The sequence below is a fragment of the Coenobita brevimanus genome, chromosome 111 (assembly GCF_032717465.1).
Source record: "Coenobita brevimanus isolate Jiangsu-jjx chromosome 111, ASM3271746v2, whole genome shotgun sequence".
Taxonomy (NCBI): domain Eukaryota; kingdom Metazoa; phylum Arthropoda; class Malacostraca; order Decapoda; family Coenobitidae; genus Coenobita; species Coenobita brevimanus.
The window spans coordinates 4503535-4626280 of NC_137064.1; the positions used below are offsets into that span (position 1 = coordinate 4503535).

At 42.1% G+C, this 122746-nt stretch overlaps 1 protein-coding gene across 3 annotated transcripts; it reads left to right on the forward strand.

Annotated features, from left to right (window-relative positions):
* Nucleotides 1-13726: 13726 nt before the first annotated feature.
* Nucleotides 13727-89885, forward strand: LOC145417897 (centrosomal protein of 76 kDa-like). 3 transcript variants are annotated; one of them, XM_080286516.1, is made up of 13 exons: nt 13727-13771; nt 18019-18206; nt 23732-23933; nt 35939-36080; nt 43405-43487; nt 49088-49285; nt 62207-62453; nt 66704-66878; nt 74521-74698; nt 77244-77341; nt 84817-85026; nt 85688-85911; nt 89684-89885. In XM_080286516.1, exons 2-13 carry the CDS (start codon nt 18141-18143, stop codon nt 89820-89822), a joined length of 1962 nt encoding a protein of 653 aa, XP_080142642.1. In that variant the 5' UTR covers nt 13727-13771; nt 18019-18140; the 3' UTR covers nt 89823-89885. The 3 variants fall into 3 exon arrangements, with proteins under 3 accessions (XP_080142642.1, XP_080142641.1, XP_080142643.1); XM_080286515.1 differs by lacking the exon at nt 13727-13771 and having other exon boundaries at nt 18010-18206; XM_080286517.1 differs by lacking the exons at nt 13727-13771; nt 62207-62453 and having other exon boundaries at nt 18010-18206; nt 49088-49259.
* Nucleotides 89886-122746: the final 32861 nt, after the last annotated feature.

Below are 122746 nucleotides of genomic sequence, written 5' to 3' on the forward strand. Positions count from 1 at the left end.
AGAGTTGGGCATCACCCAGATCACGTCTTCAGCTTACCATCCCCAGACCCAAGGAGCGTTGGAGAGATATCATCAAACACTCAAATCGATGCTCAAGAAATACTGTTTGGAACATCAGAAAGACTGGGATAAAGGTCTTCCATTCGTTGTGTTTGCCGCAAGAGAATCTCCAAATGAATCACTGGGCTTCTCACCTTTTGAACTACTGTTTGGCCATGAAGTAAGAGGACCCCTTAAGTTACTCAAGGAATGCTGGCTGTCGGAGGAAGATGACGTCAACCTGCTGGAGTATGTGATGAAGTTCAAAGAACGGCTGTCCACTGCTTTACAGCTGGCGAGAGAGAATTTAGGAGCTGCTCAGGAGAAGATGAAGACTTGGTATGACAAGAAGTCCAGGTTACGCCACTTTCAGCCAGGAGATCAGGTTTTGATTCTGCTACCAGTTCATGGGCAACCTCTTCAAGCCAAGTTTAGTGGCCCTTATTTCGTGGAGAAGAAACTCAGTGATGTCAACTATGTCATTGCCACACCAGATCGTAGAAAGAGCAAGCAACTATGTCACATCAACATGCTAAAGTTATATCACAGGCGGGACGAAAATAATCCAGTCTGCACTGTAGCTGTTCCACCCGAGTCTACAAGTGAAGTTCTCCCATGCAGCATGAGCCTGAGTGATAGTTTGGGGAAGAATCCTGATATCATGAATGATCTCCAGACTAAGCTTTCTCATCTACCTCCCAAGGAAAGGATGGAGTTTTCGGCATTACTGCAGGAGTACCCGCAAGTGTTCCGTGCCACTCCAGGAAGAACCACTGTGTTGATGCATGATGTCGATGTTGGAGACGCAAAGCCAATTAAATTGCCTCCTTACTGTGTGAACCCAGTGAAAGTTCCTCTCATCCAGAAGGAGCTTGGCTACCTGTTGGACCACAAGATGATTGAGCCCTGTCAGAGCGAGTGGAGTTCTCCTGTCACTCTAGTCCCTAAGCCAGGTGGGTCACAGAGGCTTTGCATCGACTACAGACGTGTTAATCAGATAACCAAAACAGACACTTACCCTCTCCCTCGTGTGGAAGATTGCATAGACAAGATCGGAAAGGCTAGGTACATAAGTAAGTTTGATTTGTTAAAGGGATACTGGCAAGTACCTATGACTGAACGTGCTAGGGAGATCTCATGTTTTGTAACACTAGGAAAGGCTTTTGCATGTTCGGTAATGCCATATGGTATGAAAAATGCACCAGCCACATTTCAGAAGCTCATGAATGTTGTAACAGAGGGTTTGGCAGGGTGTGTTGTTTATATTGATGATGTATTAATCTTCAGTGACAACTGGAAAGATCACCTATGCCATGTCAGTAAATTTCTTGACCGTTTAGTTCATGCTAATCTTGTAGCTAATTTATCAAAGTGTGAGTTTGGTCAAGCTAAAGTTCAGTACCTTGGGTATGTAATTGGTGATGGACATGTTGCACCACCAGGAGCTAAGGTTCAGGTTATGTGATCTTCCCAGACCTAAAAGTAGGAAAGAGCTACAAAGATTTTTGGGAATGGTAGGTTATTACAGGAGATTTGTTCTTAACTTTTCTATTCTTGTATCACCACTTACAGACCTACTGAAAAAGGGAGTTGAATTTGTCTGGACCGATAACTGTGAATCCTCTTTCAACAAACTTAAAGCTATTCTATTAAGTCAGCCAGTGCTCGCTACTCCAAATTTTGCTAAGCCTTTTAAGATGGCTGTTGATGCAAGTGATACAGGAGCTGGGGCTGTTTTGCTGCAAGAGGATGATCAGGGTATTGAACATCCTGTATCTTATTACAGTAAGAAGTTCACTCCACCTCAAAAGAACTACTCAACTATTGAGAAAGAGCTTTTGGCCTTGATTTTGGGTTTACAGCATTTTTCATTTTATTTGTGTTCTGGTTTTGACCCCATAGTCATTTATACCGATCATAACCCACTGAAATTCCTTAGTAAGTTTAAAGATAAAAATCAGAGATTGGCAAGATGGAGTCTACTTCTTCAGGAGTATTCATTAGACATACAACATGTCAGGGAAAGAAAATGTTATTGCAGATTGCTTATCTAGACTTTAGACAGATTGTTTAGAGTAATAAGAAATTTCCTTTGTAAATTTCTTTTTCTTTGTGGGGAGGTGTTACATAGCCTATGATTTCATCATCCTTTGTGTAATTTTGACGCACAGTTGCTGCATGTTTGATCACGAGCGTGTTCTGCCTCAGTACCCCCCTTCTACCGTTATAGTAGAGTAAGTCGACATCTCTGTTATACTTTGCGGGATTGTCATCTCTTTGTCCCCATGGCTTCATTTGCGCGTCCTCATTACAAGTTGTATCAAGCTCTCCTGGCCCCTATATAATGAGCTCAGTCTCTGCATCATGGCCACTTCGATCTGCTCCTCATTTTGTTCACATCTCTGTCCTCCCCTGTACAGATATTATTATTGTGAGTGCTCAAGAAATCTCCAAACATCTAGCAGCTGTGTGTAATTTGAGTATAACTGTTGTTGTATTTTTCTTGTACTGTATAGCATAAGTTTAATTTGTAGGCCTAGTGAAGTTTTTGTAATTCGTGTGGGGTTCTTTGTCAGTCATTTTTGATAATAGTTTGTATCTGTAATTATTTATCTGGCATTCACTGAGTATTATCTGGTATCTCATTTTATCAGGGCTGACTTAGATAAATTTACTCTTGCTAATTTCGTGTTAATAGAGGCTATTGCAGTTAACCATATATTTAACCTGTTTATTTGCCATTACATTATCCTTATGAGTCCTGAATGTTTTGTTGTTAATTTAAGCATTAAACTTTAACTTGTAATTTTACCTAACTCTTTTGTTTTGAACCTGGAACTTTACGGGACAGTAGTGACTTTTCGTATTCTCACTTAAAGTGTACATTATCTTTCTCTGTTCCGTAACAATATATATATATATATATATATATATATATATACATAGTGGAGTCTCTTTTATCCGAAATTCTTGTAACCGTAATATGCCATTAACCGTAAGTTTTACTAAAACGTTCTCATTTCGATTAACTGCAAAAATCTGAAATCCATCCGAAAATTCAAACACGGCGGGCTTGTTTCGCGCCACTAGCGTTAGTTTACGGTTGCTCCACTAGTCACTAGAGCGAGTGTTGATTGCTCCAGCCCTCATCCACCACCTCGGAAGATTTGGATGATGTGGGAGATGATGTGGAAATGATTGAATATGGAAACAGAAAATATGAAAAAACGGTTAGGTTTAAGACTTTATTTGTTCAAATTGCTTACAGTGAATTACGTAATACAGTTACATAAGTGCAGTTACATATCTAGTTACTACAGTGTATTGTTTTGGTGATGGTTGAGTGGCTTTTTGGATGCTGGTAGTGGGCTAGACATCAGAAATGGGTGATGGGTGAGTACAATACTGTTCCCTTGTATGCTATATACTATTACTGTATCTTTTATCCGAAAAAATCGATTAAACGAAACTTTGAAAGTCCCATGATTTTCGGATAAGAGAGACTGCACTGTATATATACGTGGTAGGTGGGGGCACTCACCATCCACTCACTCAATGTACTGCTGCTGTCGGGTGTCTGCCCTTTCCTCTCCACCATCCTTCTTTCCTTCTATTCTCTTCTGTCTTTCTTTCCTTCATTCTTTCCTTGTCCTTCTGCCTGTCGGTGACATTACACTCCCTCTTCTGTCTTTCTTCCCTTCATTCTTTCCTCTTCCTTCTTCCTGTGGGTGACTACACTGAGAGTCAAGCCAAATGGTTCCCCGTACACCAGGAAACCATTTACTATGCTGGGTGGTAACCATTTAACCAAATTTTGGCGTCTGGTGGTTTAGTGGGTAATTATTGCACTCCAACCAGATTGAGCCGGTGAAGATTTATATCCAAGGGGTGGTTGGGGTTGATTGCTCATGCAATGCCACTCAGGGATGAGTGAGGCTGGTCACTCTCATCTTACATGTCAGGACCAACTGCCTAGCCCCAGGCTCCTATGCTCCTCATGGGGCAATGTAGGATTGGACGATGGATATATATATATATATATATATATATATATATATATATATATATATATATATACAGTAGTCCCTCAATTATCTGACATAATAGAGCCAAAGGCATGTCCGGGTAATGGCAGTGTCCAGATAATGAACAATGTATATCTCCCCTACTGTACCCAGACCCTATCTATACCTAGCTTCCAACCTATAACTACCCTATTTGTACAGTACCTCTGCTTATTTTGGCAGTGTTTTCTGGCCATTCAGGTATATTTAGACATCAAAACACACATAGGAATATCGAAAATAATTTTTAACACCAAGAAAACCATGAAAAAAAAAACACTGAAAGCCAAAAGACAGCCTACCTGTACACTACTGTATGTACCGTAGCCCTCCTAATTTTTTCAGTGTTTTCAGGTCAATATCCCATACTGAGACATCCAGACACACATAGGAATATCCAGAGTAATGCTACACACCAAGAAAACCATGCAAAAAAACATTGAAAACCAAAAGACAGCCTACCTATACACTACTGTATGAACAGTACCCCTCCTAATTTGGCATTGTTTTCAGGTCAATCTGCCATATTAAGACATCAAAACACACATACATATATCCAAAATAATGCTAAACACTAAGGAATTAATACATAAACAAAAAAAAAATTACAAAAAACCTGAGAACTCTTAGAAAATCAGTTATCTGACACCAATGATAGCTGTCCCCGTGCCACAAAAAAATTCCACGGCCAAATATGCCACTGGAAATCATCACTGGTGTTTGTATTATAAACTAATAAAACACAGAAACCGATGAGTAAAAGTACAGAAATGCAATGAGAATAAATATCGTTCAGGAGCAAAACTTACCTTCCCACCGTCCTAGTGCAAAATTTTGTGAGCATCTTCCAAAAGTTAGGCACATGTCTAGATGCAGAATTTCTTGAGCTTTCTCCTGATCACGCTAGAATTTTGATATGACCAGTAGTATTTAAATAAATCACAAAAAATTTAAAAACTCATGAGTCAGCGCTATCCATGTGAAGGAGTGGAGGGACTGAGGGAGTGAGGAGGGGAGCTGGGAGGGTATGGAGGAGGGACAGGAAGGAGGGAGAAGCGAGGCTGTGGGCAGGATTTTCACCTTTCTGTCACTTGGTGGACAGGCGCTTTTATCGTACAATTACTCATGGCTTGCGGTCTTAGATGCCTGGTGGTCATGCGGAAACACAACTCCCAGTGACTGGGCGACTTCGAACATTCGGCGGAGAGGCGGACAGCCACTGTCACCGAACATTTACTCGTGGCTTGAGGTCTACGTTACACTGTTGGTGGCAATAAGGAAAGACAGCCCGTTGGCCGTGCGACTTTGGACTTTGGGCAGGGATGCATACAGACATTTTGACATTGCTTATGGATCATAGTCGTATTACTCGGGTGCTGGAGGTTCTTTGGGGGTGATAAGACAAGCGCGCAACTTTGACCATTCAGTACAGGGGCAGACAGACATTTTAGCTCTGGTTGTGGGTTACGGTCTACTTCCTGCTCACAGCTCAAGCCCAGCGGCCATGATACCAAATGTTTGAACACGTCGGCTGGCCGGCTGAAGTTCTTAGGGACTTTTACATCCTGTTAATAGCAAGTAAATTTGGATAATGGTTTAATAGAGCCAAGGTCCAGTGTCTGGATAATGAACAGGTCCAGATACTGCCCATCCGGATAAATGAGGGATTACCGTATATATATACATATATATATATATATATATATATATATATACATGCAGTATATATGTTGTATATACTGTATAGACTGTATCGGTATATAATAATGTCAGTTCTGGTCAGTAATTACACTAGTTGATGTTCAGTTCATAATTTTGTCTGTAGCTGTAGTTGAATTTGAGCCAGATTTATTTATTCCTTTTCCAATTCCAGTGAATGTATAAGTTACTAAGTGTGCATAACAGTATTTTAGGTGTAGTATAATATGACAGTGTGTCCTTTGTGTTCCAGAATGCTGCCAAAGGAAAGAATAGAATTTTATGAAGAAGACAGTTTGGAAAACAGACTATTAAAAGACCAATTTATTAAAGACTCATACTGTACAGTACTGCTGTATTGTGCTCAAGCATTTTGCATAGACATACCTGTATTAATGTGGCACAGGAATGTTGAAATTTCACCATTCGTCGTTTGTCATGCAAGTTGCTTAGTACGGAAGGATGTCCATTCAGTAGATTTGCAGGCATGGTTTTGTAATGCAGTGCCAGTTCCCATATCCAAAATGGTTGGGATTAAGAGGCCTTTGAAAATATGAATTTATTGGAAAACTGAAACTATCATTACCATCAGTTATATCTACAGTACAGAAACCCACCTAATTGGCAATTCCTTTATTATTCACACTATCCATTCTCAGATTATTATCCAACATCGTGGTTTTGGTGGTTCAGATGCAAAAACTTGGCAGTAAACAGTTATTTGTTTTTCCCACAGGCACATAATCACAAAACAAAAAAATGATGATGTCAGTCTTGTGATTCAAGTTGGTTCAGCTTGAGACAGGTTGAGTTATTGTAACTACTGTGGCACTTTTCCAGTATGACAGCAACACTGGAAGCTAAACCATTTTTTTTGGTAATATGTTTGTTATTTTCTTTTTTCCAGTAAACTGGCTTTTAATTTCTTTTGAAAAACTTGATTTTTTTGGAAATTAGGAAATCAGGTACAGGTATTGGGAATTGCACTGTAACAGTATCATGGTTTTATAATAATAGTGTCTACCGTTAATATAGCTTTTCTCATGCATACAAAGTACTTCTAATGCATGGTTGCTTACATCCAAATCTGAGGAAATGAATTAGTTTTTTTTTTTTCCTTTCTTTCTTTTCCCCAATATCCTTTCTGACCTTAAGGTGGGGTTGGGTAGGGTCCTTTTATTAAATATTTTGTTGAGGTGCGTAACATATGCTCTGTGTACATTGTACAATTTAAAGTACAGTCATGTTACCAGGTTACAAAAAGGTTTGTATTAATTGTGCCTGAAATGACTTGGTGAGGGAAAATTGTCTCAAAACTTTTTCCTTCGTCATTCCACATATATATAAATAAATGTTTCAGAATGCCAAAAATATGCTGTGTTTGTTTGTGTTTGTATCTCATATGTAACTGGATGTTTGCTGGATGTAACAACTTGGAACAGATGGAGGTTGTAAAGTTATGAAAGAGTAAGATCCAGTATTTTCCTGCATTAAATTTTCTCCATAATTATTAAGCTTGGCTTGTGGTCCACTTTTAAAGGTCCTAATATACTTACAAACAGAGGTTCTACTGCAGCTTCTTTGATATAGGAAGGGTTTGAGACTGAATCTCATTTCTCTATGCCTTCTGATGCTGCAGAAGTTTGGCACTGTCCCATGTGCTTCCAAAACACAAATATATGGCAACAGTGTGTTAATCTATCTATCTATAGCCCGACGCCCTAATCCCACAAAGGATGGCTGCAGACAAAACGCCTCCAAGTCGCTCTGTCACCCACCATATGACTACCCTCCCCCCAACTCACCCCCACTCCCTCATATACCTCTCAACTCCATCCCTCCACCTCATCCTCGGTCTACCCCTCCTTCTCCCTCCCTCCACCTCATCCTCGGTCTACCCCTCCTTCTCCCTCCCTCCACCTCACCTACATACACCCTCATAGTCAGTCTTTCATTCTCCATTCTCTCCACATGTCCAAACCACCTCAGTGTATTTCTCCTAATCTTCTCAACCACATCCACATCCACCTCACAACGTTCCTTCACTTCTTCATTCGTCAACCTGTCCCTCCATGTCACTCCACATGCTCCTCTCAAGTAACTCATTTCCACTGCTTTCACTCTTGACTTGTTCCCCTCTTGCAAGGTCCACGCCTTGCTTCCATACGTCAGGGTAGGGATCACAGTACTATCATGCAGTGACTTCTTAACTTCCATACTCACCTCCCTATTTCATATCACTGCTTTCAGTGAACCAACAACATTCCTTCCCTGCTGTACCCTTTCATGCACTTCTTCCCCCAAAGTTCCATCCTTACTCATCACACTACCCAAGTACTTGAATGCACTCACATTCTCCATATCCTCACCATCCAACCTCACTGTACATTCTGTGACTTCATTCCTCTCAAACACCATAACTTTACTTTTGTTTACATTAACTTTCAGCTTCCTCCTCCTACACACTGTCCCAGATTCATTCACCAAACCTTGCAACTCCCATTCATCTTCACTCAACAATACTGCATCATCAGCAAGCAGCAACACTGGAATCTTCCAAATCTCACCCTCATTCATTAGAGCCACCCCCACATCCACTGCCCTACCTTGCACCTCCTTTACAACACCATCCATGTATATATTAAACAGCCATGGAGACATCACACAACCCTGTTTCAGTCCCACATTGAGATAAAAAACTCACTCAGCTCACCATCCACTCACACCATAGCCCTAGCTCCTTCGTTCATACTCTTCACAGCATTCAACAATTTCCCCTCCACCCCATATATTCTTAATACCTTCCACATACCTTGCCTATCTATTCTGTCATAAGCTTTCTCCAAGTCCATGAAGGCAGCATACACTTTCTTTCCCTTCTCTAGATACTTCTCCACTAAACATCTTAGAACAAATAGCTGATCTACACACCCTTTTCCCTTCCTAAATCCCCCTTGTTCTTCTCCAACTAGCTCCTCTGTCACATGCCAAACCCTATCAATGAGTATTCTACCATATATTTTACCAGTCATAATAAGAACGCAAATACCCCTATGGATACCACATACTTCTCTCTCCCCTTTTCCTTTGTATAAAGAAACAATTATACCTGATTTCCAGTCCTCTGGAACCCTTCCCTCTTCCCAAGCCAATCTACACAACTTCCATATCCACTCCACAACAATCTCACCCCCATACCTCAGCATTTCACCACACTCCATCAATTCCTGGGGCCTTTCCCATCTTGATCTTCATTGCTTCCACTACTTCCGCCCTACTGATCTCTTCCTCCCTCCTCTCATCTCTTCTTCTCCCAGCCATTCCCCAACCACTTATACTTGCATTGCTTTCACTCCCTACATTCAACAAATCCTCAAAGTGCTCCTTCCGTCTCCTCAATTTCTCTCTCTTCTCCACCAACAATCTATTATTCCTATCTTTCACTCCCCTACTGTTTCCCCTTTCACACTGCCTTACTTTCTTTACCTCCTTCCAAAACAATTTCTTACTCTCCCTTCATTTCACACTCAGATTCCTCCCAAACTCTTCATCCACTTTCTTCTTAATCTCCTTCACCAGTCTCTTCACCTCCCTTCTCCTGCTCACATATACCTCTCTTCTCTCTCTCTCATCTTCTCCCCTACCTCTACTCGCTAACCAATCACTATATGCCTTCTTCTTTTGTTCCACAGCTCGTTTCACCTCATCATTCCACCATGCTGTCCCTTGCACACCTTTGCATCTTCTCCTCACTCCACAAACCACCTCACACGCTGTGCCTATCTCTTCCGTGAATATCTTACATACATCTTCCACTCCTTCCATCTGCTCTAGCTCATACCTTCCCAATCTTTCTTCCACTATACTCTTATACTCTGCCATTTTCTCACTATCTTGCAAATTCTCCACTCTTCTCACAGGAGCTGTTTCCTCCTGTCTTCCCCTTCGTCTCCTTAACCATTTTCTTTGCAGCTTTATCTTGGCCATCACTAAGTGATGGTCCGAGCCTCCATTCCCCCACCCTCTCCACACTCTTGCATCCAACACTTGTCTTCTCATTCGCTCACCCACACACACGTAGTCTATCATTGCCTTTCGTTCAACAAGGTCACCATCCATCCTCCTCATTACTCTCCATGCATACCGGTGGATCATCTTATGCCGAAAGTAGGTGCTGGCTATTGCCAACCCCTTACCAGAACAGATGTCCACCAAAGCACAACCATTCCCATCTACTTCAGCTGGCACACCCCACTGACCAACCACTCCATCCACTCGTACATTCCCAACTTTGCCATTCATGTCTCCAATCAAAAGCACTCTCTCGCTCCTCAAATTTGTCCATACATGCTTCTACTCTCGCCCAAACTAATCTTTTACTCTTGCCACTCGGTCCTCTGTCGGTGCATACACACATACAATCGTCCACGCTTGGTTATGCAACTAGTCGGTGGTGTTTCAGTAGTACTTTTCAGTGCATAACCATAAATTTAGATAAAACACCTTCATGACAATCCAGGCAGATGGGAGGATGAATTCCCACCTTGTCAAGTTAGCTAAAATAGTGAGGATATGAGGAAGAAACATTTAATACATAATTCTGATTCAGTTTCCATCAACAGAAAGATCTCATGGATATTAGCTACATACATTTATGCATTCCAGTAATCCAAAGAACTATGAATGTGGCATATGGCAGCCCACCTTAATGAGAGAAGAACTTGTGCATAAGTGCAAGGATCTGGGGGTCAACTTTATTAAATTGTCTAAGATATGAAAGTGAAAATCATATAAATAGTGGCTGATGAACTTATTGGACAATTGTTAATATGAGTACCTGGGCTTGTGTAATATTTCATGAACCAAATTTAGTATACTGTATACAGGTATTGGATACTTCACAACTTGCAACATTTTGTACTTTCCTAATGATGCAACAGTAGCTTGAGATGATCTGTCAGTGTACTTTTTTTTTTTTTAATGTCAATGACAATGCTGTAGCTCATCTCTCAGTCAGCATAATCTTTTCTCCCCTTCCTCTATGAGTGAAGTACACTATCTATCTATCTATTGCCAGACGCCTCAATCCCGTTCGGGGGGGTCACAAACAAATCGCCTCCACATCACCCTGTCCTCCGCCATTTCACTGCCCCGCTCCCAACTCACACCCCCCTCTCTCATATACCTCTCCACCCCATCCCTCCATCTCATCCTCGGCCTCCCCCTCCCTCTTCCCCACTCCACCTCACTCACATACACTCTCTTCGTCAGTCTTTCACCCTCCATCCTCTCCACATGGCCAAACACACCATCTCCAAATCATTAATGATATGGCTGACACAGAATTTGAGAAAAAGTACCTTTTCTGCTTTTGTACATTTTTAATTACACAACCGACTATTTCTGTATTTGATACATTTTTGGTGGGCAGCATTATTTAGCCAACCATTGCTGGGGTGTTTATACACCAAATGAGTTTTTTCTTTCTTAAATTTGTGCAGTATTTGTTTGAAGTGGGTGTATAAGAGATGTAGCGGAATTAGAGGTAGGCTGCGAATTAATGCTGATTTCATGTGTGTGGTGTGTAGGGGAGAACGTGCAGACACAGAGAGGCAGGAAAGGATTGACCTTGGAGAGTCTCTTGAGTGTGTGCAGGAGTTTATTATTTGGAAGACATGATATGTGCTGGAGGTGGTTAGGTTAAGGAGTAGCTGAAAAAGTTCATGGAGCTGTTGCCTCTCCTGACACTGGAGGGTTCTCCTTCCATGCTGATGGGTCCTTGTATGCAGCGTGTGTTAGGAGAGTAATGCTGTATGGTCGTAAGATGTGGACAGTAAAGAAAGAGGATATTCATAGGCTTAAAAAATAGAGTTAATAATTATTAGAGTGACAGGTCTGGGAGGATTAGGATTAAGAATGAAGAGCTGAGAGGAAGGATGGGACCTGAATGTACAGTATTTTGTAATAAAGAAGAGGTAGATTGAGATAGTTTGGTAATGTGAAGAGGAGGAAGGATGACAACTGGTTGCAGAGGGTAAGAGGTGCAAATGTTGAGGGTAGGGTTGCAAGAGGCAGGTGGAAGAAGACCTGGGACAAGGTCATAGAGTGTAACCTCAAGGGTAAGGGGCTGACAAGAGAAGCTGCTGGAGATTGAGCAGTGTGGAATGCCACAAGTAGGTGACCAAGACCAACGCTTACAACCAAATTGAAAAGACCTGGAGCAGTGGCATATTCACCGTGGGTCTACCGCTCAGAGGCTATCGAAGCAGAGGAGGACAGCAAGAAGGCCAAACCACTGCAAACCCCCCAGGCCCCTCACGGGGACCGAGAACCTGGGAGTGGCTCTGGTTGCCTGGGCAAGTACCACATTTCTCAACATATACAACAACGCTGTTATTTCCATACCGAGAAATGACTCCTTGGCAGTCATTTCTCGAAGACTTCTAGCCAGTGACACTGAGAGCAATCCAGGACCCATGAACAAATAGACATGTCCGGCATGCTCAAAACCTATCACTTCGAGCCGACGGACAAAGGGTTAAGTTCAGTGCAATTCCTTCAAGAACTGGACCCATTACACCTGCACAACACTTGCATCCAGAGAATATTACACAAACACCTGCTCATGCTCCTTATGCTCCTTCCCCCCACCCACTAACCCCCCCACCAACACTCCTCCTTCCTCCATACCTCCTCAGCCTAACCCACCGATCCTTCCCACACCATCCAATCCTCCAAGCCCTCCCAGTCCACCCCAGTCTAATTCACTCCAACCCAATTATCTCCATCACAACCTTCTACTACCCCTTCCCCTCCACCCACATCCCCACCTCCCCCCCCAGTGCTGCAGCACCCAACACATTATAGTACACGCAACATAAACATTCTTCAAATGAACATAGATGACATAAATACCAAAAAACAAGAACTCACACAATTCATCAAACATAAAAAAAAAAAAAAACTGCCATCTTACAAGAAACAAAACTAAGCAGAACACAAAAAACACCTACATTTCATAATTTCACCACCATCAGACAAGACCGGGCCGACGGCGGTGGTGGTGGATTCATCACCCTGGTACGTACACCAATCCATCAACTTTTCAGATACTAGTGCACACACAAAGTCACTTCTCCCCCCACATGACACCACAACTGAAATAGCACTGGTAACAAATCACACATAACAATCGCCAGTACATACATTCCACCCCCAATCGTCCCCCACAGTACCACACACTCTCCTCAAATACATATCACTGACACACCCAACATCATCATGGGTGGTGATTTCAACGCCAAGGCGTCGGCCTGGCATGTCAACAACCCTGACACAGGCAGTACTACAATCCCAGACTGATAATCTTTTCATCCTCAACAATCTCCATCAACATCACCAAGCCTTCTTCATCCCCTCATCCCCAGACATCACGTTTTGCTCCCCAAACCTCGCGCCCACAACATCCTGGAGAGTGGTCAAAACCCTTGGCTCTGACCACCTAATCATCACTACCAAAACCAGACTCACCCCAGCTGGCCACAGACACACATACACTAATTATAAGAGAGCCAACTGGGAGGACTTCACAACTGAAACAGAGCAGTTCACCCATCACATCAACACCGTTGTCGGATGTTTGTGTTGTTGTCATGGTAATCTGACGTCATCACTTCGGCTTTAAGCGAAAAGCGACGCTAGAATATAAACAAAAGTCATCTGCTGGTAATGTGTGTGGTATTTAAATGCCCGTCTTCCTTATTTATTTTCTCAACTTTCGCCATAAAATAGGCAAGGAAATGTGAAAGCAACATCACAACAGAGATGTCAAATGCTTACTGCATATTGACTGTTGAGCAGCTATTGGAAGAGTAGGATGATAATTTATTTGTCATGGGAATTTGACGTCATCACTTCGGCTTCAAGTTTAAGCGACGCAATAATATAAACAAAAGTCATCAGCTGGTAATGTGTGTATGGGGTTTAAATGCCCATCTTCCTAATTTATTTTCTCAACTTAGGGATGGTATTTCAGTGGCCATGCAAGAAAGATATTACTCAGCCAAGTTACGTTTAGTGTAAAACACTGGTGCATATACTGTAAATGTTCACTTGTTGCTTCTGGGCACAGGGCTTCAGACATCTATGTCCAGATCAGCATCATTAGGACGTCCAAATCCAGATTTTCCAAGTGTGGTTTCAAAGTTGAACTTAGCAGTCCAAATGATGCTCGAAGGTACATACGCTTCAGTTGTTCTGTAGCTGAAGGAATGCCACCTTATTTGAGCCCTTACCTGCCTTTCGAATAGCTTCAGCTCATGTCCTTTTGTAATGCCTTCATGTTCTTTCCGTTTTGGCACCACCTCTGCCATATTTTCCTTGCGAGATCTTAAACACTTCTGCCATATACCCTCTAGCTGGTCTGTAAGCCAGGGTGGGTAAGTCAAACTCTTTAAGTCTTTCTTCGATTGACAGATTCCTCATTCCAGGGAGTACCCAAGTCACAGTCCACTGAATGTTTTCTGTTGATATATATTTTTATTTATTTATTTATTTTTTAGGACTCCAAATAGATTGGGCTTATTCAGTACCGGTAAGTGATCTGATCAGTGCCTTGTCAAGGAACCAGAACATTTGTGCATTTGTCACAAGTTTCAATATTCCACACACAAAAAGGTTATCACTTAGCATTGCACATACACTATTTGTTGCACACTTGCACTGTTATTTGGCAGTAGGGATAGTGTTTCAGTGGCCTTGCATGTGTGAGACAACAAAAGAGAGAGACTGATCAAATGTTAGTACTGGGAGGCCATCGTGGCTCAAACACCTGACCATTGGCTTGCGTGGGTGGCACTGTTTACGCAGGGGATTGTTGTACGCGGCCACCACAATTATCATACAGTACAAACAGATTCTGCGATTGTTAACCCAAAACTAGGTAAAACTTTTTTTTTTATCATTGTCAGTTGCATATCAAACTGCCATATACTGAGTTGTTACTGTGCATATCGATAACAATTTTGTTTTCAACCATAGGTTTGGCAAGTTATTTTAGATTATATAAGTTTTACTACCAGTATTCTGCCAGAATGCAACCTAGTCATGCCTGAAACCCATCGTAAAGTTAACTATGGTAACCTAACGTTAGGGGGAGGCGGTGGCTCAATCGGTAGAGAGTTGGCCTGCAGTCCTGATGGACCCGGGTTCAAATCCCGCTGTGGCAGGGAACAGTTTAAGGATTTGAATTTCATAAAATCAGACTTTACTGATCTACTAGAAGGTCCGCCGACATGTCGTAAAAATACCCCCACTAATACCAATACGCCAGTCCTGTATGAGACAGCCCTAGCATGTATTCAATATGGACGGTGGGTGTTAGCGCCGAAGTGGTGACATGTAGAGGTGTGCGGTACGTAGGAGGACTACTGGGCCTTGAAAGCAGGCAGTGAAGCCAATGCCCAGAGTCGGTCACATTAAAAAAAAAAAAAAAAAAAAAAAAAAAACTCTAATAGCATGACCATTTGAATTTTCAAAATAATGCAGAATAAATAGTTACGATAATTACTGAATATATACAGTAAAAGTCCATTAATCCAGAATGCAGTAGCCCACAGACCTTCCAGATTATCAGATTTTCCGGCCTGTGGGACAGGTACCCGATAATGTTCAAAATACAGTAATAATAAATTATAATAATTAAAAAATGATAGTTTTCTTTACTTACCTTTGTAGTGTAGATATAGGTGGTTTGAGGTGAGTATGGAAGTTAAGAAGTCACTGCATGATGGTACTGTGATCCCTACTCTGACGTATGGAAGCGAGGCGTGGACCTTGCAAGAGGGGAACAAGTCAAGAGTGAGAGCAGTGGAAATGAGTTACTTGAGAGGAGCATGTGGAGTGACGTGGAGGGACAGGTTGACGAATGAAGAAGTGAAGGAACGTTGTGGGGTAGATGTGGATGTGGTTGAGAAGATTAGGAGAAATACACTGAGGTGGTTTGGACATGTGGAGAGAATGGAGAATGAAAGACTGACTAAGAGGGTGTATGTAGGTGAGGTGGAGGGAGGGAGAGGGAGGGGTAGACCGAGGATGAGGTGGAGGGATGGAGTTGAGAGGTATATGAGGGAGGGGGGGGTGAGTTGGGGGGAGGGTAGTCAAATGGTGGGTGACAGAGTGACTTGGAGGCGTTTTGTCTGCGGCCATCCTTTGCGGGATTAGGGCGTCGGGCTATAGATAGATAGATAGAGGTCATATTAGTGCTAGTAGTGTTGGGGTGGTACAGTAGTACCATCGATATTTTTTTATTTTTTCCCGATTTTTCTTTATTTTTTACCCCCAAAAGCTAAAAGTAACCCTGAGCTGAAAATTCCGAACCATCGGATGCCGGATTATTGGAAGTTCACTGTAGACTGGACTCCAGGAGTACAGTGTACTGTTCATTATCTTTATCTGCTCTATTATTATTGTTATTATTGTAATAATCAAAATGAAACTTAACAAATTAATCACTGTCCTGGCTGAGATTCGATCTCAGGCCCTCATGCTTGATATGAGCATACGTTACCGCTGAACAAAAGAGAGGATCCCCACTTTGCCTGTAGGCAATGCAGGCTTTTATACATCCTATTATTTCCCTCTTTTCTCCCCTTGGTGATTAATTTGGTGAGTTTCGAACACACAAGGTAGCATAGCATCGGAGGCCACCTCGGGGAGGCTGTGGACCACACCAACCAGCCCATCCCCGGGACGTAAGGACAGGGATGCTGTCAGCTAACAAAGGAACAACATCAAATTGCCAGCCAAGCCCCGCCTCACATCCCACACCGCTGCCAAGCAATGTAATAACGAAAATGAAACTTAACAAATTAATCACACTGTCCTGGCCGAGATTTGATCTCAGGCCCTCGCGCTTGATACGTGCGCATGCTACCAATGAGCCAAAGAGAGGATCCCCACTTTGTCTCTAGGCAATGCGGGCTTTTATACACCCCATTACATTATTATTATTATTATTATTATTATTATTATTATTATTATTACTGTATTTTATCATCATCATCATCATCATCATATCATCATCATCATCATCATCATCTTCATCATCACCACCACCACCACCACCACCACCACCACCATCATTATTTTCACATACAGTATTTCCTAAATGGACTCATCAGATTATCCCATGGGCAGTGACTGAATATACTGAACATTTTTCCAGAGATGTTGTGTAGTGGCACTACAGTCATATTCCTTTTTTTTTGCTGGCACTGTGTGATGAACGCTGAGACCAGAGCGAGGGAAGTGTCATATGAGGCACTTCGAGCCCAGAGAGGCGAACGTGCATTTTGCTTATTTTTGGTAAATAGTTGTTGAACTTTGACATGGCCAATTATACAACAGTAAAATTATACTTATATGCATTTTATTGTTTAGCCTGAAAGTGCCAGCCAAGATGATTAAAATGGTGGTAAACATGACATGTTTAAAGTATATTACAGTTTGGTAAATAGATGTCAAAGCAAATAAGCAAAATGCACGGTCGCCTCTCTGGTCCGGAGCACCTCATATTGTCGAAGTAATAGTATTTGTACAGGTGCAGTCTATGTCTAGAAATACTGAACTTAAACAAATCTGTTAGGGACTGAAAAAAAGTACCAGTTTGATTAGGACAGAAGGATGCCTTTCTCAGGCCTGGTTAAGTTAAATTAAAGCAGGTTAGACGAGGCTAGGGAAACTCAAAAACAAGTGACTTGCTAGGAAAAAGTGTTTTTGAAAATGTGTGTGTGGAACTGCATTTGGTCCCCCCCCTCCCCCCTTTTTTTTGTGTGTGTATAATCTGTCTTTTAGCTAAGTTCTCCTGTTATATTTGTGCAGATATGGACATATTGATTTTGATTTCACCTTATTACCATCCCTTTGTAAAGCAAATAGGTCTAGATAGAATGGTTTCTGGCCGTTTATGATGGCAATAGGTTAGGACAGGAAGATTGCCCTGTCCAGTTTAGATTAGGTAAGGTTGGTGGCTTATGATGGGTTAAGCTTTATTAGGCTAGGCTAGCTATAAAACATGTCAATTAATCACCCTTTTAATAGTTTTGGCAAAATTTGGCTCTGATTTCTGTGTGGACATGCATGTGTGTGTGTGTGTGTGTGTGTGTGTGTCAGAGACCACAGCTACTATTAATGTTTAACAGGTTGACTAAATTTACAGAAGTAATGGCCATTCATAGACAAGCCAGGATAACCAGTGAAAAATGATCCTCCCCACCCCCAAGGAACCTGTACAAGATATTACAAGAATTTTCAGAATTTATTGCACTGGTCCCAGCAGCCATGTTGAACAGGAACCACAGACCACACTGTGCTAGTGTTGACATGATCAGATCTGAACTGGAGAAGGTATGTTTTTTTTTTTTTTTATTATTATTATTTTTTTTTTTTTACTGTCTCATGTGAAGCTTTTTGAGCTACAGTATGTCTTTTTAATTTGATTTACCTTTGTTCAGTAGTAGCTACAATGAACAAAAAACTGACCTTTGTTATTACTACTTGAACACAAGAATTGTTTTTCTGCTTTCATTTGGTGTTATACTTTTTTTATTTTTCGGCGTTGGGTCTGGTTAGTACTTGGATGGGTGACCGCCCGGGAACACCAGATGCTGTTGGCATCCCTACGTCAAGTGGGGTTGGTGGAGGATTAGTGCCCCTCCCTGTAAAACAATTAACTCTGGGCCCTTGGCCACCCTGTCTGGGATACATGGCGTCTGGCAATGAATGAATGAAAAATTATTTTTCAGAACAAATGATGGATAAGAGGAAGTCTGAGTCCTTTACTACATATAAGTTCTGTATGATCTTTGGTTTGGTATTCAGTTAGTGTTCTGCGGCATTGCATTGTAATACTGTACTGTTATAGTGTACTTTTGCTGTTTGAAATTGTGATTGTAGCCTGTACACAGGGGAAGAACTGCTCACCAGATGGGCTCCTACAGTTTTCATAAAGTCCATGGAACCCATATGGCAATGTATTGGCTTAATGACTGCTTGACTTTTCAGCTCTACAGCTGTATTGTTGTGCAGGATGCATGGAATCCCTGGGCAGAGAGGTAGAAAAGAATATGTATTATATAGCGTTTCACATATTTTCTGCATGTCAGAGTAGGCAACACTAAATTAGTATGGGAGTTAGGGGCCGGAAACCTGTTTTCCAGTAGTGAATGCATTAGGGATGTGGTACCCCTACCGTACTCATCATCACTTTGTTGTAACTCCTATAGTTCAGGGAGAAGAGATTTGGCATCCTGAGTGGTCATATTTTGTGTTATACATAAATATTGAGCTCCTATAGTACAGGAAGAGAGGAGGGATATCTTTATTCCATGATTAATTCTTCAAAAGCAGTAAAGAAGTGTGCTGTAGATCTGCTTGTCCCATACATTTTAGAAAAAACGGCCAGGATGATGATCATAATCATCGTTATCATCTCTTATGCCTTGCTTCCCATGACAGGGGATGACAGCCACCTCCAGGCTATTATGTCATCACATACAGTAAACCCTCTATATGTGTGGGCTCCATATGCATGGAATGTGCTGTCAAAAAAAAAAAAAAGAAAAAAGAAAAAAAACAGTAACAAGGATATTGCATGTGTGGAAAAAGCAGGCCAGTTGCACAGTATCATGCCAGATCAAACCATTGATCCTGTCTGCCAAGGCTGTGGGATGTCTTAAACTGCTCAAGCGGTGCTGTCACAGCTGCAGCAGTGCCCCCAGAATCCTCTGGATGTCCTTCTCCCTTCCCCAGTCAAGCACATAGTTGTGCATTATGAATTTCTACATGTGTATCATGTTTGCCTGTTGTTCTGTTTGGAGACACTATTCCAGACATTTGAAAGAGACTGTTTGCCCCAGAGGATGATTCTCATATTTCTTTTGTTGAACAAATAATGTTGTTTACACTTAAGTGCTGTAACAGAATGAACTGTTTCTGTACAGTTTTTACATATTTAGTAGAGTACAGCTAGTATGGGTATCAGGTGTCTGGTTCATAAAAATAGACAGAAAGGCCTTCCTGTTATTGACTGCCTGTGTTTAGCGGGTGTGGTTATTTCTCAAAATATTGGTGTTTGTCAGTTTTCTTTAAAACCTGGTAGCTTTCTGAAGCAAAAGTAAATATATTTCATCATCATCATCTTAATCATCATCATCATCATCATCATCTGGACCTCCTTTCCCACCCCAGGGCAGGGTGAGGAGTAGCAATGTCCAGATAGCCCAAATTTGCCCAGTCCTATGGGCCATGATTCCATTCGCTCACCATTCAAGCCCCCCGAAATCCTGGCTCTATCTGATTCACCAAAAACATTCACCACGTTCTGTAGCTTCACATAAACATATCCTATAGAGTCAGTCTGGACGCTGTCACTTTAAAAAGGGGTACTAAATCCTTGATCATGCACTTCTCCTCACAGTATTCATCCACCCATCCACCCAACTCGATCTCTTGTCAGTCCTCTAGCCTCACAGACTTCCAAACCTCTCTTCCACACACACTCATCCACCATATCCCTCCACCTCCTCAGCCTACCTCGCCTCTTCCCTTCTTCAGATTTGCTCAAATATACCTTTTCACCGCTTTTTTATTATCCATTCTCTCCCTGTGACCATACCATCTCAGTACACTCCCTTTGATTCTGGTGTCCACAGACTTCCTCATTCCACACCTTTCACGAATCACATTATTTTGTATCCTATCCACTCTCTGTGCTCCACATACATTCCTCAGCAGTCACATCTCCACTGTGCTTACTCTTGACTTTTCATTTTCATGCCACACCATAGTCTCACATCCATATATTAAAAGTTGGCACTAACACTCCATGTAAGCCTCGTTCAGCTGTAACACTCAAGCCTCTGCTTCTTATCAAGGTCTTCATTGCACCAGCTACTTTCCTTCCTTATGTTTCTCTACTTTCTTTGTCTTTAGCATGTTTTCCTCTATTTTCTATCACTGTACCCAGGTATTTGAACTCTTTCACCAATTTCAGTCTCTCTCCATTTACTGTAATATCGCACTGGAAGTTACCTCTCTCAGTAACCATCACTTTACTCTTTTCTACATTTACTCTTAGGACACGACATTCACAGACATCAGCAAAACTGCACTAGTCTACCAAGTTCTTGTGTGGTATATGCAAGTAGCACTGCATCATCAGGATACAACAAATTTGAGATATGCCATCCATAACCATTTATTACCAACACCATCCCCCTCTCCATTACTTGTATTTTTACTTCTCTCATCACCCCATCCATATATATATATATATTGAACAATCTGGGGACATCCCACAACCTTGTCGCACGCTCATACCGATCGTGAACCATTCACTTAGATGCCCATTAACCCTCACACGTGCTTCACTACCATCATAAAAACTCTTGATGGCACCTAGCAGATTACCATGTACACTGTACATGTGCAAAACCTTCCACAGTCCTTCTCTGTCTTCTTTGTTGTATGCATTTTCCAGATCCATGAATGCCATAAACACCTTATAGTCCTTCTTACAATCCTTCTCCATATCTGTCTGACTGCAAATGTTTGATCAACACATCCTCTGCCACTCCTAAAGCCACCCTGATCATCACTCACTAGGACTTCTGATATCTCTCTTACTTTCTGTATAATAATTCTTCCATATATCTTCTCTACCACTCTCAATAAACTTATGCCACGATAATTCTTGCACTCACTTTGCTCACATTTATTTTTGTATGGGGTATAGTCACAGCCTTTTCCACTCTGCTGGCACAGTTTCACTCATCCATGCCTTTTCACATATCTCCAACAAGCACTTCATTCTACCCTCTCCACTAGACTTAATCATCACTGCATACACCTCATCAACCCCAGCTGCTTTCCCATATTTGTAATAAATCAATACCTATTTTTAAAACAGGCCTACATTATTTTGTGTTACCTCACACAAAGTTCATTCGCAACATTTGAAATTGTTTGTACTTGCAAGCAAGTGTCAGCCGTGCCCACCTACAAAAATATGATAAAATATGAAGTAACACTTGTAGAAGTGAAGAATGCTGTGAAGTGGCTGAAAAATGGGAAAGCAACTGGGGTTGATGAGGTACATACAGAGATGATTAAATGTAGTGGAGAAAGCAGAATGAAGTGCTTGTTGGATTTATGTTATAAGGCATAGATGAGTGAAACTGTGCTAGTAGTGTGGAAAAAGGCAGTGATTGTACCCTTGTACAAAAATAAAGGTGAGCAAAGTGAGTGTAAGAATTATCATGGCTTAGGTCTATTGAGTGTTGTAGGGAAGGTATATGGAAGAATTATTAAAGAGGAAGTAAGAGAGATATCAGAGATCCTAGCGAGTGATGAACAGGGTGGCTTTAGAGGATGTGTAGATGAAATATTTGCAGTACGACAGAGTGGAGAAGGCATGTGAGAAGTATTGTAAGGTGTTTATGGCATTTATGGATCTGGATAATGCATATGACAAAGTAGACAGAGAAAGATTGTGGAAAGTTTTGTGCATGTGCAGTGTAGATGGTAAGCTGGTAGGTGCTGTCAAGAGTTTTTACGGTGGCAGTGAGGCATGGGTAAGGGTAAATGGGCATCTAAGTGATTGGTTCACGATCAGTGTGGGTGTGCGACAAGGTAGTGTGATGTCCCCATGGTTGTTCAACATATACATGGATGGGGTGATGAGAAAAGTAAAAACACGAGTAATGGAGAGAGGGATGGCGTTGGTAATGAATTGTGATGAATGGAATATCTCAAATCTGTTGTATGCTGATGATGCAGTGCTGCTTGCAAATACCAGACAAGAGCTTGGTAGACTAGTGCAGATTTTGTAGATGTCAGTGAGTGTCGTGCCTTGAGAGTAAATGTAGGAAAGAGTAGTGTTGGTTACTGAGAGAGAAGGTGACTCCCAGTGTGATGTTACAGTGAATGGAGAGAGACTGGAATTGGTAAGAGTTCAAATATTGGGGTACAGTGATTGAAATGAGAGGAAAATGTGCAAAAGAAGTGGAAAGTGGAGTGACACTAGGAAGGAAAGTAACTGGTGCTTTGAAGGCCTTGATAAGAAACAGAGGCTTGAGTGTTGCAGCAACACATGGCTTACATGAAGGAGTGTTGGTGCCAGCTTTAACACATGGATGTGAAACTATGGTGTGTCATGAAAAAGAAAAGTCAAGAGGACAGCAGTGGAATGTGACTGCTAAGGAAAGTACGTGGAGTACTGAGAGTGGATAGGATACGGAAGAATGTGATTCATGAAAGATGCAGAGTGAGGAAGTCTGTGGACACTAGAATCAAAAAGAGTGTACTGAGATGGTTTGATCATGTGGAGAGGGATGACGATAGAGTGGTGAAAAAGGTACATCTGAGTGAATTTGAAGAAGGGAGGAGGCGAGGTAGGCCAAGAAGGTGGAGGAATATGGTGGATGAGTGTGTAAGGAAGAGAGGTATGGAAGTTAGTGAGGCTCAGGGACTGACAGGAGACTGAGGTGGCTGGACAAATTTTGTGTGGACCAGGGATTTGGCACCCCTTTTTAACTTGACAGCATTCAGATTGACTCTGTCATACAGGTCTATGTGATGCTACAGAACGTGGTGAAATTTTTATTGACTTAACTGTTGAAGCCAGGATTCCATGGGCTTCAGTGATGAGTGAATGGAAGCATGGCCCATTGAATTGGGTAAACTTAGGTTGTCTGGAGGTTGCTACTCCTCATCCTGCCCTAGGGTGGGAAATTAGGTCCAGATGCTGATGGTGATGATGAGCTTTTTAACGTTTGACAGCTGGAAAAAAAAAAAAAAATAGTTTGGCCATAAAAAAGATGGCAGCTTAGATCACAGTACCTACATTACATCCATCTTCATTATGTACACAGGAATACATAAGATCGGCAGTTGACAAGCTCATTCATGAAGCTGTGGGTGAGGCTGGGACAGATGTGACTGCTGAGGCTGTGGTTGGGCGTCTGATGGGATCTGAGGCAGTGCAGATGCTTCTGACTGAACTGCAGGCTAGAAAAAATAAGGACGTTTCAAATACTCGACCTGCAACCAGTAGTTTGCTCCAGAAGATCAGAGGTGTGAATCCCAAATACAGTATTGCATTTTGTATGATTTTGAAGGCATCAGTAATCAGCAAATGGGTGTATACCTCTAATATGTTGTCATCATGTCAATACTTTCTGCTTTATATTTCTTGTTGGATTGTGCAATGTGACCATGATAAGGGAAACTGGAATATAGAAATTATTGAAATTGAAAGAAACAAGCCTTGTTAGAATTTACATCCACCTGTCCCTAATGGTGCAAGATGAGATTACTATACACTTTGTCGTCGTATTGTTTATAAAGAGTCCAACATGCTTGCATGCGTCATCTTAGGTCACCTGATGGCAGCTCTCCACATTGTTTGTCAGCCTCCCTATTCAGTCCCATATCTCTTAGACCATATTCTATGACCTCATCCCAGGTCTTTTTCAGTTTGCCTCTTGCAACCCCAATTTTCCCCTCATCTTAAAGTATTCACATAATTTCTGTATCTGCTTCTGTACCAGTCTTTTCCTGGATTTAAAATTTTTGCATACATCATCCAGTCCTATATTGCACCATCAGGAGCATAAGGGTTCAGGACTAGATTATTCACTCCAGATGTTCAAGGCAAAAGTGACCATTTGCTTGCCCCTTAGTGACATTATATGATCTGTAAGACCAAACTGTATGCCTGATTTAAATTTGTATGATAAGGTCACATCTTGTAAGAGTGCCTTAACCCACTTAACCATTAGATACCCATTTTGTGGTTATATGGTTACCTCCAGACACAGTAAATGGTTTCCAAGGTTACAGGAAACTAATTTTCTGTCACCCAGTGTAGAATTGCTGGAAGATAGTGCTGCATTGAGTTAGAAAATGGTAGCTTCACAAATATGAGGTTGCACCTTTAACCCAGTTTCAGTACAGGGCTTTCTGGTTTCCCCCATTCTAATACAGTTAATGGTGATAACAATACCACTGGACCAACATTGGCAGTTAGGCTTACTGATAAAGCCACTGCTGTTAATAGTAGTGTACCGATAGTTCCAGTGCAGACATACGAACAGTAGTGTGTATATGTACGCTTATATTGTGGTGCCCAGCAATAAAATTAGTATAAAGGCAGGTGAAACATAATTCTCAGCCAGAAAATTTGTTAAAATGAGTAGTGGTGTTATGTAGTTTATGCTGCAGTACATTTCCTTGGCAGCCAACTGTACTGAGTTGTAACTCTCATGTCTGATACATATTCTTCAAAAATAAACCCCTTAATCGTTTGTTTGTTCATTTTTGAAGGCGCCAACATGCTTGCATGCATCGGCCTTGGTCACCTAATGGTGGCTTTCCATGCTGCTCAATCTGTGGCAGCTTCCCTATTCAGTCCTTTATCCCAGAGGTCACACTCAGTGACCAGGCCCCAGGTCTTTTTCGGTCTACCTTTTGTAGCCTACTCCTAACATTAACACTTCTCCCTTTCTTCACCCAGTTATCATCCCCTCAGGGCTTTTACTAACTGCCGATGGTTGCGAGCCATTTGGCTCCTAAGGTTTCAGATTTATGAGCCAAATAAATTTTTAGTAGCCAAACTGACTACGAGCCAAAATATTTTACGAGCAATAAATACTGTATATTTATTTACACACTGTCATGATTAGACTCATATAATTAGGTTTTAAACATTCACTGTGGCGACAAGGAAAGACTTAATAATTGATCACAATGTGCTTTTTTGTTTATTTAAGTGAGTTTTACTTATTTTGTAGTTTACTGGGTTTTGAAGTGGATGTATTTTCTCCTCGCCAAAAGGCAACTTGCGAGTAAAATTTGTTCGCCGAAGGGAAAAAATACTCGCATTTCCGAGCTGTGGCTCGCCAAACAAAAGCCCCGCCCCTATCCTCGCCACATGCCCAAACCATCTCAATCTACCTCTCCTCATCACAGCACCAGTACACTCCAGTCTCATCCTACCCCTCAACTCTTCCATTGTAAACCTAGCCCCCACAAGATTGCACTCAGGGACACACTGCACAACCACGTAATCATTGTCGTTTCTGTATGTTTGAGCTTGCGAATATCCTTTTCCTTTACTGCTCACATTTCACTACCATACAGAATTACACTCCTAACACATGTTGCATACAAAGATCCCTTAGCATGGAGGAAGAGCCCTCTCAGTGTCAGGAGAGACAACAGCTTCCTGAACTTCTTCTAACCACTCCTCACTCTAGCCACAGAGCTAGCTCCAGCCCCACCTCCAGCATATAACATGTCTCCCATATAACAAGGCTCTTTCACACAAAAGTCTCACCAGCAAGCTCAGTTCTTTCATACTTGACAATTTCCACCTGCTGTCCCCAACACACTGCACACATTAAATCAGCATTGTCTTGCAGTCCACCTCTGATACCACTACAGCCCTTATGCACCCACTTGTCACAGACACTGCACAAGATGGAATTATTTTCCATGCCCTCGTGGCAAATCACACATGGCCACTTTCCCTCTTCTTTGACAGTACTACCCCTAGCCCTAGTTACCATCACTTTTGTTTTGTCTGCATTTACTCTTAAGTCTTTTTGCTCCATACCATCTCTCCACTTCCTAAATCTTTCCTCCGTCTCCTTTTCACCGCAGTCAACACCAAATCATCAGCATACAACATCTCCCGCAGGAGTCCATTTCTGAAGTCACTTGAGAGGGCTTCAGGTACCATGATAAACAGCAAGGGGCTCAAAACTGACCCCTGGTGCACACCAACATTCATGGAAAACTCATCACTCAAATCTCCATTGACCCTTACCTGTGTGCGAGCACCCCCATACATGGCCATAACGACCCTAACCAGCCACTCCTCAATCCCAAACTTTCTCATTACCTACTTCACCACCTTAACCCCTTACCCGCAGGCTGTCACTACCGTTACACTCATTACGTAAGTACAATACCGGGGGGCGTCACTTCTGTGATCCAAGGATTTTTTAAATCGCCCGGGCATTCAAGTGCAGTCTTGTATCATCTGTTAGTACTGCCAGTGTGTAGCTATAGGCAGTGCTGCTAATACCGCTAGTACTCGCATCGAGTGTTACCAATTTAGCCATTTTTCTGTGTTTGCCTCGCCTCCCCACCTTCCCTCCCTTACCCCCTTCCCTGCCTAGCTACAGCCTGGCTGCGCAATGCAACTCCGGTCTGGTTTTACCATTTGCTTTTTCCATTGAAATGTGTCCTATGCCCTAATCTCATACTAAAAAATATATATAAAAAAGGGAAAAGGCTAATTGATACTGCCATTGGCCATGAAGTAGCTAATTTATCACCTGGCAACACCCCACGTGCACTTGGTCGCTAATTTTCCCTGTTCATTACCCATTGAAATGTCCCTTATGACCTATTCTCATACTAAAAGATATATATTTAAAAAAAAGGGAAAAGGCTAAGTGATACTTCCATTGACCTGGAAGTAGCTAATTTATCGTGTATTGCCTAGATTTCCTGCTATCCCTGCAGGAGGGGCACAGCGCGGTCCAGCCATCCCCGCGGGTAAGGGGTTAATATAACCAAATAATATAATATTCTTACTTAATACGTGATCTCTTGGTTATAGCAGTTTTTGTTATCACTGCTAGATGAAAATCTGCATTGCAGCCATTTTTGCACATTTTTCAATTTAAAATCATCATTATCCTGTACCTTAGCTGGTTTCTTCCTACAATGATGCTGCAAAATCTGTGGTTTCTGATGGCTTTGAGGAATTGAAAGATGAGGCCCTATTCAAGGAGTTAATCCCTGGTGGAGGAGATCTCTAACTTTCTACCTCCTAGATTCAGAACCTCTTACCTCTAGCCCATCTCAGGTCTCTATATGGTATGGGTTCCTTCCATATTGTGTTATTTTCATCATATTCTAGTAACCTAACCATGCCTATGTGTGTTTCTGATACCATAAGAGTATGGATGTACTGTATTTAGTTGGTCTAACTTGTTGTAAAAGGGATTTGGGTTAACAAATGGAGTGCCTGGTACTTTCATTTCATTTATAATGGCTCCAACATGCATGCATGCATTGGTCCTGGTCACCTAATGGTGACTGTCAGTGCAGCTCAAGCTCTGGCTGCCTCCCTACTCAGTCAGTTGTCCCCGAGGTCACATTTGATGATTTTGTCCTAGGTCTTTTTCGGTCTGCCTCTCACAACCCTACCCCCATTATTAACACTTCTCACTTTCTACACCCAATTTTCATCCCCCATCCTTTCCACATGCCCAGACCATCTCAATCTACCTCTCATTACAACACCAGAACACTCCAGTCTCATCCTTCCTCTTAACTCTTCCATTTTAAACCTAGCCCCCCAGGTCTCGCATTCAAGGATGCACAGCATTATTCACCTAATCATTGTCATTTCTGTATGTTTGAACCTATGAATATCCACTTCCTTTACTGCTCACGTCTCACTACCACATAGAATTACACTCCTAACACATGCCACATACAAAGATCCCTTAGCTTGAAGGGAGAGCCCTCTCAGTGTCAGGAGAGGCAACAGCTCCTTGAACTTCCTCTGACCACTCCTCACTTTACCCACAGAACTAGCTTCAGCCCCACCTCCAGCACATAACATCCCTCGCAAGCAACAAAACTTTTCAACACACTCAAGAAAATTACCAGCAAGATCAATCCTTTCATGTGTGACAATCTCTATGAGCTTTCCCTGACACACTGCATGCATGAAATCAGCATTATCTCACAGTCTGCCTCTAGTACCACTACATCATCTATGCACCCACTTAACAAATATGATAAATCCTGTAGGTTCTCTGCTTTCTTTATCGTGCAATTTTGTTATCACGCAGTAGGCATGGTACCAGTCATGCTCAGTAACCAAGGGATCACTGTCTAGTGTTCTTGCAAATTTTCCATGTATTCCCCCTTGTTTTTACCTATGTATATATTTTTGGCTTTGAATTTACTTGTTTTGTTTTTTCAGTTTGCCGTACCTGTATAGGCATTAATATGTCATAGCACAATATGTAATAGTTATAGGCATTAATACATAGGCATGTATAACACTAGTGCAGTAAGGTAGTGTTTAGCAGAGATATACAGTAAGACCTCACTATAACGGACTAATTGGGGCCCAAACCATTCCGAAAAATGCGAAATTCCAATAAAAGCGACATCCGGACTTCCCCCTGCTAATCCAGACATTTTCCGAAATATCGGACATTAGTCCGGATTGCATGAACGGTTTTTAAACTGTTTTGGCTACCACTTCAGTAATGTACTGTGTTTTAACTTCACTACATTAATCAAATGGTATAATAATACAGTATTGTACTGTACACTGATAAACATGTCTTTTATTTACCTTATTGTGGTGAACATAGCTGAAGTGGTCAGGCAGTCCAGACTGCTTCTGGCTTTATCGGACTTTTCCATTATACATAAAGGAATTTAGTCCGGTAGATCCAAGAGTCCAATAAAAGAAAATTCCGGACTATTGAAGTCAGTTATATCGAGGTTTTACTGTATATATAACCTTTACGAATGTCTGTCTATCTATCTATCTATTGCCAGACGCCTCAATCCTGTATGGGGTGGCCACAATCAAATCGCTTCCACGTTGCCCTGTCCACTGCCACCTCACTGCTCTGCTCCCAACTCACACACCCCTCTCTCATATACCTCTCCACCTCATCCCTCCATCTCATCCTCAGCCTCCCCCTCCCTCCCCCCCTCCACCTCACTCACATACACTCTCCTCATCAGTCTCTCACCCTCCATCCTCTCCACATGGCCAAACCACCTCAGTGTGTTCCTCCTAACGCTTCCTATCACATCCACATCCACACCACAATGCTCCTTTATATCCTCATTTGTCAGCCTGTCTCTCCATGTGACTCCACAGGCTCCTCTTAAGTAACTCATTTCCACTGCTCTCACTCTTGACTTGTGTCTTTCCAACAACGTTCAAGCTTCACTTCCATACGTTAGAGTTGGTATCACAATCCTGTCATGTAGTAACTTTTTCACTTCCATGCTCACTTCCCTGTTTCTTATCACTGCTTTCAAGGAACCAGCAACCTTTCTTCCTTCATGCACACTTTCAAGCACTTCACCCTCCAAACGTCCATCCTTACTCATCACACCACCCAAGTACTTAAACGCACTCACATTTTCCAATTCCTAACCATCCAACCTCACTGTACATTCACTGACTTCACTTCTTTCAACGACCATCACTATGTCAGACCACTAATAACCCGTGGCCCAGACATGTAAGTATTTGATGACATTCAGACACGTGGGTAACCAGCTCTAGCTCACGTGAATAGAAATTACCAGACACAAGTGGAAATTGCCCATACGATACCATGCACGCATGCATGCACATGCACGCGCGCACATGCACCGCTCGCTGGTGCAGTGGTAATGTTCCCACTTGCCAACTGGTGGACGGGAGTTCGCGCCTCGCTCAGGTTGTGAAAAGTTTCACTGACGAAGTGGGTGGTTACTGTCCCCCTTGAGCAAGGGGACGGGTGTGTGCGTGTGTGAAGGTCACAGCCTTGCCCTTAGATTGGACTATATGAGCTCTCAGCTCCCTTCCGGGAGGGTAAAAGCTGACCATCACGACCATCAAGTGATCCTGACCGACCCAGTGAATTACACACACACACACACACACACACACACACACTTACACTGAACTGTATATAATTTCTGAGAGATCCCCTTCAGGTTAGAAGGGGCTGGAGAGAGCCCGAGAGATCAATCAAAGACAGAAGGTAGGAGATAGGGTAGCTAGGAGGTTTGCTGTCATGTTACATTATGCTGTCCATCACATCTCGATATAACTGTGTACAGTAAACTCCATAACCCAAGAGTGCCCATAACTCACCTCACCAATGTTACAAGATGGACAGGGAGGCCAGTGAGGCAGAGCAGCACCAACCCGCAACGAGCTTTCCAACGCCTCATGATTATATCAATAGCTGCCCATGTTAATCTCCACTTCCTGAACTATGATTATCTACAAGGGCAGCACTATCACCATTGGTAGATGCTGTGATCTGCGATACATCTACGATACACCTACAATCTCTCTCTGCCTAATTACACCTTGGCTATGTCTGTCAACAGCTATATTACTGGGCAGGATACTAGCACTCTGCTAACCCACTTTGTCACTTACCTGACATGAGGGAACACATGTGTTTGGGTATACAATTACCACTCAGCATATTAAATGTTTTCCTAGTGTACAGGAAGCAACTTTGTATGTCACTCACTATAGAGTCACCTAAGGGTAGCCCTACATTGATTGAGCAGATGATATGTGTCCCTCAACCATCATTCATTTCTGGCCACCTTTTATGAGATCAAGGCATTTGAAATAGGTGGATAGATAAATGTATTTTGAGTTATTGCAGTTTGGCGAGAGGCTTGTATAAAGGAATTTTAGTGTGTACTTAAACATTCTGGTGTAAAACTATAGTGTGTCATGTAAATGAAAAGCCAAGAGTAAGAGCAGTGGAGATGGGACTGTCAAGAAATGTGTGTGGAGTGCGGAAAGTGGATAGGATAAGGAATAATTTTATTCATGAAAGATGCAGAGATAGGAAGTCTATGAATACAAGAGTTGAAGAGAGTGTGCTTAGATGATTTGGGCATGTGGAGAGAATGGATGTGAAGTAAGGTGAAAAGGTGTATCTGAATGAATTTAAAGATGGGAGGAGGCATGGTGGGCCTAGAAAAAGGTTGATAGATGTGGTAAATTAGTGTGTGAGAAAGAGAGGTATAGGAGCTAAGAAGGCTAGAGAACTGACAAGTGACCAAGCTGACTGGATGAACTTTGTACGGAGGAGTGTATGACCAAGGTTTGGCACCTCTTTTAACTTGACAGGTGTCATATTGACACTCTCAGATAGGTGAGTGTGAAGCTATGGGTGGAATGTTTTGTGGCCTGTCAGGTGGTACCAGGATTGGAAAGGTTTGATTGATGAGTGACTGGAAGTGTGGCTTGTTCAGTTGGGCAAACTTCAGTTGATATCTCATCGTCATCATCATCATCATCCGGACCTTTCCCACCCTAGGGCAGGGTGAGGAGTAGCATGTCCAGACAGCCTAAGCTTGCCCAGTCCAATAGGCCACACTTCCGTTCACTCATCATTCAAGCCCCTGGAATCCTGAATCAATCTGATATGCCAAAAACTTTCACCAGTTTCTGTAGCTTCACATAAACCTATCCGACAGAGCTAATCCAGACGCTGTCACGTTAAAAAGGGGTGACAAATCCCTGATCGTGCACTGCTTACAACATTCATCCAGCCAGCTCGATCTCTTGTCAGTCCACTAGCCTCCCCGACTTCCATACCTCTCTTCCTCACACACTCATCTACCATATCCTTTCACCTTCTCCTTGGCCTGCCTCACCTCCTCCCTCCTTCAGATTCGCTCAGATATACCTTTTTCACCACTCTGTTGTTATCCATTCTCTCCACATGATCATACCATCTCAGTACACTCTTTTCGATTCTGGTGTCCACAGACTTCCTCACTCCACATCTTTCACGAATCACACCATTTCGTATCCTATCCATTCTCTGTGCTCCACATACATTCCTCAGCAGTTCCATCTCCACTGCTCTTATTCTTGACTTTTCATTTTCATGCCACACCATAGTCTCACATCCATATGTTAAAGTTGGCACTACCACTCCTTCATGTAAGCCTTGTGCAGCTGCAACACTCAAGCCTCTGTTTCTTACCAAGGCCTTCATAGCGCCAGCTACTTTCCTTCCTTGTGCCACTCTGCTTTCCACTTCTTTTGCACATTTTCCTCTCTTTTCTGTCACTGTACTCAGGTATTAGAATTTTGAACTCTCTCATCCAATCCAGTCTCTCTCCATTCACTGTAATATCATACTGGGATTCACCTTCTCTCTCAATAACCATCGCTTTACTCTTTTCTACATTTACTCTCAAGGCACAACACTCACAGATATTACCAAAACTCTGCACTAGTCTACTAAGTTCTTGTGCAGTATTTGCAAGTAGTACTGCATCATCAGCAAGCAACAAATTTGAGATATTCCATCTATAACCATTCATTACCAATGCCATCCCTCTCTCAATTACTTGTGTTTTTACTTCTCTCACCACCCCATCCATATATATATTGAACAACCTTGGGGACATGACACAACCTTGTCGCACACCCACACCAATTGTGATCCATTCACTTAGTTGCCCATTTACCCTTACTAATGCTTCACTACCATTATAAAAACTCTTGATGGCATCTAGCAGCTTACCATCTACACTGTACATGTGCAAAACCTTCCATAATCATTCCCTGTCTACTTCGTTGTATGCTTTTTCCAGATCCATGAATGCCATAAACACCTTATGGTCCTTCTCACAAGCCGTCTCCACTATGTGTCTTACCACAAATATTTAATCCACACATCCTCTGCCACTCCTAAAGCCACCCTGTTCATCACTCACTAGGACTTCTGATATTTCTCTTACTTTCTCGTTAATAATTCTTCCATATACCTTCCCAACGACTCTCAATAAACTTATGCCACGATAATTCTTGCACTCATTTTGCCCACCTTTATTTTTGTACAGGGGTACTGTCACAGCCTTTTTCCACACTGCTGGCACAGTTTCACTCATCCATGCCTTTTCTCATATCTCCAATAAGCACTGCATTCCACTCTTTCCACTAGACTTAATCATCTCTGCATACACCTCATCAACCCCAGCTGCTTTCCCATTTTTCAGCCGCTTCACAGCTTTCTTCACCTGTGCGAGTATCACGTTTCCTGGCACTGCATTCCTTCTCTGCACATCCCCAAAACCAGTCATGCTGAATCTCATTCTGTTAATTTTTTTCTAGCTCACTGGACCCAACCTCACTCCACTTTGGGGTGGGATAGGTGTGGATGATGATTTATGTGTGTGTGTGTGTGTGTGTGTGTGTGTGTGTGTGTGTTTTGTGACAGAAGCCATGCCCAGAGTAGCTGGACAAGCACTACAAGTGAAGTTATTGGAAGTATAATATAGTCTAAAGTTACCCCATGCATGTCTAAATGTCTGAAGTCACCTCAAATGTCTGGGGAATATAGGAATTTATAAAACCTCATAAGTTTGATGTTTACTAAACTCTTGTGGATGAATACTGCTAACCCACAGATTTTGGCACCAGTTGCCTACTGAACATCTGCTTTTACCATCAGTTTTGAGAACCATAGCTTGAGAAAACCTCAAAAATTGTTTGGACTTCCATCTAGCAGGACATACCTCACAAACGTAAAGATAAGTGTTGGTGCTGGCATGTTATCGTCATAACCCGGTATCCTACATTCACACTGGGGTGGGAAGATCCTTTACCAAGATGCTTTGATATCTTGCAAGGCACGGGGGGCGCGGTAGCACAGTGGTAGCGCGCCGGACTCGTAATCGGGGGATTGTGAGTTTGAGCCTCGCCCGGGCTGCCGTGCCGGGAGTGGTAGCTCGCTCTTGTAACCCTAGCGGGGCTATATAGTCCAATACAGGGCTTAGCTCGGGGGAACTCCATTTCTCCCATTTTCTTGCAAGGCACATACAAAGAAAAATTCCCAGTGCGCCATAGCTGGTACTGCACAAGGCTTTCCATTCCAATCTAGACATGTCAATTTATCAGCATCCTTTCATTTTCTTCCCCCCTGCATGTTCACAGATTTTTGTGTATATATTCCTACACTTCTTATCTCTTTCCAAAAGGTGGTAGATGGTGGCAGCCATCATCCACGCACTAGATGTAGTGCTACCAACTTCTTCCTTCTCTTTCCCAGCGATCTCTGTCTGTCCTCTGCTCTTCCCACTTCTTCCTTTCACTTTTATTATTCTTCTTTCCACATTGGGTGGCTCCGTATTGAGTGACAAGTGTAAATGGTTTCCTATAACCCAGGAAACTCAACACTGTGTGGTAACCATATAACTAATTTATGGGGTGAAATGGAGCCTGCTATGGTACCCCTGCGAACTAGGTAGAGACACACAATTGTGGCATCCGTCCAGGAACCAGACCTCCACACTGTTCCTTAAGCTTCACTGTTGTGAGGCACTGTCTGCTTTAAGGGAACATAAGTTCACTGCAAAGGACAACCCTGCACGGGTGGTTGCTTGCCAGCAGTTAAGACGACTGGGGTTGAAAAACAACGTCAGCATCTTTCTGAAACAGTTTTCTAGCTATATTCAGAGAATGTACAGTAATTTTTCTTATAATTAATTATTAACATTTCTCTTCACTAATACATTGAGGGGATATGGCCAAGTGGAAAGGATGGAGAGCAAGAGATTAACAAGGAAAGTGTATGCAAATTAGGTGGAGGGGGGGAGAGGGAGGGGGAGGCGAAGAATGAGATGGAGGGATGGAGTGGAGAGATATATGAAAGAGGAGGGTGTGAACTAGGGGGAGGACAGTGAAATAGTTGGGGACAGGGTGACATGGAGATGATTTGTTTGTGGCCACCCCTTACAGGATTGAGGCGTCTGGCAAGGGATGGATGAATGTAAAACTCTTGTGCTTTCCATACTCTCTCTTTCACTCATTTGAATTCTTTTCTTTCATCCATTCCATCCACTTCTTCCTTTACTTTTTCACTGTTCATTTACTGTCACATTCTGCCATGCTGCTCCTTTCATACCAGTCTGCACCATCACAGCACCACAGCACTACACACTCTCATCCACAGATTTTCAAAGTCTATCCTTTTCCAACAGTTCCTTGATTATAACTTCCTCTGTCCTCTGTGTATATTCATCTAGAACATTTTATTTTTCTTCAGTACTTTGAATCTTTAAATAGCTGTCTATAAAATTTGCAGCTGGAGCCCAGGAGCTTCCAATCAGTAGTGTACCTCTTAACCACTGCATTACAACATACCCCAGTTGTATACAAAATTATAAAATTGTCCATTGTGTCATTCAGATTTTGAGTATCATGGTGTGTTTTTGTATGCAGAAAAAAAAAAAAATTTGGTTCAGATTGTTCATTGTTATTTCAGAACAGCTTGAGACAGGACACCGGTACTTATATATACACGTGATAGGTGGACGTGCCTTCGTTGACCATCTTGAAACAGAGAGCACAACTGCTGGTCACACACCCAGGACACTACAGCTGCGAATGACGTTACTAAATCAAAGGTTAGCATTGTTTTGATGAGCTACACTCTGTTCTGTCACCATCACTTTCCTCTCCATGACTGTCACTGCCATTTCTGCAACTCAAGTCTCCAGTATTATCAGTCCACATTGAGCTCATTGCATTTTGCAAATCTTTTTTGACAGTTTTTGTGTGCTGATTTGGTTGTTTTTTACCTGCCGATTATATCGGCATATGCTCTACATGTAGGATTGGATAAAGCAGAAAAAGATAGATTTTGGGATGATTTAATACATGTAGTGGGTGGTATGCGGGATGATGAGATAGTGATTTTGGAAGGGGACTTAAATGGTCATGTAGGTGAAGCAGCACAAGGTTATGAAGGAGTGCATGGGGGATGTGCATATGGTCTAAGGAATGCAGAAGAGGAAAGGATACTCGAGTTTGGGGAGGCAACGGACATGATTGTGTGCAACACATATTTTAGGAAAAGAGACAGTAGGTTAATTACGTATGAGTCTGGGGGAAATAGCAGTCAGATAGATTATTTTCTGGTTAGGAGGGCTGATAGGTTAGTGAGGGATGTTAAAGTTATAGGAAGCGAGGAGTGTGTACAGTAGCACAAACCATTGATTTGTGATATGGTGCTTAAAGAACAAGTGATGAAAAAGAGGACTTACGTACCTAGGAGGAAAATATGGAAGCTGAAAAACCAAGTAGTAAGGGATGCCTTCTATAGCGAATTGAGGAGAGTGGTGGCTGAACAGGGAGCTGTAGACAGAGGCGTTAATGAACAGTACAGAGCCCTCAAGAACAATTTCATGAGAGTTACTGATGTAACATGCTGTTGGACAAGAGGACCACCAAGACATAAAATAACTTGGTGGTGGGATGAGGGTGTAGAAGCTGCAGTTAAGGAGAAAAGAAGGCTTTTCTGGGAATGGAAGAAGGGTGGTAGCAAAGAGGAATATTTGGCTGCCAAGCGTAGGGCTAGAAGAGAGGTATACAGGGCAAAGTCTGAGTCACAGAGACTATTACTTGATAACCTAAATCATGGGGAAAGGAAAAATATGATATTTAGGGTGACAGGTCAAGTGAAGAGGGATAATCGGGATATTATAGGTGAGCAGTGTGTGAAGAATGATGAAGGAAGGGTAGTGGTGAACAGTGAGGATATTAAAGGTGCATGGAGAGAGCATTATAACCGGTTGTTGAATGAGGAGTTTGACTAGGACAGGGAAGGTTTGGAGCCAGCAGATCCAGTGTCTGGCCCTTGGCCTTTGATTGATACTGCTGCTGTGAGTGAGGCAATAGGCAGGATGAGGGTGGGGAAGGCAGCAGGTGTGTCTGGGTTGACTGCCGAAATGTTGAAGGCCTCAGGCGATATAGGGGTGAGTTTAGTCACTGACATGATAAATAGGATTATTTATGAGTGTGTTGTCCCAGATGATTGGCTGAAGAGTGTAATTGTAATTGTGTATAAAGGGAAGGGTGATGGCCTGGAAAGAGGAAATTATAGAGGTATAAAGCTTTTAGATCAGATAATGAAGGTATTGGAGAGAGTTTTAGAAGGTATGTTTAGAGAAAGAGTGAATATAGATGAGATGCAGTTTGGGTTTATGCGAGGTAGGGGGACCACTGATGCTATATTCATTGTTCGTCAGCTTCAGGAAAAATATATTGGTAGGAGAAAGAATCTTTATTTTGTTTTTGTTGACTTGGAAAAGGCCTTTGACAGAGTCCCTAGAGAGGTGGTGAAGTGGGCAATGAGAAAGCATGGCTTGGAGGAGTGGCTGGTTAGGGTGGTTATGGCTATGTATGTGGGTGCTCGCACCCAGGTAAGAGTGAATGGAGATTTGAGTGATGAGTTTTCCGTGAATGTTGCTGTGCATCAGGGGTCAGTCTTGAGTCCCATGTTGTTTATCATGGTACTTGAAGCCCTTTCACATGACTTTAGAAATGGGCTCCCGTGGGAATTGTTGTATGCTGATGATTTGGTGTTGATTGCAGAGAACGAAAGGGAGGCGGAGGAAAGGTTTAGGAAGTGGAGAGATGGTATGGGGCACAAGGGTTTAAGGGTAAATGCAGATAAAACAAAAGTGATGATATCTAGGGTTGGTGGCGGTACTGTCAAAGACGAGGGAGAGTGGCCATATGCAGTTTGCCACAAGGGCGTGGGAAGTAATTCCATCTTGTGAGGTGTGTGTGATAAATGGGTGCATAAGAGATGTAGTGGTATCAGAGGTGGACTGCGAGATAATGCTGATTTTATGTGTACAGTGTGTCGGGGTGAGCAGATGGAGATTGTCAGACGTGAAAGGATTGAACTTGCTGGTGAATCTCTTGAGTGTGTGGAAGAGTTTTGTTATTTGGGAGATATTTTGTGTGCTGGAGGAGGGGCTGGAGCTAGTTCTGTGGCTAGAGTGAGAAGAGGTTGGAAGAAGTTCAGGTAGCTCTTGCCTCTCCTGACATGGAGAGGACTCTCCCTACGTGCTAAGGGGTCTTTGTATGCAGCATGTGTTAGGAATGTAATGCTGTATGGTAGTGAGACCTGGGCATTGAAGGAGGAAGATATTCGCCGGCTCAGACGTACAGAAATGACATTGATTAGGTGGATGTGCAGTGCGTCCCTGCGTCCAAGGCCTGGAGGGGCTGGGTTTACGAATGAAAAGTTGAGAGGTAGGATGGGACTGGAGTGTATTGGTGTTGTGATGAGGAGAGGTAGATTGAGATAGTGTGGACATGTGGAGAGGATGGGGGATGATAATTGGGTGAAGAAGGTGAGAAGTGTTAATATTGGGGGTGAGGTTATGAGGGGTAGACCGAGAAAGACATGGGACGAGGTCATTAAGTGTGACCTCAGGGTTAAGGGACTGAACACGAAGGCTGCAAGGGATCGTGCAGTGTGGAGAGCCGCCATTAGGTGACCAAGGCCGACACATGCAAGCATGTTGGAGCCTTTAAAAATGAAAATGAAAACAAAAACTGTCACATCCAGGCCAGATAAATTTAAAACTCTTCATCTCTGTATCTTGTTTTGTGTCTTGTCTTACCATCCATTCAGAATGTGGTTCAGTAGTTCACTATGTGTCATTTTGTTGTCTCTTCTCTGTATTTAGCTCATTATTTGTCTTGTGGTAGGTGGGGGTGCTCACCATCCACTCTCTCGATGTAGTTCTGCCCTTGGGTATCTGCCCTTTCCTCTCCTCCATCCTTCATTCCTTCCATCCTCTCCTGTCTTTCTTTCCTCGTCCTTCTGTCTAAGAGTGACATTACACTCCCTCTTCTGTCTTTCTTTCCTTCATTCTTTCCTCTTCCCTCTGCCTTTGGGTTACTCTTCAATAAGTGACAAGCCAAATGGTTTCCTGTACACCAGGAAACCATGTACTTTGCTGGGTGGTAACCATATAACCAAATATTGGTACCTGGTGGTTCAGTGGGTAATTATGGCACTCCAAATGGATTGAGCCATTGAAGGTTTATATCCAAGGTGTGGTTGGGGTTTATTCCTCACGTAATGCCACTCAGGGATGAGTGAGGCTGGTCATTCTCATCTTAAATGTCAGGACCAACTTGCCTAGCCCCGAGCTCCTACACTCCTCATGGGGCAATGTAGGATTGGATGATGATGATGATGATGATGATTTGTCTTGTCTTGAGTGGATGACTGACTTAACAGATTTCAGCTTCGTGAAAACATGATTTATGAAAGACATCATGTCAAGATTAAAGTGGAATCTTTGACAAACACATTATGAAATGAAAGGAAATGGGACAAATTCTTGATTTAGGCTCTACTGTATCTTTCTTTCTACAGTATTTCCCTGTTTAATACACTTTCATTTAATATACTTTTCATTATATAGCTGTCAGTCAACACAGACACTTTTAACATTACATGCCATCCATTCATCCATCATCCAGTCCTATGTTGCCCCATGAGGAGCATAGGAGGCCGGGGCTAGGCAGTTGGTCCTGACATTTAAGATGAAAGTGACCAGCCTCACCCATCCCTGAGTGGCATTACATGAGCAACAAACCACAACCATCCCTTGGATATAAACCTTCAGCAGCTCGATCCGATTGGAGTGCAATAATTACCCACTAAACCACCAGGCACCAAAATTTAGTTAAATGGTTACCACCCAGTGTAGTAAATAGTTTCCTGGTGTACAGGAAACCATTTGGCTTGCCACTCTTTCAGTCTGCCAAATGTTTCATTCATTCATCCACTCATTCATTACTTGGCGATCATTATATGCAGTGAAGAGTCAGAACTGATACAGCTCACACATAAGAAGACAAAACCCATTTCTTTAAAATGTTTATTTAATACATACACACACATTCAGTCACAGAATTAATGTAAGTACATTTTGGCACTTATTTTGTAGCATTGAATAGTTTCCTGATTAACACTTTCAGTGATTTTCATTTAACAGAAGTTTTAGGTACTTGTCTGTAGTGGTAAGTGAGATGTTATTGTGTCTGCAGCAAAACATCATGTTCATGAAGTGAGTGGGGACAAATTGCTTACGTTACCCTGTGGGACTCAAACCCACATCTCTGGAATTGTTTGGTAGCATGCTAACTGATTACCTGTGGCAACACCCATATATCTGCCTTGCCATTCAGAAAGTTGCAGTGCCTGAGTACAGCTATCTATGTTGTGACATGCTAGGGATGTTGTATGACATTCAAAGCTGAATCAGTACTGTAGTGGGGATGATGCAGTCAGGTGTTAGTGATTGTTATGAAAGAATAGTGAAAACAGTTTTAGCATAATTCAGATCTTCAGGCTATTCACAGCAGTGTTTAAGATCATAACTAGCACTGTTAACTTGAATTCACAGTCTGTTATTTTAAATACTTGGCGGTCCCCCCTCCTCTGCCCCTGTCCTGGTCACAGGAGGGAGGTAATAATGCATCATTTACCACAAGAATGCTTAACTATATACAGTGCAGCCTCGTTATACAACGCCTTGTTATGTGATAAATCGCTGCAATGATAATTAAAAGTTATACCCTGCAGTGGTACAATGTTGAAAAATTAATCGCGATATCACTACAACAATAATTTCAATGGCCGCCTCTGAGAATCTCGTGCAGATGTGGAGATGCATGCAAGCCAAAATAGCCACCCAGTATTAACACTGGCTACGATCATTGCCTTTTGTTCTATTTTGTGCATGAAAGGCCGCTGAAACACCATTGTTATAGCCAGACAGTAGTGCAGGTGCCTAATAAATAGTGCAGTGTGCAGTATTAAATGATGAAATACCTTTTTGTCTGTGAAACTCAGAAACTTGTGACAAGGAAACCTTGTCGACTATACATAGCCATCATCCTCTTTATGGTCCTCTACTCAGCTGACTGAGTCAAGATGCCCACCCAGTGTTTACATTGGCTCTGGTCATTGCCTGTTGTTCTGTTTTGTGCATGAAAGGCCATTGAAACACCGCTGCTATCACCAAATAACAGTGCAAGTTCTTAACAAATAGTGCACTGTGTGATTTTAAGTGAAGGGATACTGTATCTTTTTACATGGAGTGCTCATCCAAGCACTCCAACTGTCCCCCATCCCGGAGGGTGGGGTGGGGGGGGAAGGACCCTTGGTGACGACTCGTACTGACGTAGGAAAAACTTCAGGTGGGTGGAAGAGGGTTTTTATTTTTAGGATGTTTTAGGTGTCATGGTTGAGGTCACCTTCCTTAACCCCATTGAACCCTTGTTACATTGATCTTGTTATGTGATAATTCCCGATTCATAATAAGGCTGCACTGTACACAAACCCTGAGTAGTATGGTAGTTGAGAGTAATAACAGAGTAACAGATCCACATTATGATAGTGTATCTCAAGTAGTCCCATTTTATCAATCTTTCCATTATCACAACTGATTCATTGCTGTGCTGTTTGACTACTGTTGCTAATAAATAAATTTAACTGGTATAGGCTACGCCATTTGAAGATACATTTTCTTTCTATTAAATCAGTTTTTCCATTACTGCGTAACTAAAGAGTGTTACAATACTGATTTGCTGTATAATATCTATGTCTGGAATAGGGTAGATTTGTCAGCTTTGAATAGCAATTGGCTTAGGAGAAAGAAAAGTAAATTCAAACTTAAGGTCCTAGGAAAAGGTTGCTGATGGTATGGGAATATGGTCATTAAAAAAACTTACCCTAGCTACTTGTTGGTGGCATATTGGGGGTTATGAAGCTACATGGTACCCTAGCTACTTGTTGGTGGCATATTGGGGGTTATGAAGCTACATGGTACTGAGTATCACTGTTAACTGCCATCAGTAGGTAAAAAGGCTTTCACATGCATGCACGGGTAAGTCCTTCAAAAATGTAAATGTACACATATCCAGTATTCCAGTGTTCCATTACTTTAGTCCATCGAGCCTCCTAAATCATAACATATATTGTAATTTTGGTGTGTTATTCATTTCATTGTTTGGTCATGTGGAGAGGATGGAGGGTGAAAGACTGACAAAGAGAGTGTATGTGAGTGAGGTGGAGGGAGGAAGAGGGAGGGGGAGGCCAAGGATGAGATGGAGGGTTGGGGTGGAGAGGTATATGAGAGAGGGGGGTGTGAGTTGGGAGCAGGGCAGTGAAATGGCGGGGGACAGGACGACGTGGAGGCGATTTGTTTGTGGCCACCCCAAACGGGATTGAGGCGTCTTGCAATAGATAGATAGATAGATAGAAATAGATGTGCTTACGATATGTGTAGCAGTGTATTCATTCATTCATTCATCGTCTAATCCTGTGTTGCCCCATGAAGAGTGTAGGAGCCCAGGGCTAGGCAAGTTGGTCTTGACATTTAAGATAAGAGCGACCAGCCTTGCTCATCCCTGAATGGCATTAGGTGAGCAGTAAACCCCAACCACCCCTTGGATATAAACCAGCCCCAGCTCAATCTGATTGGAGAGCCTTAATTACCCACTAAACTACCAGGTGCCATAATTTGATTGTATGGTTACCACTCAGTGTAGTATATGGTTTCCTGGTGTACAGGAAACCATTTGGCTTGTCACTTAGTGTACAGTCACCCATAGATAGAAGGAAAAGCAAAGAATGAAGGAATGAAAGACAGAAGAGGAAGGGAGGAAAGTAGGAAAGGAGAGAGGAAAGGGCATTCACCCGAGAGCGGCACTACATCGAGTAAGTGAATGTAGAAGTGTAGCTGTTAGATAAACATTGTAGGGTCAGAAAATGGCATATCAGAAAGGACACTGGTTAGCCTGTAGTCAACACTGATGCCATTTAATTTTGATACACTGTTGTAAATATTCGACTACAGTGTCAGACCCAGTCAGAGACAAAATGAGATATTATTATAATGTCGCCATTGGCAGGTTAGAAAGTGAGCCAGTGGCATGTTTGTATGAACCGCAGTTCGGTGAGGTGTTTCTGTTTGATCTTCAGGCACTAAAACAAGGTAAGATTGACTTGTCTCTTGTTGTACCTAATAGTTAAGTTAATCATCATCATCATCATCATCATTGTCATCAGTCTTCATCATCATCATCATCAGTCATCATTGTCATCAACATCATCATCATCATCATCATCATCATCATCATCATCAATCATCATCATCATCATCTTCATGACCTTTTTTTCTCCACCAAAGGGTGGGGTGGGATAGATCCGGTAATGAGGAAAGAAAAAGCATGAAAGAAAACTGTCAACAGCACTCACAGTGACACAGGCCAGACCATCATTTACATAGCCTTCAAACCCCCCAGAATCCTGACTCCACCGTGATGGCCCATCCATTGGCACATATATTTCTGATGGTTGTCTTTATAGATGCATTTTACATACATCAGTCAGACAGAGTCAGTCTTTTGACTTGTTAAGTAAAAATAGTGGGGTGCAAAACTTTCGTCACATGCTACTCTGTACTTGTGCATCCAGTCAGCTCGATCCTCTGTCAGCTCCTTTGCCTTAGTAACTTCAGGACATTACTTTCTCTTACACCCATTTACCATATCAGCCCATCTTTTCTTGGCTTACCATGCTTCCTCCCAGCTCTCAAATTCACTCACATATACAGCACTCTTTAGCATCTTGATTGGTGGTGGAGATGCACGCCTTCATGTGGTGACACCAGTATAATTGAGTGGCTTCAAAGCTCAATAATACAAACATCCTTCACCTTCCTTCCTGTTCCCCCCAAAAGAGGATGGTGGACTGCATAAGGGCAGCATCAGCTTGCAGTTCACTGGGTTCTTGTTTCAGATGAGCTTTGGGCCACAACAGCAACAGCCACCTTGTTTGCATCCATTCTTATATAATGACTTTGAATTTGTCTCATTTATGAAGCTTGCTTTTCTGTCTATCTGTTTATCTGTCTATTGCCAGACACATTAATTCTGTAAGGGATGGCCACAAACAAATCACTTCCATGTTGCCCTGTTCCCCACCATTTCACTGCACTGCTCCCAACTCTCATACCCCTCTCTCATATACCTCTCCACTCCATCCCTCCATCTCATCCTTGGCCTCCCTCTCCCTCTCCCCCCCCTCCACCTCACTCACTCTCTCCTCATTAGTCTCTCGCTCTCCATCCTCTCCACGTGGGCAAACCACCTCAGTGATTTCCCCTAACACTTTCTGTCACATCCACATCCACACCACAGTACTCCTTCACTTGCCTTTGAGTAACCACTTTTGTGACTGGTGAGTTTTGACCATCTTCCACCCCTCGCCTCACATGTCTGAGTATGCATTTGTATGTACACATGTGTTGATGCCTAATTGTATAGTATTTGCCTAGTTGTAGTACACAGGGTTTGAACTAAGCCTATCTTGCCCTCTCGCCACATCTTCTGTTAACCAGTTTGTTGTGAACACACAGATGTTCTTTGCATGCACCTCCTCACCTTCCAGACTGCTTCAAATATCTGTACTTCTGTGGCTGTGGAAAACTAAACTGTTTTACATCATGTAGAAGTCTATTCTTCCTCAGTTTGTATTCTTGTCCTCTTGACCTTCCATTGTCTTTCAAAAAAAGATCTTGTTTGTCCACTTATCCAGTCCTTCTACTTCTTTAAATCATCTTAATCAAATCTCATTCTCCTCTCATATAAAGTTGGCAACTCTATCCTTTTCAGCTTCTCCTCATAAGACAGTTCTTTCAAGCTTGATATCATGTTTCTTTATATATGAGGACCATACCACTCCTGGATGACTAATCTCATCTTATCATGGACACTCCTATTAGCAGAAAATAAATGGAGTGGCTAATGAAATGATCCATGTCATCATTCAAACATTTGACATTTTGGCATTACCAAACAAACAAGGATTACCTACATGCTAGTAACCTGTTCATGGCCTTTGGTTCCTTCTTCCTCGCATAAAAAAAAAAAAAAAAAGTTCATATGATGTACTTCACAAATACCTATGGAATAGTTTCATACCATTCACTACCAGGTCTTAAATAGGGTGCAGCAGTCTTGTGGATCTCTGTACTACCTCTTCCATCTATTTTGATCATTTGTTACATTTGGATGAAGTATGCAAGAAGCAGCACACCCCCCTCCACCCCCCCCCTTTTTATTTTGGTATAACTTGGAAGTCATCACTGACTTTTTTTTGGCTAGTATAACTGCAGTGCATCTATTAATACCATAACAGTCCATCCGTCCATCCATCATTTAAATCTGTATTGCCCGATGAGAAGCGTAGGAGCCCAGGGCTAGGCAAGTTTGTCCTGACATTTAAGATGAGAGTGACCAGCCTCACTCATCCCTGAGTGGCATTACGTGAGCAGTAAACCCCAACTACCCTTTGGATATGAACCGACACAGGCTCAATCCGGTTGGAGTGCCTTAATTACCCACTAAACCACCATGTGTCATAGTTTGGTTATATGGTTACCATCCAGTGTAGTAATGGTTTCTTGGTGTACAGGAAACTATTTGGCTTGTCACTGAGTGTAGAGTCACCCGTAAACAGAAGGAAGAAGAAACAGTGAAGGAAAGAACGACATAAGAGGAAAGAAGGAAAGAGGAGAGGGAAGGGCAGCCACCCGAGAGCAGCACTACATTGAATGAGTGGATGGTGAGTGCCCCCACCTATCATGTACCATAACAATACCAAGAAAAAAAAAAAAGTTCATTTTATTAGGCCTGTGAGGTGGAGCCAGGATTCTGATGGCTTCAGTGGTGTATGAATGAGTGTTTAGCCCATTTTACTTGCTACTCTATTGAAAGCATTGTATTCCTCATGTTCTCTCTTTCCTTGTTTTCTGGACCCCTTTAAGGACTCTCTTGCATTCTCTGATCTTTTGACTCTGTTACATCACACATTTATATATCTATGTTCCTTACCTTCTTCATCCTACATAAACCACATATCAGTTCCATGTCTACTGCTTGTTCCTGACTTTTCACACACGTGCCAGAGCAAAGTCTCACCTCACTATTGATGTGGGCACCAGCACACCATGCAATCCTTGTCGTCACCCCACACTGTCCTTTGTCTCATGTTAAGGTTATCAGAATAGTGGCCAGCCATCTTTCTGAAGTCACTCTACATATCCTTTAATTATTAACCTCTCCTTTCTGTTATTACACTGAAGAAATTAAACAATTTCACAGTTTGAAGTCTCTCCATTATTAACCAGCACATGAAGTGGTAGGTGGTGGCGACTATCATCCACTCACTTGATGTAGTGCTGCCTACTTCTTCCTTAGCCTTTATCATTCTTTTTCTGTGCCTGCCCTCCTCTCTTGCTATTTCTCCCATCTTTCCTGTCACTACTTAATGCATTTCTTTCCGTTACTGGTGGCTTTACATTGAGTGACAAGCCAGATGGTTTCCTGTAAGCCAAGAAACCATTTACAATGCTGGATGGTAACCATATAACCAAACCATAAGTGCTCCCTACGTGTCAAGTGGGTTGGTGGAGGATTAGTGCCCCTCCCTGTAAAACAAATAACTCAGAGTCAAATGGCCACCCCGTACGGGATTATGGCATCTGGCAATAGATAGACATTACACTGGTCTCTTTTCTTTCAACATATACCTCTCTACTAATGAGGAGAGTGTGAGTGAGGTGGAGGGGGGGGAGAGGGAGGGGGAGGCCAAGGATGAGATGGAGGGATGGAGTGGAGAGGTATATGTGAGAGGTACAGTATACTGCTTATTGTTAAAGTAATGGAAAATACTTAGCCAGGGTTTAGATAATGATGCTCTCAGTATATAACTACAGTACATATTCAGACTGTATAACATACATAGCAAATATGCAGTGTGGCTTCTCTAGTACTGTATATTGTGCACTGCCCCCACCTCATCCTTATTCTTGTTCAGCTACTGCACTACAGTTGACTGAGAAGGAGTCATCATGATTTATTCTTCTCATGTATTTTTACTTTTGTGCATGATTGGTTGAAGAGTGTAATTGTAAATGTGTTTAAAGGGAAGGGTGATGCCCTGGAAAGAGGAAATTATAGAGGTATAAAGCTCATAGACCAGATAATGAAGGTAATGGAGAGAGTTCTAGAAGGTATGATTAGAGAAAGAGTGAATATTGATGAGATGCAGTTTGGGTTTACGCCAGGCAGGGGGACCACTGATGCCATATACATTGTTCGACAGTTTCAGGAAAAATATATTGGTAAGAAAAGGGATCTGTATTTTGTTTTTGTTGATTTGGAAAAGACCTTAGACAGAGTCCCTAGAAAGGTGGTGAAGTGGGCAAGGAGAAAGCATGGCTTGGAGGAGTGGCTGGTTAGGGTGGTTATGGCCATGTACAGTATGTGGGTGCTCGCATCCAGGTAAGAGTGAATGGAGATTTAAGTGATGAGTTTTCCGTGAATGTTGGTGTGCATCAGGGGTCAGTTTAGAGCCCCTTGTTGTTTATCATGGTACTTGAAGCCCTCTCACAGGACTTCAGAAACGAACTTCCGTGGGAGATGTTGTATGCTGATGATTTGGTGTTGATTGCAGAGAATGAAATGGAGGTGGAGGAAAGATGTAGGAAGTGGAGAGAAGGTATGGGGCATAAGGGCTTAGGGGTAAATGCAGATAAAACAAAAGTTATGATATCTAGGGTTGGTGGCAGTACTGTCAAAGATGAGGGAGAGTGGCCATGTGCAGTTTGCCACAAGGGCATAGGATGTAATTCCATCTTGTGCGGTGTTTGTGATAAATGGGTGCACAAGAGATGTGGTGGTATCAGAGGTAGACTGCGAGATAATGCTGATTTTATGTGTGCTACGTGTCGGGGAGAACAGATGGAGATTGTCAGGTGTGAAAGGATTGAACTTGCTGGTGAGTCTCTTGAGTGTGTGGAAGAGTTTTGTTATTTGGGAGACATGTTGTGTGCTGGAGGTGGTGCTGGAGCTAGCTCTGTTGCTAGGGTGAGAAGTGGTTGGAAGAAGTTCAGGGAGCTGTTGCCTCTCCTGACATTGAGAGGACTCTCCCAACGTGCTAAGGGGTCTTTGTATGCAGCATGTGTTAGGAATGTAATGCTTTATGGTAGTGAAACCTGGGCAGTAAAGGAGGAGGATATTCACAGGCTCAGACCTACAGAAATGGCAGTGATTAGGTGGATGTGCAGTGGATCCCTGTGTGCAAGGCCTGGGGGGGCTGGGTTTACCATAGAAGAGTTGAGAGATAGGATGGGACTGGAGTGTATTGGTGTTGTGATGAGGAGAGGTAGATTGAGATGGTTTGGGGATGTGGAGAGGATGGGGGATGATAATTGAGTGCAGAAGGTGAGAATTGTTAATATTGGGGGTGGGGTTGTGAGGGATAGACCAAGAAAGACGTGGGATGAGGTCATTAAGTGTGACCTCAGGGTTAACGGACTGAACAGGGAGGCTGTGATAGATCGTGCAGCATGGAGAGCTGCCATTAGGTGACCAAGGCCGACGCATGCAAGCATGTTGGAGCCTTCAAAAATGAAAACGAAAACGATGCTCTTTTGTATGGTTGAGTTAGAAAATAGTGAATATTGGATATACAGTATGTATCATATATATATTTTTTTTACTATACTCTACTATATTGTTCCTGCAGGTGGCAGCAGTGGTGATGGTATGGTGGATGGCAATGAGCTTCTGTATCAGGGAATGCCAGTCAGTGTGGCTGCTGTGAGAAGGACACAGACTGGCTTAGATCTAGGTTGCCTACTATCTGCCTACCAATTTGAGTGGAGAAGACTGCTTACAGAGAACGAGTCCTACAGCAAGTTAGTTTGGCAGTTGATGGGTGTTGGTGAGTCAGTTTTTGCTCTACCTAATGCTAGCCACCAGGCCCATTGTTGTTGCCTGCCTCTTACTATAACACACATGTTTTTAGAGGAAGGATACTAGATGATTGGGAACGCTCATTAGGTACCAGATATCAAATACTTGGGTTGCAACTCACGCATTCGGAAGTTTTCAGAATTCATAATTTATGTTCATATCCTTGCTTCTTTTGAAAAAATAAAAAATCATATACTATCTTTAATTCACTTTCTTGGCAGTGTATTTGTTCAAAATTCTGTGATGGCATGTAGAACAACTGACAAGATGAAATGTAGAAGGGAATATTGTCTGATTACTCAATACAGTATTTCAATATTCTACAAGGTCCTAGGAGCTGCTTGTATTTTGAATGGGTAATTGGGGTTCAATACTGCAGATTCTTCTCACTGAGTGTCTAGTGTACAGGAAAAAAAACAACTGCGAGTGAAGCAATTAAAGTGAGTCATATTGTGTAACAAGCCATTCAATTTGAGCTTCAGAGCAATTACATTATATAGTGAATCATTAGCATCAATAAGTGAAAGTTTATGTATATCCCTAAGTAAATCAGTAGTGAAGTACCTGTTCATCATTAAAAGAATGTTTGTCACATGTTGCATTATGTAGCACACTACTGTCAGAACGTCTCATGGGTGATGAATTGGGTGATTTTAGGAGCATACTGTCAGAATGTCTCATGGGTGATGAATTGGGTGATTTTAGGAGCATACTGTCAGAATGTCTCATGGGTGATGAATTGGGTGATTTTAGGAGCATACTGTCAGAATGTCTCATGGGTGATGAATTGGGTGATTTTAGGAGCATACTGTCAGAATGTCTCATGGGTGATGAATTGGGTGATTTTAGGAGCATAAAAGGATGTGTAGATCATTTTTTGCTAAAAGGCAGATAGTGGAAATTGCATGTGTGAAAAACAGTAAGATAAATTACTTGTAGGATTAACCCCTTAACCGTGGGATGTCACTTTCGTGATGCTCGGGAGCAAGGGATCATACCGCGGGGCATCATTTTTGTGATTCTGTGTTATTTTGAATTCGCCCAGGCTTTCAAGTGGAGGCATGTATCATCTATCATTACTACCAGTGTCCAGCTGTACTCAGTTCTGCTAATGTCACCTGTACTCCCATCCACTGTTGACAATTTAGCCATTTTTCTCCTGTCCTTGACTCCCCCCCCTCCTTACCTCCCCTCCATTACTCTCTCCTCCCGCCTGACCAGCTGCGCTGTGCTACACAAATGCTGGATGGATTTTTCCACTCATTTTATCCATTGAAATGTGCCCTTTGCCCTATTCTTATGCAAAATAATATATAAAAGAAAGAGAAAAGGTAATTGATACTGCCATACCGGTACATCTGGAATGGGTTAATTATCACCTGGCAACACCTCACGTGCACTCGTTTGCTAATTTTCCCTGTTTATTTCGCCTTGAAATATGCTGTATCACCTGTTCTCATAATTAAAATATATATAAGAAAGGAAGGGAGAAGCCTAAGTGATATTTACATTCACCTGGAACTACCTAATTTATTATGTATTGTCTAGATTTCCTGCCAATCATTTCATAGCGTATATATTAGCAGCTGTCACCACGCTGACATTGGCAGCCCTTCACTGCCCCTAGGCCACAGCATTCAGTTTACTGTCGTCTTTCAAGTTGAAACCATGTCGGATTCGCGCCTGTCCAGTTCCGCCGCTTTTTAGCCCCATGCAAAGGGCCTTGTGACCTCTACCCTTACTAAACCTCGGGTGGAAATGGGTAAAGGGCTAAGTGACTGCTGTGGAATGTGAACTGGCTAATTTATCAATGATAATGATGGACAGTGACTATGATCTCTCTGGTGACTCTAAAACAGTGCAAGTGGAAATGTAAATAATGTGTAAACAGCAAGTGAAAGCAATGAATGTAAATATAAGTGAACAGTGGAAAATAGTTTTATAAGTTACTGCAAGTGACAGTGCATAACATAGTGTAGATAAAATGGAAATGATAATAATGTAAATAAAATAGTGAATGTAAATAGAAATGTAAATAAGTAGTAATATAAGAATACGAGTATATATACTAGGAGTAATGAAAGTGAAAGTTTCACTCTAGCATGTATGAATACTGGGAGTAATGAAAGATAAAGTACTAGGAATATAAAGTATGAGTGTGTTTATAAATAATAAATGACAGCTCCGCCTCAGAATACCATCGGGAAACCAGCACGGGAGGAAAACTCGTATGCGCTCGTAATTTACATTGCTTTCACGGTGTTTTTTTCTGGAATATGGATTCCAAACTACTTGAAATTCATAGAATAGTGTTTGTAGTTATAATATCAGGCGGTGGTAACCATATTACAGGGTATTGGGAAGTGTAAAGTGGAGACTTCGTTACCCAACTTCAGAAGTCTCCACAAGTCCTACAGTAGATGACGAAGGCTCAACAAACATCCCAGGGGAAAGCTGAAAGTATGTGCCATATGCATATATAAATTTAGTATTGTAGGACTAACAACTCATTTTTGGCAAATATTTTTAAAAAGTCAGCTGGAGTGCGAATATCCTCGCGGGATGCGCAAGGAGCGCAAAAACAACCCCGCAGTGTAGGGGTTAATGATTCTGGAAAAAGAATACAACAAAGTGCAGGAGGGGGGATTATAGTGGGGGTTATGTCATGGAAAATGGATCAGATAACAAGTTACTGGATACCAGGATGGTCATAACATGTTATCGGATACCGGGTTGGTTGTAATGGGGGTTTAATGGAGTTACGGTATGTTTGAGGCCAAGGGGTACCCAAAATTTATACCTAGACTTGTTCCTAGACCCCTTCTAATGCCTTACCTGGCCACTTTCTTTCAGTGTATCACTGAAATATATGATAGAAAGTAATGCTTTAAATTGGCAGGCAAATGCCGATTCATATTGGTATTGGAAGTGAAAAATTATCTGATAATCTGAATTGTATCGAAATCAACTGAGTAATGATGAAAAATAAATAAGTGTCTGTTTTACCCAGTGACCCTAGACTATCTGTCTATTTATTGCCAGACACCTTAATCCCATACGATGTGGCCACAAACAAATCGCCTTCACGTCACTCTGTCCCCTGCCACCTCACTGCCATGCTCCCAGCTCACACCCCTCCTCTCTCATATACCTTTCCACTCCATCCCTCCATCTCATCCTTGGCCTCCCCCTCCCTCTCCCCCCCTCCACCTCACTCACATACATTCTCCTCATCAGTCTCTCACCCTCCATCCTCTCCACATGGCCAAACCACCTCAGTGTGTTCCTCCTAATGCCTCCTATCACCTCCACACCACTGTGCTCCTTTATATCCTCATTTGTGTCTCTCCATGTGACTCCACAGGCTCCTCTTACATAACTCATTTCCACTGCTCTCACTCTTGACTTGTGTCGTTCCAACAACGTCCAAGCTTCACTTCCATACATAAGAGTTGGTATCACAATACTGTCATGTAGTAACTTTTTCACTTCCATGCTCACTTCCCTGTTTCTTATCACTGCTTTCAAGGAATCAGCAACCTTTCTTCCTTGTTGTACCCTTTCAAGCACTTCACCCTCTAAATTTACATCCTTACTCATCACACTCCCCAAGTACTTAAACGTACTCACATTTTCCATTTCCTCACCATCCAACCTCACTGTACATTCACTGACTTCCTCTCTCTCAAAGACCATCACTTTACTCTTCCCTGCATTCACCTTTAGATTCCGTTTCTTACACACTCTCCCAAACTCATCCACCAGGCCTTGCAGCTCCCCTTTGTCTTCACTTAACAACACAGTATCATCTGCAAACAACAGTACAGGGAGTTTCCAAACACTGCCCTCTCTCACTATGGCCACTCCAACATCCACTGCCCTACCTTGTATCTCTTTTGTTACCCCATCCATGTACAGATTGAACAACCATGGAGACATGACACATCCCAGTTTTAACCCAACTTTCAAAGAGAAAAATTCACTCAGTTCACCATCCACATGCACTGCAGCCATAGCACCATCATACATACTCTTCACAGCATTCAACAACTTCCCATCTACTCCATATATTCTTAATACTTTCCACAATCCTTGTCTATCCACCCTGTCATATGCTTTCTTCAAATCCATGAAAGCTGCATACAACTTCTTTCCCTTCTCTAGAAACTTTTCCACTAAAGATCTAAGAATGAACATCTGATCTACACAACCTTTTCCCTTCCTAAAGCCTCCCTGTTCTTCTCCAATTAATTCCTCTGTTATTTCTCTAACTCTGTCAATAAGTATCCTACCATATACTTTTCCTATTATACTAAGAAGACAAATACCTCTATGATTACCACACACTTCTTTTTCCCCTTTTCTTTAGTACAAGGGAATAATTACATCTGACTTCCAATCCTCCGGGACTCTACCTTCCTCCGAGGGCAGTCTGCACATCTTCCACATCCATTCTACTACTATCTCTCCCCCATGTGCATTTCACCACACACTTCATTAATTCCTGGGGCTTTCCCCAATTTGATTTTCTTCATTGCTTCCACAACTTCTATCCTACTGATTTCTTCCTGTCTTCTCACCTCCCTCCTTCTCCCAGCCATTCCCCAGCCACTTATACTCACATTACTTCCATTCTTTATGTTCAACAATTCCTTAAAGTGTTCTCTCCATCTGCTCACTTTTTCTCCCTTCTCCATTAGTAATCTACTATTTTTATCTTCACTCCCCTACTAACTTCACTGCCACCCTGTCTTACTCTCTTCATCTCTTTCCAGAACATTTTCTTACAGTCCCTCCACTTTACACTAAAATTCCTTCCAAATTCCTCATCCACTCTCTTCTTTCTCTTAACTAATCTTTTCACCTCTCTCTTCCCTTCTACATATAACTCTCTCTTCAGCCTCTCAACTTCTTCCAGTGCCCTATTTCTCATCCATTCATTGTATGCTTTCTTCTTTTGTGCCACAGCCTGTCTCACCACTTCATTCCAACATGCTGTTCTTGCATCTCCTTCCGTCTTCTCTTCACCCCAAACACCACATCACATGCTGCACATATTTCTTTGGTGAATATCCTGCACACACTTTCCATGTCCCCCATCTGCTCCAATTCTTATTTACCCAATCATTCCTCCACTTCTCTCTTATATTCTGCCTTTTTCTCATCCTCTTGTAACCTTTCCACTCTCCTTGCAACTACTCCTTCCTCCCGTCCTTCCCTTCTTCTATTTCTCCATCTTACTTGGATCTCGATTCTGACCACCACCAAGTAGTGGTCAGAAAGTCCACTCCCCCAACCTCAATAAGCTCTTGCATCCATTACACATCTTTCCATCCTTTCATCTACACACACATAATCAATCATTGCCTTCCTTTCATTCAGTTCACCACCCACCCTTCTCATCACTCGCCATGTATACCTGTGTATCATTTTGTGCCTGAAGAGGGTATTGGCTATCACCAACCCTCTCCCGGCACAAATGTTCACTAACGCACTGCCATTCTCATCTGTCTCAGCAGGCATACCCCACTCACCAACTATTCCATCCACCTTCACATTCCCTACTTTTCCATTCATATCACCGATCAAAAACACTCTGTCATTCCTACCAAACTTTTCCATGCACACTTCCACATTTGTCCAGAACATTTCTCTCACTCTGCTTGCACGATCTTGCCTTGGTGCATACACACACACAATCGCCCACATTTGTATTCCAACTTTCCATCTTATCCACACAATTCTTCAGCCAACTGATCCATACTCTCTTATGTTCTTCTTCCATCTTTTACTCACAACAATACACAGTCCTTCTTTTGCCCTCTCATTCTCACCTACTCCTGCACATATATGTCATCCATACTCCCATACTCTCACACTTTCTCCTCTCCATTTAGTTTCAGTTACTTCACATACATCCACTTGCGCACCCTCAAGCATCTGGATAATCTCTTGCTCTTTCACCTCATCATTTGCACCCCTTACATTCGATGTCGGAATCGGCTGAGTAATGATGAAGAATAAATAAGTGCTTGTTTTACCCAGTGACCCTAGACTATAGTACTTATTTCCCCACCATTTTAGGTGTGAACTAACTCTGTAATTTTTCAATGATACAGTCTTATCTCACATTCTACTGGCTGTCCTAAATCGTAAAATGGTTGAACTAAAACATATGGAATATTTAGACCATAATATTATATCACTGTGGTTAGAATGAAGCTCGAAACAATTATCTAGACAGCAGTCTTCTGTTCAAGAGCTGTGGTGGTCTGGTATGAACTTGGGCGTGTGACTTTACACAGATAAAATAGAAAAACACAGAGAAAGTAGATACAGCAGACTTTGGTTCCCTGAGGAACTTTTTCCAAAGTGTAGACTAGAGTAAAATGAATGCAATCACAAATGTTGATGAGAAATATGAGTTTTTGATACAGGTATATAAAACAGGAGTTAGTAAATATGTCCCAAAATTCTCCACAGCAGTGGAAAGGGAGAACGAATGGTTTAACAGCAGGTGTAGAATAGCATTTGAGGCAAGAAAGAGAGCATAGAAGATAAAGTGAAAGGGCTTGAGAGGAATACAAGCAGGTAAGAAATAAGTACGTTAGGGTGCGGAGAGAAGAAAGGAAATATGAAAAAGATATTGTGTCCATTCTTCCATCCTCCAATCCTACATTGTCCCATGAGGTGCGTAGGAGCCCGAGGCTAGCCAAGTTGGTCCTGACATTTAAGATGAGAGTGACCAACCTCACTCATCCCTGAGTGGCATGACATGAGCAATAAACCCCAGCCACCCCTTGGATATAAACCTGCACTGTAACTATATGTAAAAAAGAACCTAAACTATTTTATAGGTTTCTAAATGGTAAAATGAAAGATAAAGACAATGTGATGCAATTGAGGGATGGAGATGAAACTTACGAAAGAGAAGAAGAATTGTGCGAAATAATGAACAAGTTGCAGTCAGTCTGTGTGTTGGAAGAGGAATTTAGGGAAACTGAAATGGAACCCAGGATGACAAGAATGGCAGAAATTGCCATTGACATGAATGAGGTGCTACAGCTGATGAGGGACTTGGATGTGAGAAAGGCAGTGGGACCAGATAGTGTGGCTGGATGGATCCTGAAAGAATGTGCTGACCAATTAGTGTGGTCTGTTTATGCCATCATTAAGAGCTCTTATGAAAATGGACAGTTACCTAAAGACTGGAAAAGGACAAATATTGTGCTAAAATTCAAGGGAGGAGATAGGGAAGATCCACTCAATTATAGACCTGTATCACTTACTAGTGTTGTTTGTAAAATCTGTAAGAAAATTATTAGAAAAAGATTAAGTATTTAGAAGAAAATGTAGTGATAACACCAAGACGGTTTGGTTTTAGGGAAGGAAGACCTTGCGTTACTAACCTATTAAATTTTTACAGCAGGGTAATAGATGTCATACAAGAGAGAGAGAGGGATGGGCAGGTTGTGTCTATCTTGGTCTCAAGAAAGCATTTGACAGGATGCCCTATAAGAGACTGCTGTGGAAGTTGAAGACCTTTGGAGGGGTGCATTGGAAACTATTGAAGTGGATGGAAGATACCGGTATATGATAGGAAGGTAGATGAAAACAATAAAAAAAGACAAGATTTCACAGTGGAAAAACGTGACAAGTGGAGTACCCCAGAGCTCTGTCTTAGCCCCGGTAATGTTTCTGATATATATAAATGATATGCCAGAAGGTTTGAATAGTTACATGAGTATGTTTCCAGGTGATGCTAAAATCATGAAACATATTAAATGTTCTGATAGTTTTAAAAAACTGAAGGAGGACTTGGACAGACTCCACAGGTGGGGGCAGACTCAGAAAATGGATTTCAGTGCCAAGAAGTGTCATGTATTGAAAATGTGAGTGAGTGAAAAAAGACTGCACTGGACATATAAAATGGGGAATGAGATAATTAGTAAAAGATGACAAGGACTTGGGAGTGATTATTCAGGATGACTTGTCACCAGAAAAGCATATAAACAGAATCATTAGAGGCAATTATGGATTACTGACCAGCATGAAAGTGGCTTTTAATTATATGGACAAGGAATGCTGAGGGAGTTGATAGTGACCATGATAAGACAAAGACTAGAGTACGCGGCTGTGGTATGGTCACCTCATTTGAAGGAGCACATTGATAAATTGGAGAGGGTTCAACGGATGGCTACTAGGATGATACCATGCTTAAGGCAACTGACGTATGAGGTGAGATTGGAATAACTGAAGTTACCAACACTGCGCAAGAGAAGCGAAAGAGGTGACATGATCACGATGTTTAGAAATGTATGAGAACTGGAAAGGGTGGAGAGAGAGGATCTATTTTGTGTGGGATGATGGAAGAACAAGAGGTCATGACTTCAAGTTGAGGAAAAGTAGATGTCTTAATGATCTTAAAAGGTTCTGTTTCCTGAATACAAGCATAGGTATTTGGAATGACTTAGATGAGGAGGTTGTGCAGGCAAAAAAACATTCTTGTGTTTAAAATTAGAGCGAATAAATGTAGATATGGAGACAGGACAACACGAGCTTAGCTCAGTTTCTGTATACTATAAATAGGTAAATACATGCACCAAGGCAGTGTTCTAACAGTGGTATGACGTAGGCTTAGTGGATAATGTACTTCCAGTGGTGCAAGTGTTGTGAGCAGAAATTAAGTTTCCTTTCATTTTTTTTTAAATAAAATCATCAGTAAAATGTATACCATTAAGAATTATGTAATATGCACAGCTTAATTATTGCTGACTTTGAGTTCAAGGAATTTAGTGCTAAATTCAGTCGTTATGTGCAAATCTGAATTTTCTTTAGCAAGCGTGAAAAAATACTGATACTTATAAAATTATACTATTATTCTAATCAGTGTTAGGTGGGGGCACTCACCATCAACTCATTCATTGTAGTGCTCTTTTGGGCGTTTGCTCTTTCCTCTCTTCCTTCCTTCCTCTTCTGTCTTTCTTTCCTTCACTCTTTCTTCTTTTATCTGCATACGGTTGACTTTATACTCCCTCTTCTGTCTTTCTTTCCTTCATTCTTTCCTCTTCCTTCTGCCTGTGGGTAACACTACATTGAATGGCAAGCCAGATGGTTTCATGTACACCAGGAACCCATTTACAGTACTACACTGGGTGGTAACCCTCCATCCATCCATCCATCATCCAGTCCTACATTTCCCCATGAGGAGCGTAGGATCCCGGGGCTAGGCAAGTTGGTCCTGACATTTAAGATGAGAGTGACCAGCCTCACTCATCCGTTCATGGCTTTACGTGAGCAATAAACCCCAACCACCCCTTGGATATAAACCTTCACCAGCTCAATCTGATTGGAGTGCTGTAATTACCCACTAAACCACCAGGTGCCAAAATTTGGTTATATGGTTACCACCCAGCATAATAAATGGTTTCCTGATGTACAGGAAATCATTTGGCTTGTCACTCAGTGTAGAGTCACCTACAGGCAGAAATAAGAGGAAAGAATGAAGGAAAGAAAGACAGAAGAGGGAGTGTAAAGTCACCCATAGGCAGAAGGACAAGGAAAGAATGAAGGAAAGAAAGATAGAAGAGGATGGAAGGAAAGAAGGATGGAGGAGAGGAAAGGGCAGACACCCAAGAGCAGCACTGCATCGAATGAGTGGATGGCGAACACCCCCACTTACCACTACCATATAAACAAATTATGGCGCCTGGTGGATTAGTAGGTAATTTAGGTGCTCCACTTGGATTGAGCCCGTGTAGGTTTATATCCTGGGGGTGGTTGGGGTTTATTGCTCACATAATGCTACTAAGGGATGAGTGAGGCTGGTCACTCTCATCTTAAATGTCAGGACCAATTTGCCTAGCCCCGGGTACCTATGCTCCTCATGAGGCAACATAGGATTGGATGATGGATGGACTAATTTACATTGAAATATAACAGTTCCTTTAGGATTTTTATTTGGATTTTTATTTTTAAAAAGCTGTAAAATGATAACTGTATTATAGCTTTAGATTTTAAAATGTTATTAAGAAACAGTACATTAATAATCATAAATAACATCTTTGCCACTGCCAAATAATAGGAACATGAAGCACATACCAGAACTTTTGTGCTTCCCTAGAAGTACAGAACACACAGTCATTAGACAAATAGTAAACACATAACATTTAGCTTCAAAATCTAAGCCAGATCTTGGTAATAAACGATATAGATAATCATGAAATGCATAATGAATGTGAGCTTCTGGGTATTATCCAAAAAATAAAACACATCATTTTTACCTGAATGTACGGTATGTAAAATCTTGGTTGGCCGGCCATTAGCCATAAAATGAAACAACACTTATATTTAAAAGTACATAACATTTTGATCATTAGCCAACTCAGTCCAGACCAGCCTAGAGTTTGTGCATAGTGGTAAAAATACACCTGCTTTAATCCCAGAGATTGGATTTACCACACTAGCCTAGTAGTCATGGACTGTTCCTCATATCTCTCATGATTAAAACTGCTTTCCTTGAAATAAAGCATGAATGGCTAAGTTCAGTGTACAGTATGTTATCCACATATATAGATAGGATGACTCACCTTGTACACAATAAAAATGTTATCCCTTTTTAGATTTTAAGACAGCTTCAGTTACCGGTAAGTATGTTTTATTTACAGTACTTTGAAAAATTTAACATTGAAGGTTCTGTAGTTGAACTGAATAATACTTTAGGTCACATAGCCATATGCTCAGTCGGTTCTAAATGTTTTCGGAATTATGAAATAGAGCAAAGAATGTGGAACTGAACGTTAACCAACGAGAACCCATGGATGAAAGGGGAATTTTTTCTGATTAGCAAACATTTTCATTCCATTTCGACCCCTAAAATTGTGAAACCCATAAATTTTCGTCTAACCATACAGCCTGCAGTGTCTTCTGCCGTGCTAAATATTCATTCTGAGATGACATTTGAATCTTGGCATCATTTATGCACACAAACACTAGTAGCTTACACACAATCACACATACACGTCAAAAGATGTTCATACTCTTTGATTTATTGTCTTTCCCATGTGTATACGATCTTTCTCTCTCTCTCTCTCTCTCTCTCTGTTGACACACACACACACACACACACACACACACACACACACACACACACACACACACACCAGATTGCAAACCATGGTGTACATATACCTTAGTAATGAAGAAGCCTAGGCAAGATCTGTATGTAATGCTTTTCCAGCAACTAAAGGATTGTTTTACTGTGTAAACTGAGCTAAAATGAAGTTTCCAAATGTTATTCATCCCCTTGTCACAGAGTTAGTCCTCTTATTGCCTCGATGTACTGCCTTCATTCTTATTATGTGCAGTAAATCACTTCTTTATTTAGATTACAGTGAGAATTGTAACTAAATCTTATGACTAAATAAAGAATATAATGACTAATGGGTGCAAGCAGTTTGCACTTATTTCGGGAGCGTGTGTGCACTATTTACTTACTTAAACCCACATGGCCATCACATTTACTCACCAGTACACAGTATACTACACTCTCAACTCTCTGCTTTCAGCCTTCAGTTCTTTTTTTCCTTTCATCTTTCCCACTCACTCACTTATTATTATGAACATAAAATGGGTTTCGGTAAAAGCATTTTGCTGCAAAACAGTGTTAAGGTTACAACATTTTTCACACAGAATTAGGTAAAACAGTTAGCAAAATATTCAATAAAAGCCACTTAAATGTTTCTTCCATCCATATCTGATATCCCAGCATTAACTGTACAGTAAAGATTGTTATCGGTTCGATATGAAAAAAAAAAATGCAGATATCGGCGATACATCTGTTCAGTGACTTGTATCGGTTACAGCATTAATACAAAAAGTACAGTAGTAAGAGAGGTGGAGTAGAAGTAAGGCAGTTGATAAAGTCCCATAACAAGTGTAATTAACCTTAATTGGTACTAGGTCCTAGCCCAGTTGTCATCATGAGTCCTCCCTGAGGCTGGGGGACAGGTAGTGTCCCTTGGCACTCACTTGTCATCCTCAGGAATGCTCACATCAGGTGAGGGAGAGCTCTTCCTTGGCCACCTTCACTTTTCCATTGCCAGGAGCAGCTTCCTGAATATCTTGCTTTCCACTAGGGATAGCATCCAGCCAGACATTATCACTGACTTTCAGTTATTTCACACATACACACACACAAAAACAAAAACAAAATCCACTTGAAAACACACACAGTAATGTCTTTCAGTCACTTGCACTGCACATAAATGATCGCAGGAAATTTGCGACATTTTGTGAGGGAGTGAGAGAACAATGCAAGGCAAGGAACATGAGATGTGATCACTACCATGGGAACCTGAGAGAGAGAGAGAGAGAGAGAGCGGGGGACAGAGCAGCCCACCAGAAGCATGCATCAAATACAGGGAGATGATCGTAGCTTATTTCACATCATTAAAGCGATTTGCCAATTACTGTACCAGATCAGATAATGGGGCAGGTCAGATTAGTTGGAATTGGGATTGATATGGCAGTGACCAAGACTTTCAGGTACAATTATGTTACTTAACAAATGCAGTTCAGAAGTAACTGAAATACTGAATTCTTGTAAAGGATCTATGTAAAGGTCAGGAAGTTTCACAATAAATACTTTCATTTGAGTAAACTAGATACTGTATTACCAAAGGAGCTGCTGGAGAGAAGCAGAGTGACTGTTTAGCTGCACACATACAGTACAGCTACACTGTTTCCCTTGGACTTGTCACAAGGGCTAATTCATATAATGGTTGATATATCAGCACCCATCTGGCTATCTATTAAGTGCCAGCATTTCAGACAAACAACCCAGTGGGCAAGTATTCATCGTATAAGAAGTGTCTTCTTTTTTTGTCAGGCAGTGAGCACCAGATCCCAACAGGTCTGATAGATGTGGAGGCATGCTTACTGCCCCCATTGGATGCCCCTCTCCCTGCCCAGGTAGTCACAGGATACTTAGAAAAAGAGAGAAAGGAGCAAGGGGAACGGCGACGCATGTTCCTGGCTTTCGCTCGAGAGTGGTGGCGAGAGTATCTGGAGGGGTTGAGTCTGGATAGGGGTCAGCTGGGTAGTCTCTTTGCCATGGATGAGCATGGTTGTAGCAGGTGAGCAGCCCAGCATCACTTTTTGGTAAGTGTGGATGCAAAAATTTCAGAGAAGTTTTTGCCTTCTGACCTTTAGACAGGATCAGTCATGCCTTGCTTTACGGTGGGGTTACATCAAGTGAAAACCCATCACATAACAGTTTATCGTATACTGAGGTTGATATAACATGAGGTCAGTGGGGATAGGGAGGGGGGCCTATCACCACATAACCTAAAATCTAAAAAAAAAAAAAAACTTACTCATTTAGGCTTCCCCTTGGCGTCCCTGAGTAGCACCATGCTTTCCCCTAGGGTTAACACCCTTGCCAGACATGATTTCCATGTCATAAGTTTCATTATTTCACACAAAAAGCTATCACTTCACTTAAAATTGCATGGTGCACTATTTTTTACACACTTGCACAGTTATTTGACATTAGCAATGGTGTTTCAGTGGTCTTTCATGCACAAAACAAAAGAAAAAGCAGATGATCACAATGAACGTAAACACTGGATGGTCATCTTGGTTCAGTCATCTGGTTGGGAGCTCGTGTATACACGGTGGACCCAATTTCCAAGTCACAAATTTCAGTACAGCACACTGTTTTGCACAAAAAAGTTCACATCACTTAATATCACACACTGCACATTTTGTTACACACTGACACTGTTATTTGGTGATAGCAGCAGTATTTTTCAGTGGCCTTTCATGCACAAAATGGAACAAAAGGCTGATAATCACAGTGAATTTAAACACTGGGTGGCCGTCTTGGCTCAGTCAGCCGACTGGGAGGCATTGTTCTAACAAATCTGCGAACATTTTACCATCGTTATCCTGAAAATGGATCCAACTTCTCGTTCATCGTTATAGTCGTTTATCACTTAGGGAACAGATGTATGGCGAGACCTGACTGTATTATACTTGTGGTGCTATAATCATGTACTGGTATAAGAATTCTTAGTCCATTAACCCTTTCACTTTTAGTGTTTTTGTTTTAGCTGAATGTCCCACACACAGGGGTTTTGAGATACTGTATATAAAGATAATTTTTGTTTTAATAAAATATTCCACACCAAAAAATAGACCATAATTTCCTGAGTAAATTGATGTCCATCATCATCATCATCATCATCATCATCATCATCATCATCCGAACCCCTGTTCCCACCCTAGGGCAGGGTGAGGAGTAGCAGCATTCAGACAGCCTAAGTTTGCCTAATTCAGTGGGTCACACTTCCAATCACTCATCATTCAAGCCCACGGAATCCTGGCTCCATCAGATAGGCCAAACAAATTTCACCACGTTCTGAAGCTTCACATATACCTATCTGACAGAGTTAGTCCGAACGCTGTCATGTTAAAAAGGGGTGCCAAATCTCTGGTTATGCACTTCTTCGCACAAAAGTCATCCAGCCAGCTCGGTCTCTAGTCAGTCCCATAGATTCACCTACTTCCATACCTCTCTTCCTCACATGCTCATCCACCATATCACTCCACCTTCTTCTTGGCCTGCCTCACCTTCTCCCTCCTTCAAAAAATAATAATTACAGTACCTGTGTGGTGAGCTGTTAAAACCTGTGGTGTTGGAGCTCCTCCACTGCCAGATGTATGCCATTCAGTATAATGATAAAGCTATTTTTTTTTTTTTTTTTTTTTTTTTTTTTTAACACTTCCATTTTTACTCTCACTTTTGTCTGACAACATAATCTGAGTCATCATACATCGCTTCCATCAGATCCAAGTAAGCTCCCGCGACATGAAAACACCTCGTACTGCATGCCTTGACAAACTTCTCGTATGTGACGAAAATAGTAGACAATTAGTCCTCCCATGATGGCAACTCCTCAGTCTTGCCATCTCTTGATACTGAACCACTATTTGGTCCCCAGTACTGGCACACAAATATAAAATGTCCAGAACACCCGATGACTACAGACATTTCCTTGGTGGCACATTGACGTGAGATCCAATGTGAAAGGGTTAAAACTGGTCCTTGGAAGTATCCATGAAATCCATTTTGGTGTAGTTTTTCATCATGCATTCGTCTCGTGATGGACTGAGTCATTCCCCCAGTTAAGACAGTGGCTGAATCGTTAGAGAGGTGGCCTGCAGTCCTAATGGACCCAGGTTTGAACCTCGAATGGGGCAGGGAACAGTTTAAGGATTTGGATTTCATTAAGCAGACTTTACTGATCTGCCAGAAGACCTGCCAACGTGTTGTAAATACACCCCTGCTAACACCAGTACAGTGAACAAGTCCTGTATAAGATAGTCCTAGCATGTAATCAATATGGACGATGAGTGTTAGCGCTGAAATGGTGACATGTAGAGGTGTATGGTATGTAGGAGGGCTACTGGGCCTTAGGAGCAGGCTGTAAAGCCTATACTCAGAGTTGGATGGACACACATGCCCATGCACACACGCACTCACACATGCACACACATGCACGCACGCACGCATGCTCGCACACATGCAGAAGAAGACTTTGTTGTAGTATGTAACACTGTGTGACCAAATGCTCTTTTTTGTCCTGGTGTGGAACTGAACATGTAACTCCTTGGAGAAGATCATATGCTCTAACCTACTGATGTTAGGCTTGGAAAGGATCTAGTCCACAATTTGTTAACATTGGCTTGCTTCATATTGATGTGGTCTTTGATGCTAATCAGTTGATGTACAGTATTAGTATACTCAATACAGAGCACCCTCGTTATATGATTGCCCGACATATGATCATCCGGTTAAATGATTAGTAAAAATTTTAGACCATTTTTCATTGTACAATCATTTTTTTTTTGTTTATGTGATTGCTGCGATACATGATTCCTTGCTTTATGATAATTTTCTTCTTTAGATGATCACTACAATGCTGAATTAATTATGTGATTGTTTTTCAGAAAATGCATCACAGTTGTAAAATGAGAGTGTGCTGTATTTTAGTTTGGCAGTATTGCACCACAGGCCTGTAATTTTCAACAGATTTGTTTTATTTGGGGGGGGGGGGTAGACCATATGTATAGACCTCCTTACTACAAACTTAAAATTAAATCGAAATGCTTAAGTTTGCAGACCATCTGATATTTTTCAGTTTGACTCTACCTAAAAGTTGATGTTTAATGAGGCATGTATGTTTAGTGATGGATTTGGGTGTTTAAATAAAAGGCTTCACTTTCTGTCAGTCTGAACTTTCAACTCAAACTGTGACTAATAATTTAGCCATTTTACATTTTTGTTGCACTATTCTGCACCATTATGAAGATTATTCCTACATGCCTGCAGTAGGATTCAGGTTGAAATATACCACCGTGCGTTTATTCTTTTGGACATGGTAAACAAAATCTAAGTACTAATATGATTTAGTTTATGATCGGTTTGGGTCAGATTTAGAAATATTCAATCAGACATGCATAGAACTGTTTAATTTTTCAACAAAACTACTCCAAGTTTTTCTTCCTTTTTATTTTCAAGTTCAGCCCTCAATCTTAATTGAAGTTATGACAAATAAATATATAGAAAACATTGGGGGGGCTATAACCCCCTTAGCCCCCCCAAGAAATTATGGTCCTGCACCAGATGGGTATGGTGTACTTGTGTACCATGTGACTTGCTCTTATCATTTGCATGGATTGTTTTGATTTAGAGTTTGTGGTCATTTACCAGTCACATCTATTTGCCTAATTTTCTTTCAAGTCTTCTCCCAACCTCATGCCAGTGTGCCACTCTTTAGCATCAGATGTCTCTCACTAACCTGAGTAAGCATCACCTTTGTATTGACAGGGCTAATAGTAGCCTAGGCTTTCCCTCCCTGACATGGTTGTCCATATATATTATGCCCCTCTGTATTGTTTGAGAGGAGACAGTTCTTTGGAGCCATAGTTCTTAAGATGAATAGCATCACCAAACATTGTGGCAGTAGACAGAAACTACACTAACTCCTTGTTATATGTTGTCTGTTTTTATGGTCTGTTTTGAAGTGAAGGTTAGTGTATACAGTATTATAGAAGATTTCATGCTAAAGTTCCTTTGCTATCATACGTAGAGAACCAATATATCAATATCCCCCAGTTTACAGTATCAGTTGTATGAAAATTGCTGTGGTACTCAGAACATCCTTAACATATTACAAGAATGTACTGTATATTCCTATAGTGTCCTAGAGATCCTGTTCTTTAGTATAAATGACCTTTACAGCAGTAAGATCCTTATTCCTTAGATTTTTTTTCCCCTTTGCTCCAAAGGCACTATCACACATACTAATTTGTCCTGCAGATTTGTGTGTGAGCTTGTGAGGTGTTTGGATGTTGGTCGAGCCCTGAAGAGTCCTGAGGAGGCCGCAAGGTGGGTGAGCCTCCTACCTGCCTTGCCTGCTCACCACCACACCCCTGGCAGCAGTGCCCCCTACCCCTGGTACTCCATGCCTATTGCCCTGCTGGCACCTGCTATGGTAAGCATTATGACTTGTTCATCCACCTTAGCTGGGTTGAGATTTTTGTCATCTTATTGCTTATATCCTATTGTTCAGTGGCAGAATAAGTCAATACAGTGTACTGCAGTTTGCCATCCTTTTAATAACTCTTTCATAACTGTCACCATACTCGTGTTAATCTCTTATTGCAGCTTAACATTCATGATGGAGAAATGGCAGTTTTAGACAAATTCATGTGGAGTATAGTGTATGTTCTCAGCTCCTTTCAGTTCTGTATATGATGTGATCATGTTTAATTAACATTGTGCTAATCATACATTATTGACTTGTTTTTTGTAATACAGGTACTCCCTTAGTACTGTATACAGTCTTCCAGTATACAATATTTCACATGAACAGCTTTCAGGATTTAACACCCTATTCCAGAATATGAATGACCCCCTCCAGTTTTAATGATTGCCAAGGGAGAGAAACATTAGTTCTGAGTAACAGTTACAGTAATATTTTTGGTTTGTTGTAAAATGCTAAAAACTGAGTGATATGTGTAAACCCTAATATAAAAGCACCAAGGCTGCTGAACGGATGATAACTGGGTGGGAACAGACCACCATGAAAACAGTTGTAGAGTCAGACTGTCATATATAATTGTTCTGAGTATGCTCTGTTCACTACAGTTCTGAATGACAGTTCACATGTTATGAGCTTTTAAAGTGACAGAAGTTGAGCAAAATGTGTGAACAGTAATATAAAAGTACTGAGCTCTTTTAGTAGCTGATCACTGAATGGAAATAGTCCATAACAAAAACAAATGTTACATCATCTCAGGTCAATGTTTAGCTTGCTTTCAGTGATAGGTATCCACAATATATGATCAGCATATTACAATTGTGAGCAACAATTAATATTTTATGAGCTCTAAATTAAAAATAATTGAGTTGTTGTTGTTGTAGTAGCTTAACCCTGGTCCGTTTGATTGAGCAGATCCATTGATTCAGATAATTGATGTGTGAACAGTACTACAAAAACATCAAGTTCTCTTACCAGATGATCACTGGGTGGGAAATGGACTTGAAATGTGTTGGCGATATTAAAATTGCACTATGTTCTTTGTTCAGTAATATGTCTGCAAGTAACAATATTGAGGTGTTTTACATGGCTATTGAATTTAAGTAGGTTGATTTTGGAAGTAAAGTTAGATAAAGTTGCATAACAGTAACATTGGCTGGCCACTGATGTATCCTCATTCAACTCATATTATAGTCATTCCAATATACAATATTTCACTTTTCACTTTTTTTTTTTTTTTAATAGCATAATTCAGTCATGTGCTGGGGTTACCTGTGTCAGTGCATTATAGTATAATACAGTACAGTATACTTTTTTTTTTTTTGGCTTCAGTTATGGGATTCAGTAAGCACAGGAAATGCCATTCTTGTTTATTCAAAGACCATACGAAGGTTCTATAGATATCCTCTCCAAAATGCAGTAATCCCCAGATTTGTTTTCATTTCGTTTTCATTTTTGAAGGCTCCAACATGCTTGCATGCGTCGGCCTTGGTCACCTAATGGCGGCTCTCCAAGTTGCTCGATCTCTGGCAGCCTCCCTGTTCAGTCCCTTAACCCTGAGGTCACACTTAATGACCTTGTCTCATGTCTTTTTTGGTCTCCCCCTCACAACCCCACCCTCAATATTAACGCTTCTCACTTTCTGCATGTAATTATCATCCTCCATCCTCTCCACATGCCCAGACCACCTCAATCTACCTCTCCTCATCACAACACCAATACACTCCAGTCCCATCCTACCTCCCAACTTTTCCCTCATAAACCTAGCCCCCCCAGGCCTTGCACTCAGGGATGCACTGCAAATCCACCTAATCATTGTCACTGCTGTACAAATATCCTCTTCCTTTACTGCCCAGGTCTCACTACCATACAGCATTACACTCCTAATACTTGCTGCTTACAGAGATCCCTTAGCACGTAGGGAGAGCCCTCTCTATGTCAGGAGAGGCAACAGCTTCCTGAACTTCTTCTAACCACTTCTCACCCTAGCCACAGAGCTAGCTTCAGCCACACACTCAAGAGACTCATCACACACTCAAGAGACTCACCAGCAAGTTCAATTCTTTCACGCTTGACAATTTCCACTTGCTCTCCCTGACACATCGCACACATAAAATGATTATCCATCTTAATTCAGCCCAAGCCATGTTGGATAATGCAGTTCTTCGGATATATTGTATTACCGGTACCCGTCCCAGCGTCTCTGTAGGGGGCATAACCCTTACAAAAACTCTATACAGTGTTGTACTGTACTATCTGAACATAGAAAAAACCACCCCAAATAGAGTTTTCCTGATAAATAAGTAAAACCTCACTATAACGAACTAACTGGGGCCCAAGCCATTTCGAAAAAAGCAAACACATCTGGACTTCCTCCTGCTAACTCGGACTATTTCTGATACATCAGACATTAGTCTGGAATGCACCAACAGTTTTTAACCCCCTAAGCAGCGGGTGACAGTTATATCCAATGCGAAATTGGTGGATCGGTGGTGCTGGGGGATGGCTATAACCACTAGTATTTTTGTGTCACAGTTTGAAGTGGCTGCCACTTGATCTCGTCACCAAAAAGTGGAGATAGATAGCCTCCTGGCACCCGAGGCAAGCATACCTCAGTCGTCTCTGTGACTCTGCCGGGTGTAGGACGATATTTTTCTTAAGTCTCTTGTCCGATTCCGTTCCTGCCTTACATGGACCCTTGCGTCATCCACCCCTGCCAAGCCTTTTTCCAAGGATACTATGAAAGGGCTAAATGGTAGTACCATAGGGTGTGTCTTGGATGCAACTGTGTCTTGTTTATCTAGTAATGGAGAAGTTATCACGTTGAGAACAAAGCGAAAGTCGGTGCCACTCGCACGCCCACGAATAAAGCATGCCTCGCAGCCAAACGTTATGTATATTCTTCATTTCTGTACTCATCAATGTAGCCACCTACAGACCTGGGTATGATTTTATTCACAAGAAGAGTTGGTGAGTAAAATGGCTTTTAATTTGTGTCCCTAACTGCTATACTTTCCGAGATATTAAGATTTGAAAAAAGCAACTTTGGGAAAATTGCCCGCACTGAGAGGGTTGACAGCAGTATAAGCAGCCCAGTGTGGAGGGGTTAAACTGTTTTCACTACCATTGCAGTACTGTAGTGTATTATACATTCACTACAGTAATCAAATGGTATAATATATATAATAATACTGTACTGTACACTGATAAACATGTCTTTTATTCACCTTTTTGTGGTGAACATAGCTGAAGTGGTCAGGCAGTCTGGCCTGCATCTGGCTTTATTGGACTTTTTCCAATTTATAAGAATTTAGTCTGGTAGCTCCTGGATTCCAATAAAAGCAAATTCCGGTCTACTGAAGTCTGTTATGTGGAGGTTTTGCTGTACTGTATTTTACAGTAAAATGTACATCTAATGTATACTGTACTCATGATACTGTATTACTTAAAAAGGTTTAATTGATTATTTTTGTGTGTTTAGTGACATACTATCAATTAATGCTGTAAGATTGGATATTGCTGTAATTCAGCCAGGTTTTTGCTTGTCGGATAATGACATTTTTTGAGTAATGCAGCATCAGATAATTGAGGGATACCTGTACATGTTTATCTGTTTGGCAGTTTATTTGTGGCCACCTTTTCCAAGATTAAGGCATCTGACTCTAAATGGATAGATATGTACTTTAGAGAGGATCAAACCATAGATATTCATGAAGTAAGGAAGTGTTTTGCTCAAGGGATTAAAAAAAAAAAAAAAAAAGTTATTGCTGTCACCCCAGGCTTATCTGGACATGAACTCACTGGACTGCAGGCTGGAGTTGCCTTTCTTTAACAATTCACAATCATCATTCTAAGGGAAAGAGAGGGAGTTGAGGAACATCAGTATAACCAGGCAGCAGAGCTACCCTTTTAAAATAGTGCCACTGTACACAGGCACCAGAAATAGTGTGCATAGATGGTATGGTTACATAAAGAGAATGGATATGAAGCATCGTCGTCGTCATCATCATCATTGTCATCTCCGATGCCCTGCTTCCTCCTGGGAACACCCAGATGGGTGATGGCCATGATAACACTGTTTCCAGGCCACTTAATCCTCCCATGCTTGTCTCACCTCCTCCGATACTCGTTTCCATCTTCTGTTTCTCACCAATATGCTGTGTTATTCTCTTGTACCATACCATGTAAGATATGCATATTCTAACATTACCCTTGATGTTCCACAAACCCACAACATCCATGTATTACGTGGCAACACATCCACACACACCAAGGAACATCAAAACAACACCCAGCATACGATATCAAACAAAATACTGTCATCTTTTCCCCCTCGCCCACCTCAGACCAGCTTCCAGGAGCATATCCATACTCAAATCACTCACCGCTCCATGCAGTCACTTAAAGACAACACACAGCTACATGTATGGCCTCCTGATATCCACCCTTCTGAATCCTATCTCCCTCATGAGGATAGGGTCCACCTGGCCAGGCTGAGATATGGGCATCATCCAACCCTCTTAAGTTGCCAGAAGAGGCTGGATGATTCCGTTACTGATGCCTGTCCAAAATGTAACACAGCACCCCATACTATTAAGTGCATTATGGAAGACTGCATTGCACACAATCACCTACGCCGACAACACAACATACACTCCTTGAGAGCTCTGTGGAAAAGCCCGGTCTTGGCCGTTGCCTTCCTTAGGGACTCGGGGCTCTTCGGCCAGACTGCCTAGGGAACAACTACTACTACAAAGCAACTCCTTACTTGCATTTTCCTTGCCCACTCATGCCCAGTCTTACACATTTCACACCCTTCCACCCCTTCACTTCACACCCTTTCATCTTTGTTTCACACAATGCCATCACGGCATATCTCTCTTGAACACATTCACCACTTCCACCCTCTTGCTCTTCTCATTCACATCTCTCACATTCCACATGGCCATGTGAATCTGCCCACTTGGTTGGGACTCTGTTGAAACACTGAAATTATTTTTTTGTAAGAGCACAGTGACATTTATAAATCTTTTGTCAGTTCAGTACTTTTTTCCACTTTGATAAAAATGATACTTAACTGAAATCTTAAAATTTTTCACCCCATTTCTAAATATACATGAGTTGGTCCTATGAAGAAGCTGTACCAGATCTCAGAATAATGTATTGGTCTTTGTGCTACAGGCATTACTGCTTATGGAGCTGAAAAAGAAAGAAAAAAAAAAAAAAATGTGAGATGGACCGGAGATTTTTGAAGTCTTGAGTAGATGTACTGTATGGTACTTTCATTGGGCACTCTGGTGATAATTCTACTTTTGTGCTTTCTTGATTCTGGATCCCTTCCATCCACTCCATGTAGCTGTTAGTGGGAAGTAGGGCTGAATGATGATCATTATACTGTGCCAGTATAGGTTAACGTCACATCACTGATTTTTCTTTGTCAGATTGTAATTATGTTGCTAGTACACAAAAATTAACTTCCTGTACTGTTGCATATATTAGTACACTATAGGATGGCTGTTTTGTTGTCACATTTATTGAAGTACAGTACAAGTACCTACTTGAAAGTGGAGCCTATGTCATGTTGTATGCATCAAGATAAAATGTCTTAGCAACTAAGACATATGGTAGATAATAAAAGTTTATGGCTGCAGGTTAATCCATGTAGATCTTTTTCATAGGGCCACCATGAACAAAAGTCAAGATATGTAACTGGATAGTTAACACTCAAGGTTATGTGACTCACCTTCTGCTGAATAAAGTCATGTGGCATTAGCTGGCATAGAATAATGGAGCTGCCCTGACCATGAGAGGGTTAACCCCTTGGCTGCAACGTTCCTTTTAAAAGGTCCAATAGACAGGCAGTAATGTTCCTTTTAAAATCCACAAATCAGTTTCAAAATTTGCGCCACCTATTTTGATGCGAGTACTTTGTGTGTTCATCGGCCCATGCTTGGGGATGCCAGTTCATCCTTTTAGCATCTTCCACACTGCATCATGCAACCACATGAGCCTAGTTTGCTTCAGGATGTCATGGCATAGTATAGGTGTCCATTGTGTCCGCCCCAGCCCTCAGCTTCACATGGTGAAAAGAAGAGAACAGGTGCTAGAGGTCGTATTTCACAGAAAAGGAAGTATGCACCTACTAGTGACAGTGATTCTTGTGGTTCTAATGTTGAATATACTGTAAAACCTCTGAAAAAACAAGCCAGCACACCACGCTCCAAGTGACGCCAACCCACCTATGTTACACCACTGTGACTTTCACACACTCAACAACTTCTACCCCTCTAGAAAAGCAACTGAACAAATGTAAATAAGTGATAGAAAGCAAGTGTGACTAAAACATAAGGAAAATGAAAGTGTCTCTTGTAAGCTGTTGTATGTAAATATCTTTTGTTGAGTTCTGCATTATTTGCTATTACTGAGTACTAAGTAGTTTTTCATGGTTTAGTATCACATTTTTGTGGGGGCACTCATCACCCACTCACTCAGTGCAGTGCTGCTTTGGGTGTCTGCCCTTTCCTTTCTTCCTTCCTTCCTCTTCTGTCTTTCTTTCCTTCATTCTTTCCTCTTCCTTCTGCCATCGGGTGACTTTACACTCCCTCTTCTGTCTTTTTTCCTTCATTCTTTCCTTTTCCTTCTACCAGTGGGCAACTCTACACTGAGTGACAAGCCAAATGGTTTCCTGTACACCAGGAAATCATTTACTATGCTGGGTAGTAACCATATAACCAAATTATGGCACCTGGTGGTTTAGTGAGTAATTAAGGCACACCATTCGGATGTTGCAGGTTTATATCCAAGGGATGGTTGGGGTTTATTGCTCACATAATGCCACTCAGGGATGAGTGAGGGTGGTCACTCACATCTTAAATGTTAGGGCACACTTGCCTAGCCCTGGACTCCTACGCTTCTCTTGGGCCAACATAGGATTGGATGATGGATGTATGGATGAATGGATGTTTGTAAAATAATGATTTTGAACTGCTAAGTGAACCATTCAAGAAAATGCAAAAAAAGTGATATGCACAGTGGAGTGTGGTCGGGAAATGAAGTGTGGTGAGCAGAGGGATGGGTGGTGGTTTGGTGGGTGACGGACAGCTACAGCGACACACACAAAAAAAAAAAAAAATGACGTTGCTTCCACCTCTGTCTGCGGCATCATAGGAGCATCTAAACATTCACTGATATGCTCATAGGTACGAAGTAGGGTTTTGCTTTCTTGTGCATTTTTTTTTTTCATGTGTATTAATATGAAAATTATTGCACTGAAAATGGGTAACATTTTGTGTGGGTTGCCACAACAGGGGTACTGCTCCCGCCACAGTTGACGCAGTCAAGGGGGTATCAGTATTAAAATTCGGGCTTCTGTGATTCACATGGTGGAATAATCATCTGACACTAGCTGGAATAGAATTCTACTTGTCTCAGCCATAGGAGGATTAGTGAATAGCTGTGTTGGTGTGGTGAATTGGATGATACAGTATATTAAAAGAGACGTCAGTGGGTGACATTCCGCCAGTCATGAGAGTGGTGTTGTACATGCGGTGTGTTATGTAAAAGCAGCTCACTATATATTGATATTGTGTGACAGTGCCTTGAGAACAAATGTTGTCTTCTGTGTGGAGCACTGCTGGGGTTTGGCCTGGATGCTTGGGTGGTGACTGGCAGCCGAGGGATCACGCAAGGGGATGTGACATCTGAAGTTTTCCACATGTGGGTCCTCACTAAGGGACCGTACTCTGCCATTACATTCTGGGATGTTGCAACAGGTCAGAATTTGTTCATACTGTATATTGTGCAATTTCTCCTCATTTTATGTACTTTTTTTTTTTTAACTTCTTACTTATTTTATTATTAAACTGATGGTGAATTGACACTTATTTTCATCTCAAGTTGCTCATGATTGCTGTAATTACTAGGCTGATAAGTTTAGGAGTAAGAAATGAGAATTCTTTGTGCTATATAAACCCTCAACAAAGAGCCAGCAGTATTTTTTATTTTTTATTTTTTTCAAGTAGAATGTAGCCAGCATACATCTTAGATGTTATTTAGTAAGGAATGTTTGTGCAGTCGAAAAATATGATGATATGTTATGGCCATATCTAAAGAATGTACCTGAGTAGGGTGCCAAAGAATAATTTTAACAGTATTGTTGAAAAAGGAAGGTACAGTACTGAAATACGAGGTGCTGTCCAAAATTTTCCAGACTGGAATCGCGATGCCTAAAGGGGTTGTAATAGCGTGATGTATCTCTAGGTGGCAGTACTAACATGCATTGTGAGTCAGTATGCCATGCAGTGCAGAGCTAGGTGGAAGCAGGGATTAGTGACATTCGTTTGTTTGCTGTCGTGCACACGTTGTCTGGCAGTTTTCGAGATGGATATCAAAAAGGAATAGCGAATTTGCATCATATTTTGTTCAAATCTTAGGATAAATGAAACAGAGACCATAGCAATTATTTAACAAGTGTTTGGTACAAGGTAGGGTAGTGGATGTTGGAGTGGCCCTGGTGAGAGAGGATAGTGTTTGGAAACTCCCTGTACTGTTGTTTGCAGATGATACTGTGTTGTTGAGTGAAGACGAAGGGGAGCTGCAAGGCTTGGTGGATGAGTTTGGGAGAGTGTGTAAGAAACGGAACCTAAAGGTGAATGTAGGGAAGAGTAAAGTGATGGTCTTTGAGAGAGGTGAAGTCAGTGAATGTACAGCGAGGTTGGATGGTGAGGAATTGGAAAATGTGAGTACATTTAAGTATTTGGGTAGTGTGATGAGTAAGGATGGAGGTTTGGAGGGTGAAGTGCTTGAAAGGGTACAGCAGGGAAGAAAGGTTGCTGGTTCCTTGAAAGCAGTGATAAGAAACAGGGAAGTGAGCATGGAAGTAAAAAAGTTACTACATGACAGTATTGTGATACCAACTCTAACATACGGAAGTGAAGCTTGGACATTGTTGGAAGGACACAAGTCAAGAGTGAGAGCAGTGGAAATGAGTTATTTAAGAGGAGCCTGTGGAGTCACGTGGAGAGACATGCTGACGAATGAGGATATAAAGGAGCGTTGTGGTGTGGATGTGGATGTGATAGGAAGCGTTGTGAGGAACACACTGAGGTGGTTTGGCCATGTGGAGAGGATGGAGGGTGAAAGACTGACGAAGAGAGTGTATATGAGTAAGGTGGAGGGTGGAAGAGGGAGGGGGAGACCGAGGATGAGATGAAGGGATGGGGTGGAGAGGTATATGAGAGAGGGGGGTGTGAGTTGGGAGCAGGGCAGTGAAATGGCGGGGGACAGGGCGACTTGGAGGCGATTTGTTTGTGGCCACCCCAAACGGGATTGAGGCGTCTGGCAATAGATAGATAGATAGATAGTTTGGTGAGCAGTCTCTTGGGCGGACACAGGTGTTTCAGTGGCATACGCGGTTCAGGGTCAGTTGAGCATCAGCCAGACAGGTGAAAAGCAGTGTCAGGAGCATATTGATTATTTTCTTTTACATCAAGAAGATTGTGCACAAAGAATTTGTCCCTGCTGGCCAGACTGTCAGTTCCAACTTCTACTGTGATGTTTTGTGGCAACTGCGTGAAGATGTGAAGAGGCAGCACTCCGACCTTTGGCGAGACGACAACTGGCTGCTTCAAGACGATGATGCCCCGGCTCACAGTTTGCTCGACACCAGCAGTTTTTGGCCAAGAACAACGTGGCTATCATCCCCCACCCTCCTTACTTGTCAGATATGGCCCCCTGTGACTTCTTTCTGTTCCCAAAAAATAAGATCAAGCTGAATGGGCGTGATTTTGATAACATTTAGGACATCCAAAAGGAATGGCAGGCGGTGCTGAACACTATCATTGAAAAAGACTTCCAGGGAATATTCCAGCAATGGAGGAAGCACTGGGATTGGTGTATCAATGTACATGGGAACTAGCTCGAGGGTGTTGGTGGTCAATAGGAGCCATGAGTTTTCAGTTTTATATAGCATTAGTCCGGAAAATTGTGGATAGCACCTCATATGTAGTATGGAAGCAGAGATCATGGGTGAGAGAAGAGGGAGAAGAGTAACTGAAAGTGGTATCCAAGGACAGAACAGCTTGGTGGCAATTCTGTCATGGCCATCTTGTGTTGCAGTATTCTCTGGAGGGAGTAAGACATCAATAGCATTATGATAGTGATGATGAATTAATTGATTAATTGATAATGATTATTTACTGGTCTGTTCACCTAGCACAAGAGAGGCCACCAGCCAGTTGCTGCCGGGGAAGTGCTTTGTGTTTTCATATTAAAGAGATCTGTTATTACTCATGGTCCAGTCTTTACCCTGTTTTTCAGGTGGTCGCTACTTGCACAAGTTAGGTAAAAGGTCCAGCCATGGGTATGTCCGTGTGAGCAGCCTTTTCAACAACAAGCACTTCTATGCCAACTGTCAGGTAAAGCTTCTCTCTTTCATTGCCCAAGTTTTGCCTGTCATATTAACACTCGTAGTCCCCTATGGCACTCTTAATAGAATGAAATTATCAGGCATTAGTTAGACTAGATTAATGGAGTTATCCTGACTATGAACAGATTAATTGCAATATTACATTATTAACAAGGATTGTGGAAAGTATTAAGAATATGTGGAGTAAATGGGAAGTTGTTGAATGCCGTGAAGAGTATGTATGAGGATGCTAAGGCTGCAGTGCATGTGGACAGTGAACTAAGTGTATTTTTCTTTTTGAAGGTTGGATCGAAACAGGGATGTGTCATGTCTCCATGGTTGTTCAGTCTGTATATGAATGAGGTTATAAAAGAGGTACAAGGAAGGGCATTGGATGTTGGAGCATCCCTAATGAGAGAGGGCAGTATATGGAAACTCCCTGAACTGTTGTTTGCAGATGATGCTGTGTTGTTAAGTGAAGACGAAGGGGAGTTGCAAGGCTTGGTGAATGAGTTTGGGATAGTGTGTAAGAAACGGAAGCTAAAGGTGAATGTAGGGAAGTGTAAAGTTATGGTCTTTGAGAGAAATGAAGCCACTGAATGTACAGTGAGGTTGGATGGGGAGGAAGTGGAAAATGTGAGTGCCTTTAAGTACTTGGGTAGTGTGAATAAGGGTGGAAGTTTAGAGGGTGAAGTGCTTGAAAGTGTGCAGCAAGGAAGAAAGGTTGCTAGTTCTTTAAAAGCAGTGATAAGGAACAGGGAAGTGAGCATAGAAATGAAAAAGTTATTGCATGACAGTAGTGTGATACCAACTCTAACATATGGAAGTAAAGCTTGGACCTTGCTGGAGGGACACAAGTCAAGAGTGAGAGCAGCGGAAATGAGTTATTTGAGAGGAGCATTTGGAGTTGCATGGAGAGACAGACTGACAAATGAGGAAGTGAAGGAGTGTTGTGCTGTGGATGTGGATGTAATAGGAAGCGTTAGGAGAGACACATTGAGGTGGTTTGGCTGTGTGGAGAGGATGGAGAGCGAGAGACTGATGAGGAGAGTGTATGAGAGTGAGGTGCAGGGGAGGAGAGGCAGGGAGAGTTTGAGGATGAGATGGAGGGATGGAGTAAAGAGGTATATGATAGAGGGGAGTGTGAGGGGGCTGTGAGTTGGGAGCAGGTCAGTGAAATGGTGGGGGACAGGACAACATGGAGGCAGTTTGTTTGTGGCCACCCCTTACGGGCTTAAGGTGTCTGGCAATAGATAGATAGATAGATAGATAGACATTATTAACATTCAGGGTCTTATAACTTTCTCTGGCATGAGTTGGAATATATCAGTAAGATTGTCATGATCATGAGAGGATTAAAATTGTCATGATCATGAGATAGAGTGAGCACTCAGGCTTCCATGACATAACAGAATATAATTCTCTCTCATTAATTGGAATAGAATATTAGAGTGGTCCCAGCCATATGAGGGTTATTGATGACAGCACTCAGACTCAACTGGTGCACTCAACTGAGTAAAGTTGTCTGACAGTGGCGTGAATATTATTAATAGAATATTCCATACCATTAGAGGGTTAACCAAACATATTTTTTACTTTGGTTAAAGTGACTAGTGTTATCATTTGCCAAGAACAAGGTGTTACCTCCAGATCACAGAAATTTGTAAAGTAAGAGTGGCTGAAGAGTTTGTTATTAATGTAGCTAAGAGGTGGAGGCCCACTTTATTTTGAGAGAATCTGTCAAGCTTTATACATTGTAAGGATATGGTTATGCAGAATACATTGAGAATAGTAGAATGGCAAAATGCATGTCAGGCAGTGACGTGGATGGAAGTACAGTACAGGTATACCCCAGTTTAATGATGCAGTTGGTTAACCCCTTAACCGCGGGGTGTTACTTTCGTGACGCTTGGGAGCAAGGGATCATACCGCAGGGCGTCACTTTTGTAATTCCGTGTTATTTTGAATTTGCCCAGGCTTTCAAGTGGTGGCTTGTATCATCTATCAGTACTGCCAATGTCCAACACTAGTCAGCACTCCTAATCTCATCTGTACTCCCATCCATTGTTGACAGTTTAGCCATTCTCCCCATTCTTGACTCCCTTCCCTACCTCCCCTCCATTACCATCTCCTCTCACCTGCCCGGCCACGCTGCACTAAGTAAATCTTACCTGGAATTTTCCACTGATTTCATCCATTGAAATAAGCCCAATGCCCTATTCTTATACCAAATAATATATACAAAAAAGAAGTAAGGTATGTGATAGTGCCATACACCTGGAATTGGCTAATTATCACCTGACAACACCTCATGTGCACTCGTTCGCTAATTTTCCCTGTTTATTTCCCCTTGAAATATGCCGTATAATCTATTCTCGTAATAAAAATATATATAAGAAAGGAAGGGAGAAGCCTAAGTGATATTTACTTTCACCTGGAACTGCCTAATTTATTATGTATTGTCTAGATTTCCTGCCAATCATTTCATAGCGTATATATTAGCAGCTATCACCACGCTGACATTGGCAGCGTTGCATTCCCCCTAGGCCACCACAGCATTCAGTTTACTGTCGTCTTTCAAGGTGAAACCACATCGGCTTCGCGCTTGTCCAATTCCGCTGCTTTTTAGCCCCATGCAAGGGGCCCTGTGACTTCTACCCCTACTAAACCTCGTGTGGAAAGGGGTAAAGGGCTAAGTGACTGCTGTGGAATGTGAACTGGCTAATTTATCAATGAAAATGATGGACAGTGACTACAATCTTTCTGGTGACTAAAACAGTGCAAGTGGAAATGTAAATAATGTGTAAATAATGTGTAAACAGCAAGTGAAAGCAATGAATGTAAATATAAGTGAACAGTGGAAAATAGTTTTATAAGTTACTGCAAGTGACAGTGCATAACACAGTGTAAATAAAATAGAAATGTAAATAATGTAAATAAAATAGAGAATGTAAATAGAAATGTAAATGAGTAGTATTATAAGAATACGAGCATATATACTAGGAGTAATGAAAGTGAAAGTTTCACTCTAGCATGTATGAATACTATGAGTTATGAAAGTGGAAGTGAAAGTGACAGATTCGCTCTCAATGCTAGTATACAGGACGAGAAAGTGAATGCTACATATTTTACTGAAAGAGAAATTGAATGCCTACTGTGACAATAAACTACTATTACTGAAGGAAACTTATGGATAAAGACTGCAGATATATATACGTGTTATATAGTAATGGAAATATAAAGTGTGTGTTTTTATGAATAATAAATGACAGAATACCAGTGGCGAACGAGCATGTGGGAAGGTCATACGCGCTCGTAATTTCCATTGCTTTCACAGTTTTTTTTTTTTTTTTTTTTTTTTTTTTTTTTGAGTATGGATTCCAAACTATTTGAAAATCACAGAATAGTGTTTCTAGTGATAATATCAGGCTGTGGTAATCATATTACGGGGTGTCGGGAAGTGTAAAGTAGAGACTTCGTTACCCAACTTCAGAAGTCTCCACAAGTCCAACGGTACTCGACGAAGGCTCAACAAACATCCCAGGAGAAAGCTAAAGGTATGTGCCATATGCATATGTAATTATAATAATCTAGGACTAATAACTGATTTTTGGCAAATATTTTTACAAAGTCTGTCAGAGCGCGAATATCCTAGCGGGACACGCAAGTCGAGCCAAAACAACCCTGCGGTTTAGGGGTTAAGTAAAAACCCATCGCTAGGCGGGGTATCATATCTTGGGGTAGATTTAACATGTAAAGTGTAGGGATGCATTTTTGAGCCTCGGGTTTCCCCCCAACCAAGTCCTAAACCGACTCTAATGAATCCAAAAACAAGTTTCTAGCTAACCTTAACCCCCCAAATAGCTTTAAAACAACCAAAACTAAGCCAAAAAGCAGTTTATAACTCATCTCAACCCAAAAATAAAATTGAAAATCATCAAATATAAATCTGGAAAAATCAGACTTAGTAAACTGTACCCCAGAGTGTCAGTGTTCACCCCACCTATGACTAATCTGAGTCCAAAAACAGTTTATAAATCAACCTAAACAAAATTTGTCTAAAATATAAAAATTGGTAAAAAAAAAAATAAACAAAAAATCCTTTGTTAAACCAGGATTTGGCCATCGTTAGATGGAGTATGGTGGTATTTCTACCTCCATTGTTAAGCTGGGGTAAGGAATCTAGGGATATCGGATGTTGGGATATAGCTGTAGTAGGCAATGTGAGCACAATTAATCCTTTCAGGAAGGTGATGCATTTTTCCCACACCCACAGGTGTGGCCTAATATAGTGCTTGACCCTCACTCACTCAATTAGTTACTGTATTTTCTTGAAGATTTAGGTTCAGGCTTTATGGGAGGAGTGTTAGGAAAATGAAATTCAGCATTTAAACTTCTCCTGGGTCAGGTTTCAGGCTGGGTGGGATCCCTTGAGAGCTGCCACCCAAGGGGACAGTGGGACCTGGGTGTCCCACCCAAAGCCGTGAGGCATGGCCCTTTATCTTTTTTAATCTAGGAACACATATTTTTGCATGGTAGAGCTTCACTTACACCAGGTTATTAGCATAGTGGGACCCCTGAGGGCTGTCCCCCCATGGGAGGAGTTTCTCAAGCAAAGTTGTTATGAATGACCAAAGTTTTTAACTGAAGAACATGAAATTTTGCATAATAATAGATGTTCACCCTGGCCATGTTTTAGGAAGGATAGAACCATTTAGGGTCTCCTCTGATGGGAAAGGAGGAAGTCCCTTGGGGTCCCAGCAAAGTCATTATGCATGGCAAAATATTTTAACCCAGGAACACAGATTTTGATATTGGTAGGCTTTTACCCTAGCCACATTTTAGGCAGAGTGGGACCCCCCATGACTGCTTCCCACAGGTGGGAGGGGAGACAGGCTGCAGAGGGGACAGTGCCATATTTTTTTTTTTACTAAACAAGAAATTTTGCACAATGGTAGAGGTGACCCTCAAGAATCCTTGCCCAAAACCTTTATGCACAGTTGTGGTTTTTACTTTCATCATCATCATCATCACCAGTAGCAGTTAGGTCCACTGCAGGACCGGCCTATCCCTACCGAAGCAGGGACGATACAGCCAATGTATCTCTACCCAGTGGCTTAGGCTGTCTGGTAGAGACTGTATGTAGAGTGAGAAGTGCATGTGAGTGTGATTGTAGTGTTGTAGTGGCTTTGGATGTGTGTGTAGTCTGTGAACCAAGTGTAATTGGCCCACCTTAAGCCAACTGGGTGCAAGCATACTAGTATGCGACACTGATTTAACCACAGCACCCCTTATGTCTGCCAAAGCGGTCAGTGGCTCGATGAACGCTTCCCAAAGTTTTTACAACTCAGGCAGGAGGCGAATCTGTGTCCACCAGCATGCGAGACGCACACTCTACCACTGTACCACAGTTAGGAACATGAAATTTTGCATACAGGTATATGTTCACCCCAGCCATAACTCCCGTTGGCCACCCTTGGGGGGGGGGGTGACTGCTCTCAGGGAGTACAGTGCTATAGCTTTAAATGCAGGCACACAGGTTTGCAAAATACAGTACTAGACCTTCACCCAGACCAGGATTTATAGAGAGTGGGAACCCAGGGTTTGCCCCTCTGTCTCCCCTGTAAATAATTATTTCCTTTTCCTTACAATATTGCAGAGGTGAGTGTGGCTGTCAGACATATCCTCTGTCATTTTATATTATTTTCACTACCACTAGGTAATTTTATTCACCTTAGCAGAGATCTTTTGTGGTGAAAGAGTTAAAATTCATTAGGCCCTTAACTTTATTGAAATCTTTCTTTTTTTAGTTTATTCCAGCTACTACCAGAAATATGATTGTGGCTGTTACCACCAGAAATATTACTGTGACCGCTACCACCATTAGTAGAGACTGCTCATACTGAAGGGGTGAAGATGGTGTGGTATAGTGTGAAGTGCAGGGTATATGTAACAAAATGATTTTGGATTAAATGAAGACTGCAGATGAGTTAAAGTAAACCTGCATGATTTTATATCTGAAAATATAAAGTCTTTATGAGAGAACATATGGTATAAAGATGAATTATACTAGAAGTGTCTTTACATAGAGAAGCATATACCTCATCATAGAATTACTGGTAATGTTCCTAATGCAAGTTACTATACTTCCCTCTTTGCTTGAGACATCGCACATAGCTTTTTTGTACACACTTAAGTATGTGCATATGGTACTTGTCCATCACTATGGTAGCACTCACGTTAACAGCTCTCAAATATCCGGTAACATCAAACAAGCAGCAGAATCAGAGGGAACATTACAGAGAATGACAGGCAACAGTTATGATAAAGAAAATAAACAAACAAATAAAATGACTGCATTTAACCACCTTCAAGCTTAAGCCTTGGGTGCTATGCTGGGCAAATGGGTGTCTTCCTGTTTGTTCTAGTTTGTGTGTTTTGACCGAGGGATTGTATTGGTCAAGAATCTTAACCATCTGCAGGATAAATGAATCTCCGTGGCAGGTTATTGTTATGAAAATTCTTTTATTTTCATATTTTTCTACTCTAATGCAATACATATTAACTCTGTTCAAGTTGTGAAGTGTGTGATTGCTGTAATGGTGATAGAAAAAAAAAAGAAGTCATAATGGTATGCCACTGTGAATTCAAAAAGATTGGTAAATATGGCATGCAACAGTCCTACCATAATTACAAAGAGAGAGAGGATATTTGATATATACTGTACATGAAAAGTATGAAAGTAGACTGTGTGTGATAACCTGGTACATTTAGGCCTGTTTTCTGCTTACGTCATGACTTCCTATCCCATATCACATGCACTGGCATGACAGCAACTCAGCCCAGATGTTTTTGTGCCACTGTAACTGGAAAATTGCAGCTCTTAAAAGACCAGTGGTGCTGATGACTGATTGTAAGAAACAGAAAATGATGTTATTAACATTTGCGTTAACTGCAAAAGAAAAGTTTGAGGTTTGCAAGACATGAAAAAAAAGTGAAAACAGTACCAGGATCAAGTGGAATCTTATGATTCCACCTGATTTTCAGTATACTGCTAAGTTTAAGTTTACTTCAAGGAATACAGATGCTGAATAAGAGAAGTGCATTCATTCTGTATTGATTTGAAAATAAATATAGAATTGTACAACCTTGTCTTAGGATTGGTATGTTGCATACCATTATTTGCTTAGTCAATTGCATCACCGTAGCACCCATTGTCTTCAGTTCTGTGATGGAAGGTATTTACAGCTGTACATTGCTGTACAGATTATGCAATAATGCTTGTTTTGAAATCCTGATACTGTAATTTAGTTATTTAATTAATATATTTTTACAGTATATCAGGTGCATACACAGATAAATACACACTTCTGTTTTCTCTCAGGTCTGTATAAGTCCTTCTTAGCTATTCTTCCAAGCACTGTTGCAGTTCATACTCTCAGTCCAAGCCTTCACTCTCTCTCTCTCATACCAGTCTTCCTTCAGGCCTCAGACAAAATTGAATATTGCTGTTTTTCCCTGGACGACCCTGGTGCATGGCGTGAGTTGTCCCCCACTACCATCTCCAGCTTGACAGAGGGAGTTACTGGCCATGAGAGGCTTTTGCCATCTCTGAAGCCACCAGCACTTGATGGCAACCAGCGCAGCACATGTTTGGAAGCTGCCATCAAGGATCTCATCTCAGAGCATCGTGGTGTGAGTGGGAAATACGTGCTGCTGTGTTGTCATTTGCACAAAATATATCTCATGTTCTAAACTTACTGGAAAGCATCCTCTTACACCACAACTCAGCCAAACCTGCAGCTTAAGACAAAATAAGATCTGTGGGATCACCTTGCTGAATTGGCCAGATACCTGCAGTTTAGCTGGATGGAGTGATAGGACAGTTTCCGAGGAGTTATAAAGTGCTGGTAATGGGTTACACAAATGGAAGAGTCGACAGTGGTCTTGTAAATGGTGTAATGGTTCATTCTGGAGTACCATGGGGGAACAACAGTGAAAGGCAATTGAAGTCATCACCTTCATGTCCAAATCGGTCTGGGGCCACAGCAAAAGCATTATCTCACAAAGCATCAGAGGAGGAATTTGAACCTGGGATTGCATACAATTATAAAGTCAGCAGTGGGCTACAACTGTGTTTGATAATTTACTTCCCTGTTACTGAATGTAGTTTGGTCCCAGTATTATATCAGTAATTTAGATTAGTCTGCCAACCCAGTTGGGGATGAAGTTAAAATGGAATACTGTACTGTACTGAGTAAATTGAAGTTGGTAAAATTTCCTTGACATCACATGCAAGACTGCTGAAAGTGCCCACACCCAGTCTCATCACTACTCACTCCTTGTCTTCCTTCAGGACTGTGGCATGAGCACACACTTTGATTTCCATCTGGCCCAAGTTCTAACCCCAGCGCTTTGGTCATTTGAGGCTGATGTGATTAAGGGTTGGAGAGGTGAACAACGACAAGAACTCTTCTCAGCAGCACTGATGCACACTATACCAGAAGGCCACACCTTCAAGGCCATCCCACTGCAAGTCACACACACCTCCCCCTCCCGCCTGCTCTCTGCCATTCTCAGGTACATCTCACCATCTAACTGTACCTTTTTACGATTGCACTCACGAAGCAAAAGCTGGTGTTTTGTTTCATTTAGTACTGTATATATGTGTGTGTGTTGGGACGGGGGTGTAGAAGGACAGATAAGTGGGTTGATCCACCGCTTGTGGGTAGATCAAGGGCTAAGTTCACACAGAGCTGGGTCAAAGTTTGACCTTGCAAGATTAATTTAAACAGTTTTATCAGATTTAGACTGAACATAGTGGATGTTTTAAGGATGATGCAAGAACAGAGGAGTCTGATTGTTGAGAACTTGTGGTCAGATGTTAAGGTCATGGGTTAATTTTAAAGTTCAACCTGTGTGACTGTGTATTCTTCAACAGTTTTGATACAGTTTGGATTATCAGTCTGTGGAAGGGTTGAGGATCAGCCAGGGAATTAACTTACTGTTTTTTAGTAGAACAGATCAAAGGCCAGGGTCAAATGGCAAGGTGAACTTAAAGAGTCTTTATATGATTTGCACCAAGCATTGTGGAAGGGTTTAGGGTAAGGTAAGGATGAAGGGATTCAATTTTGATAATTAGCCAAAAGTCAAGGTCACAGGACATTGTCAACTCAAATAGTTTTTATCTGATTTGAACCAAACTTAGTGGAAATGTTAAGGGTCAGGCAAGATTAAAGTAAGTTGCTTTTAATAGCAATCATTTGAAAGTCACACTCACAGGGCGAAGTCAAATGATTGGCCCTTAGACTAAATGGTGGGCATTGGTATTGCATTCTTGTGCTTTTTTAGGGGGGAGGGGGAAGGGGTTAGTGTTATGGGATCCTTGATGTGAAACAGGTCTGGGTGTGGCAGTTGCCAGACGATTACATGAAGGAGTTTTACTGCCCACATTAACATGTGGGTGTGAGACTTTGGTGTAGCATGAAAATGAGAAGTCAAGAATTAGGGCAGTAAGAGAAGGGATTATTGAGAAATGTGTGTGGAATGTGGAAAGTGAATATTAAAAAAAAAAAAAGAAAAAAAAAAAGAAAAGAAAAAAAGTGCAACTTGTGAAAGCTATCTGTGGTAGGTTGGGGCACCCACCATCCACACACTTGATGTAGAGCAGTCTTCAGGTGATTGCACTGAGTAGCAAGTCAGATGGTTTACTGTAACCCAGGCAACCATTTACTGGACTAGGTGGTAATCATGCAAGCAATTGACACATGGTGATCTAGTAGGTTAAGATGTTCGAAGTAGGTAGGCCCTGCAGGGGTTTACATCCAAGAGATAGGTGAGGTTTTTTGCTCATGTAAAGGTAGTCGGGGAAGATGAAGCTGGTCACCCTTGCCTTCAGTGTCAAGACTGAGTTGTCTAGCACTGGTCATCTATGCTCCTTGTGGGGCAGAAAGGGATTGGATGATGGATGGATGATGAAAGATGTAGAGTAAGAAATGCTGTTGGCAGCAGAGTTGAAGAGTGTTTGCTCAGTTGGTATGGTCATATGGAGAGAATGGGTAGAAATAGGACAGTGGATAGGATTATGCAATTGAGTACGAAGGTGGGAGGAGGCATGGTAGGCCAAGAGGAGGGTGGATTATGGCAATGAGTTTTGAGTATGTGAGGTATGGATATTGAGAAAGCAGGGAAACAGGAGGGAATTGAGTTGGTTGGATGAATTTTGTATGGAGGAGCACATAACAATGGTTGGACCCCCCTCCCCTTTTTTTTTTTTTCTTTTTAATAGCCATAGGACTGACTGTCCAGTGGATATGAACGACATAGCTCTGTGTAGAGAAATTCAGTTCTTTCACATATCTCCACACAAAATAGTCATATACATCACAGAATAAGAGAATACAGTTCCTTACCTTCCTTTTGCAATGTGTTAAGAGTGACAGGCAAATTTACACTAAGTGTAACAGTGCTGCATCATTACTACAAATTAATTTTGCATATAATAATAAAATCATAAATATCATACTGAAGTATGTACAAAAATATTTTACTTCTTATAGTATTTTGTTTTGATAACTGTTTTATCATGCATTTCTTTATTTTCAGTATCACTAGCAGATATCATAGCAGTACTATCCTGAGCAGATGTTTCATTTGTCATGACAGCACTATGCCAAGCAGATATAGCACAACCTTCCATAATGAGTGCTTTTGCATGTGTAACAGAGCCAACCTGGCTTGGGACCCCCTTAGAGATGCCACCGGACAGAAAAAAATAGAACCAACATTCATGCTATCATTCAAAATATGCCACAAAAAGCCAGATGGATTCTGGTACTTATTTGGGATGTACTGCTGAATCACTAAGGCAGTACTATGAACTGCTGAACCTAGCTCCTAGGTGTTATGAAACAAGATGAATGTATTCTTTTTCTGAAAACTTTTAATTCTTCTGGCTCTTCTTTTTTTGACTTATGATTCTTCTGACAGTAAAGTGGTGTAAGATTCCAAGGTGTAGTGGATGCTTCTACTTTCAGCTACTGTACAGTACTGAAAATTAATAGCAGCCATACTGTCAGTTTGTGATTTACATGTTGACAAAAGAAGTGTATCTTTTGAGTAACAAAAGATCAGTCAGTATTACTTGTATCATTAATTTTATTTCCATCATTCTGATGACTTCCTTCTTCATTACTCTTGCTGTCAATATATTCCTTCTCTCTTTTATCTTTATTTCTAGCAAGTACCCTAACCAGTTCTTCCTCTTCTGCTGCTCTTTCAGCCTCCATTTCTCTTTGTTTATCAGTGCCTTTGCAACACCACACATATCCTCAGCATTCTGGATTTAAAAAAAAAAAAAAAAAAAAAAAAAAAAAAAGCCTCTTTGCACTCCATACAACTCAAATTATCGTGGTAGGTGGTGGCAGCCTTCATCCACTCTCTTGATGTAGTGCTGCCTGCTTCTTCCTTCCCCTTTCTGTTGCTGTATCCGCCCCTCTCATTTACCTTCTTGTCTTTTTTATTACTCTTCTTCCCAACTGAAGTGGTGGTTCACTGAGTGATGAGCCAGATGGTTTCTGGTAACACCCAGGTAACCATTTATAACACTTGGTGGTAACCACATAACCAGTTTACAGGGTTAAGTGGAGCCCAATATGGTGCCCCTGTGAACTGGGTGGAGAAAAGCAATCACATATTCATATTATGAGGTAAAGTGGAGCCTGCTAGGATGTCCCTGTTAACGGGGTGGAAAAACGCAGCCACATGACCTTAATACGGGGATAAAGAGGAGCCTGCTATGGTGCCCCTGTTAACTGGGTGGAGAAATGCAAATGCAGTGTCAATCCAGGAATCAAACCTCCACAATTTTCTCCACACCTCGCTGTGACAAAGCACTGTCAGCTGCGAGGGAACATTTGTTCACTGCGTGGGATGGCCCCACATAAGTGGTTGCTTGTCTGTGGCTGATGGGTCTGCTCAGTCAGACAGACTGGGGTTTCAGTAACAACAAGAACTCAAATGATGTGCCTGAAGTGAATTTAAGCTGTCATCTGTCAAGAGATGTGAACTTAGGGAGCGTACTACTGTAAGTGGAAGGTGCTGGAACCTGAGTGAATTAGATTTCATGTAATTATGTCTGGTGGGCCAACTGAACTGGGATTTTGTTTCAAGATCCCAGTACAACTATATACTGTACCTCTTTCCTGTTCTTGTTCCTGTTTCACAAGTTGTTTCTTCTTCCTCTTGGATACTCCCTCTCTCCTCCTTTTTGATACCCCCTCTCTCCTTTTTTCACTTCCTCTATCCTCACTGTATGTAATCCACATTTTTATAAAACTTCTTCTGCCACCAGCTCGAGTGTTGGGAATGATGTGGTGGGATGTCGAGGCCAAAATGTGAAGTTGGCTGTGCGTGTCGTCACTGTATGCTATCCCCAGGATGTAGCTGCGACTTGGACCATGGTAGCTTGCTCCTACCTGCCACCTTCCTGATCCATCAGGCTCATAGTGTGGCTGTTTGTTGTGTGATGTGGCAAAGCAATATACATTTTTTTCAGTTGTTGTGCAAAGTCACAGCATGTGGTATGGGTATGCAAGACTGTACAACAGAACTCATATTAACTTGCTTCATCCTTGCATTGGAAAAAAAATTTAGCATATCAAGCAAAAGTCTCTGTGACTCAGCCTTCGCCCTGTAAACCTCTTTTCTAGCTCTATGCTTTGCAGCCAAGTATTCCTCTCTGTTACTACCCTTCTTCCATAAAAAGCCTTTTCTCCTTAACTGCAGCTTCTACACCCTCATCCTACCACCAAGTTATTTTCTCTTGGTGGGCCTGTTGTCCATCCACAACAATTGTGCAGGGGTAAAGAAGGAACGGAGTCGGCTTAGGACACCTAATCTCGTAGCAGCAGATTTTACAAGAGATGTAACATGATATTTCCAAGACAAGTCCCGAGTATATGAAACCCCAAGCATGTTCAAGGATGATGCAGCATTAAGCTGAATATTGAATCGGTAACCCACAAGTGGTTGCTCTTGAGGGCTTTGTACAGTTCTTTAGCCACCACTCTTCCCATCGTGCTATAGAAGGCATCTCTTACTGCTTGGTTTTTCTATCTATCTATCTATCTGTAGCCCGACGCCCTAATCCCGCAAAGGGTGGCCGCAGACAAAATGTCTCCAAGTCGCTCTGTCACCCACCATTTGACTACCCTCCCCCCAGCTCACTCCCCCCTCCCTCATATACCTCTCAACTCCATCCCTCCACCTCATCCTCGGTCTACCCCTCCCTCTCCCTTCCTCCACCTCACCTACATACACCCTCTTAGTCAGTCTTTCATTCTCCATTCTCTCCACATTCCCAAACCACCTCAGTGTATTTCTCCTAACCTTCTCAACCACATCCACATCCACCCCACAACGTTCCTTCACTTCTTCATTCATCAACCTGTCCCTCCATGTCACTTCACATGCTCCTCTCAAGTAACTCATTTCCATTGCTCTCACTCTTCACTTGCTCCCCTCTTGCAAGGTCCACGCCTTGCTTCCATACGTCAGAGTAGGGATCACAATACTATCATGCAGTGACTTCTTAACTTCCATACTCACCTCCCTTTTCTCATCACTGCTTTCAGTGAACCAACAACCTTCCTTCCCTGCAGTACCCTTTCATGCACTTCGTCCCCCAGAGTTCCATCCTCATTCATCACACTACCCAAGTACTTGAATGCACTCACATTCTCCATATCCTCACTATCCAACCTCACTGTACATTCTGTGACTTCATTCCTTTCAAACACCATAACTTTACTCTTGTTTACATAAACCTTGAGACTCCTCTTCCTACACACTGTCCCAAATTCATTCACCAAACCTTGCAACTCCCATTCATCTTCACTCAACAATACTGTATCATAGCAAACAGCAACACCAGAATCTTCCAAATCTCACCCTCATTCATTAGAGCCACCCCCACATCCCCTGCCCTATCTTGCACCTCCTTTACAACCCCATCCATGTACATATTAAACGGCCATGGAGACATCACACAACCCTGTTTCAGTCCCACACTGAGATCAAAGAACTCACTCAGCTCACCATCCACTCGCACTGTAGCCCTAGCTCCTTCATACATACTCTTCACAGCACTCAACAATTTCCCCTCCACTCCATATATTGTTAATACCTTCCATATACCTTGCCTATCTATCCTGTCATAAGCTTTCTCCAAGTCCATGACGGCAGCATACACTTTCTTTCCCTTCGCTAGATACTTCTCCACTAAACATCTTGGAACAAATATCTAATCTACACACCCTTTTCCCTTCCTAAATCCCCCTTGTTCTTCTCCAACTAGCTCCTCGTCATATGCCTAACCCTATCAATGAGTATTCTGCCATATATTTTTCCAGTCACACTAAGAAGGCAAAAAAAAAAAATAAATAAATAAATAAATAATAATAATAATAATAATAATAATCCATCCATCATCCAATCCAGTGTTGCTCCATGATGAGCATAGGAGCCCAGGGCTAGGCAAATAATAATAATAATAATAATAATAATAATAATAATAATAATAATAATCCATCAATCATCCAATCCAGTGTTGCCCCATGATGAGCATAGGAGCCCAGGGCTAGGCAAATTGGTCCTGACATTTAACCCTTAGATTTACCAGTGACGACCTGGGTCGTCATGCGTTTGTCAACCACTGATGTCAGTATGACGACTTTGCCTGTCATCCGATGTAAGCTCTAAAGAAATATTTAGGAAGTCGTCATTTTTGTTGGATGACGGGCAAAAGTGGGCGAAGCTAAGCCTGCCACAGCTGATGCGTGCGTGCTCACTTGGTTTGTTCGGCTCAGTGTAGTGTGAGGTTCCTCACAGGTAGGAGGTACAGCTCTTGACCTCCCGCCGAACACTTATGCTCCTTTTTCTCTTATATATATGCGGCATTATTATTTACTGTAAGAAAATACAATAAATAATGCATTATTAGAAAGGAAATTTATTCTGCTATGTACTGAAGCAAAAACTATTATTACTTCTTGAATATTTTTTTTTTTTGCGATTTTTTTTAATGGACAGTGTGAAACTTTAGCATGTCAGCCAACTTCTACTCATGTTTTTTGCATTTTATTTTGTATATATTGTCTTTCTGGACATTGTATGACAAAGCAAAACTCTTCATCTTCAAAATGAGACCAAAGTGGCCTTTCTATGATTAATAGTAACTTTCCTACGAGCGTTAGAAGTAAACTGTCTCTACACGACCATCCTGAAAGCTCTCAAGCGAGAGTTACGCACACAGCCAGAATTTACGCTCCTCCCTTCATGGGAAAGGGTTGAGATGAGAGTGACCAGCCTCACTCATCCCTGAATGGCATTACGTGAGCAATAAATCCCAACTATTCCTTGGATATAAACCTACACAGGCTCACTCTGATTGGAGCACCTTAATTACCCACATCAGTCCTGTATGAGACAGCCCTAGCATGTATTCAATATGGACGGTGGGTGTTAGCGCCGAAGTGGTGACATGTAGAGGTGTATGGTATGTAGGAGGACTGCTGGGCCTTGATAGCAGGCTGTGAAGCCTATGCCCAGAGTCGGACACATTAAAAAAAAAAAAAAACAGGTGCCATAATTTGGTTAAATGGTTACCACCCAGCATAGTAAATGGTTTCCTGGTGTACAGGAAACCATTTGGCTTGTCACTCAGTGTAGAGTCACCCATAGGCAGAAGGAAGAGGAAAGAATGAGGGACAGAAAGACAGAGGAGGGAGTGTAAAGACACCTGTTGGCAGAAAGAAGGGACAAGAATGAAGTAAAGAAGGACAGAAGACGAAGGAAGGAAAGAAAGAAGAAGGAGAGGAAAGGGCAGACACCTGAGAGCAGCACTACATTGAGTGAGTGGATGGTGAGTGCCCCCACCTACCACAAGTAGTAATAATAATAATAATAATAATAATAATAATAAAATAAATAAAATGAATAAAAAATATGGGGCAATGCAGGTAGAAATTAACCATATTAATTCATATTATTCTACAATACGTCCACTTCCTTAAGCTAATTACAAACTAAGTATAGTACCAATAACATCATTATAATCTATCAAGTACATAAACATACATTAAAAAAAAGTTTACTCTGAATTAATACAGCAATAACAACTTATAAATTATAAGTTCTTCTAAAGGCACCAAAATCAGATCTGTGGCTTTATTGTCTAACAATTACAGACAAGGAAATACTGATTATTCATAACTATTAACCTTCCTTCTTGTGCTATGTGAGATTCAAGATTCATTAGATATTAATCATCTATCAGCTAATCAAAGCCTAACCCCAGAATTCATCCTGTGGCCAAAATAAAAATCTTCCAAGCCTCTTCTGTCACTCTCATACGCCTTTTACACATACACCTTCCCCTATACAAAGTGGTGTGGTTAAGTGTGTAATGGAATTTTTCTCCTTATGAAATAAAGAAAAAGAAACAATGATAAGAAAAAAAGTAATGGTATGAGCATGTGTACATGCACAAAATGAAGTGAACAGAGATGGGCTATGACAAAGAGACTTGGAGGGATTTCTGTCATGGCTGTCTTGCTTGGACGAGTCCTAGGTTTTGATGTCTGGCACTTGATAGCTGCACAGACAGACCAATCTGTTTGCAAACTGCTATAAGAACAAATTGCATAACCTTCATGCAAAAATAACAGCTTGAGATGATCCTGAATACAATATTTGTCTGAGGTGTGTGACTAGTAAGGCCCTGGGCTCAGAGATTCAAAGTAACTTCACCTCTCTCATTCAGTGATGTCATTTTCATTTCATTATTCCTATTTCTTTTTTCATTCATTCATTATCTAATCCTATGTTGCCCCATGAGGAGCATAGGAGCCCGGGGCTAGGCAAGTTGGTCCTGACATTTAAGATGAAGGTGACCAGCCTCACTCATCCTTAAATGGCATTACATGAGCAATAAACCCAAACCACCCCTTGAATATAAACCTGCACTGGCTCAATCCGATTGAAGTACCTTAATTACCCACTAAACCACCAGGCACCATAAATTGGTTATATGGTTACCATCCAGCATAGTAAATGGTTTCCTGGTGTACAGGAAACCATTTGGCTTGTCACTCAGTGTAGAGTCACCTGTGGACAGAAGGAAGAGGAAAGAATGAAGGAATGAATGACAGAAGAGGAAGGATGGAAAAAAGGAAGTAAGTAAGTAAGTAAGTAATAAGGACTAGCACCAAGCCCAAGAGGACTATATGGCACTAAAACCGCTGCGTAAAAATGACGGGTATGCTATGGTGGAATAAAGGTACAGGGAAAGGCGGGGAAGACACTAAATGTGAGGCAAGATACGGGTTTGAGATAGGAAGTGCATGAGGTGTGTGATGGAAAACACAGGGGATTCACCAAGAAGATCGGCTAAGGTAGGGGGACGTCCAAGGGAGTAAAGGAACGGAAGAGTCCGTCTGCGCACAGCATGGAACCGAACGCAGTCAAGCGAAAGATGGTGGACTGTGAGGGGACCTGACTACACTGACAGATCGGAGGAGTGCCTCCTGACATTAGAAAGCCATGTGTGATCCGTGTGTGACCGAGGCGCAGTCGGGCTAGGGCTGTTTCCCAATGCCTGTTGCGATGGGAGGGCGACTGCCAAGGGGTGATGGTATGTTTGATGGAGCGGAGTTTGTTTTCAGTTGTAGACGTCCATTCTGCTTGCCACCGCTGGCCAAGGAGACGGGTAACAATCGGGAGATAATCAGTTGCTGGGATAGGATGAGGTGTGACAGAGCGAGAGGTGACAGCTGTACGTGCCAGGTAGTCAACCCTCTCATTACCCGGTATCCCAACATGGCTTGGGATCCAACAGAAGGAGATAGACTTCAATCTGGTGTTAATACGGAACAACAATTCCTGTATCTCCAACACTAGTGGGTTGCTGGCTGGGACAAACTGAATACCACGTAGTGCACTAAGTGAATCTATGAAAATAACAAAGGTGTGTAACCTTGATCGGTATATAACACGAAGGGCCAGTAAAATGGCCAGCAGTTCAGCGGTGAAAATACTGGCGACTGGTGGAAGGAGGATCTGATAGGTATGGTCTGGGAAATGAACAGCAAAACCCAAGCCCACAGAAGACTTAGAGCCATCCGTGTACACTGGGGTCGCTGAGGAATGACAACGCATATGATCCATAAAAAGATGGTAAAGTTCCTGTGGGGTGGAAGAGGACTTTGGACGAGAGAGCAGGGCATCACAGACAGTAGGGCAAGGAAGAAGCCAAGGTGGGAACATAGACTCTCGCAGAGGAAGAACTGAAATAGCAGGGAAAGAAAGGGATGCAAGTAAATTGGAGACCCTACAAGGAAAAGATGAAGCTAACGAGCGCGGAAAAGGAGGGGAGAGGTGCGTAACAGAGGAGGGGAAACCTGCAGATGGGTGTTGAAGAAGGCGAATGTGATAACGGAGAGTTAGCTTGTCACATCTGGAGGACAGAGTGGGCATACCCGACTCGACATACAGGCTCGTAACCAAGGTGAAGCGAAAAGCACCCAATGCCAGACGTAAACCATGATGGTGAACAGAAGCAAGGCGCCGAAGGAAGGAAAATGAGGCAGATGCATAAACCTGACAGCCATAATCAATCTTCGACAAAACTAAGACAGTATGGAGCCGGAGCAGAGTTGTACGGTCTGCACCCCAGGATATATGACTGAGAGTTTGTAATAGCCGAAGTCTGAGGGAAGCAGAGGTCTTAAGGGAAGTGAGATGCGGGGACCAAGTCAGTCAAGAATCAAAGACAAGGCCAAGGAAAGGGGCTGATAATCAGTATGGCAGGGGGGTACCATATAGTGTAAGAGGGGGTTGAGGGATTGAATGACGGGTCATAAAAGTTATAGCACAGGATTTTGTGGGGGAGAATTTAAAGCCATGATCTGTGGCCCACCCTGCAGCAGCATCTATAGCTGACTGAAGTAGGGCTCGTAAGGCCAGGTCATGCGCTCCAGCTGCATATATAGCAAAATCATCTATGTATAATGAAGCACGAACACCATGCAAGAGAGATGAAATGATATCATTTATTGCATGGATAAAAACAGTACTAAGCACACATCCCTGTGGGACACCCTCATGCTGTACGTAAGACCGGGATAAGACATTCTGAAGGCGTACACGGAAGGTCCGGTTACAAAGGAAGTTCTGTAAGAAGACCTCCATATTGCCATTAATTCCAGAGTGTTGTAGGACACGGAGAATATTATACCTCCAGACTGTATCATAAGCCTTTTCGAGATCAAAAAACATTGCTATGACCACGTTTGAGTTAGTGAAGGCTTGTCAGATGAAGGTTGCTAGCCTCATCAGGGGATCTAGGGTACTCCGCCCCTTGCGGTACCCATATTGTAAGGGCGAGATCGCACCGCGTGATTCTAAATGCCACCTTAGGCGAGAGTTTACCATACGTTCCATCATTTTGCACAGACAGCTAACAAGAGCAGTAGGGCGATAATCTCCAGTTGACAACCCAGATTTGCCAGGTTTAAGGAATGGTAGGAGGTAGGCCTGTCTCCATTCATTAGGGAAGTTCCCATTGGACCATATAATATTATATATTCTAAGCAGAAAGTGAAGGGCTGTCTGGGACAGATGTTTTATCATGTTGTAGTGTACACCATCAGGTCCCTCACAGGTAGAACAGCAAGCAGTTAGAGCTGCTTTGAGTTCCGAGCTGGAGAAAGGGGCATTGTATGCCGGACCTAACAACAGCGTGAACTATAAGAGTGTCCGTTCTGAACGTCTTTTGGTTGTTAAAAAAGTAGGGGGGAGACGGGACCCATTGCTAATCTGGCTAAAATGGTGACCCAGAATATTGGCAACCTGAAAAGCATCGCCTATGGCTCCATCATTGGTGGTGAGGACTGGAGTCAGGGTAGGTGACCGTTTACCCGCTATTTTCCTGATGCGGGACCATATACATGGAATGGGTGTGTCCAAGATGATAGTAAAGACATAAGACATCCAGCTGTTCTTTTTTGCTCGACGGATTGTGCAGCAAAGGAGAGCATAAGCTTGCTGAAAAAGTATAAAAGCTTGGACCTCCAACGCAGTGCCCTTTTTTCTGCGGAAGCTCTTCCACCTGGCCCTCTTGACCCGGAGTGCTGAATTCCACCATGGCACACATTTCGATGACACAGGTCGGGAGGTAAGCAGAATAGAGGCTCGGGCAGCCGTAAGGAGAAAGGCTCGGAAACAGGAAAGCAAAGCAGTTGGATCATGGAAGAGCGGAAGAGTAGTGGAAAGAACAGCCTGGGATGTAAAAGTCGTCCAGTCTGCCCTACTGAAGCGCCATCAAGGAGGGCCAGGGACCGGATAGTAAGACGTGGGGGTTAGGAGGATTGGGAAATGGTCCGTGCCACAATAATCATTCAGGACCGACCAAGTGAAGTCCAAGGAAATTGTTGGGGTGCAGATGGACAGGTCAATGGCAGAGAAAGTTCGAGTAAGGCTGTCAAAATGGGTTAGGGAATCAGAGTTAAAAAAGTAAAAATCATGGGCAAGGAGGAAATCCTCCAAGAAGCACCCACGTGCAATTAAAACAGAGTCACCCCAGAGGGGGTTCCAACAGTTAAAATCACCTAAAAGCAGGATAGGAGGGAGAAGGGTAGAGAAAAGTTGATCGAGATCATTAAAACTGATAGGTACTGAAGGGGAAAGATACAGTGAAACCACTGTAACCCACCTGGATAGAAACACTCTGGCGAAGGTACATTTGATAGTAGTTGTAACAGAAAGGGCTTGAAAAGGAATGTCAACATGTATCAGGAGACAGGTATCATACTTGGAATGGGGTAGACACAGATATGAATAAGACGGAATGGGGGGAGGGGGGGTGGTGAGGCGTGTCTCTTGTAGGCAAAGAATCGGTGGGTTATATTGAGAAATTCAAAACCCGAGGTCTGGCCGATGTGTGGTAAAACCGCGGATATTCCATTGTATGATGGGAGCCATGATGTAAAATAAAACTAATAACAATTAAGAAGATCGAAGTCTGGTTTGGGAAGTTTACGATGGGCCATAAAACTATGTATGTTCCATTATAAGAAAAACATACTAAAATTTTAAATAAAAAAGAATTTATGGCGGACGGGTATCACATATTATCGAGTTGGTCCGATAGTAGGAATAGGAGCGGAGAGTGGAAGAGGCGAATGAGCAGGACGGTCGCTACAGCCCGGTGGCATTGGGAGGGATAAAGGAGGGATTAGGACAAGAAGAGAGGAGGGCAGAAGGGGAAGGAGGGATGGGAGTAGGAGGGAGATCAGAAGGAGCCGAATGGATTTCTGCCGTATGAAGCATTTTTTGTGGACTCCATGGTTCCTGTAAAGGAGTCGCAAGAAACTCCATAATATCTGTGATGGTTTCACTCTCAGTGCCCGTTGGGTGTCACCTGTGGTGTCAACTGGGGAGTTGGAGCCTGTTGTAGAGTGGCCTGCGGAGTTGAGGTAGGGTTGGAACCAGATCTTTGAGTCGAGACTGGAATCTTTGTTGGAGCAGGTATCACGGAGAGCAAGGGACGAGCTGTACGCAATTTATGAGTTGGGGGAGAATGTGTGGGTTTTGTGGTACCCTTGGCATCCGATGCTGTGGGAGGCAGCCCACGTTTGCCAGAGAGAAGCGGACGGCGGGCACCACGTTGTGGCAGGGGGAATAATTGTTGGTAGACAGAAGAGGAAGAGCGAGGGGGAGCAGCAGAACTGGAAGGACGATGAGGAGAAGAGAGAGGAGTGGACAAGAAAGGCGACAAGGAGGAGGTTGAAGTGGAAGAGTCTAGAACAGAGAAAGTGTTGGAAAGAGAAACTGGAGGGGCCTGAGAGTAGGAAGTAAAACAAGAAGAGGGAGAAAGGGAGGTGGAAGAGGGGAGAGCAGAGACAGAGGTAGAGGAAACAACAGTGACAGTCGGAGGGGTAGGTGAGGAGGAGGAGGCAGTAGAGGAACCGGGGACTGGCAAGACCAAGGGGACAGGTGTGTCAGATAGGGAGCTGAAGGCAGAAAAGAAGTTAGAGGCTGTAGTGGTTGCCATGTGGTGGGACTGAGAAACAGCAGAGGTAGTGGGGACAGGACAGGCCACTCGAGCATAAGTAAGACAGGAAGAAAATCCTACGTCACGAGCACGTTGACGGGCTGCATGGAGGGAGAGACCTTCTTTCCAGCAAATCCTGGAAACTTCGGATTCGAAAACGTATACTGGACAATTCCAGGACGAAGCAGTGTGAGAGCCTTGGCAGTTCGGGCAGACTTGGATCTTTGCTGAGCAGGCTGAGGAGGTGTGGCCAGGTTGGGCGCACGTAGGGCACACTGCCTCTGACCTACAGTATTTGGCTGGGTGGCCATAACGCCAACAAGAAGAGCATTGTCGAGGACGAGGCGTGCACTCTTTAACCCGGAGTCGTGTGCCACCAATAATCACAGACGTGGGAAGATCGCGATGTTAGCCGAGTATTTGCGGCGCCCCTGAGGGGGAAGCTTGTAGCACTGGACAGAGAGTACTGGAAGGTGTTGGGCTAACAAGATTGCTTGTATGTCGGCAGAACATTCTGAAAAGTTGCGGTCTCCTATGGCTATATATGATGGGATCAGAACAGTTCCGGTGGTAGAGTTTAGGTGGATATCTGGAACTGCCGAGATAGGGAGACCAGAGGGATCAGTAAGTGATAGCACCTTCTCAGCCTGTGCAGCAGTTTGTACGGTCAAGAGGCGGTCTCCATTAGGACGTAATGAGAATGTGATGTCGGGACCTATTTGTCGAAGGAGAGAGAGATGGAGAGTGAGGTGGTTTGTTGTCGGTTGGATGTTAAAATACTTGGGCCACGTCTGGCAACCAAAAATTGGTGTTAATGATGGGGGATTTGGAAAGAGGGGGGGAGGAGAAGAAACAGAAGGATAGGAAGAGGAGGAAAGAGGCGGAAAAGTAGAGGGGGGGGGGGATCCGCCAGTTCGGGAGAAGGTTTTGGAGAAGCATCTCCCGTTGCTCCTTAAATGAGGGGTGAAGATTCATTACTGGCCAAGGTGAGCCTAACTGTATACAACGGGAATTAAACTGGTCCACTCCTGAGAGCCCGAGTCAGGAGTAAGGGCAAAAAATATCAGGGCTACCGTACCCATGGTTCCCTGAGGCCATTCGCGACTGACAAAAGAGACAGCCTTGCATCCCATCAGCACAGCTCTCACACCTTAGGAAGGTGAAAAGAAAAGAAGATAAAAGAAGAGAGGAGAATAAAAAAGGACCAAGTAAAATTAGTAGGGTCAAGGACTGGGACCCAAGGGTGGGGGAAGCAGGTCACAGCGACACCACCCCCACCATCAGGCCCCAGCCCCAGACCCCTGAGCCCCCCATGGCTACAACAGGCTTGGTATGGGGGGGGGGGAGAAGGAAGAGAGGAAAGGGCAGTCACCCAAGAGAAGGACTACATTGAGTGAGTGGATGATGAGCATCCCCCTATTTCTTAATTATTTTATTCAAATTTTATTTATTTATTTATTCAAACTGTAAGGGTTATATAGCCTTCCTTAACTCATTTTGCTAATAAAGATCCTTCCTAAAATTAATATATATGTCTGGTGGTAGCAAGAATATAACAAAAAATGCACTGTTGGACTGAAGGGGATATGGTCCAATAATTTTCCTCTTCACAATTAAGAACTGCTTTTGAAGGGAAGACAAGTGACAAAGGAATATTCTACATTCTCTTGTCCCACAATGCAGTACTATTTCAAGAAAACAATTTCATGATACCAATTCTACTGATAGTCTAATGGCCATATTCTTAAAAACCGTGATGCAAAGGTACAAGCAATCCCCCTCCTCTCCATATTTCTGAGAATTGTTAGTGACATCTAAGAACAAGTGGTGCTTCACTTCCCTACCCCACTACTGAAAGTTCTTTAACATGATATACACATCTCTTCCCCACACCTGTTCCAAATGAACCACATCTATTTCCCACACCCATTCCGTAAGTACTTATCTGATAATAGGAGCCTACATACACTTTCACCATATGTTTCAAAATATGGCCAACACATCCAAAGCACTCACTGAGAACATCTAAATGTTATTTCAATTAAGTGAAACACCTTCAACCTGGGCAAAATTAAAATGAAAAATATATCCATGGGTTGAAGGGCTGAAGGGGTTATGAGGAAGCTAGTATGACTTACATTAGTATTCAACTAAAAAAAAAAAAAAATAAATAAATAATCTGTCACCCACACACTTGCCTAAAGCATACACTACAAGATTTTGTTCAGTAGCACAAACACCTGCAACATCACACTTATTACACATTACTCAGAATCTACCATACCTAGATCTTGATTTCATAGCACCAAGAACTGTTCAAATGAAAGAAATTTATCCATCAAACTGAAGTATTGTTTACTGTGATGACACAAAAATTTCAGTTTGATTTACACTTTTCAAGTATTCAGAAAAAGGGTCCTTGGGTCAACACTACTGTATCTTATCAATAAACATAAGTTCAATAAAGTATGGGGCATAAATTCTTCATTCTGTGTCATGGTTTTGAGTCTTGCTTGGGTGTCAGGGAAATTATGTGAAACAATTTAAATTCCCTGAATCAACATCTTTTTTTTTCTTTATATTTTAATAGTTACCATCATATCATCATCCTGACTCTTATTCCCAGTGATAATGGCACTATACTATACTAGTATTCTTTTAGCTGTCATGATTTTAGGGAATATAACATCTATTTTATATCACTACCCAGACTAAAAACTCAAAATATATGACACATTTTCAATTTCCCAATTTAACATAAACCTGTAAATGCTTCGGTGTACCTGGCAGTCCCATCATTTAATGCTTTCAGCCTGAAACCATAGCTTGTATTTTATTCTTGCTACCTCCAAGCAAATTTATCAGTTTTGGAATGACATCTCACAGTGAAAGGGTTCATGAATACTTTACCTAACCCCTCCAGTTCAAAGTCATCTCCAAACTGAATAAAATAAACTGGAAGTAGCTAGATTATCGGACCGAGAGGGCTAACATCCTCCACCATCCATTCTTTTGAGTGGCATTGTCAACTTGCACTTTTTAACCCTTTCCCTGATAAGGGACACACTTAAGATTACATCCATCCATCATCCAATCCTACATTGCCCCATGAGGAGCGCAGGAGCCCGGGGCTATGCAGTTGGTCCCGACATTTAAGATGAGAGTGACCAGCCTCACTCATTCCCGGGTGGCATTACATGAGCAATCAACCCCAACTACCCCTTGGATATAAACCTTCACTGGCTCAATCACTCATGTTAAAACCAATGCTTTTCTTCATAGGAGGTCAATCTCTGGTAAAAAAGGTGAAAACTATCCTCTCCCATGGATAAAACACAAAGGACAAGATGAAGTATTTGAGAGAGGAAATAAGTTGCAGCAAGAGCAGCCTGATGATGCATAGGGTGACATACAGTTGATTCATTTGCGGCTATCCTTTTTGGGATTATGGTGTCTGGCTATGGATAGGTAGCCTGACTTTTCTCTGTTTCTTATGGCAGCTCAGAATCAGATACTGTAAAACTGCCAAGTGCTTCCATATGAATGAAAGGGTTAAGTATATATATATATTTTTTTTGCATTATGAATTGCATCTGAGCTGCAAACACTTACGAGCTAAGGGTGAAGTGAAAAAAAGAACTCCAAGGTACATACTCAAGTATGGTGAGGAAGCATTCTAACACTTTTTTTTCTTTATTTTGTGCACTGTACCTAAACTTTCTCTAACTTGCTAGGTGTTTTAGATACATACAAAAATTGCATAAATAACAAGCAAGGGATTATTAATGTATCATAGAGGGATATCACCTGGTAAGGAAGACAGCCCATAAGATGAACAGCAAATGGCACTAAATGATGAACACTACAGCACTTACTACTAAACCATTTGATTAAGATTATACTTTTTTTTCTATTCTTGCTACCATCTGATAATTTTATCTGATTTAGGAGAGATCTTCAACACTGACAGTATTAGTGAAGACTAAATCTAACCCCTTCAGCACAATGAATCTCTCCTACACAAATAAAAGCCTCCAAAAGTAGCAAGAATAAAATAAAACCAACAAAGTGGAGAGTGATTCCTTCACTGTGATCACCTCCATTTTATTCTTGCTATCTTCAGATGAATTTGTTCTAGTGACATCGAATTGGAAGGGTGAAATACAGTCTTCTATGACCCCTTTAATATCTGTGGTCTTAAGTTAAATAAAATCATCTGGTGGTAGCAGAAAAAAATTAAGATGTCATTACAATGAAAGGGTGAGCTGTGCATGGCAATTTTTCCTATAATAAATAAAAGTGATTATCATCTGTACAATTTAGACCATTATCCTCTTCAGTCTGAAAATATGCTTATTTTATTCTGGCTAATACCAGGCTATTTTACTCAGGAAAACCCCTTTCATATGAAGGGATTAACAAAGGCTATATCATACACTTCATTTTGAAAAGTCTTTTCAGAGCTGATTACAATCATTTGGAGACAGAGAGAATAAAATAAAGTGATGTCATCATGGTGAAAGGATCAGTTCCACTATAAGTAATTCACACAATAATATCACTCAGTCATCAATATCTGCCAATATACTGAGAATCAGCCTTGTCATTACAATATCTCTTGTTTTGTTTTAGTTCGTCTCCAAATGATTTTATTCAGTTTGTGACATATTTTTCAAAGTGGAGGTGTCAGAAAATTATACAGTAACTTCAGTTTACCCCTTTCCTACTATGGGACTCTCTGAAGCTGAATAAAATGCAGTAGCAAACTCTCAATTATCTGTCGTCATACTATCCGGCCCAAAGCAATATCCAGCACTTTTTGCTAAGCTCTATTACAGCAAGATCCGGCAAAATTATGCAATATCCAGCTCTGAAACAGGAAGCAATTGGCCCTCTGGCTCAGACACGGGATCCAATCTGTGTACGGGCAGACCCCACAACATGCCAACCAATCACAATGCATTGCGGGAATGGTCCACCTGGCGCGCCAAGCCTACCACTGTCCACTGCTCTCTCAGTCTCTACCGTTGATGCCGTACAGTGAGGACATATCTATGCACTCTGCTCTTGTGACCCACACAGTGGCTAAACCTTAGTGCTGTAGTGCTGTGACTTAGGTCTGTGGCCTCCCATGTCTTGCTCAGTGCTGTAGTACTGTGACTAACCTTCTGGCCCCTCAGTGCTCTGACTACTGTAAAGTGAGGACGTATCTGTGTGTATCTATCCTTCATCGATGCCAACACTAGGTGGGTACAGTATGATTCGTTTCGTTTCATTTTTTGAAGACTCCAACATGCTTTCATGCATCGGCCTTGGTTACCTAATATTATGTACGGTATTACTGTACCATATGTACTGTATCAATACTGCATTGTATTTTATGCTTAATTTTAATCTTTTACTCAAGGGTTATATTCGTTTTCGTTTTTAAAGGCTCCAACATGCTTGCATGTGTCGGCCTTGGTCACCTAATGGCGGCTCTCCACGCTGCACGATCCATTGCTGCCTCCCTGTTCAGTCCTTTAACCCTAAGGTCACACTTAATGACCTCGTCCCATGTCTTTCTCGGTCTACCCCTCATAACCCCACCCCTAATATTAACACTTCTCACCTTCCTTACCCAATTATCATCCCCCATCCTCTCCACATGTCCAAACCACCTCAATCTACCTCTCCTCATCACAACACCAACACACTCCAGCCCCATCCGACCTCTCAGCTCTTCCATTGTAAACCCAGCCCCTCCAGGCCTTGGACGCAGGGACGCACTGCACATCCACCTAATCATTGTCATTTCTGTACGTCTGAGCCGGCGAATATCTTCCTCCTTCACTGCCCAGGTCTCACTGCCATACAGCATTACACTCCTAACACATGCTGCATACAAAGACCCCTTAGCACGTACGGAGAGCCCTCTCAATGTCAGGAGAGGCAAGAGCTCCCTGAACTTCTTCCAACCACTTCTCACCCTAGCCACAGAGCTAGCTCCAGCCCCACCTCCAGCACACAACATGTCTCCCAAATAACAAAACTCTTCCACACACTCAAGAGATTCACCAGCAAGTTCAATCCTTTCACGTCTGACAATCTCCACCTGCTCACCCCGGCACGCCGTACACATAAAATCAGCATTATCTCGCAGTCTACCTCTGATACCACTACATCTCTTATGCACCCATTTATCACACACACCGCACAGGATGGAATTACTTCCCACGACCTTGTGGCAAACTGCACATGGCCACTCTCTCTCGTCTTTGACAGTACCGCCACCAACCCTAGATATCATCACTTTTGTTTTATCTGCATTTACCCTTAAACCCTTTTGCCCCATACCATCTCTCCACTTCCTAAACCTTTCCTCCGCCTCCCTTTCATTCTCTGCAATCAACACAAAATCATCAGCATACAACAACTCCCACGGGAGTCCGTTTCTAAAGTCACGTGAAAGGGCTTCAAGTACCATGATAAACAACATGGGACTCAAGACTGACCCCTGATGCACACCAACATTCACGGAAAACTCATCAATCAAATCTCCATTCACTCTCACCTGGGTGTGAGCACCCACATACATGGCCATAACCACCCTAACCAGCCACTCCTCCAAGCCAAGCCTTCTCATTGCCCACTTCACCACCTCTCTAGGGACTCTGTCAAAGGCCTTTTCCAAATCAACAAAAACAAAATAAAGATCCCTTCTCCTACCAATATATTTTTCCTGAAGCTGTCGAACAATGAATATGGCATCAGTGGTCCCCCTACCTGGCATGAACCCGAACTGCATCTCATCAATATTCACTCTTTCTCTAATCATACCTTCTAAAACTCTCTCCATTACCTTCATTATCTGATCTAAAAGCTTTATACCTCTATAATTTCCTCTTTCCAGGGCATCACCCTTCCCATTATACACATTTACAATTACTGTACACTCTTCAGCCAATCATCTGGGACAACACACTCATAAATAATCCTATTTATCAGGTCAGTGACTAAACTCACCCCTATATTGCCTGAGGCCTTCAACATTTCGGCAGTCAACCCAGACACACCTGCTGCCTTCCTCACCCTCATCCTGCCTATTGCCTCACTCACAGTAGCAGTATCAATCAAAGGCCAAGGGCCAGACACTGGATCTGCTGGCTCCAAACCTTCCCTGTCCCAGTCAAACTCCTCATTCAACAACCGGTTATAATGCTCTCTCCATGCATCTTTAATATCCTCACTGTTCACCACTACCTTTCCTTCATCATTCTTCACACACTGCTCACCTATGATATCCCGATTATCCCTCTTCACCTGACCTGCCACCCTAAATATATTTTTCCTTTCCCCATGATTTAGGTTATCAAGTAATTGTCTCTGTGACTCAGACTTTGCCCTGTATACCTCTCTTCTAGCCCTACACTTGGCAGCCAAATATTCCTCTTTGCTACCACCCTTCTTCCATTCCCGGAAAAGCCTTCTTTTCTCCTTAATTGCAGCTTCTACACCCTCATCCCACCGCCAAGTTACTTTATGTCTTGGTGGTCCTCTTGTCCAGCCGCATGTTACATCAGTAACTCTCAAGAAATTGTTCTTGAGGGCTCTGTACTGTTCATTAACGGCTCTGTCTACAGCTCCCTGTTCAGCCACCACTCTCCTCAACTCGCTATAGAAGGCATCCCTTACTACTTGGTTTTTCAGCTTCCATATTTTCCTCCTAGGTACATAAGTCCTCTTTTTCATCACTTGTTCTTTAAGCACCATATCACAAATCAACAGTTTGTGCTGCTGCACACACTCCTCACTTCCTATAACTTTAACATCCCTCACTATTGTAGGTAAGTTTTTAGGATAGAGGGTAGAAACAGATATTAATGCCGAATGGATAGCTGCTTGGGGGTTGTATACAATATCCAGCGTTCTGCAATATCTGGTGTGGGGGATGGCTGAATTATGCCGGATAACTGGGAGTTTACAGTAATCTGAAAACAGCATGAATTAAAAAATATATATCATACTGAAAAGGTTAACTAGCCTAATTATACAAATAACTAAACTCTGAGTCTTACCTCTTTGGGACTGTGGCATATGTCAAATGTCATAATACAGTGGGGCACCAACTTTCGCTACAGCAGGATTCGCGGAATCCACTTTCGCGGCATGCACCAAATATTCCCTAACTTCCACTTTCGCTTGAAAAAAATCGATTTTCGTGCACAAATTTTGGGTTTGGGACAATATTTTGAACTTTGAATTTCCTGCACCGCCCGCCCGCAACCCACCGCCATCTTGAATGACGTCATGTCAACACTCTGTCCACCCATTCCCGCCATTGTGTACGAGCATGCTAGCTCCATTGTGTTGGATTCTCATGGTTCAATGGCCTCTACTATACCTGGTAGTGTGGGGAAAGGGCCTGGTGGTGTGGGGGGAGGGCCGGGAGGCAGTGGTGGTGATAAAAAGTGGCCGGGACATTCAAAGTCGGGAGGAAAGGCTCGGATACTTACCCCCAACATCCATTAAACACCTCAACCTGGTCTCTGTGGTATGTTTCTCCTCATATAATGTGTACTGTTCAGTTTTTATTGTTTGTATCTCACAGTGCAATGTACAATAGTGATTTGATGTACCGTATTGCAAGTGAAAATGAAAATCTGATGTTACTTTAGGATAACCGGGAACCAATTAGCCTTTTTGCCATAAAGACAATGCCCCAATTTTCGCTAATTCCACTTTCGCGCATTATTTTTGGACCCAATTAGGCGTGAAAATTGGTGCCCCACTGTAGTTCAGGTACACCAAAATGTGACATTGGCCAAACGTCAAACATGATCTTTCTGGTGGTGATCTAAGTGACAGAAAAAGATACTTTAGAAGAGCGGCAAGTGGAGGGTGACTGGATGCTTGTGCGTAACATGTTTGAAGACCGCCTCCTACAACCAACGCCACAATTTACTAACATATTCTCTTGCCTAAATCCTGTGCTCGGTCCTACACCTTTTCTCACTGCAAGTGATTCATATAAATATTATTTTAATGATAACACAATGACAACACTGGTTTTATATACAGTATATATAAAACTTACTAATGATTACTTCATAAATACTGTACTCTCCAATGGGTGATGGAGCTCACATGATGCCATATAAACTCCAAGGAAAGACATTCATGATTAAGGTACGTAAGATAACATATAGCATTAGCTGAATTACCTAGCTTTCTATACAGCACTACGGGAGTATGGCATCTGGCAGTAGATAGATAGATAGACTTAGACTATGGAAAGCATATACTGTACTGAGGATTTCCTTTGCATTATTATAATATTTTATTATAACATAATGACAACACGGCTTTTATGTATATATAAAGCTTTACTTAAGATTAGTTCATAAATACTCTCCAAAGGATGATGGAGTTTATATGATTGGGGTGCCCATCATCCACTCACTCAATGTAGGAATGCCTTATGGTCTGTACGATGAGCGACAAGCCAAATGGTTTCCTGTACCCAGGAAATCATTTACTTTGCTGGGTGGTAACCATATAACCAGGGTTTTTGGCCAGGATAAGTGTCCTCCACATTTTGCTAACTAAAATCACTTAATCATGGCAAATGTTTCGGAGAGCCTCAGGCGGTCCAATACCTGCCCAGGGCCCCAACCAAATGGGCAGATTTGCATGGCCATGTGGAATGTGAGAGGTGTGAATGAGGAGTGCAAGAGTGTGGAAGAGGTGAATGTGTTCAAGAGTACGAGATATGCCATGATGGCACTGTGTGAAACAAAGATGAAAGCGTGTGAAGTGGAGGAGTGGGAGGGTGTAAAGTGTGTAAGGTTGGGAGTGAATGGGCAAAGAAGATGCAAGGAAGGAGTTTCTTTGTTGATGAATAAGGTGAGGCAGAGTGGAATGACAGATTACAAATGTGTCAGCTCGAGATGTATGTATGTCAAGTTCAAGTTTGAGAAGATAGTGGCAGTGATTGTAGTGTATACACCATGTGATGGCAGAAGTGAGAGAGAGAAAGACAGGTTTTGGGATGAGGTAGATGAAGCAGTGAGAGAAATGCCCTGGAGCTATAAAGTGATCATAATGAGTGCTATGAATGGAAGAGTAGACACTGGTCCTGAGGATGACATAATGGGTAGTAATGGAGTACCAGGAGAAAATGATAACGAGAAGCAACTGAAGGATATGTGTAAGGAAAGGAAGTTGTGCATTTTAACTCGTATTTCAAACACAAAGATGCACATAAATATAGGTGGCATAGAGGGAACAGAGATCGTACTGGAAGGTGCCTGATCGATAACGTGCTCATAGAGAGGTCGATGCTAGGAATGACTGCTGATTCGAGGGCCATGAGAGGAAGCTGTGGAGGTCTGTCAGATCATATGATTGTGGTATGCAAGATCAAGCTGAGAGGAATGACGTGGACCAGGAGTGAGGAGCAGTCAGGGAGAAAGACGGAAAGTCGAGATGCTGAGGACCAAAGAAATGACAGAAGAATACAGGACCAGGGCAGGGGAGCAGCTAGAATCAGTGAATTGGAATGAAATGGATCTGGACAGCCTGTGGGAATGCATATGGGGGCTGCATAATTAGGAATGCTAAAGCAGTGTGTGGTGTGGCAAGAGGAACAACAAAGAAGAAAGGAATGGCATAGTGGGGTGAAGAAGTTAAGAGAGATGTGGAGGAAAAGAGGAAGAAGTGGCTAGACAAGTTACAGGAGAGGGGTTCAATTGAAATAAGAATTGATTATACTGAGAGCAAGAAGCACATAAAGAGACTAGTGAAGAGGAAAAGAAGCAGATAAATGATATCTAGGAAGAAAAATGAAGGTGAATTACTCTTAAAATAGGATGTTATTCTGGCAACGGGTGTGGAAATGTAGAAGTGACAGCGGAAAGAAATGTGAAAATGTGAAAGATGTACATGGTAGATTATTAAACCATGGGGATGAGGTAAGGAGCAGAAGGAAAGAATATTCTGAAGGCCCGATGAATGGGAATAGAGAAAGCACAGCCACTGTAAACATGACTGGTTTGGGGGATGTGCAGAGAAGGAATGCAGTGCCAGGAAACGTGACACTTGCACAGGCAAAGAATGCTGTGAAGCAGCTGAAAAATGAGAAAACAGTTGGGGCTGATGAGGTGTGTGCAGAGACAATTAAGTGTAGTGGGGAAAGCGGAATGAAATGCTTGTTGGAGATATGTAAGACGGCATGGATGAGTGAAGCTGTGCCAGCAGAGTGGAAAAAGGCTGTGATTGTACCCCTGTAGAAAAATAAAGGTGAGCGAAGTGAGTGCAAGAATTATCGTGGCATAAGTTTACTGAGTGTTGTCGGGAAGGTACATGGAACAATTATTATAAAGAAAGTACGAGAGATATCAGAAGTCCTAGGGAGTGATGAACAGGGTGGCTTTAGGAGTAGCAGAGGATGTGTGGATCAAATCTTTGCAGTGAGACAGATAGCAGAGAAGGCTTGTGAGAAGGACCATAAGGTGTTTATGGCATTTATGGATCTGGAAAACGCATACGACAAACTAGACAGAGAAGGACTGTCAAAGGTTCTGCGCACTTACGGTGTTGATAGTAAGCTGCTAGGTGCCGTCACGAGTTTTTATGATGGTAGTGAAGCATGTGTAAGGGTAAGTGGGCATCTAAGTGAATGGTTCATGATCAGTGTGGGGGTGTGACAAGGTTTTGTGATGTAGCCATGGTTGTTCAATATATATATATGGATCGGGTGATGAGAGAAATAAAAATATGAGTAATGGAGAGAGGGATGATATTGGTAATGAATGGTGATAGATGGAATATCTCAAATTTGTTGTATGTTGATAATGCAGTACCACTTGCAAACACCAGACAAGAACTTGGTAGACTGGAGCGGAGTTCTTCTGATGTCTGTGAGAGTTGTACCTTGAGAGTAAATGCAGAAAAAGAGTAAAATGCTGGTTACTGAGAGAGAAGATGACTCCCAGTGTGATGTTACAGTTAATGGAGAGGGACTGGAATTGGTTAGAGAGTCCAAATACCTGGGTACAGTGACAGAAAAGAGAGGAATATGTCCAAAGGAAGTGGAAAGTAGAGTGACACAAGGCAGGAAGGTAGCTAGTGCAATGAAGTGGAAAGTAGAGTGACACAAGGAAGGAAGGTAGCTAGTGCTATGAAGACCTTGATAAGAAACAGAGGCTTGAGTGTTGCAGCTATGCGAGGCTTACATGAAGGAGTGTTTGTGCCAACTTTAACATATGGATGTGAGACTATGGTGTGGCATGAAAATGAAAAGTCAAGAGTGATAGCAGTGGAGATGAGACTACTGAGGAATGTATGTGGAGTACAGAGAGTGGACAGGATATGAAATAATGTGATTCGTGGATGATGCGTGGTGAGGAAGTCTATGAACACCAGAACTGAAGAGAGTATGCTGAGATGGCATGGTCATGTGGAGAGAATGTATAACAACTGAGTGGTGAAAAAGGTATATCTGAGCGAATCTGAAGGAGGGAGGAGGTGAGGGAGGCCAAGGAGAAGGTGGAGGGATGTGATGGATGAGTGTGTGAGGAAGGGGGGTTGGGAAATCGGTGAAGCTAGGGGACTGACAGGAGATCAAGCTGGTTGGATGAATGTTGTGAGAAGTGAATGATCAGGGATTTGGCACCCCTTTTTAACGTCACAGTGTTCGGACTGACTCCATCAGATACGTTTATGTGAAGCTACATAATGTGGTCAATGTTTTTGGCATATCTGATAGAGCTAGGATTCCGGAGGCTTGCATGATGAGTAAATGGAAGCATGGCCCACTGGATCGGGCAAACTTGGGCTGTCTGGTCATTGCTACTCCTCACCCTGCCCTAGGATGGGAAAGGAAGTCCAGATGATGATGATGATGATCATCATCATCATCATCCAGACCTCCTTTCCCACCCAAGGAGGAGTAGCAATGTCCAGACAGCCCAAAATTGCCCAATCCAATGGACCATGCTTCCATTCACACATCATTCAAGCCCCAGGAATCCTGGCTCTATTGGATACGCCAAAAACATTCACCACATTCTGTAGCTTCACATAATCGTATCCGACAGAGTCAATCCAGACACTCCCACGTTAAAAAGGGGTACCAAAAATCCCTGATCATGCACTTCTCCCCACAAAATTCATCCAGCCAGCTCGATCTCCTGTCAGTTCCCAAGCCTCACCGACTTCCAAACCTCTCTTTCTCACACATTCATCCACCATATCTCTCCACCTTCTCCTTGGCCTACCTTGCCTCCTCCCTCCTTCAAATTCGCTCAGATATACCTTCTTCACCACTCTGTTGTTATCCATTCTCTCCACATGACCATACCATCTCAGTACACTCTCTTCAATTCTGGTGTCCACCGACTTCCTCACTCCGCATCTTTCACGAAACAAATTATTTCGTATCCTATCCAGCCTCTGTACTCCACATACATTCCTCAGCAGTCCCATCTCCACTGCTCTTACTCTTGACTTTTCATTTTCATGCCACACCATAGTCTCACATCCATATGTTAAAGTTGGCACTAACACTCCTTCATGTACGCCTCGTGCAGCTGCAACACTCAAGCCTCTGTTTCTTATCAAGGCCTTCATTGCACCAGCTACTTTTCTTCCTTGTGTCACTCTACTTTCAACTTCTTTTGCACATTTTCCTCTCTTTTCTATTACTGTACCCAGGTATTTGAACTCTCTCACCAATGCCAGTCTCTCTCCATTCACTGTTACATTGCACTGCGAGCCACCTTCTCTCTCAGTAACCATCACTTTCCTCTTTTCAACATTTACTCTCAAGGAACGACGCTTACAGACATCAGCGAAACTCTCCACTAGCCTACCAAGTTCTTGTCCGGTACTTGCAAGTAGTACTGCATCATCAGCATACAACAAGTTTAAGATTTTCCATCCATCACCATTCATTACCAATGCCATCCCTCTCTCCATTACTCGTGTTTTCACTTCTGTCATCACCCCATCCATATATACACTAAACAACCATGGGGACATCACGCAACCTTGTCACAGGCCCACACTGATCGTAAACCATTCACTTAGATGCCCATTAACCCTAACACATGCTTAACTACCATCATAAAAACTCTTGACGGCACCTAGCAGCTTACCCTCTACACTGTACGTACGCAAAACTTTCCACAATCCTTCTCTGTCCACTTTGTCATATGCTTTTTCCAGATCCATGAATGCCATAAACACCTTATGGTCCATCTCACGAGCCTTCTTTACTATCTGTCTCACTGCAAATATTTGGTCCACACATCCTCTGCCACTCCTAAAGCCACCCTGTTCATCACTCACTTGGACTTCTGATATTTCTCTTACTTTCTCTATAATAATTCTTCCATATACCGTCCCTACCACACTCAGTAAGCTTATGCCACGATAATTCTTGCACTCACTTCGTTCACCTTTATTTTTGTACAGGGGTACAATCACAGCCTTTTTCTACTCTGCAGGCACAGAACAAGCACTTCATTCCATTCTCTCCACTACATTTAAGCATCTCAGCATACACCTCATCAACCCCAGCTGCTTTCCCATTTTTCAGCCGCTTCACAGCATTCTTCACCTGTGCGAGTGTCACGTCTCCCGGCACTGCATTCCTTCTCTGCACACCCCCAAAACCAATTATGTTTACAGCTGCTCTGCTCTCTCTATCCCCATTCATCAGGCTTTCAAAATATTCTTTCCATCTGGTCCTGACTTCATCTCCATGGGTTAATAATCTACCACCTGCATCCTTCACACCATCCCATTTCTTTCCGCTTTCACTTCTACATTTCCGCACCTCTTTCCAGAATAACTTTCTATTTTCAGAGTAGTTCGCATTCATTTTTCTTCCTAGATCCTCATTTACCTCCTCCTTTTTCCTCTTCACTAGTCTCTTTACGTGCTTCTTGCTCTCAACATATTCAGTTCTTATTTCAACTGAACCCCTATCCTGTAACCACTTTAGCCACTTCTTCCTCTTTTCCTCCACCGCTCTCTCAACCTCCTCATCCCACCATGCCGTACCTTTCTTCTTTGTTGTTACTCTTGCCACACTACACACCGCTTTAGCATTCCTCACTAAGCAATCCCTATATGCATTCCACAGTCTGTCCAGAACCATTTCCTTCCAATTCAGTAATTCTAACTCGTCCTCTGCTTTGGTCCTGTATTCATCTGCCATTTCTTTTCTCTTCAGCTTCTCAACTTTCAGTTTTTCTCCCTGATTGCTCCTCTCTCTCCTGATCCACCTCACTCCTCTCAGCTTGATCTTGCATACCACAATCATATGATCTGACAGACCTCCACATCGTCCTCTCACAGCACTCGTATCAGCAATCATTCCCATCATCGACCTCTCTACGAGCACGTAATCAATCAGGCTTCTTTCAACACGATCCCCGTTCCCTCTGTACTATGTACAGTATATTTATGTGAATCTCTGTGTTTGAAATACGAGTTACAAATGCACAACCTCCTCTCCTGATATATCCTTCAGTCTCTTCCCGTTATCATTTTCTCCTGGTACTCCATAACAACGCATTATGTCATCCTCAGGACCAGTGCCTACTCTTCCATTCATATCCCCCATCACAATCACTTTATAGCTCCTGGGCATTTCTCCCACTACTTCACCCAGCTCATCCCAAAACCTGTCTTTCTCTCTCTCACTCCTGTCCTCACACAGTGCATACGCTACAATCACTGCCACTTTCACCTTCTCAAACTTGAACTTGACATACATACTCCTCGAGCTGACACATTTGTAGTCTCTCATTCCACTCTGCCACACCTCATTCATCAACAAAGCAACTCCTTCCTTGCATCTTCCTCGCCCATTCATTCCTGATCTTACACATTTCACACCCTCCCACTCCTCCACTTCGCACCCTTTCATCTTCGTTTCACACAATGCCATCACAGCATATCTCGCACTCTTAAACACATTCATCACTTCCACCCTCTTGCTCTCCTCATTCACACCTCTCACATTCCACACGAGTCTGCCCATTTGGTTGGGGCCCTGGGCAGGTATTGGGCCCTCCGAGGCTCTCTGAAACGTCCGCCATGATTAAGTGATTTTGGATAGGGGAATCTGGGGGACACTTAACCCTGCCAGAATCCCCAGTTATATGGTTACCACCCAGCGTAGTAAATGGTTTCCTGGGTACAGGAAACCATTTGGCTTGTCATTCAGCGTAGAGATCATATGGCACCTCTACATTGAGTGATGATGATGATTATTATTATTACTAGTATTTTTATTATTTACTGGATCTCCATATGCAATTATTTACTCTCATGATAAATAATGTTACTAACTCTATTGGATATGTTTATGTGAAGCTACAGAATGTGGTGAAAGTTTTTTTGGCATATCAGATAGAGCCAGGATTCCGGGGGCTTGAATGATTAGTATATGGAAGTGTGGCCCATTGGATTTGGCAAACTGGGCTGTCTGGATGTTGCTACTCCTCAACCTGCCCTAAGGTTGAAAAGGAGGTCTGGATGATGATGATGATGTTATTATAAATGAAATACAGAAACAACACAAAATTATCATGCTTAATGCAGCCTCAGCAAGAAATCAAAATTATCTGGGATATAGGTTTTGGGACCACTGATGATGTTTGGTACTGAAACGGCTAAAAGAAAAAAATATACTGGTGCAGGAAAGACAAAGAAAGAATACTTTAACTGTAGTGTAACTTCATGGGAACCACTTTATGACAATAAAAAATGGTTAATAGCCAATCCTGTATCACCTGATTTGGGGTATGGGGGTCCAAGGCTACACTAGTATATGAGGTCTGATCAGAAAGTATCCAACCTTAGGCTATATAAAAATAAATAGCTAACCTTTTGAGCTAGGACACTAATCCCCCTCAAAGTAGGACCCTTCTGACTAAACAAAAGTAGCCCACCATTCTTTCCACTGCCTGAAACATTTTTCAAAGTTGGTATTTAATATCTCCTGGAGGTGCTTCATCGTACTCGTTGTGATCTCTTCTCTCGTCTCATACTGGGAACCCTTCAGTGGAGTTTTGAGCTTGGTGAATAACCAAAAGTTGCACAGAACCATGTCTGGTAAGTAGGGGGCCTGCTGGACCTGCCGGATGTTGTGCTTGGCCAAAACTTCCCAAATCAGTTGAGAAGTTTGGGCAGGGGTGTTGTCATGGTGCAGCTTCCAACTTGCTGCTTTCCAAAGGTCTGGTCTCTTCTGCCAAACTGAGTCACGAAGATGATGGATAACGTCGAGATAGTAATGTTTGCTGACAATCTCTGATGTTTATTCACGATGTACAACACCATGGTAATCGAAAAAAAACTGTCAATATGTATTTCATCTTGCTGCGGACCTGTCGTACTTTTCTGGCCAAGGTGACCCTGCATGTCTTAAGCAACGTTCATTTGTGAGAAGAAATCATGACGAATGAGGCAAAGCACCTGCAGGAGCCGACTTTGAAAAATGTTTCAAGCAGTGGAAAGAATGTTGGGCTACATGTGCCAGGTCAGAAGAGGCCTACTTTGAGGGGGATTAGTGTCCTAGCTCAATAGGCTAGCTATTCATTTTTTAAGCCTAAGGCTGGATACTTTCAGAACAGACCTCGTATAGTGGTCAAGTAAATTTAAGGGTAAAGGACCAGCCTACTTCCCCTGATGACAGATATTGAAAACCCTCCAGTCAGCGTGTGGATCAAATTCACACACACATAACAAGACTTTCACAGTGACTGGAATGTTCTAATCACTAGATCAATGGTGTTTAACTTCATAAGTTTCACATGTTTCTCAACAAACACAGAAGGACTTCATTTTCCAAGCAACAGTAAAACAAAGAGCACCATTATAGCAAAGCAACAACACAAAATAAAGGTTGCCATTATAGCAAAGGGGTTAACAGCCAAACCTAGAACAGAGGAATGTTTGAACAGAAGAATAAGGAAGTGGAAGACCTCCAATGAGGTACAAATAAGAAGTAGGAGACGAGAATGAGTGGTATGGAGTGGCAAGAGTAAACAGCAATTAGTGGTGGGCAAGACTCAGAAGCTATTTTGTTAAGGTCAATGTGGATGAACTCTGGGACTGGGAAGTGGAATGCTTTGAAAATCATATCACAGCATACATCACTAAAAAGAAGGTCTGTTGTTAGTCCATAACTTCTCTTCTTACTTCACTGCACCAGGAACATGGTAAAATATGGCTCTTTCTCATCATATGCTTGTCAAGCTAAACAGGAAACACCAGTAAACACAGGGGAAACGTAAGAATAATGTACAGCAGAATGTGAACTGTCATAGAATATTTCCTATCATCATTATCATCCTCTCTATAAAACAAAGATGGAAAAGCTAAATGCCAATGACATTTACCCCCTTCAAGTTGCAGGGAACCAAAGTCAGGCCACCACAGCCTAGTACATTAAAAGGATGGCATTACATTACTGAAACACCTCCAGTCTCCCCTTAGAGACTGAACTTATATGCACAACCAGGTCGTTACATTGACTGCTAAGTTCTAACAACTAGACCGCCAGATACTTATCCTATCCCTAGTACAAAAGATTCAGGGGAACCTAAAAACAGTAATAGGAATCTAAATCACACTAATAAATGCAGATCTCTGTATATAAAATATTCACCAAGAATAACATGCAAATAATGCAGGTACAAATAATACTACAATACACTGTGTGTGGAAGATGAGGACAGAGCAAGAATGGGGTAGAGAGAAAATGTAGGGAAGTATGAGGGGAAAGTGGTGTGTCTTGGAAGCAGGGGTTGTAATTCAGTAATGACAAAAGCAGAGCTGAATGGCATGCTGCTTAGAGATTACATTTCATAGCACTGGGCATCAAGTGATCAACAGACTGACACAATGATCATAGATAGGTACAATAGAAGTCCTCTCATTCAGCATCTTTGGGACCAAGCAGGTGCTGAAAGAGCAGAAACTGACGAATGATCAGGAAAACCTGCCATAAAGTTTCTAGCAATCATGGTCGGTCACCCCAATGCAAGAACAGTGTCTAGCATGTATTACTGGTCAACCCTAAGCACTAAATATTTAATAAGCAACTTATATTTAATGTATTTAATAATACAATACACATAAACTTATCTTAACATAGGTGTATTTACATATGCATATCATAAAACAGCACAACAAAGTTTCCAAACTTTCGAAAGGTCCTGCTCACAAAGCCAGACACTCACAAGTCATGATGGCCGACTGCCCATGCAGTGTTGGCAAGCAGAAATCTTCAAAAGCGCTAAGCTCAACTTTAAAATGCACAAAGCTATAGGTGAACTGTTCAAATTTTCATGCTAAATTGGACTTCAAAATGTGCTAGATACAGAAAATCTAGTATTTATTGGCAATAAATTATTATGAAAAGCACTAAATTACTATGAAAAGTGCTAGCTCCAGGGCCAAGTGCCAAATTGGCAACTACAGGTGCATGGGTACCAGCGACGAATTGGCAACCCCGTTGTGGGTGCCGATCGGCTCAGCATGTGTGCCGTTAGAGTAGAACACTCTTGGAATGAGACTATTTATCAAAACCGTCGAAAGACCAGATGCTGAATGAGAGGATTTTATTGTAAGTAGATAGATAGAAAAAGAAAGAGATAAAGATACATATAGATATACATACCATATCAATAAATACAAGTCAGGTGGATTAGACGGCTGATCATATATAGTAATACACTATAAATCACAAGAAACTTACTGGCCTATTATTCTCCCTAATAATATATAACCAATGTGAAAGTATCATAAAATGAAGATGTTTGCAGGTGGGAAAACTGCTGTAGGGAATGGACTCTTCAATCAATGCCCAGATTTGGGGTGAAAAAAATGAAAAGCTGTTGACATCTTACATCATCAACGTAATCATAATTATCATAACAATAATAATAATTATCATCATCATAATCCTATTGCTTTTTCCCTCTAAACAAAAGGGTGGGTGAGAACTGGCCTTGGCAATTGCAGGGCCCTATATGGACCACTTTGGTGGGGTTTCCTGGATTTAAAAGTTATTTCAAATTAAGTCTTAGGAACATATGGTCTTATGTTCTATTAAAACATGCCAATATCTGTACTTTGCTGCTTTGGTTTAGACAATAAATATTGATGAAAAATGATTCTGTACAAAAAGAACTATAGACATACAGTACATATGTATTAGCAGGAAACAAATACAGTATTACTGTATACTGTCCTGTACAACAAACTCTATCAGAGAAATAACTGCACTTGTACTTCAGGTACTTGTATACAAATAGGAATGTACTGCAGCTTTGCACAAAAACACAAAGTTCACAGGTATGCAATAAAATAATTATCACACGTGAAGTGAGAAAAAATAAAAATAAAATCCATCTCCCTAAACACACACACTCCCTCTCTTACATACAATGAAATGTTCCTTCAATGAAACTGACAACACCAAAAATTTGAGACTTCCATGTCCTAAATTATCCCACAAGTTCTGATTTTTTGTCACCTTCTTTCTTCCTACATTAGCATGACTGCTAAGCTTATAAGTTTCCTGTGATAAACCAGAGGATGATTGTGTAAAAGTACCCCCTTCACTAATATGACTACTTTCCTCACCCCAGAAGCTTTTATTGAGCTTGGGAAGGATGTCTCGTAGCGATGGGGTTAGAAGCTGAATATGACACTGTATATCACTGCACAGCTAGGTAAGATTAAAAACCTAGTATGATACATCTCTTCACCTCCCACACTCTGATGATGTCTTCTTTCATTTTTATTCTTGCTGTCTCTGGATGACCTCATTCACTATAGGGGACACCTCTTGTAGTAAGTGAGTTAATGAAGGTTATCTCAAACCCTATTAGGTCAAAAAATCCTTCCTAAGTTGAATGAAATAGCCTGGAAGCAGCAAGAATAAACAATGTCACAGACTGATGAGCTTAAGTGCTTGAAACAGTTATAGCATGTAAAACACTTCATATGAAGCCTTAAAACACTGAAAACACAGATACAGTAGTGTATAACAAGCTCAGACTAGATAAATAATAATTACCGTATTGCTCTAATAATATTTCACTTATGATGGAAATACATCTAAGCAGGTCATTATAAATCATAATATACTACTGTTTTACAAAGATTGCATTCTCCACTTGCTTACGATTTTACCACACAATAAATGTTTTGCAAATTTGAACGTGAATTATTGTCAATGGAGTTAAAGATCATGTGGTACAATGCCCTTATGACACAAAAGAAACATGGCAACTTATATGGCAACAGTACAAACAACTCTCTGACCCCTTCAATCCAGTGACTTTTTTTTTTTTTTTTTTTTTTTTTGCCATCTCCACATGATTTTCTCAAGTTTTGAGAGACTTTTAAAGTGGAGGTATTAGTTACAGCCTTTATTAATCTCTCCATTAGTACAGCACCCTGCTGAGATAAATGTCTGGCAGTGGCAAAAATATGAAAAAGACATCACTGCACTGAAGAGGTATTTAGCACTGCATTCCAACATTTTTCTCCATCACTCCTGAATAAGGTACCACAAAAATGAACTTTCTATGGGCACCCATTTTCATCATCATCATGTCATAAAGTATTTCATTCCACTATCCCCATTATATCTTATTACCTCAATGTACCTCACCAGCACCTGCTTCTGACCCATATTCTCTGTGCACCATCAAATCAAATCACATTTACCACTGCTCTGCTCTCATCACTCCCATTCATCAGATTTTCTATTCTTTCCATCTGCTCTCCACTTCTCTTCCATTTGTTAGCAGTCTCCCACTTGCATCCAAAGTACATTCATACTTTTATATTTTTGCACCACTTTTCAGCTGAGTTTCCTAGATTTAGAACTGTTTACATACAGTATACACCCATACCCTGATATCCGGCAGTGTTGTGTACCAGTGGGAGTGTTCGGTCAGTGAGTATGTCAGATATCGAAGCAATTTTCTCCATAAGATACTGAAAAAGCCAGAGATGCGTTCCAGACCCAAACCCAAACTCTCACATACCTTACTCAATCAACAGAGACTGACACAGAAACACTAAAGGTAATGTTATTATCCTCATAAAAAACATTATTGCTAAAAAATGGTACTGCTAAAAAATGGCACATCAAACATCACATGCAGGAAGGCAGGGTGGTGGGATGCGTGGTGTTGAGAGGCTTCAGGGCAACTAAACAGCCAGGCAGGCAGCTAGCAGTATGCCAAGCAGAGGTGGGGGAGGGCTGGGGGATGGGAAGGGAGACAAGCAAGGGTAGGGGAGGATGGGGAGATGGGGAGGGAGACAAGCAGGGGTGGGGATGGGCAGGGGGATGGGGAGGGAAACAAGCAGGGATGGGGGAGGGAGACAAGTGGGGATGGCGGAGGGAGACAAGTGGGGATGGCGGAGGGTGGGGAGACAGGGAAGGAGACAAGAAAGCCAAACAGCCCTACTATCTCCCCTCCCCATCTCATCTCACTCACTTTCACTCACCACTCACTCTCTCATTCATTCACTCACTCACTCACTCACCACTCTCACTCACTTTCTCATTCACTTACCACTCTCACTTACTCTCTCATTCATTCACTCACTCACGCACTCTCTCACTCACTCACCACTCTCACTCACTTTCTCATTCACTCACCACTCTCACTCACTCTCTTATTCATTCACTTACTCACTCACTCTCTCTCTCTCTCACACACACACACGGGAGATTAGCAGGGGTGGGGGGATGGAGAGGGAGACAACCTGAGGGTGGAGGAGGACGGGGGACAGGGAGGGAGACATGCCTGGCAGTGCTGAGTGTGGTGGGGGATGGAAGAGGGATGGTGGGGGGGGGGGAAGAGAGGGGATGGAGGGAGGACAGGAGGATCGGGAAAGCCTCGTTTAAAACCTACGGGGAGGCAGGGTGTCAGACATTCAAATTGTTCAGATTGTGGGAATGTTCCCCTATTTCTTGTGTTCGGTCTAGCAAAGCACCAGTTATCGATGCACCAGATATCAGAGTATGGGTGTGTTTTTCTTTCAAATTTATCATTTACTTTTTCCAAATCCTCTTTAATGTAATTACCTCCTCACACATTTCTTACTATGTATTCTCACTTTCTGGTGTCGACCCCAATAACTTCTTCCTTTTTTTCTTCCTGTGCTAGACTTCTGCATCCTATCCAGCTTATCTTTCTTATTAGTCAATACCCTTGCGACACCACACAACTTTAGTACTGTATTCCTAACCAAACTGTTTTTGTATGCAATCCACATGGT

Bases quoted from the DNA above. Each gene is read 5' to 3' on its own strand.
- LOC145417897 (XM_080286516.1), top strand. From the start codon at position 18,141: ATGTTGAACAGGAACCACAGACCACACTGTGCTAGTGTTGACATGATC. The intron at 49,286-62,206 runs GTGAGTCAGTTT...TTTTTTTGTCAG, and splicing joins TTGGCAGTTGATGGGTGTTG to GCAGTGAGCACCAGATCCCA. The intron at 85,912-89,683 runs GTACATCTCACC...TTCTGCCACCAG, and splicing joins CTGCTCTCTGCCATTCTCAG to CTCGAGTGTTGGGAATGATG.